At 37.9% G+C, this 144,179-nt stretch overlaps 3 protein-coding genes and 1 long non-coding RNA gene across 4 annotated transcripts in view; 3 read left to right on the top strand and 1 right to left on the bottom strand.

Annotated features, from left to right (window-relative positions):
- The first annotated feature begins 4,006 nt into the window (after nt 1–4,006).
- On the top strand, nt 4,007–16,838 carry LOC117331411 (mitochondrial-processing peptidase subunit beta-like). The gene is made up of 14 exons (XM_033890116.1): nt 4,007–4,132; nt 5,603–5,743; nt 6,175–6,261; nt 8,315–8,444; nt 9,304–9,395; nt 9,853–9,959; nt 10,279–10,358; nt 11,376–11,491; nt 11,890–12,128; nt 13,865–13,930; nt 14,387–14,503; nt 14,958–15,015; nt 15,749–15,824; nt 16,605–16,838. Exons 1-14 carry the CDS (start codon nt 4,070–4,072, stop codon nt 16,667–16,669), a joined length of 1,437 nt encoding a protein of 478 aa, XP_033746007.1. The 5' UTR covers nt 4,007–4,069; the 3' UTR covers nt 16,670–16,838.
- Nucleotides 16,839–17,890: 1,052 nt separating this feature from the next.
- Nucleotides 17,891–87,139, bottom strand: LOC117331410 (cadherin EGF LAG seven-pass G-type receptor 2-like). Its single transcript, XM_033890115.1, is given in 37 exon segments — nt 17,891–20,283; nt 23,724–23,880; nt 25,631–25,804; nt 26,364–26,435; nt 28,255–28,425; nt 28,887–29,151; nt 29,755–29,841; nt 30,203–30,371; nt 30,552–30,631; nt 31,013–31,079; nt 31,462–31,528; nt 31,886–32,039; nt 32,620–32,826; nt 33,054–33,213; nt 33,411–33,587; nt 33,811–33,922; nt 35,059–35,202; nt 35,566–35,749; nt 35,889–36,098; nt 36,304–36,398; nt 36,769–36,870; nt 37,134–37,323; nt 37,482–37,750; nt 38,082–38,244; nt 38,906–39,019; nt 39,168–39,329; nt 39,712–39,887; nt 40,118–40,192; nt 40,307–40,551; nt 41,247–41,359; nt 52,476–52,680; nt 56,042–56,279; nt 60,264–60,389; nt 61,938–62,112; nt 66,577–66,917; nt 83,249–84,533; nt 84,535–87,139. Coding segments are annotated over 37 exon segments (9,066 nt in total). The 5' UTR covers nt 86,845–87,139; the 3' UTR covers nt 17,891–20,258.
- Nucleotides 87,140–92,360: 5,221 nt separating this feature from the next.
- LOC117331412 (mitochondrial substrate carrier family protein ucpB-like) lies at nt 92,361–113,996 on the top strand. Its single transcript, XM_033890117.1, has 6 exons — nt 92,361–92,522; nt 97,753–97,912; nt 103,596–103,735; nt 103,848–104,050; nt 104,454–104,619; nt 109,146–113,996. Exons 1-6 carry the CDS (start codon nt 92,450–92,452, stop codon nt 109,316–109,318), a joined length of 915 nt encoding a protein of 304 aa, XP_033746008.1. The 5' UTR covers nt 92,361–92,449; the 3' UTR covers nt 109,319–113,996.
- Nucleotides 113,997–141,838: 27,842 nt separating this feature from the next.
- LOC117331413 overlaps nt 141,839–144,179 on the top strand; it is a 4,131-nt gene continuing 1,790 nt past the window's right edge. The window contains exons 1-2 of the long non-coding RNA XR_004533546.1: nt 141,839–141,974; nt 142,723–143,095. This is a non-coding gene — a long non-coding RNA (uncharacterized LOC117331413). The remainder of the gene's footprint in view (nt 141,975–142,722; nt 143,096–144,179) is intronic.

A 144,179-nucleotide genomic window follows, 5' to 3' on the forward strand; every position in this document is an offset into this window, starting at 1 on the left:
AAACGATTGCCGGATTTTAGAAGTAACCCAACTAAATGCTATTGTCTGATAAAATTATTGCATTAAAGGCATTCAAACAAAAGCTACAAGTACCTTTTGTTTCTCGTTTGTCCAAACGAAGGGGTCAATTTTTAGTTTATGAAAGAAATAGATATTATTGTCTACTCCTACATTTATTCACATGCTAGGGTCATATTTTGGTTACTATGTAATTTTGCCCCAAGGATAGTCTTCCCTGGTAAAAAAAAATGGGGTTTATGGCTTTGTGACGTGACCAAAAGAGGTAAATGTTTGCAAAATAAAAATATCATTTTCAAATTCTAACATTTCGGGTGATATTACTCTGTTAGATATACCTACACCTTTTCCCTAGAGAGGGATTCTGTCATCTTCTCTCAGATGAAATTGATCTTACTAACTAAGTCTAAGGCCTACATCAAATGAGAAGCTATTACTAAAATAAACCAAAATGAAGTGGGATCAAAATGTTGGGGCAGTTCGGTTGTGGACATGGGGCATTGGTGGTGATACACTAGCGGATCCAGGGGTTGGGGGGGGGTTGGTTGGGGGGTTGGGTTCGGAGGAGGAATAGCCTTAATAGCCTTAAAAATGGCTTGGTGACCCACAGACCGCTCGCATCATCACAGTTACTGGAACCCCCCAGATCCCTCGCCAAAAAAAATACCAACAAAAAAACGCTCGCATTATCACAAAATTCCGATGATGCCGATAGCAGAAGTTCACACTATTCACTTTTCAAAACACTCTGCTGATTCTAAAGTTCATCACATCCTGTGCCATGGTTTGCTTTCTCCGTTCGCTTCCTATGCCTCCTGGAAATTCGTTTCTCTTTTGCCATCGGCATCGGAATAGATATGATAAGCACACATAAATGTACACAGATATATTTAGAGAGATAAAGGGAATTAAAATCTATACAAATCAAGAATGTATTTCTGGGTGTTTTGGCATATTGTAACATTATCCTCTATGGATAAATCACTGCTTCCATACAGTAATAGCTGCAGATCTAGCGGTATGAAATTGTTCAGATTACGGTACAATTCGATTCTCTGTTCAACATAATTATTACAGACGAAGAAGAAATGATATGTATCCTCAATAGGATGACCACATTGACAGTGACTATAATCAATCAGATGAGATCGGAAAAGGTCAAGTACTACAACTATTTCTTAATCTTGCATGCAATATATTAAGACTTTCTATTTCCAACAGAGTAATAATAAGGTACTTTTGATATATTAGATATTAGACTTTTTAAGTACTGAGTATGAGTTACCTTGCCTAGTTTCTAAATCTAGTTGGTTCCAAAGTCGAATAGTAGCAGGGGAAACCAAAAGATTGGTCAAATGAAGTCGGAAATTTGGTAAAGAGTAGTTATTGGCGTCTCGGAGGTTATAGTGAGAGTTTTCAGATACTAAAGGAGGCAGTAGAGTGGATAAATAGCTTGGTGTTAGTTGATTTGTGATTTTATAGAAAAGTTGCAGTTTTCTCCTAGTACGACGAGTAGCAAGTGGTTCTAAACCACTTTCAAAATATAACGAAAGTCTGCTAGCAAAAAATGGTAATCCAGTAATTATTATTGTTATTTCTAAGTTAAGTTTTTTCCAATTTGTCTGCATCACCGAGAGAACACTCGTCCCAAACCTCGCAACAGTATTCAAATAATGGCAGAACATAAGACTTGCAAATTTTGATTAATGTTTGCCTGTTTAAAAGATATTTGAGCTTACGGAGGATACTTACCTGTTTTGATACCTTTTTACAAATGTTGTCAATATGAGTGGACCATCTGGATTTGCATCTAAAATAACTCCTAGGTGATTATGGTTATCAACAAAGTCTACGTCTACATTATTAAATCTTATATCTACAACATGTTCGTGTTCATTGTTTGAAATAAGTAAGGCTTCCGTTTTCAGAGGGTTGAATTTCACCAGCCATGTTTCTGCCCAATTTTGAATTTTAACTAAGTCATTATTTATTATAGTTTCAATTTCCAAAAGCGATCGATCAGAACATAATAAGGAGGTATCATCAGCAAATAATTTGGAAAGACTTTCAAGGTTTTCCAAGGAGCTACGGGTGTTAAAACATTAGCAGCAGCGTTGTAAGACATACTGTATGTTTTGAGAGAACAAGAAAATACGTGTTTTTTGGGGTTTTTCTCAGTCTGCCATTATTGAAAATAAAATTTAAAAAATATCCATCACAGTTTAACATCCCCGCGCCGATAACATTTCGAAATGTCCGTCCCCACGCCGATTACATTTCGAAATGTCCGTCCCCACGCCGATTACATTTCGAAATATCCGTCCCCACGCCGATTACATTTCGAAATGTCCGTCCCCACGCCGATTACATTTCGAATATCCGTCCCCGCGCCGATTACATTTCGAAATGTTCGTCCCCACGCCGATTACATTTCGAAATGTCCGTCCCCGCGCCGATTACATTTCGAAATGTCCGTCCCCACGCCGATTACATTTCGAAATGTCCGTCCCCACGCCGATTACATTTCGAAATGTCCGTCCCCACGCCGATTACATTTCGAATATCCGTCCCCGCGCCGATTACATTTCGAAATGTTCGTCCCCACGCCGATTACATTTCGAAATGTCCGTCCCCACGCCGATTACATTTCAAAATGTCGATGTATGACATTGAATACTTTCTAATACCAATCTTTCTGAATATCCCGAATATCAAATCAATTTTATGTCGGATTGAATTACAAAGGTATACCGACATTGTTCGGGCGAATAGGGTACTGGTTCAGACAGTCGCCATGCGCGGAAAATCAGCACATGGGAGTACAGTGGTCTTCTTCTTCTTCGTTCAACCTCCGTCAAAAATGACGATTACGGTCAGTTTGTAGGTTGGATGCTGTTAAAAAAGTGAGGGAATTTAGTTACAGTGAGAGGTTTTTTTTATTAAGTTTTTTTTTTAGTGGAAACTATAAGATAAAAACATGAGGGTGTGTTTACGGTGTATGCTTGAGATCATCAAGGGCTGCATTGTGTATATGTGCCTCGAAGATCTCTAGTGTAGTGTATTGTACTGCTGCCACCGGGAGGTTAAGTTTTGTGTCTCCGGTCATTTTGATTACGATTTAAACGCGCACTTTTATATAACCAACATGGCAAGATGTTACCATGCCATCAGATTAGTGTGTACTAAATCATGTGTTTAACGATTCTTTATTAGGAACGGAGACTTCTCTGTGTCAGAGACCTATATACTGTCTGTGTGGAAGTATATTTCTTTAATCAGAGACCTATATACTAGTATATAGGTCTCTGCTTTAATGAAAAGACACCCTTGTACATGTAGTTCGCAAATGCACACCATTAATCAACTTGTCAGAGATATTTCTTATACAAAACTTACACAGTTCAGAAATGACCACTTAAAAAACATTCCCCCATAAAGCGACCTTTACTAGCTAAGACAGTACCAACGCTAACACGTAAATGGTACGTAATGGCAGACATACATGGTGATGTAAATGATAACAATACTTATTCTCCGCTTAGTACAAAACGCAATGATATAAAATGGATATGGTACAGTGGTTTTTGTCATGGTACGAACTTCTTGTACGAAGAGGTTATTGAACGAAACGACTTAATTGGTATCAGCGAGAATTAGGGGGAAAGAGACGTTCTTTGTCTCAACGTTTTGGGGCGAAACGACTGTAATGAATTTTCTGATAGGTACAATGTAAAACAATAACATAAATGCAATTTTACTATCTTTTTTCGTGGTTATAATATTTTCATCGTAAAGGTCCACAGATTAGAACTATTTATAGTGTGCAGGATGTCACGTTTCATTTCTAACACGGTACTGCTGTATTTACATATGTTAGCCAGTTTCAGTTGCTAGGTTTTGCCTCATCGACTCAGAAATGTCAGTGCAAGATGTCGGCATTTTGTATTTATATCCGACGGGCATTATATACCAAGGTCGTTAAAATTTGGACACCGAAAATGGTCGGAAGTCTGCTTATTTTGAGCATGCGTGTTGAGGAGCAGAAAGCAACATGGCCGCCAGACTCTTCCGAATTGCCAATCCGGCATCGAAAGTTCTCGCCGTTTCGAAACAGGTTGTTATATAAGGAAAATACTCATTCTACTTGATTAAGAGACAATATGTTAAAGGGTTTCATTGTTTTAAATCATGAACGACGATGACTTGATAGAGGTTTCAGCCTTTTACATTTACCGGTGTGAAGGTCACCCAAGTCATCGCTCTTTCATAGGTCTTACTATACTGTAGAAATTTATGTAATTACAGATCTGAGAAATACATGTAGTTACAGATTGTATTTATTACAATTGAAAGTTAGTTAAATAAACCGTTCATGCAGATAAATAATTAGTCGTTGTCAATAATATAGTTTGATTATTTACCGTCACCTAACCTTGGTAATACACAATACTATTCGATTCAATTCAAATCGGTTGAGCATAAGTCTAGTAAACCATATGCATAGATACCACTTAATCGCATTGATGAATGAGGTAATATGCACTTGTATCTGTTAATTAACACACACACTTATAATTATCCTTGATGTGTACTATACACATATAGTACATATTGAGGATGATTTTAACTCTGGATGTTAATTACCAGATCTATACAAGTGCTTATGATGAGGTTGACATGTTCTCATTTAGTGACGAATATATGTCTGTGTTGGTTACAAAAGATTGTGCATTCAGTTGAAAAATTAATTTTCGAATTATGTAGTCTTTTGCTTACAATATATGATTAATGCATCATCGATGGAATACTAACAAGCAGTTAATTACTTGAAGCATACACAAGTGAGTGAGTCTATTTTAGAATTTTGCTAACCCAAGGATTACACTATCAATGGCAAGTGATATATGCAGGTGTAATAGGAAGGAAACATAAAAAAAATACCAGTAGCCTGTCAGTGGGGTTCAAACTAATGACCTCTAGCTCATTGTGAGCAGACATCTAATTACCACTAGGCAATTTCCTACAAGTCTGAGCTAGTAAGGTGACCTTATGCTCTCTTCTTTTACGCTGCCTTACAAAGTCTTTGCCCTTTGGTAGGTTTTTTAGCACCAAGAAATCCTCTTCGATCAATCCCCGATAGCTTAATTACACTTGAAGTGATCATCAATACAAAATCTTGGACTCTGCCCCCGCTTTGGCTTGAACTAGTGACATCTCGCTCTGAACAGACATACTATATCTACTATTAGGCTAAAAGAAATCTAGTCATTATAAGGTGACCTTATACTCTCTACTTTTGCAATGGTAGTATGTTCTATTGCATAAGAAAATTTTATTCAACATCTAAACCATATTTTTAAAATTGTGTTCACACATGTCGGACACTATTATCTACAGCTTCAACCTGTGTCAGTGAATTTGTGTCATTTGTGAAGGCTTGAAGGACCCATCATCTACACAAACCACTGGTTTTGCATTTTTGTTTTGTTTTATGTCATTATTATATGGTTATAATGAACTGCTAATGTCAAAACAGCTTAATTTGGACGATGGAAGTCATTTATTTCATTTATATTTATTGCAGAACCCTGTGAAATGGCAAGTTGCAAGAGCTAGCTTCACTCCTTACCAGCAAGCTTTATTGAACATACCTGAAACGAAAGTTACTACTCTTGAAAATGGTTTTACAGTAGCCACTGAAGACTCTGGCAGTCCAACATGTACTGTAAGTTTATGTGAAAAGTCCCATATGTAGAATTTCACTTATTTATATTTCTGGTAAAATAATTCAGAATACCATTTCAATGTGGATTGTTGATATTTCATTTTCAGTCCATCAAAGGAATGTGTTTAAACATCAGAATGACTTCATCTTTTTTGCCTTTTTGTCATAGTTTCATGATGTTTTTCTTTAAAAGAGATCAACAACCCAATTACTCATCCCTGCTCTGCATATTTTATAAACATGAGTACATGTATTTGAAACATTTGATAAACAAGAATTTAGAAATACAGATTCATAATTGAAATAGTGGTACTTCAAAGAAATTTTAAATGAGTTTATATTGTTACTATTTGTAAACTAATAAAATATGACAAGACAACATACCCATGTGCATTTTTTGATGTGTTTACAAGTCTTTTGTCTCATCACAGGTTGGAGTTTGGATTGATGCTGGTAGCCGATCTGAAAATGAGAAGAACAATGGAGTAGCTCATTTCCTTGAACATATGTCATTTAAGGTAGATTTTATTTGGAAGTTTTAGCATTGAGATATATTACTGTATAGAAAGGAATTTTAACTCAATGTACTGATTTCTGCTCATTTCAGTATAATTGTTGTCTTTCAGTAAATAGTACCTATGTTGTAATAATGTCTTTTTGACAGCTAATATTAGTCTCTCTGGGAATAAATTAAAAAAGACAGAGCTTCAACATAGTCATTAATTATAAGTGTATGCCAGACAAGCTCTGGACACATTGTGTGCCAATAAGGTTTCCTATACATGTATTTATGATTTATTCAGAATGTGATAAAACATTTCAGAAGTCTGGAATAGGTGTAGAATTTAGAAAAGAAAGAGACCATATTTTTAGCCCACCATCATCAGATGGTGGGCTATTCAAATCGCCCTGCGTCCGTGGTCCGTCGTCCCTCCGTCCGTCCGTCCCTCCGTCCGTAAACAATTCTTGTTATCGCTATTTCTCAGAAAGTACTGAAGGGATCTTTCTCAAATTTCATATGTAGGTTCCCCTTGGTGCCTAGTTATGCATATTGCGTTTTGAGACCAATTGGAAAACAACATGGCCGACAGGCTGCCATCTTGGATTTTGACAATTGAAGTTTGTTATCGTTATTTCTGAGAAAGTACTGAAGGGATCTTTCTCAAATTTTATATGTAAGTTTCCCTTGGTGCCTATTTATGCATATTGCGATTTGAGACCAATTGGAAAGCAACATGGCCGACAGGCAGCCATCTTTGATTTTGACAATTGAAGTTTGTTATCACTATTTCTAAGAAAGTACTGAATGGATCTTTCTCAAATTTCATATGTAGGTTCCCCTTGGTGCCTAGTTATGCATATTGCGATTTGAGACCAATTGGAAAGCAACATGGCCGACAGGCAGCCATCTTTGATTTTGACAATTGAAGTTTGTTATCACTATTTCTAAGAAAGTACTGAATGGATCTTTCTCAAATTTCATATGTAGGTTTCCGTTGGTGCCTAGTTATGCATATTGCGTTTTGAGACCAATCAGAAAACAACATGGCCGACAGGCAGCCATCTTGGATTTTGACAATTGAAGTTTGTTATCACTATTTCTGAGAAAGTACTGAATGGATCTTTCTGAAATTTCATATGTAAGTTTCCCTTGGGGCCTAGTTATGCATATTGCGTTTTGAGACCAATCTAAAAATAACATGGCCGACAGGCAGCCATCTTGGATTTTGACAATTGAAGTTTGTTATTGCTATTTCTGAGAAAGTACTGAAGGGATCTTTCTCAAATTTCATATGGAGGTTCCCCTTGGTGCCTCTTTATGCTTATTGCATTTTGAGATCAATCTGAAAATAACATGGCCGACAGGCAGCCATCTTGGATTTTGACAATTGAAGTTTGTTATCGCTATTTCTGAGAAAGTACTGAATGGATCTTTCTCAAATTTCATATGGAGGTTCCCCATGGTGCCTCTTTATGCTTATTGCATTTTGAGATCAATTGGAAAACAATATGGCCGACAGACCGCCATCTTGGATTTTGACAATTGAAGTTTGTTATCTCTATTTCTCAAAGTACTGAATGGATCTTGCTCAAATTTCATAAGTAGGTTCCCCCTGATCCCTTGTATTGCATTTTTGGACCAGTCTGTCCTGAAAACAACCTGGCAAACAAACAGCCATTATCGTTAAATCTCAAATTTCTTATATAGCTAGGATTCCCTTGTTTGAAAAGTACTGGAGGGATGTCTCAATTTGCACAGATTAGTAAAATGAAGGGAAAAGTTGAGAAAAGATCAATCTGACATGGAACTTATGAAGATCATTCAATGGTGGGCGCCAAGATCCCTCTGGGATCTCTTGTTAAGTTAATCAATTCCTGTGGATAAAGATAGTGAGAGTTACTAAGTTTAAGTATTTTCTGCTTCACCAGATATTAAACATTTATGAATTATTCAGTAGCTAGAAAATGAATTGTGTCAAACATTTTACAACTGTTCATTAGCTTGAAAATTGAAAGTGTTTTAAATCAATAAGACAATGGTATTAATATTTGCTTTGTTTGTATTGACAGGGAACGAAAAAAAGATCCCGACATGATCTAGAACTTGAGGTGGAGAACATGGGAGCTCACTTGAATGCCTATACATCTAGAGAGCAGACTGTCTACTATGCTAAGTCCTTCTCCAAAGACCTTGGCAAATGTACAGCTCATTGATTACATTATTTTACTTGTTATTAGCTATAGTATAGTAGAATTCCTTGATTAAATTATTTACCTGTACTAGTATAGAGGTCCTAGATTTCAGTACTCACCTGTCATCAGTATAGAGGTAATTGATTACATTATTTCCCTTTCATCAGTATAGAGGTAATTGATTACATTATTTCCCTTTCATCAGTATAGAGGTCATTAATTACATTATTTACCTGTCATCAGTATAGATGTCCTTGATTACATTATTCACCTGTCATCAGTATAGATGTCATTGATTACATTATTCACCTGTCATCAGTATAGATGTCCTTGATTACATTATTTACCTGTCATCAGTATAGAGGTCATTGATTACATTATTTACCTGTCATCAGTATAGATATCATTGATTACATTATTTACCTGTCATCAGTATAGATGTCCTTGATTACATTATTTACCTGTCTTCAGTATAGATGCCCTTGATTTCATTACTCACCTGTCTTTTGTATAGATGTCCTTGATTACATTATTTACCTGTCATCAGTATAGAGGTCATTGATTACATTATTTACCTGTCATCAGTATAGATATCCTTGATTACATTATTTACCTGTCATCAGTATAGATATCCTTGATTACATTATTTACCTGTCATTTACATCACTTTACACATCACTGTCTGATTTCTTGATTTTTGAAAATTTGTACCATGATTTTGTACAACAGAATACCTTCCCATTACTATTTGATGGTAGTAACTGTTGTCTGGTATTTGATTGTAATGGTTAAGGTGCTATAATCTAACACTGCTTTACATTTATTTGACAACATTACATTATACAGAACTTGTATTGTTTTTTCAGCTGTGGAGATCCTTTCTGACATCATCCAGAACAGTAAACTAGACAAATCTGACATAGAAAGTGAGAGACACACAATACTGAGAGAAATGCAGGTATGTCATAATAAACAAGTTGATTCTCTGTCAAGTTTGCCTGACTTGCATGTTTTTGACATTTCTGGTATAAAACTTAAGTGCTGTGACTATCACATCGGAAATGTTGATTCAGTATTTTACCAATCTAGTTTCTATCCTTTCATGATAGTCAGAGCCAATTAAAAGCAGTCATTTTAATCTTTCTCTTAAATCATTAATGCCATTATGGTAACATGAATGGCTCCAGGAACTAAAGAAATCAAAATGTCCTTTGGACCTCTTGTTATGGATACTGTGAATTTTAAAGGAGAGGTAAATGTTAGCCAAATATTTTACATAATCCTATACAAACTGACAATAAAAACGAGCTGTGCTTTTTTCTTCGGTACAGTTTAATATTCATGTTGTTTGTTATGTACATTGCATAAATGGTCATCTTGTCAATATATTATGATTTTTAATACTCTGTTGTCAGGAGGTAGAATGCAACCTCCAGGAGGTAGTGTTTGATCACCTTCATGCAGTGGCCTACCAAGGCACACCACTTGGACGCACCATCCTTGGACCAACAGAAAACATATTGTAAGTTCCCACTTTGTTGAAAGCTTGGCTATTTCCAAGTCTATTGTTAAACTTGTTGATTGGTTACTTGTTCTGGCTGGTTATTTTTGAAGTTCAAATAACTGTACTTATTTTCAATTTAGTTTCAATGGAATCCTGTTACTGATGTGGCAATATCCCTCTTGAAACATTGTAGCAAGTATTGTTATGGTTGAAATAGATATTTCAAAATGAGGATGATTGTGAAGATTTATTTTTAATTCTTTGAGAATTCAAGATTTGCGGAATTTCCATATAAAATAATAGAATGATGATCTAGATCTTCCTAAATCTGTTGTAGATCCATCAACAGGGATGACATTACAGAGTTTGTAAGGCACCATTACTCACCTGAGCGTATGGTACTTGCTGGAGCAGGAGGTAAGAAAAATGTTCATCAATATCCACAACAAAAAGTACCTGTACTGAAATCTCACTGATTTAAACAATGAATGTTTCAGATGAATTAAAGTACACTTAAAATCAGTCTCCATTACAAAGTACTGGAACCAGGAAATATTTCATCAGGGTCTGTTCAGTAAAATATGTCGTCTATTTCTATTAAGGTTTCCTATTGGTGATACATCATTTGCACACATACATGGTTATACGTTATTTTGTAGAGTTTCTGGAAATTATACTTATCGTTGAATTTTAAGATAATATATCAATCAATGTAACTCTTAGCATGAATGTGTGCAAATGTAGCTCCCACATTGCTTTGTTGAAAAAATATGCATATAAACGCATATAAATAAATATACTGTATGAAAGAGTTTGTAGAATGAATGATTTTTCTTTTTTATTATAAAACGAGCAAATGGGCTGAAATGAAAAACGAATGTGTGAAAGATGTGAAAGAGGCCCCCTGTGAGAGGCTTCATGTTGTAAGAGGGGTGAACCCGGGGTCCCAACCCTGGCATCCCTCATTTTTGCTGGAATAATAGAATTCAATTTGAAACCTTCAAAAAAAAAAAAAAAAAAAAATCTCGCACGATTGGGTGTGGCGGCCCCATATTTCCTTGTTTTTAGATATAAAAGGAATTTTACAACAGATAAAGCCTTTAAAAGGGCCTCTCCTACAATAATGAACAGTAAACAATCTCTAAATCCTTATTTACCTGATCATCTGCTTCAAATGCAAATAATACAATGGGGCAATTTAACATGAAATCAGATTAAGTTTCCATGCCACTTTTTGGGATTTGAAAATTGTCCTAACATAGTAATAACATATTGTGTATTCTCGGACACATTCCATACTCAAAGTATCATCTAAAAGTGAAACAAGATTAATTTTTTGATGTATGCAAGAAGGATGAGAAAAACCAATAGAAATTGTAAATATGGTACATGTATTAAAAGGACATCCATGATTTATAAATGTATTTTTTACAGGAGTGAACCATGAAGAGTTGGTAAGGTTTGCCAACCAAAACTTTGGCAATTTACAAGTAGTCAATGAACACACCGACACTCCACCTCGTAATCCCTGTAGATTTTCAGGAAGTGAGGTAAGTTCTTTTTTTTTTCACCTTGCATTGTCAGGATATTTGTCAGTTTCTTCACTTTATCCTGTTGACAATGCATCTTAGATAATGTTTGTCATAACTCCTTTATGTTATTCAGAATTATACTGATTATTGTAAACATTGCTGTATTAGAGAATATTTTCTCTAGTTAGCTTTAGCTGGACTGGTAGTTAAAATTATGTAGTTGGTAGTAGTTTATTATACTGATTATTGTAAACATTGCTGTATTAGAGAATATTTTCTCTAGTTAGCTTTAGCTGGACTGGTAGTTAAAATGATGTAGTTGGTAGTAGTTTATTCATTTGGATTTAATTTCTTAGACTTAGATATAACCTAAATCCTTAGGTCTTTAAAACTTTACTGATGCTCACTACCTTTAGGTGCGAGTGAGGGACAACAACATGCCTCTGCTTCACTTTGCCATCGCTGTAGAAGGCTGTGGCTGGTCTAACCCTGACAACATCCCACTCCAGATAGCCAATACACTTATTGGACAGTATGACCGCTCAATGGTTGGAGGAGTCAACCTATCTAACCCTTTTATAGCAAACTGTGCTGCCATGAACCTGTGTCACAGTTTCCAGTCCTTCAACACTTGTTACACAGACACTGGGCTCTGGTAAGTATGCTACACTTTCTCATTGCCTTGTTGGAACTAGGTCAGGATAAGGGGAGGGGGATTGTTGAATTTACTAACTTTTGATATAAACATTTTACAGTAAACTTGTCTTTACATAAAAATAATATATATTTGCAGTATAGATATTTAAATTCCGGTAAATATCTATACTGTAAATATATTACTGCTGTTGAACTCTGTCTGTGGACGACAAAAGTAATTAACTACCTTGACGAGTGTTGATATTGAATGTACTGACCCAACCAGTAATCAGCATCCCACTTGTGTTATGGTGGTGGTGATTGGCTGTACTTGAAGTGGACATAGTTCAAATTAAAATGTTGACATCTGAAAATGAAACTTAATTTTGGCACATGATTTTGTATTCACACATATTGACATTGATCAAAATAATGACAGAAACAGGAATTTGGAATATAATATTGACCGTGTATGCTTTTTGTCATTCAGCCAATTGAGTTCAGATTGAATGTAGAACTGCCATGAGCAGGCCTACATGTAACTGAAATGAAAATTACTTCTCTGCCAGAGCTGTTACATGTTCAACTAATAGTCACATCCATAGGGACTTGGCACTTACTCCCTATAATCTAATCTAGCATACTTATTCCCTATAATCATATCTAGCATACTTATTCCTTATAATCATATCTAGCATACTTATTTCCTATAATCATATCTAGCACACTTATTCCCTATAATCATATCTAGCAAACTTATTCCCTATAATCATATCTAGTATACTTATTCCCTATAATCATATCTAGCATACTTATTCCCTATAATCATATCTAGCATACTTATTCCCTATAATCATATCTAGCATATTTATTCTCTATAATCATATCTATCATACTTATTCCCTATAATCATATCTATCATACTTATTCCCTATAATCATATCTAGCATACTTATTCTCTATAATCATATCTAGTATACTTATTCCCTATAATCATATCTAGCATACTTATTCCCTATAATCATATCTTTCATACTTATTCCCTATAATCATATCTAGCATTGTAGGGGCCCGCTAGGTGTTGTTTCGAATGAAACTGGGGGTATTTATCTTCATTATTGTTTTTTTTCTAACTTGAAAGAAGCTTCCTGGTAGCTTATCAGCCATCAGTATAAGCAATCGTTTTATTTTGCATTCAATCATATGGATATCGTAATTTATGCAAATATACTGTACTATATGTTGGAACTCTCCTTAGCGAGGAACAGCTGTACATAGCCAGACACAGGTGTACAACAAATCAGTGTCCTTGAAAGGTCTAGAAATCCTGTCTACTTGGAGAAATTGTCTAATAAGGAAACCTTTTATTCCCTGAAGCTGTGGTTTATATGTATTGGGCGATGTACTATAATAATAATTGATACTGTTCACATTAGAGTGTGTTATACTTTCATTGTTCACAGATAGGGTTCAACAACAGTAAGACAGTCTTAAATTATTGTTGATAAGGTGAAATTAAATTCCCCATGAATATTACTATGCATCACTTTGATGCCAAGAAGACATAGAGGCATTTTCCAGAAGGAATTTAGAAACATTTGTCAACTTGAAGAAATGTTATTGGGTAATTATTTATCAAATCGTATAGACCACGATCTATCTTTTGCAAATAATTTGTCGATGTAAATGAACTAAAATTACATGAACTTTAAATAAAAGAAACAAGTTGATCACATTTGTGTGTATTGCTTACAGGGGCTGCTATGTTGTGTGTGAAGGTCCTAAGGCTGAGGTCATGATGAAGGAGCTTCAAAATGAATGGTATGTACATTCAGCAACACCAATGGTAGGTCGTTAGTCGTGTCTTCACCTCTTATCATCGATGGACTGTTCTCACATAAAATCTGGTATTAAAACTGCTTTACATTTGTTGTGAGATCAGATTTTGTAACAGTTTGATAATTCACATTTAATTAATTAGTTAGTTTTGTTGTTAGATAAGATAATGTAACAGTGAGGATTCACATTTGTTGAAGGATATGATAATGTAATTAGGATTCACGTTTGTTGTAGGATAAGATTATGTAACAGTTAGGATTCACATTTGTTGTAGGGTATGATAATGTTACAGTTAGGATTCACATTTGTTGTAGGGTATGATAATGTTACAGTTAGGATTCACATTTGTTGTAGGATATGATAATGTAATTAGGATTCACGTTTGTTGTAGGATAAGATTATGTAACAGTTGGATTAAGTCCATTAACTTTGTTGTAGGATAAGATTATGTAACAGTTTGACAGACTTTGAGGTGGACAGAGCCAAGAATCTACTGAGGATCAGCATGCTGCTCCATCTGGATGGCACACAACCAGTCTGTGAAGACATTGGAAGGTAACATATTGAATACATATGTGGGAGAGAAGACATTTACATCCTTCTATTCGATCCTGGAGTCAGGGAGAGATACACAATTTGTGTACCCATGTTTATTAATGGCTTTGGTGTAAATATGAAAATAGCAAGTTTAATGATCTGTTTGTCTGTGACTGGGGGACAGTTGTGCACTCACGTCCCAGTGTGTGACTGGGGGACAGTTGTACACTCACGTCCCAGTGTGTGACTGGGGGACAGTTGTACACTCACGTCCCAGTGTGTGACTGGGGGACAGTTGTACACTCACGTCCCAGTCTGTGACTTAAAAGTTGTCCCCCAGAGAATTGTGTGATACAGTGAGAAAACACAATACCCTGGTGTTCTAGTCCATCATTGATATTTTAATGTTAAAGTCTCCACATGTCCTCCTCAGACAACTACTTTATGTATCATATGTCTTCCTTACTTGTAGACAAATGCTGTGCTATGGACGTAGATTGGACCTGGCTGAATTGGAAGCTAGAATAATGGTGAGTTGAGTGGATTATTATTCCTAGTTGATTCATCTATTTTAATTAAATCTTTCTCCTGCCATCAAATCATGGGCAAATTATACTGTTACCCATGTTAGTCCCATCCCATCCCATCCCGTCCGGATCCCAATGCAATGTAAGTAGCTAATCTCAGGAACTGGTGATGCTATCCTCACCAAAATGGCATTTATGTCTCAGACATTTCTTTTAGATGTCTAATTACAATAATGATGTTTTCCATCGTAAGAAATCTTATACTCTTTGATGCCTAATTACAATAATGATGTTTTCCATTGTTAGAAATTTTACTATTAGATGTCTAATTACAATAATGATGTTTTCTGTTGTTAGAAATTTTACTCTTTGATGCCTTATGTTTCAATAATGTTTTCCATTGTTAGAAATTTTACTATTAGATGCCTAATTACGATAATAATGTTTTCATTGTTAGAAATTTTAATTCTAGATGTCTAATTACAAAAATGTTTTCCATCATCAGAAATTTTATTCTAGATGTCTGATTACAATAATGATGTTTTCCATGCAGTCGAATTCCTGCCATGTGTGCATTGATTGATATATCTGGAATGTTGACATATTGTTTGTTGTAATAATGTTGACATATTGTTTGTTGTAATAATGTTGACTCTGACAAAGGTTGCAATGTTGAACCTGACAACTTGGAATCTTTGTGTTGTGAATCCTTTTCTAAGAATGGATTTTGTTCCAGGGCACTACTGCCGCAGATGTGAAGAGGGCGTGTATGGAGTATATATACAACATGTGTCCTGCTGTGGCAGCAGTAGGTAAGTAATCAAACATCACACTGATCCACAGCTGGCCACAGTTATGTGAATCCAAACATCTCACTGATCCACAGCTGGCCATAGTTATGTGAATCCAAACATCTCACTGATCCACAGCTGGCCATAGTTATGTGAATCCAAACATCTCACTGATCCACAGCTGGCCATAGTTATGTGAATCCAAACATCTCACTGATCACCATTTCTTGTCGAGAAGTACTGGAACGATAGGTGTAGGTTCCCCTTGGCGCCAGGTTGTGTCATTCAAAGAGTTTGATTAGGAAAACAAAATGGCAAATAGACTGCCATTTTAGATTTTGACAGTTGAAGGTCTTTATTGATATTAATTGTTCACAGGAAGTGCTTAAATCTTTATCTAAAGGGAAAGGTGGGAAAAGTAGAGAGTCTCACATAGAACCTAAAAAGATCATTCAATGATGGGTGCCAAGGTCCCACTGCGATTGTTTTATGCTTCAACTAAAGTACATCAGTAATACACAGTTAGGACAATATATGTAAAACTTTATCAAGAAACTTGAAGATGGCCTTTAAATGGAAACACATAGAAGGCAACAAGATTCTAGATTAGGCAGGCTAGTCGGTATGTACGAGAATGACTTGTGTAGAGTGAAAGTAGTTGTTTTTCTGGGAGAAAAAAAAAGAGATAATTGATGGATTGTCAAAAAATATATATATATATATATACATTGTATATCCAGACTTGGTCAATATTGTCTTGGAATGTAGAAATTGTCTTACCCGTCCTCTGTTGTTCTTCAGGTCCTGTAGAAGGATTACCAGACTACGACAGAATTCGCTCCCAGATGTACAAATTGAGGATGTAAGAGCAAAGAAAACTAGTGCTTAAAAGACAAAAAACTGATTCAGAAATGTTGAAAAGCAGTGTGGACTTGACTACCAGGAACTGTGGAGCCCTGTCCTCAGGTTTCTGTGGTAGATATTAAGATCTTGCGTGTGATAGTTGTTATGGTGATTAAATGTATTTAAACTTTACGATTTTGCACTTTTGTATCTGCTACAATCAATAATCAAGGGTAAAAAAACATGTTTTGATGAAAAAATGACCTCAAGACTTCCATTTTATGTTATTTGACTGGACTTAAACTGATGAAACATTGCAGGACGCTACATGGTGACAAAGGGAGGTTGTAGACTTAATATTGGGGCCAACTTGTACCTCATAATAGTAACATGGACATAGTCGAGATCCCCTGCCCATGCAAATAGTGTATCACATGAAATCAAAGAGGACAACATGCATAAAAACATGACATAGCATTCAGAATAATTACATTTTTGTACATGTATTTGTGTTCAATTAAGTTCCTGTGAAAGTAACCAACATAATTAGAAATGAGTCTAATAAGTAAGTGTCATCAAAAGATACCATGCCAAAAGCAATCGGCCAATCAGATCGCAGCAGCCACATTAAATATGCGCCGAATATGCCCATAATTGAACTTAACAAGGGATTTATTATTTAGGTAATAAATCTACCAAGTAAGTTTCATCAAATTCTGATCATTCCTTCAGAAGATACCATGCAGAAAGCAATCAGCCAATCAGGTCACAGAAGCCTCATTAAATATATGCCCTTAATCGAACTTGAGCAAGGGATTTAGGTAACAAGTCTATCAAGCAAGTTTCATCAAAATCCTATTTCTTCAAAAGATGTGCGGAAAGGGAATCTGGATGGACAGACGGACAGAACCCATTTGTATATCCCTGCCGACCTTATAATTACAAAGTCACTTACCTATAAATTGTTTAAGAACCAAACCAACAAAAGTGCTCCTAAGTTTGGAGCTGAAGTTGTGTTATGGGTGCTGAGAAATGGTACAATATTGCCTTGTACAAACATGTACATGTAAGTAGATGATGGAACGTAATATACCAAATTGAGACCAATTGGTATACAATTGTCATATCAGTCCAATTTAACTGGCTGCAAATACATGTACAAGAGATTATTAACAGAAGATAGAAATACAGAGTGGAGTCTACTGTATGGCTAAATGAGGCAAAAATAACAAAACTCTTTGAAGTACAATTCAATAATTTTTAATTTTTCACATTTTTCTATAAAAACACATTCCTGTACAGGTACAGGACCCTCAAATGAGCACATTTATAAATCTGTACATTTGTGTATACAATATTTGATCTATTTATCCTCCGACAGGTATCAATAATAAATTACACCATTCTCACATGGGTTTATATGGTTACATTATAAAATGTGTGACAACTTCTCATACACTTTAATTCATACAAACTGACAAGTTCTCAAATATAGCATAATACACACACATATAATGTATTAAAAATTCTCACATCACTTCATCACAGACAAGCATTTTAAAAGGCAATTATTACATTGTGCAAAAATGTAAAAAAAAAAAAAAAAATGTTATCAACTGATTTGGACGTACAATATGTAATAGTATACAGTACAATGTTAAAGTTATCAACATGTGTGTATTATAATTGTTTAACAGATTTATGAAAGCTGCAAGATTTTCTCCTGAAATATTTGGATCTATAACCAGTTCCACCCTATCGAACGAGTTTAATACACATTTGTGTTCAATTCTGTGCTCCTTATTTAAATTTAAATTTAAAGAAAGTCTTTTTTTCATGCGCAAATAATTGGTTCGCGGACAAAATTTTCCTTGCTTAAAAATGATATACACATGGCACACTTGCTTATGTTTTTAAACATGTACCACAAAGCTTTGCAAATTTATGGTGATTTGAAAAATTACACGAATGTGAATTAGTAAGTGCAGTTAATTTTCCATTAATAAATGTTTTTTTAGCAATAGAAGTTGTTGCATTGCTAACATGATATAGAATGGCCAAAGGTACCAGATACAATTCACTTTCCGATGGCTTGGTGACTTTATAGACCTACAGCTATTGGAAAATCATTTGAAACTTGTGTACAAAATAGGTAGCATGAATACAGTCTAAAAGGTGACGAGTTCCATCATTATTATATCTGGGGTATCTCCTAGTACAGGTATTGCGTCATAATTTTTTGTGTAATTTAAATCATAATACTGATAATGTAATCTTGAATGAGAAACATGTACACAATCTACAATTGAATATAGAGCTAAACGTATATAGAACACAAGTCCAAATATACAAAACTTTCACAAAAAAATACTGGACGCAAAATAACTATTATAGAAGCAAGAAATCTGATGTTTATATTTGCATAATTGTCCTAAATGTGGATTTCAAAAATGTAGAAAGTTATAAAATAACACACCCAGTATTATAGTAGTTCCTGGATATACAAATTGATAACATCACAATATGGCCGCATTAATTACAGTTTTAAATACACTTATCGAACCTACATGTAACGCAAGATCAGATTTGTTTAACATCAAACTCACATAGTTGTACAAGGTCTACATTTTAATTGGATTTCTTACACGTAATTGCAAAACCTGAATTTTAAGCACCGAAAAAATTCTTTGCTGCATTAACATGGCACTGGGCTGTATCAAATATACAGATACATATATAGTCAAAAAGGTTTGGTGGAGCTATAGGACAATAATCCTCATGAATGTAGCAGACCATAACTCTTTGGTATAAATGTGCAGTAATTCAAAGGAATCGTCATTTAATCCAACAATGCTTTGTATTTAGACGTTAAAAATATTTAATGTCTTTTAATTACCTAATTTTTTGGTCACTTTTGCCATCTTTAATTTCTTCAACCGTTGTCGAATTTCTTACTGTTGTAATTATATTTCCTTCTGATACTAATAATAATGTATTATACAACTAATAATAATGTATTATACATTTTCTTTGTTTCCTGTAGCATTCCTCATAATTAAATACACGACTAGCATGACAGTGGTTAAATACTGAGCACACACAAGTTCTCGACTCCACACGGTCTATATTATTACAAATATTTTACTTCCCACATCAAATGAGGAAATTTGAATCACATCTTTTTTACAACACTACGATATATTGTTCCAATACAGCTACTTTAATATAACGGTTATAATTGTCATAAACGTGTCCTAACCTACAAATAATTCTATAAATTGTACATTTGGTAATAAGTATTGAACATGTATATGGATTTCATCTCTTTAATTTGTAGATACATTGTATATATACTTAATTCTGAGTGATTATATAATCATGCGCACCATGGTGAAATGATATTGACGATGAAAATGACAATGAAATGAAGACAAGGTTATGCAAAAATGGATACAAAATCAAATGACAATGAGTAGATGACCGGCCAGGACAGCTGAGATCAATTGTAACTGGAGGTTCACACAGTAATCCAGGTCTGTAAATGCACAATCCTCGTCAGAAACTTTGGCAATAGGTCACGTTACCGTGGCGATATCATGCGGACATGCACTGTCATACTGAGGTTTCATGGCTGCATCTGTCGGGGAGGAAACAAGACACCAGATGTACAACAACATAGCATGCAACATGCAAGGTGAAAAGTAATGAAACAAAACATCAAATTATAAAACATTACACTTGTGTGTCCTGATGTACACTATTGTGTGTAGTCCTGTATGTATTGGATACTTGTGTGTAGCCCTGTATGTACACAGGATACTTGTGTGTAGTCCTGTATGTACACAGGATACTTGTGTGTAGTCCTGTATGTATACTGGATACTTGTGTGTTGCCCTGTATGTACACAGGATACTTGTGTGTAGTCCTGTATGTACATGATACTTGTGTGTAGCCCTGTATGTACACAGTAGTCCTGTATGTACACAGGATACTTGTATGTAGTCCTGTATGTACACAGGATACTTGTATGTAGTCCTGTATGTACATGTTAGTTGTGTGTAGCCCTGTATGTACACAGGGTACTCGTGTGTAGTCCTGTATGTACTGGATACTTGTGTGTAGTCCTGTATGTACATGATAGTTGTGTGTAGCCCTGTATGTACATGATAGTTGTGTGTAGTCCTGTATGTACAGGATACTTGTGTGTTGTCCTGTGTGTAGTCCTGTATGTATTGGATACTTGTGTGTAGTCCTGTATGTACACAGGATACTTGTGTGTAGTCCTGTATGTATTGGATACTTGTGTGTAGTCCTGTATGTATTGGATACTTGTGTGTAGTCCTGTATGTACAGGATACTTGTGTGTAGTCCTGTATGTACAGGATACTTGTGTGTTGTCCTGTGTGTAGTCCTGTATGTATTGGATACTTGTGTGTAGTCCTGTATGTATACTGGATACTTGTGTGTAGTCCTATATGTACTGGATACTTGTGTGTAGTCCTGTATCTTTATAATACTTGTGTGTAGTCCTGTATGTTTATAATACTTGTGTGTAGTCCTGTATGTACACAGGATACTTGTATGTAGTTCTGTATATACACAGGATACTTGTGTGTAGTCCTGTATGTACATGATAGTTGTGTGTAGCCCTGTATGTACACAGGATACTTGTGTGTAGTCCTGTATGTATTGGATACTTGTGTGTAGTCCTTTATGTACACAGGATACTTGTGTGTAGTCCTGTATGTACATGATAGTTGTGTGTAGCCCTGTATGTACACAGGACACTTGTGTGTAGTCCTGTATGTACACAGGATATTTGTGTGTAGCCCTGTATGTACACACCTGTGTAGTCCTGTATGTACACAGGATACTTGTGTGTAGTTCTGTATGTACACAGGATACTTGTGTGTAGTCCTTTATGTATACTGGATACTTGTATGTAGTCCTGTATGTACACACGTGTATAGTCCTGTATGTACACACGTGTGTAGTCCTGTATGTACACAGGATACTTATACATGTGTGTAGTCCTGTATGTATTGGATACTTGTGTGTAGTCCTGTATATACACAGGATACTTGTGTGTAGTCCTGTATGTACACAGGGTACTTGTGTGTAGCCATGTATGTACTGGATACTTGTATGTAGTCCTGTATGTACATAGGATACTCGTGTGTAGTCCTGTATGTATTGGATACTTGTGTGTAGTCCTTTATGTACACAGGATACTTGTATGTAGTCCTGTATGTACACAGGATACTTGTGTGTAGTCCTGTATGTACTGGATACTTGTGTGTAGTCCTGTATGTATTGGATACTTGTATGTAGTCCTGTATGTACACAGGATACTTGTATGTAGTCCTGTATATACACGGGATACTTGTATGTAGTCCTGTATGTACATGATAGTTGTGTGTAGCCCTGTATGTACACAGGATACTCGTGTGTAGTCCTGTATGTATTGGATACTTGTGTGTAGTCCTGTATGTACACATGATACTTATGTGTAGTCCTGTATGTACTGGACACTTGTGTGAAGTCCTGTATGTACACAGGATACTTGTGTGTAGTCCTGTATGTACTGGATACTTGTGTGTAGTCCTGTATGTACACAGGATACTTGTGTGTAGTCCTGTATGTACACAGGATACTTGTGTGTAGTCATGTAAGTACACAGGATACTCGTGTGTAGTCCTGTATGTATTGGATACTTGTGTGTAGTCCTGTATGTACACAGGATACTTGTGTGTAGTCCTGTATGTATTGGATACTTGTGTGTAGCCCTGTATGTATACTGGATACTTGTGTGTAGTCCTGTATGTACTGGATACTTGTGTGTAGTCCTGTATGTATACTGGATACTTGTGTGTAGTCCTGTATGTACTGGATACTTGTGTGTAGTCCTGTATGTACACAGGATACTTGTGTGTAGTCCTGTATGTATTGGATACTTGTGTGTAGTCCTGTAAGTACACAGGATACTCGTGTGTAGTCCTGTATGTATTGGATACTTGTGTGTAGTCCTGTATGTATTGGATACTTGTGTGTAGTCCTGTATGTACTGGATACTTGTGTGTAGTCCTGTATGTACTGGATACTTGTGTGTAGTCCTGTATGTACTGGATACTTGTGTGTAGTCCTGTATGTATTGGATACTTGTGTGTAGTCCTGTATGTATTGGATACTTGTGTGTAGTCCTGTATGTACACAGGATACTTGTGTGTAGTCCTGTATGTACACAGGATACTTGTGTGTAGCCCTGTATGTACAGGATACTTGTGTGTAGTCCTGTTTGTACACAGGATACTTGTGTGTAGTCCTGTATGTACATGATACTTGTGTGTAGTCCTGTATGTACAGGATACTTGTGTGTAGTCCTGTATGTACATAATATACTTGTGTGTAGTCCTGTATGTACACAGGATACTTGTGTGTAGCCCTGTATGTACATGATACTTGTGTGTAGTCCTGTATGTACTCATATGCAATCCTGTTTGTATCACATACTCGTATGTAGTCCTATATGTACCTGATATATGGTGTCCTACACATACTTCCATGATCTGTGTTGCAATTTCAATTTGACCTGATAGATAAGTGTAGAATATAGGGCACACAACACCAATTTACGTGAAGATTTTGCAACAAAGGTATATACATGCTCCCAAATAGTGATGCTTTAAAATAAAACAAATACTAACAAAATACACCAAAAAGGTGGAACAAACAGTGCAATGTGCAGCATCAACAAGACAAAATATACCATTTTAAGCAAAATGAAAATGCATATATATATAAATTGTGAAATGGAATATAGTTCAAGCTTCAGTGAAATATAGCACAAACTTTGAACTTCATCACCTTTCAACCTTAGATGGTTTTTCTATCAATAGAGGTCACTTGTCCTGTGACCTTGACTTCACTTTTTAAGATAACACAATATCTTTGGATATTGATCTAACAGTATCACATTTCCTGATTGATAACAAATAGCATTTGCCGTAAAATTCATCCTGGTATAATTTTCTTGCCCCAGACTTTACTGTCACAGACGATCTAGGTCTGAGAACTTACTCTGAATCTGAGGATATGCTGCCATTATGAGTTAGGACTTGCACCTTGACACGAGGGTCTTGAGGGGGGTGGAATGGTCCATGAGTATTACTACTGCTTGAGTCATTCAACAGACTGTCTGTCCGCACAGGTGGCATAATATAGTCCCTGTGACTAGCTGTTACGAGAGAAAAGTAGGCGATGAAACTCTGCCACTAGCAGTGAGATGTTGACAACACTGTAAATGTTACAGGTAAATGTCTATGGATACCTTTCACTTTCCAGTCGTTAAGAATGTTTTTTTGCCAATAAGCCCTAACTTGGTAATTAATTCACTAATGTCATTTGAAGTTTAAGCATGCTAACAATGTTATTTCATTTTCTTGTAATAAGCCAACCACCAACTTTTGAGTCTAAACTATGAATTGGCTCTCTCTGCTTAAAATACAGTATTTGATACCCAACTAATTTCTTCTGAAAAGAATCCATAGACATTTACTGTGACTGTATGCAACTGAAATATAACAGTAATTTATTTTAAACTATATGCGTACAGAGTTTATTCCAGGTTTGCTTCATAATTGTTTTTTGTTTTTTTTCAAAACAATTTTTTTCTCCATGTGAAATGAAACTTCAATTTCCAATATCCTTCCCTGGAATGAACCTGGCATGATAACATATTTAACTTTGTCAGAAAGTCAAACAGAATGTTATCAAATAAGCTAAAAGCACACACAAACATGAGGAGCAAGGGGATTAAATACCAAAATTAAACCATCTAGCAATGACTTGTCCCAACCAAACAACAAACATGCCAACAACAAGCAGGGAGACAGAAGGAGCAGTTTGTAATTTAAAATTGTTTTGTGAAATGGTTGAAATATTTCAAATGCTAAACTTGTGAAATAGAAAAATTGGTATGAAAATTTAATTAAATTGTAGTTTAATGTAGACAAGGATGGTATACATCTTAACATCCCATGCCTACACAAAACAGGCCCACAATAAAAAAATAATGACTGCTGAAACCCAATCAACAAAGAACAGCAGCTCTCACTTTAATATAAAATTGAAATTTTGAATTTCATTTTGAATTCCAGAATTTAGTCCTTACTTCAGCAAAAATGTTAAAAATGTTTACATCTGACAGTGAAAATCATCAATACCAAAATCATGTGTGTTGAAATACTTGTAAAATATGTTCCCTAGCTGCTTTGCCAAATTTGAAATCTTGATCAGGTTTAGGCAAACCCATATTTTATAAACACTGGCCTACTGAATACATGATGTCATAGGTATTATGGAATGTTCTAGAACAAACTATATTGTATGGCCACCCATGATAAATTATTGATTAGAAATGTGGAAATATTTTAAAATTTTCTACTTACTTACAAACTAATGCAAGATTGACCACATTTATGTTATCACTGCGGTCAAATGCTAATTATCAAGGATACATATTAACATATTATCAAATCATTATGTGAATTCATATTACATGTATATATAAACTATACAAAAACTATTTACAAAGTAATTATGTACAATAATTTTTGTTATAAATTATTTCACAACCAAATGGTATGATTATACATTTTATAACTTTGTACAGTCTTTTTAATTCTTAACACTGGTCAGAAAAGAAAACATTTGTCATGATCTTCTGATGAATTTATGTACAAATATTGAGTTCATAGTTTAATGTAGCCGATGAAGGATTGTAGGTACAAAGTTGATTGTCCCAAGTATTGTGAAGTTGTCTCATTTAACAAAATGATGACTTCAGAAAATGAATAAATAATGAGAAGGTAGCAACTATGATGAATATACAGTTATTGACTGATCACATGGGAGAGGACAATAAGGTTGCCATGGCTACCTGAGCATCATCCCCATCTTTACATAATTGGCAGCCTTTTTACTACCTTGTAGTTCCTGTGCAGGCAGTGTAACATCTGGAGGAACACTAGACATGGTGACTTGGTCCGACTGGCGATAGTCTTCAGACTCTGTAAACTGGAATCCAGACAGGTTTGGGTCCCCAGGCCAATGGCCATACTGTTGTTGTTGTTGTATTTGGTTGTATAGTGGCGGGTTAACTGTGGACAGAACACATTTATATATAGAACAGCTCATTGTAATGAGGTCCAAGGGGCCTGTATCACTAATCTATTACTTCTCATTGTAATGAGGTCAGAGGGGCCTGTTATCACTAACATGTTATTTCTCATTGTAATGAGGTCCAAGGGGCCTGTATCACTAACATGTTATTTCTCATTTTAATGAGGTCAGAGGGGCCTGTTATCACTAACATGTTATTTCTCATTGTAATGAGGTCGGAGGGGCCTGTTATGCACTAACATTTTACTTCTCATTGTAATGAGGTCCGAGGGGCCTGTTATCACTAACCTATTATTTCTCAATGTAATGAGGTCCGAGGGGCCTTTATCACTAACCTATTAATTCTCATTGTAATAAGGTCCACGGAGCCTGTTATCACTAACTTGTTATTTAAATGTGTATGCAACATGTCATTTTTTTTATGGAAGAACAACCATAAATCTAGGCCTTGTAATTTTATTTCTTTCACAAATTTTTTTATCAACCATGTGACCTTTAAATATGTACCTACCAGTTTATAATGGAATAGTTTCTTACCTGTATTGTTTTTCTGTTTTTCTGCCTCATCCATTTCTTTCTTTTTCTTTCTTGCCTGTTCTTTGGCTTCCTCTGTTAAGAGACAGTATTTTTATGACCACTCCTCTCATTGATCAATTTCATTTGATTCAAAAACAATGAAAGCATTTAGTACATGTATTAGTCTGTACATTAATTCAACTTCAGCTAGTCATAGCTTCTAGTGATGGGACATCGGTTGAAAATCTGTTTCGATTATCGGATCGCATCGGATAGGACAACCGATGTAGTCAACCGATTAATAATCGGTTAAATCACAAGTGTTTTGTTTCAGTTATTAATCATCATTTTGTTATGTAATGTGTATCAATAATTATCTTTTGTAAGTGTAATTATTCCTATTTCTTAGTTGATGGTGCACATGAATGTATGATTGAATGATTAAGATAGTTACAAGTTACAACTGTACTTTTGGTCAACAGCTATGACATAAAAAAATAGATATTAATGATCCAAGAAGAATGAAGTCCAGTAAAAGTATCTGGATTTCACAGATTTGTTTATAAAACATGAAATTGTCCATGATTATATACTTTTGTTAATAAAGTGACATTTTCTACATGGTCTTTGTAACTTTTGTTCGTTGAATTCTAGATGCAAAAGTAGTAGAATACAATATGAGCAGGTACACATATAAAATCAAGAATTACAAAAGAGCAATGATGCGATGCCATAGAGCTTATATCCCATTGAATATGCATTGATAGATATTGCCATTATTTGCATTGGATATTTACATTGTAATTGTACCAGACTACCAGTGTTGGTTTTTTTTTTTTTTTTTTTATTAATCATGCATGAAAATGCAATTATTAGCGCTTTTAATTTGTCTACCAATGGCCAAATAGTTGGGACTTCCAAAACTGACGAAGAAAGTTTCAGAAACCTATTTATGAGAAAAAATATTATAACTAGCAAAGTTTTATTCAACAGATTAAGTAACAACTAATTAACAAATCCACTTTCTTTGATTTAACAAAAATATAAATTGGAAACATAACTTAACAGTTCAGCGAATAAATGTTAATTTCAAATATTGTTGTAAACCATAAATTAATCTATTAATATTACAGTATGCAATTACAAAATATAAATAAAAATGTGCTTCTTTGTAGAATGTAGATTGTGTATTGCCTATTGCGAGATTATATAAGTATGCAGGGATTGAGCAATGTGGCTGGACTGTTTCCCTTATACCTAGCAGAAACATACCTCATTACTCAGCTAATATATATAAAATATGCTAAAACTTATCATTAAGAAACCAAATGATTCCTCCAGGGCTACTTATTATCGAAAATAATAAACAGATGGAGTCATTTTATAAGTCTTTCACTATCTAATACTATCAAATACCGAAATGTAGCTACTTGTATTTTTGTAACATTTCTTACAAGGCGGCAAACAGCGACCGTCATGTCAAGGTTTTTTCTAGAAGGACCCCATTCTTTTTTTATTTTGCGGAATGCATATATATTCCATACTTTTGACTTTGCCTTTCCAACCCCGGGTAGTCGAATTGTAAGCTCTGTATCAGTATCCGTTGTAGTGGCAATTGCAACGGAGTCGTCGACGACGAGGCAGCTGTCCGCCATCTTTATTCTAAGGTTATAACATTAGAGTGACTTCCCTTGATTCGGGCGCGTTCGATGATCGATTCTTGAAAAACGGAAATCGATGGTCGAAATCGAAGGTGCATTCGATTCGTCAACCGATTATAATCGATGATCGGCGCACCACTAATAGCTTCTAATACTTTATAAATGTAACACAAAGTATAATAAAAGGATCTGACTCTACCAGATAAGTACTTTGTGTGACTGTGTCTCCTTAACTCTCTAGGTAGACTCACCAACTTTCTGATTCAGTGGTATTTCTTTCTCCCATGTAAAAGCGACATCATCTTCGTCATCGGAGGAGTGACTGGACGCCAGACTGAGGCTAGCACGTCCCACTGATCCATCACTGTCGGAGTCCGAGTCATTCCCAGAACGTTTATTTGGGCCGTCCATGTGATCATTAGCTGCAAGTGATGAGCAAGTCAGTCAAAACAGTCAGGGATTCCCTTACACAAATATAACATTTAGGATTTTTTTCAAACAATATATCTGTGAGGTTTAATCATTGACAAGAACAAGAAATGTAAATTAAACTACGACCATTTGTCCATCAGAATTTCAGTGTAAGAAGAGAACATTTTAGAAAGGGTGGTAATATAATAATATGCACCATAGAGAAACTGTTTTTGAGGTATGAACAGAATTTAGATGTGCCACAAGAATTCGGAGACTCTCATACCAAGTTGGCACCAACACATATCTATATAGTAAAACCATTTACTGTAGTATTAAATGGAGGTCGTCATGATATTGAAATGAATTGGTGGTCTTCACGGTATTGAGGAAGACAAGTCTGCAGGATATAAAACATTTTAATTGAACAGCTGAAATATGTTACTTGGTGTAAATGGAAAACACCACTTACTGCCGTTTGGTCTTTTCTCGTGATAAGCCTTGAGGTCGTATCCATAGGGCGGGATCCCTGCGTTAGGTGGATACAAGCTTTCGGAGGGGACATGGCCGGAGGTAGAGGTACTGGTACTACGAAGGTAGTCCTCACCCTTGTACAGACCTCCCGAACTCTTGCTGGTCGACCGACTAGTCGTTGATGTCGTAGATATCCCAACATTCATTGTCCTGTTAAGACATCCGTCCATAGAATTGTCGGTACGATAAGCCAGAGCTGATCTCTGTAAGAAACATGAAATTGTTGACGTCAATATCTAATATACATGTAACATGTATTGACGTCAATATCTAATATACATGTAACATGTAACATGAATACAATGTAAAAATCATCATCCAGTATCTACCAGTCTACAGCTAGTAGTCTCATGCACAATTCTTTATATATGTACAATACTAAATTCTATTTTCTAACCAATAATTTGTAATCCTTGTCTTTATAGGGTGATATCACGATATCATCACACATGCCAATAACATTACATGCTGTATTCAACATTCACTCTAGTATTTGAATTAAACTTTCCAATATAATTTGCAATCTTGTCAATAGTGATCCAGACAAAAAAAATTACTATTGTTTGGTTTTTTTTTAATGATAATCAGCACTGAAATACTGAGAAGTATTAATTTATAATCCAGCAGTAGATATACAAGTGCCTCATGCTTTAGTTCATCTGTTAATGTCAGAACAACCTACATTTCCATGCTTGATACCAGTATATTAACCACTACAATTTAAATAATTTACAATCTCTCAATAGCACTACACATTCATCATAAAGACAATAACGTGGGACAAGTGTATACATTAATGACAGTACCGAGCTTCGTGTGGCACCCAAGTTCTCCGTCAGTTCCATTTTCTTGCCCTGACATTTGTACCACTGCTTCTTTAGTTGAAGACGCACCTGTTAAAGAACATATTACACATGCTTCATACATGTCCAAGATTCAGGGTGGGAATCATAATGCAGGGTTATACAAGTTATGAACATGAGTCATATTAAATATCGGTCAGTTCCATGCTTTAAGGGGACGGCATGCTAAGCAAAATCTGAAGCAGTTAGTTTCTGATAGGAAAACATCCTAGGGGAGATAACTGCATAGTAAAAACTCCAGGGGAGATAACTGCACAGTACAACAGGTTTGCTACAAACTCCAGGGGACATAACAATCTCAATAGGGCCCAGTTATTTGTCACCTTAATCACAGTCAAGACATTCCCTCATTCTCATTGCAGACGTTTTAGTGCCGTTACACTTGGCTTACCTTCTTGTCACCGACAATATAGGCCACAAAGATGAAGCCGCCCTCAGCCAAGGAGAAGATGGCATATGCATAATGGAGTGGCACCATGTTGTAGTTGACAGAGACAAGCCCCAGTATCCAGGTGATGCCCAGCAACAACAGGATGGCCAGGCCACAGAATATACGAGCCCTGAAAGTCACATGTACACTTTTAGCTTTGGGACGACAATAACACTTGTTTTTAATCTTATCTATTGTAGATTATTTCACTTCACAGTTCTTTTAAATTACAACATTATGTACTACACTTAAAAGATTGACAGTCACTTTATTTAATACATACATATCTTTATGTCAATTCCTAACTCACCTGAATCCAACAATATCGTTGACATGGATCTTTTCTCTAAAACTTGCCTTAAGTGCTAGTATAAATGTTAGGATAATCACCTGAAATAAACCAAGTAGTTAAGGTCAATATTGGATACTCAAATGATTACAGCGATACAAGTTTGACATTCAGGACAAAACTCTCCACATAGATACACGTGGTCTTCGGGATATCTAGATTTCTTTGTCATTTTACTAATGTGTGATCTTTTAATATCATAAAATTTGAACCCTTGTTTTCTTCTGTAAATTCTTTTCTTACACTTAAAATCTGCTGTTAAATTGGACACAGCCTTGTTGAGCAGCTAAGTAAGTGGCACGCATAGGAGACAAACATTTCACTTAAAGTAATAAAGATGTGTTTTAAAGAATTCAAATTTCTCAGGTAAATAGGACTCTCACAAGTAAACAGCAAAGTATGTTTACAGTGTCATTACTTACCAATACTCCAAATACAACTGGTCCGGCGAAACTCCAAATGAACGCCTGGGCCATGTCAAGCCAACAACTGTAAAATTGTATACAAACATGGTAGCAACTGACATTATCACTGTATATTCTTACTCCATATAAAAAATTGCAGCAACTGACATTATCACTGTATATTCTTACTCCATATAAAAAATTGCAACAAACTCGGGAACCTTAAAATATTTCTATAGTATCATTATGAGATATTGTAACCTAGTTAAGTCTACATCTACAACTTTATATCATTCATAGTCAGTATAACTTTACACCAAAATAAATCTCAGATTTACACATCTACCACAGAGTTTCCTCTGAAGAAGGCAGTATTTATAATCAACTTTCATTTCACTGTTTTCTATCATGTTGCTAGTGAGTGTCCTGATGGAGATATTTTGAGAAAGCTACTCTTCAACACTTACAATTGTGAGCCACCATAGCCATCTGTGTACAGCCCGACAGACAGTCCAACAATGATCCCTGGTATCACTGTAAAACATAGAAATTAATCAAGTTCTAATAGAATATCCTACTCTAGTATACTCGTTAGTCTTTATAAATTAACCTTAAGTACCTACGACAGTCCATATAGAACAGTATTGCTTTATGTCACCTTGACAGTTTGAGTCAGTTAGAGATAACAGTCTGTATTAAGTGAAATTTACAGGCTTGTACTTAACACTCAGAATTTGGCATCGTGTGTGTATTGATTTCAGGATTGTAGATCCCAAGATAATATATCAATGACATGCGATGTTCTTTTGTTTAAACTTTCACATGATTTATAAGATGACTGATTTTTGAAACCGACAACATATTTAAGCACACCGAGAAGAATGCACATACCATATCCAATGAGATAGTAAAACTTCATGGAGCCATAGTTGATGTCCCTGATTTCGGTGAGGCGACGATACAGGTGCAACATCTCCACAAAGAGCCAGGAGAACGCGGACAGGTAAAAGTAGTGGAGTGATATAGACACCAACCGACAGAACAGCTGTAAATACAATATCATATAAAGACACCAATCGACAGAACAGCTGTAATATACAATATCATATATAGACACCAATCGACAGAACAGCTGTAATATACAATATCATATATAGACACCAACCGACAGAACAGCTGTAATATACAATATCATATATAGACACCAACCGACAGAACAGCTGTAAATACAATATCATATAAAGACACCAATTGACAGAACAGCTGTAATATACAATATCATATATAGACACCAATCGACAGAACAGCTGTAAATACAATATAATGTATAGACACCAACTGACAGAACAGCTGTAATATACAATATCATATATAGACACCAACCGACAGAACAGCTGTAATATACAATATCATATATAGACACCAATCGACAGAACAGCTGTAATATACAATATCATATATAGACACCAACTGACAGAACAGCTGTAATATACAATATCATATATAGACACCAACCGACAAAACAGCTGTAATATACAATATCATATATAGACATCAAGAAAATTCACATTAGAATTAATTGAAAAATTAAAAGATTACATTGACAATGCTGTATTGAGTCTCACCTCTGGTTCCGTCCTATAAACGCCCGAGATGAATGCAAGGTCCGATATGAAGATGGTAAATACCAGGTTGATGAGGATGCTGTTAGCGTTACTCTGGAGATGTTTGAAGCACATGAAGATGAAGAATGCCACAAACAGGCAGATTAATGCAATCGCTATGGCAATAAAGCTGATCACTTCCAGGGAAATGGCACCCTTGGCAACATACTGGAACGGCAAGACATGAGATGTTAGCACGACAATACTAAGGTACATCATCACGTCTAACTAACGCTATAATAGGAACAGCAGCTCAGCTACTTTTCTCTCGGAAAAAAACCCAACAAAATCATAACATGGAAATTTAAAACCAAATCAAAATGTTAATTTCAATATAAATTGGTCGTACAAATTTTCACGCTACAAGACAACAAATTTGACATATGAACATGTACCTCCGAGTCTGCTACATCCATGAGGACCCCGAAGGAAGTCATGTGGTCACAGGAACACTCTACGAATATCTGCAGTACGGCACGATCACTCCCATCCAGGAGTTCCCGTTCATACCGATCAGTCATCTCACAGCCATCGGTGGACCATTCACCTACATACCTATCAAGATCAAATAAGGATAATATGAAGAGTCAAAGTGGCATATAGATAGATCTAGCAAGTTCCAAACGAGCGGTAAGATTGAGTAATAGGTCAAATAAGTTCATAATGAAAAGTGAAAGTAGGAAAAACCTAACAAGGTCATTCAGAAAGGTCAACAATTCACACTAGTCAGAGATGGGTCTAGGATTACTTACGAATTGGGTTGATGTTTCCAGTAGACACACTGTGGACTGGACCTGTTCACTGTCATGTCTTGCTTGAATACCAATTTGATAGGCTCAGACAGTGCCCCGGTCACAAGCTCCCCCTGGTCTCTCACCAGGAGCGTGATCACCGGGGCATTCACATCTAGTGGGCGGTCCTCAATTTGTCTGAAAACATACAGAAAATTCATTTTTACAAAACCTCAGATAACTTTTCTGTTTTAAATCTTATTACACAGCAACTAATATCATAGAATTTTCTTTATTATATTAGTTGTTTTTCTATGGTTGATGAATTATTTCAATTTTAAATTTCATAAGGAAATCATGAATATCAATATTTCTAACTAGTATAAAGAGTGAGAATGATAAAAGTTCAAGCATTACTCACCTGATAGTTCTATCAAATCTCTTTGGTAGTATGTCGCCAAGGTTCTTGTACATAATGAAGCCAACATATGCTGTGGATGACGAGATAGCTTCAAAGACCGGTGCAAATGGATCTGTGATGGGGTAAAGGTCACATTAGTAGAGGTCAGTAGAGTCATCAGATAATTACAATCCAAAAATAGATCTTCATATAGCCCGAGTGGTTATTAGCATGTAAAATCCTAAGGCATGAATGAAGTTGAAAATGCCTTTCTGCCCACTTCAATACTTAAATACACTGTTACATTTATAGCATATCATAATCGAACATCAGGAACAGAAAAAGTACTAATAACATGTTTCAGGAGGAAATGTGACAATATTTGACAGTTGACACATTCATGAATCACCTCAGTAACTATATTATAATCAAGGTAACAGGATTGAAACACTAGGTATTGACTTATCTGGTGGAAGAGGTGGAAGATATTGACTTACCTGTGGGAAAAGGTGTAAGATATTGACTTACCTGTGGGAAGGGGTGTAAGATATTGACTTACCTGGGGGAAGGGTAGTAAGATATTGACTTACCTGGGGGAAGGGGTGTAAGATATTGACTTACTTGGGGGAAAGGGTGTAAGATATTGACCTACCTGGGGGAAGGGGTGTAAGATATTGACTTATCTGGGGGAAGGGGTGTAAGATATTGACTTACCTGGGGGAAGGGGTGTAAGATATTGACCTACCTGGGGGAAGGGGTGTAAGATATTGACTTACCTGGGGGAAGGGGTGTAAGATATTGACTTATCTGGGGGAAGGGGTGTAAGATATTGACTTACTTGGGGGAAGGGGTGTAAGATATTGACCTACCTGGGGGAAGGGGTGTAAGATATTGACTTACCTGGGGGAAGGGTAGTAAGATATTGACTTACCTGGGGGAAGGGGTGTAAGATATTGACTTACCTGGGGGAAGGGGTGTAAGATATTGACTTACCTGGGGGAAGGGTAGTAAGATATTGACTTACCTGGGGAAGGGGTGTAAGATATTGACCTACCTGGGGGAAGGGGTGTAAGATATTGACTTACCTGGGGGAAGGGGTGTAAGATATTGACTTATCTGGGGGAAGGGTAGTAAGATATTGACCTACCTGGGGAAGGGGTGTAAGATATTGACTTACCTGGGGGAAAAGGTGTAAGATATTGACCTACCTGGGGAAGGGGTGTAAGATATTGACTTACCTGGGGGAAGGGGTGTAAGATATTGACTTACCTGGGGGAAGGGGTGTAGAAACTACAGACTTAGACAATAGGATGTAAGTATCATCATCAAAGGTATCCTGCTTCACAATGTTGTTAAACTTGGGAATTCTCTGGCCTGAGAAATTTTCTGCTGACAAGTTGTCCATTACCAGAACTATTTAAACAGAAAAGGCAAAATGTTATTATATCTACATTTTAATGAAAATGGTATGACCTACACTAACTAGAGAGGTGTAATGTAAGAACTGTAAATGCTGTAATAGTGTGCACATTATGACACTGTGTATACTAGTAGCCATGGAGACAGATCACTTTCAAGATGGCTGTTCAATCTTAATCATTACATTCTCATGCAGTAATGTATAACTTATTTTCTTTTTGATGTGTAGGACAATTATTAATACTTCCTTGATCTATAGCACAACAGTTTAATGCTGAAGTATTCTACAACAGTTAATGCTTTAATGACTGACACATAATATTTTACTGTACACAAATTACTACTGCACGGACTCACCAATATTTTCTGATACCACACTGTATGGTTTACTCTGTAGGGTTGCAAGGTTTTCTGACAAAATGGCCAAGTACTTCTCCAGTTTCCACTGCAGCTCAGCAATGCCGCCAGAGTTTTTGTTGATGACCAGCCAGTCGTTATTGTAGCGGGAGTCCATCACAGTACTTAGGATATCCAGCATGCTCTGTGGGACAAAATGTCATACAATCTTGATTTCTAGGGTTTCAGTGAATAATATAAATTCTTCATGAATATACCAAGTTAAGTATGAGTACAACACTGTAATATGACCTTGAAAGCCTGTTGACAGAGAAGGTCGTTACCTGTAAGTATGTACTGTCTTGCTCCGAGGTTAGACTCAAGCCGGTCTGTTGGACCTCGTAAGTTAAAGTCTGATTAAGGATGCGGTACGTGATGTTTATTTCATTTCCAAAGAGTCGTGCGGCCTTCATCACTGCATCTCGAAGTGTTCTCATTATTCGTTTGGCAACGAAAGTCGTGATCTTCAAGTCTCCCGACTCTATCTTATTAATCTGAATTAAAAATACAGTCAAACACTTAACATTGCTGATGGTTGAAGTTGGTTTGGATCAGACTTACTAAGACTGTTATTAAATTGTTTTAATTCACTGTGATAACACTTTGTTACAAAGAAGACATAGTTATGAAAGTAATTTGTAAGAGTATTGTTATCATGATAACAAGAACAGCCAGATAACAGTAAAATTGAGTAAATACCTGTGTCTGGAGAGAGAGAAAGTCCGTATGGGTACAGTTAAACAGATCTGGTGACAGCCATTTCCCATCCTTGGTACAGTTTCTCTTAGCATCACCTGGAATAAGCAGTCATCTTACTTAAGCAACATTCATCTTACTTAAACAATAGTCATCTCACTTATACAACAGTCGCTGAAGATTTATAACATAGAAGAACTTCCACTCTTGATCTGGACGTATTGTATCCTTATTAATATTTTATCAATTTCTGTTGATTACTATTTGATGCACTTAGCATAAATTTAAATAATCACAAGACAGCGTTTTGGGTTTGTTTCCGATATCACATCACCAGGAATGACAGATTTAGCTGGACTTAAGATCTGTTAAATAGCGTACCAATACATATTCAATTTAATCAAGTCTTAACCTAGAAGTTAACAAAAGAATCCAATGACTGGGAGATCTGACAAATCTAGTACCTACCTACAGCTCCATCAGGACAGTCTTGTACTGTCTGGTTTCCAAACAGCACGCTGTTCCACCATACTCCATCAGCACGGCTACGGGGACACATGTAGTAATTCACTGGAAGGACAAAGTAAAGCCAACACTTCTATACTAATGTATTTTTTCACCTTTAGTAGGTCACATTTATACAAATACACAAAAGTTGCATGCATGTTTCACAAGTTTAGGAGGAACATTCATAGTAAAAATTATTTGCCTTTTTTTTTAATTCAAAATAAAAAATAATATGTATATCATACTTTGGGAAAGTAGATCTTAGCTACAAATATGCTCAATATCTTCATTATTTAAAACAGGATCATTTCAATTTCAGAAATTACCAGAACAGCCAACTTTGCGTAGATTGACCTCTGCAAATTCACTAGCACACTGGTCACAGCGTCGGCCAATCACAGTGTCTATACAGTGGCACTGGCCTGTGATGGGATGACAGGACTGGTTCTTAGACCCGTAGCTGTAACAGTCACAGCTTTTACAGGATTCGGATCCTGCAGGTCGGTAGTAGTTTTCCTTAAATCAGAGAAATTATAATTTATAATTATATTGATCTTTTATAAAACAAGCTACCTTCTAGGATGGTGGCTCCAAGAAAATCTAGAAACTCAAGAAAGAATAACAAAAGTCAGGAATACGTCTACAGACTTTGGTGTCTGTCATTAGTTACCTACCTTGCAGTAGCACTCTCCTGTAGTCTTGTTACAGGCCGGGTTGTAGCCCAGCTGTCTGGAACATTTACAGGGGCCACAAATCGGGTGTCCATACCATGAGGCTGGACATGATTGCTCAGTAACAATCTCACAGTGGTTACCACTGGTCTTCAGTCCACAGTCACATGTATAGTTGATACTCTGACCAAATGATGGGCCACGGCAGTTACCCCAGTTCTCACACGGATTGTATGTCTGACAGATATCTTCACAATGAGGGCCAAGGGTTCCTGTAGTATCAAACAACTCACAATACAGCTTTGGTAAAAAAAATCCTGATTTACCTCTACAAGCTATCAACCTTACCACCTGTATCAATTTAATGATATCTATTTATGGTTGTATGTTTCGTTAATTTTCATGTTGGACAAACTTTGAAAAAACATTATGTGATAAATGTACTACCTACTTTTACAGCCTTTAACCTCACAATTATCATCATGTATACATTTCCCAAGTGTCGAAACTTGGCTGTATAGAGAAAACTCACAATCCAGCCCGATGAACTACTAGTACCATTTGATAAGTTAAAATAACATTGAGTGTTTTAAAACTACCTACCTGGGGGACAGATGCAAGAGTAGTCTCCCCACTCATCTACACAGGTGGCGCCAGCAGTACAGGGGTTGTCATCACACGGATTGGCAACAGAGCAGCCATCCTGGACATTGTGACCCTGGGGTCTGATGAGGATGGAACTTGGGGTGTTCCCTACTCGCATGTCCTTAAATATAAGAGATGGAATGTGTTACAATACAAAGTCACAAACAGTGTACTGTACATACATATTACAGGAGTCTACAATAGCAGATAATCAGTCTCATTCTAGCAAGCCTCTGTTGAGCTAAAACTAATAATTTGTGAAAAGTTTCATTAATCACAAATAAAAACAAAAATTAGAGTAATAATTGTTCTGATCAAATGATCTGAAATCTTTACCAATATTGCAATTACACATTAATACATTCTCAAACTCTAAAATTTTGCATAATATCAGAAAAATGCAAAAATATAGGTCAATACACATGGTAATCATGTGGTAAACATGTGGTAAACACTTATAACATGGTAATCATGTGGTAGGTAATCATGTGGTAAACACTTATAACATGGTAATCATGTGGTAATCACTTATAACATGGTAATCATGTGGTAAACACTTATAACATGGTAATCATGTGGTAGGTAATCATGTGGTAAACACTTATAATATGGTAATCATGTGGTAAACACTTATAACATGGTAATCATGTGGTAAACACTTATTTTTTTACTGTCTTTGATTTAAATATAATATCACTGTTTGCAATTTTAACTCCAAAAGATGAGAACAGGTCTATACGTGTGCCATTGAACTACAAGTGATTGATAGTCTAGAGCCTTACCTGTACACAACCGTCAAATCCTTTAGATATGGGGCCAGTGCCTCTCCTCTCAGCTCCCACATATATCTGCTCAATCTTCTGGTTTTGTAAACTTCCCATGACAGAGTCAACTTTCTAAAAAGGAAAGGAAGATTAAAATTTTCAATATTTGTGATGAATATAGCTTTCAATTTAGCAATAAGCAGTTATCAGCAGCTGTGATCATCAGAATACTAGTCTATCATTATAGTTCACACTCCATCCACCAGATGTCGCCACTGACCTGCCAGTGTCCGTAGTCAAGGAGAAAGAGAAGCTGACCACGATCCTGCCACCTGACCTCAAAGTAATGCCACTGGCCATCATTGACCTTGACAGCACTGAAGGGGAAGTTCTGAGTCACATCATCATTTGTGTAGCTGTAATGAACATAGCCGTCAATCAGCTGAAATAAAAAAAATCATATATATCATACCTGGTAAACAAAAAGTCATATATATCATACCTGGTAAACAAAAAGTCATATATATCATACCTGGTAAACAAAAAGTCATATATATCATACCTGGTTAAATTAATTCTTTAAAGCAAACTAGAGTAGAAGTGTGATAATAATATTGGATACAGGGGGAGTGATAATAATATTGGACACAGGGAGAGTAATAATAATCCTGGATACAATCTATTATGGTGAGACTTAACAGAGACTATTGTCAAGGCCTATAGACCCTTACAGAACCATTTCTAATCATTACAGCCAACTGAACATGTGAAAGTCTTCTTCTGTGGCTGTTGTCTATGATAGCAAGACTTGTAGAGTTACTGACCTGCATAAGGATGGAATGACCGTTGACAAGAGTGATGTACATTAGAGTTCCTGACTTGGCCCGTGTTCTGAAGGACAGACCATTGTACCATGTTGTAAATATCTCCACACTGCTCAAAGAGTTATTGCTGTATCTTAGGAAGCCTGCTCCATTCAATCCCTTTGGTGCATCAATACCTGCAATAGCACAACAACTGTTAAACATCTCATCTATAACACTTCATGTTCAAACTAGGTAACAAAAAGAATAGAACTGTAACTAGAAAAAATATCAAAAATGTTTAATTAAAATCATACTGTATTACATTTTACAGCTTCTGTAGCATTCTCAAGCTAACAGGATAAGAAAACATCAGAGAAATTTGAAATTTACTCTTTGTATAAATCTAACATATATGTTTAGTTACCTTGACTACAGTCTTTGTTCCCAGCTTTGATTGGACACTCACATCTGTAGACACCCCAGCCATTAACACAAGTACCTGAAGAAACAATCAGGGTAAGGTCAAAGGTTATAAAGAAAGGTCAAATGCCAAAAACACTGGTACTATGCATTGCACAATTATAACACTTCTCATAAATGAGTTCTAACATACCTCCCATCCGACATGGAGATTCAGCACAGAAGTTCTTCTTTTCCATGCAACCCATCTGTGTACCAATGTTTGACACAGACTTGTTAAGGTCGAGCAGTTCATTGTCTATGTAAATGTCCTTCATACAGCCTTCAAAGTCCTTGTTCTGGATCTGGAAGGTGGAGGGAAGACGTGGAAGCCCTCCTATCTGGAATGGTCCCGTTAAGTCCAACAAACGGTAACAAATGTTGGTATTGATAGCACACCTGACAACAGAAAAGACAATGCTAACCTCTACAGCCAATATCTTCAAAAAGGTTTCCAAAGAAAATTTACCGGCTCCAACAAGTCTTTTCCCAGAAATGACCACCAAACATGTCAAATGTGAGTTACAAAATACGGCATTGATTCACATTAAAATTTTATACTAATTACTTAGTATACAGTAGTCATCTCAGCGGTAACATCTGTAACATCTTTGCCGGGTTGCCTACTGCTTATCTCGTAATTCAATAAATAAATATACTGAATGTTATAAACTTGTGGCACACATGCTATAACTCTGACCTCTGACCTATAGCTGTACATGCAGTCAGAAATACAGGAGTATTATTCAAGTGTAAATTGTACAGTGATGTCTGAATTTCAAGGTAATATGTGTCTCGCAGACTTTTATGATTTTGTGGTATATGGTATATATAAAATCAATGGAGCTGTCTATAACTGTTATGATAATGATAGAATCAACATCGATGACATCAAGAGTTGCTTTATTTATACAAATAACTGCAATGAATAAATTCATAATATACTCTTCTAGAATATCAGAATATGTGAAAATAAATTCTACAGGAAAGAAGTAATTTGTCTCTCTTCATAAAGCAACACAATTTGTAGATATCCGTGGCACATTAGGTTAGAAAGCAGTGGGTACAATGACACCCTCAGAGTATATACTTACATGTCAGGGAGGAAATGTGTTATCCGTGAGGCACAGGAGTTGTTTGTGATCTGGTCGCCATACATCACAAAGATTTGTGTGTCACAATCTTCTCCTACAGTCAAGGTGACAGTCTGAAATCACAAAGTATGGCACAGGGTTACCATACATAAACATAACACAGGGTCAAGGTCACAATACATAAACATAACACAGGGTCAAGGTCACAATACATAAACATAACACAGGGTCAAGGTCACCACATATATAATAACAGCATGGGATCAGGGTCACCATACATAACTAGAAAATGTCTGTAAGACATAATTAAATGCCCCTGCTGCCAGTTGACACCCTGAAACACAGTTTGGTGAGGATCACACAGCAGTTCCCGAGATTAGCTAGTTACACTGCATCGGGACAGGACGGATATGGGTAACACTATATGCATTTCATTACATGGTGGGGGGCATAAAAAATAACTCGGGGTCATTGTCACCATAGATAAACATAACACAGGGTCAAGGTCACCATACATTAACAAAATACAGGGTCCATAAAAACATCAATGTCAATGTAGCTAAAACACGGAGCTAGTGTCATGAATTTAATACCATATATATATGTCTTTCAACAAGATTTTTGCCCTTTACTTAATGATTCATATTGATATAACCCAAACTTTGTCTATATATACCCATTCACCCTATTTTAGTAATAAAATATTATGTTAGTTTATTATGTACCAAAGAATGATGTCAGATTTCAGTTATGATAAAATATTTCAATTATACTTATGAATGAATGAATGAACCATTATCTATGTTACAATCAGGAGATTGGCTTGTAATGGTATCATTACTGTTGTATCCGGAGGTTTGTACAGGACACAATGCCTACCTCCCCGACACATCACTACACATACTTTTTGTTCACGGTGTTGAGAGAGAATGATATATATACCCTGATGCTATCTGTGTTGTAATGGGGGTTCAGGATTTACATTACCCTCTCAAAACAGTATCACTGTGCTTGGCACTTCCTAAACAAGTCAATGTAAGAGGTGGAGAGATATAGAGCCCAGCTACTACTGTAACTAATGCTTCTCGGTTCACTGATCAAGGTCAACTTCAGATTCAGGGTTAAAAGGTATCTTGAACTCAACAGTACAAATGCAAGGAGAGCAGAATTCGAACACAAGTCTCAGCTAAATGTTACAAAGAGCTTTTGTTGCCTTATCAAGTCTGTTTCCTCTTTGTTTTGTTTTGTAGAAGATCAAGAGAATGATTCCCCTAATGTCCTTGTGACAGCCATTCCAACTTACAGCAGAAATACAGAAATCAATCTGGTATTGGCATAATAACGTAACCAAATACATAAAAAACATGTCCATTTTTTTGTACTTCAGCGATATATTACAATGGTCATGTGACCTGTAATCCCCAAGGTTCTTCCATCCCCGCCGCCGTGCAATGGCACTATCTCAAATTACTGTATCGATCGGTGTCATTTGAGAGGATGCCATCATTCATGAACGTTATTTATGGAAGCAAAAGCAGGAGCGACCAAGACTTATTCTGTGATATTAGTAAATTTCCAAGGATTAGCCATCAGTATTTAGTAACATGCATAGCAACAGGCGATTTTACTGTAATGAATATCATAATTAATGCATCATTCGTAGACATTGACAAATAACTGTCATATCCTTAATATTTCTTCTACACATGAAGCTGTTGATTCATTGATATTTCAAATGTAAACTGAAGGTTTAAATGTTTGAATACCTCAATTAACTATTATTACCTAACAAAGAGTTCTGTGTACAGCTATCACATGTGACAGGTAAGCGGGATACAGACTTAAAAGCCACGACAAACAGGCCAGGAAATCAGGCTTTTGATATATGGCCATCATGCATGCTACCATTCAAAATGTCTGTTTTTCAGAGATATGAGGTGGTGCTACCAGTACTCATACTAGCATGAATACAATGGCCATTTCTCTGTAGAATGTGTAGTTGGTTTAACGACCATAAACTCCTGAGCAGAACTGGGGTCAAATACATTAGGTGGCCTGCACATGACAAAGTATCCACACATCTGTTGTTTCAGTTATTTATTATGTCACCAACAGAAAACATTTTAACAAATCAACCATCAGTTTCAGGTGACCCAGGTGTGTGAAAATTCAGTACATAACTGAGGCGGTGAAATCATTTACACAAAATTCAATGTCACTGATGTATAAGTTAAATTAATACTGTTAAATTGACGGATCAAGGAAAAGTAAAAATGCACATCCCACACTTTTCCCCAAGGGAGATTAGCACCTGGATCATAAAACTCACGACTCAAGTCACATAAATATTTTGAAAGAGATTTATGCTCTGATGAGTCATACAATTGAGAATTTACAGGAAGTTTAAATATAATCCCTTTGATCTTGATAAACAGCAAATATCTCCAATATAAAATTCATAACTTGGGATCGCTGCTATCCTTCCTAATTAATAAAGCCCTATATCAATATGTTGTATAGTAGTCAGCTCTTACAAACATTCAAGTGACCATGGTTATCAATGTCTCAAGTTCAAACATCAATAAATCACAAACTGTAACATTAGAAGTCATTGATTTTTACACAAGACAGGGAGTAACGATATTGTCTCACAACTGGTATTCAGACAACCAGTAAATGAGGCGTGCCCTCAGATCTGCTGACCAGGATAATCATCCTGTAATGACTACCTGCATACCATATGGACATTTATTTAGACCAACCAGCAATAATAACGGGAGGATTCTCCAATAAGTCGCCAGTTAATTAGCAGAAATCAAGGACACATCAAAGAGAGTGAAGCTGGTATCATTACAGGAGCTCCATGTATCTGATATAAAATCTGTACATTACACAACTCTATAAGCTCTAGTAATTCTAAAACCACTGACTACATGTAGCCATAATAACAACGTAAGGCTTTAACTTCTATATAGCAGTGACCATAAGAACTGAAACAATCTCCCTTAATGGGTTACCGTATGATCATCAAGGTATCACCAATGGGTTACAATATAATTACCAAGGTATCACCAATGGGTTACCATATGGTCACCAAGGTATCACCAATGGGTTACCATATGATCACCAAGGTATCACCAATGGGTTACTGTATGATCATCAAGGTATCACCAATGGGTTACCATATGATCACCAAGGTATCACCAATGGGTTACAATATGATCACCAAGGTATCACCAATGGGTTACCATATAATTATCAACTGGTATCACCAATGGGTTACTGTATGATCATCGAGGTATCACAAATGGGTTACTGTATGATCATCGAGGTATCACCAATGGGTTACCATAAGATCACCAAGGTATCACCAATGGGTTACCGTATGATCACCAAGGTATCACCAATGGATTACCGTATGATCACCAAGGTATCACCAATGGGTTACCATATAATTACCAAGGTATCACCAATGGGTTACCATATGATCATCGAGGTATCACCCATGGGTTACCATATGATCATCAAGGTATCCCCAATGGGTTACCATATGATCATCGAGGTATCACCAATGGGTTACTGTATGATCATCAAGGTATCCCCAATGGGTTACCATATGATCATCGAGGTATCACCAATGGGTTACCGTATGATCACCAAGGTATCACCAATGGGTTACCATATGATCATCGTGGTATCACCAATGGGTTACCATATGATCATCAAGGTATCACCAATGGGTTACCGTATAATTACCAAGGTATCACCAATGGGTTACCATATGATCATCGAGGTATCACCAATGGGTTACCATATAATTACCAAGGTATCACCAATGGGTTACCGTATGATCACCAAGGTATCACCAATGGGTTACTGTATGATCATCGAGGTATCACAAATGGGTTACTGTATGATCATCGAGGTATCACAAATGGGTTACTGTATGATCATCGAGGTATCACCAATGGGTTACCGTATGATCATCAAGGTATCACCAATGGGTTACCATATGATCATCGAGGTATCACCAATGGGTTACTGTATGATCATCAAGGTATCACCAATGGATTACCGTATGATCATCGAGGTATCACCAATGGGTTACCATATGATCACCAAGGTATCACCAATGGGTTACCATATAATTACCAAGGTATCACCAATGGGTTACCATATGATCATCGAGGTATCACCAATGGGTTACCATATAATTACCAACTGGTATCACCAATGGGTTACTATATGATCATCAAGGTATCACCAATGGGTTACCATATGATCATCAAGGTATCACCAATGGGTTACCATATGATCACCAAGGTATCACCAATGGGTTACTGTATGATCATCGAGGTATCACCAATGGGTTACCATATGATCACCAAGGTATCACCAATGGGTTACCATATGATCATCAAGGTATCACCAATGGATTACCGTATGATCACCAAGGTATCACCAATGGGTTACCATATAATCACCAAGGTATCACCAATGGGTTACCATATGATCACCAAGGTATCACCAATGGATTACCGTATGATCACCAAGGTATCCCCAATGGGTTACCATATGATCATCGAGGTATCACCAATGGGTTACCATATAATCATCGAGGTATCACCAATGGGTTACCATATGATCACCAAGGTATCACCAATGGGTTACCATATGATCATCGAGGTATCACCAATGGGTTACCATATAATCATCGAGGTATCACCAATGGGTTACCATATGGTCACCAAGGTATCACCAATGGGTTACCATATGATCATCGAGGTATCACCAATGGGTTACCATATGATCATCGAGGTATCACCAATGGGTTACCATATGATCACCAAGGTATCACCAATGGGTTACCATATGATCACCAAGGTATCACCAATGGGTTACCATATAATTACCAAGGTATCACCAATGGGTTACCATATGATCACAAGGTATCACCAATGGGTTACCATATGATCACCAAGGTATCACCAATGGGTTACCGTATGATCACCAAGGTATCACCAATGGGTTACCATATGATCATCGAGGTATCACCAATGGGTTACCATATGATCACCAAGGTATCACCAATGGGTTACCATATAATTACCAAGGTATCACCAATGGGTTACCATATGATCACAAGGTATCACCAATGGGTTACCATATGATCACCAAGGTATCACCAATGGGTTACCATATAATTACCAAGGTATCACCAATGGGTTACCGTATGATCACCAAGGTATCACCAATGGGTTACCGTATGATCACCAAGGTATCACCAATGGGTTACCATATGATCATCGAGGTATCACCCATGGGTTACCATATGATCATCGAGGTATCACCAATGGGTTACCATATGGTCACCAAGGTATCACCAATGGGTTACCATATGATCACCGAGGTATCACCAATGGGTTACTGTATGATCATCAAGGTGTTACCATATGATCATCGAGGTATGACCATCGAGGTATCATCAACACGTTTGTGAATTCTAGAGATCATCAAAAATAGATAAGACAGTGCATGCCGTATCAAGAGGATTTCAAGCTTGTCTGCACCTGCTACAATAGTTTTCCCCAATGAACATGCATGCACATGCAGGTACCATGGAGATGGCTTCTCCCCAGCTAGTGTTAAATGTTACTTCGTGTAGGGGACTAGAAAACTACACAACATTGGCAGCTCCTAATGACGAAATACAGCCATATTTTATGTGAACTCATTGAAACACAATAACAAAATCTCATACAGATTTACAAGAATTTATTTGGTCTCTTTAACCCGTAACTGTCATGGGAGTCATTGTAGTTTAGGGACAATCTCTTCGTTAATTTGATCAGAGACTGAAATTGTCTTTAGGGGTCAAATCCTTCCTGGACCGGAGGAAACAGATGCCCTGTCGAGAGATATCCTTCATCATCATCAGTGTCACCCTGCCAGCGTTACTCGGGGACAGGCAAACATCAACTAGATCATTATACCATGTGAATTACAGCAACAGTAATGATGGGCTATTGTGAATTATTACATGTCTTGTAATTAACTTTGAGAAATCACTAATATTGCCATCAGGCCACTAGATGTAGGATTGTCATAGCTGTCTGACACCTGAAAAAACAGCCCCAGGTACCAGCCTACAGCTCATCTACATACTCAATCCAACATCAAAGGCACCAATTCAATTACAGGTTTTTTTTCAAACACAACAAAATAATTTTGAAGATGGCATGATATGATAGTCAAACTATTTTATTAATTTATTTATTCCTGAGCAATTTATTGCATAATTTAATGTCTAAAATCAATATCTCACCCTGAAGGTTTCATTCTGTGTATAGTTTATTGTTACAACACAATCCTGGGTAGCTAGGCTTTTATCATTAAACTTGTATGTTTATAGATTTTATTACTATGCTGTTTACATCAAATGCACAGTTTATAAGTTTATGGGTGCTTCCACAATTATCAACACTTCACTCTCACAGCCATTAGGTATCCCAGAAATCAATCAAACTTCACCAGTGCCAGATGGCAATTATTTTTTTTTGCTTTTGTTTTTATAACTCTTTTTTTTTTGCATTAATTATTAAACACAAGTTGCAGATGAAACTGTTCTTTTTCAATCAAATTTCACTATCAAGAGATATGCATGAATAAAGCCTATTTATTCATTAGACCGTGAACTTTCCTTTCATGGAGTAACGCTACAACATTCATCTTAATTCCTAATGGGCTCTGCATTTCATTGTTTCCCAAAATCTTTCTCTATCTTTGCAATTGAATCATCAGAAACATGAATTTTCAATTTTCATAGTGAAATCCAGAACTGATGTAATCATATTTGTGTTGTTTTATATAGTAATACATTCACTGCACTAGAAACATCATACTTGGAAATGAAATCAATAAATATGGCCGCTAGAAATAACTATCAGGTACTACTGTAACATTAGATTCAGTGTAGCTCCTCTAGGGGAACAGACATCTAGATCATCACACAATGTCTAGTTACTGACAACTACAAGTCTAATGTCCAGTTACTGACAGCTATAAGTTTATGTCCAGTTACTGACAGAACTTTATAAGTTTAATGTTCAGTTAATGACAACTATAAGTCCAATGTCCAGTTACTGACAGCTATAAGTTTATGTCCAGTAACTGACAACTATAAGTCCAATGTCCAGTTACTGACAGCTACAAGTCTAATGTCCAGTTACTGACAGTTATAAGTCCAATGTCCAGTTACTGACAGTTATAAGTCCAATGTCCAGTTACTGACAGCTGTAAGTCCTATACAGTTACTGACAGCTGTAAGTCCAATGTCCAGTTACTGACAGCTGTAAGTCCAATGTCCAGTTACTGACAGCTGTAAGTCCAATGTCCAGTTACTGACAGCTGTAAGTCTAATGTCCAGTTACTGACAGCTATTAGCTGATAATGATAACATGTTTTCTCTTAAGATTTTTATTTCTATTTTTTCAAAGCATCTCAAAAGGACACTAAATATTTTTTACTTATGGTTCTAGATTCTTGTTGAGTATATTTTACTCTGCAATACATTACAAAATACCATCTCATGCAAAACAAAGATTATTTATGCAATTTGTGTCATACTTGGATATGTTTCTCCAATTCTTTAGGTAATCAAAATACAGATCTCCAGTGACTATGATACAATGTTTGAATGTCAAAACAATTTTAGCAGCTCTGGATCAAACATTTCTCAGTTTGACTTACAAGTTAAAACCACATGTAAGGATAAACAATCCAGCTTGAGGCAACATCTCACCAAACTGTTGTAACATGGGATGGTAAACATGTTTGATCACTGCTGATTCGATATGCAACAATTCATTTCAAAAGAAGAACCAGGAATCTTTGCAAGTGAGAAACAGATAAAAATGTTTCTGGCAAGGTTCATGTTCACAAGACCTCTAACAAAAAAGTATGCGTCACAAAATCTGGAGCCGCTGGGTCCCTAACACGATACGAAGACCGATCTGGGGACTCCTAGTCTCACTGACTTATCTTTACACTGGTGACACAGTTCCTACGAGATTGGACAATGGAGATGAAGGGGTTGTAATTAGAACAGAATCTGCAGACAAATGGTGTTAACACCGTCACCGTGTAGACAGACTGAATCAGAATAGCTCTCTCTGTTCTGTAGAAGGATGATAATACACCAACTATGGACTAATAGGTGGGCTTGTGTCTCGTACAGCAAAACTTTGCATGTCCTTGTCTGCACACTTGTCAGATCCCACCCAAATGTATTGCTATAGAGCCTTTGTACCAAACAGGATAGTTTACTGTACATATTCAGCTCCTAACCATATTTGCATGAAAATCTCATACATTTTAATTTCATTGAAATGAAAATTGCAAGGCAATGCTGACTTTAGAAACACTTAATGGCTTGAAGCATGCCTGTCGGAAGTTGGACGGAGCACAAGATTGCACATAACTTACAAAAATCAATTTCCTTTTGTTCCAGTCTGCAGAAATAACATTTTAGACCCCCTTAATTATGGAGAGCGACATCTTTACATCAACCGAGAGACAATGTATCTAGGGCCTGAACATTTCTTATCTTCTTAAAAATCAGAAGCTTGATAAAGGTTTGGTCGGCATACTATATACGGATATAACAGCTCCATATTGAGTGTTTACAAAGCTTAACTAAAAACAAACATACCGGTTCCATACCTCGGCTAAGGGCAATTAGGGAAAATAATTAGAGGCAAAGGTCTGGCAGATATAAAACACAGAATTAAAGAGGACATGTCAGGAGATGTAGCCATCAATTGATTCCGGTCCAATAATAGCCCCTGCACGGTGTAGAGAATCAAGTATTTATAGGGGAACGGAACACAAATCTAGTGATATCACACAGATCTTCATTAATTTCTTTTCCTAAAGGTTTTCGTTATCAACATTCCAGAAAATCTGTCATTAGGTTTAACCTTTAGGTGACCTCTTATCTATAGAATCCCTCATACAGAAGTACATGGTATTATAGTTCTGTATCACCATGGTGTTGTTATAGTTCTGCATCACCATGGTGTTGTTATAGTTCTGCATCACCATGGTGTTGTTATAGTTCTGTATCACCATGGTGTTGTTATAGTTCTGTTTCACCATGGTGTTGTTATAGTTCTGTAACACCATGGTGTTGTTATAGTTCTGCATCACCATGGTGTTGTTATAGTTCTGTATCACCATGGTGTTGTTATAGTTCTGTATCACCATGGTGTTGTTATAGTTCTGTTTCACCATGGTGTTGTTATAGTTCTGTAACACCATGGTGTTGTTATAGTTCTGCATCACCATGGTGTTGTTATAGTTCTGTATCACCATGGTGTTATTATAGTTCTGTATCACCATGGTGTTGTTATAGTTCTGTATCACCATGCTATTTTTTTGTTTTTTTACTCGATGAATCCTTCATGTGAAGAACTAATCAGAAATGTAGCAAGGGTACAAAGTTTCATAAAAATCAGATTTAAAATTAAGCCAGAAAAAGAAGGACATCAAAATTCTGTTTATGGTAACAGTGACCTAATTTCTGGCCGATTGATCATTATAGAACACCTAAGTTCACCATTCCTGACACCAGCATAGAATTATAGTACAAAGACTTGTTATGAAATAGCACGGAAATCATTGTTTATTACCAGGTAATAAAAACGTATTACATGAATTCAGCAGTAGATAATGTGTGGGGCACACCAATAAGCATGCTAGGGGGTTATTAACGTAAATTAGTTGTAATTGAATAACACTAAATGTCAGTGTTAATTGTACAAGAGTTCTGTAACATACAGCCTGGTATACCTAATAACTGCAGCAGATGTTTGCACAGATCGGAGTCCTCGCAATGTTTGTATTTGTTGTTGTTGCAATGGTTGTGCAATCATAGGGGTATAAAGTTTCACTGCATTCTTGAGTTTAATGGCCATCTGTCTCACACTAGACTACACTGCAGCATTTATCTGCTAGCCAACTCTCTTCAGTCCAGAAAGAGTGTCAAATATCCAGAGTTACATAGTGAGAGGAATTTTGGATAAACCTTGCAGCGTATAAAACAACGAACCAAACCATCAATATTTGATCAGGATGTCGTGTTTTTATTCCTCTGTGGCTTACTACTGTCTAGCATTTGATGCAATCAGAGGAGTAGAAGGGATGACCTCTAACTTAGAAGCAACATTTAATGTCCCTGCTGGGAGTCTATAAATGGACCGGCCTTGAAGGCCATACCATGTATCAAATATTTAAGTACTTGATAAACACAGGTAATCCATCCGACTTACCCAACACTTCAACTAAATCTGCTCACCATAGCAATGTGTACATCTCATTATCCCTGCTGCTGGCCTCTCAAAAATGTTTCAAAAATTTGCTTTCCATCCTATGTATTTTTAACAATGTCTTACACCAGTATAGCATTCTGCCAAGTTATAAAGACATTAATACTTCATTATGTCCAAGATAACTCTTGTGTTACATGTATTAAGATCCTACAGTAGATTCAGAGGTACAGACCTATTACAGACGACTACTTCTGTTATCTGGTATATCTAATCCACTTCAATGTTTATTTTCTACAGACCAAATCTTACACAACAAATTCACTGCTGTATCCTGACCGAGAAGATTGGGCTCTGTCTGGATACCAAGCTCTTGTGTGTTTTTTTACTTACTGAATAAACTTTATCTAATAACTTTCTTTTTGTTTTGTTAACTAGTTTATCCATAATTTAAGCAATTTACAGTCATTATATATATATATATATATATCACATCGCATAGAATGAATACATTTTTGTATACCAGACAGTATCTCCTGTAAATTCTCCTTCATCAGACATTGAATTTATACTGTAATCTCCCCTGAACAGTCTCTTCAGACAGATTCTTCTCTTCATTTGAATTTTGATTGTAAACTGAATCTGTTCCCCGGGCTTTCTACTGTATAATAAACGACCAATTCCCCTAACAGTTATCTCCCTTTTATAATTTCCCCTTGAACTTTGACATCACTTGAACAATATATCATGACACTACTACACTTACAACAGTTATCTATCCCTGAACTATTTCCCCTATCTCCTGGCATTAATAGCCCTGACCACATCATCTTACAGGTTATCTGCCCCTGAACAACCTCTTCAACAGTTCGAGAGTGTTTAGACACTAGAGTGCAGCACTTACTTTGTTGACATAGCGAATCTCAACCTGCTGCCATTCTCCATTGCTGAGGCCGCCCTGTACACTGGAGGAGATGGTGGTGATGTTGGACCCCAGTGAGAATGAAAACTGTACTTGACTGTCAATCAACTCCAGGGCAATGAAGTCGTGCTTTTCATTAAATCGACCATTGTAAAATAATAGTCCATTTTGTTGTTGAGTGGCAAATCTGAAAATCAAAATTCACCAAAATGTTTAAATTCTTTCATACTTCTGTTGTCACATGAGCATATACCACCCAAGACAAACCTATCAAGCCCTTGTTTAATTAATATACCTTAACTAAAGGAAATTCAGAGGAGCATAACAGAACTTAAGGAAAGATGTTTTCATTAAATTCAATAATGCTTTCCAATAAAAAAAAATCCAAGATAGGGAAAATTGATGAAACTGGAGCCTAAAATATTTCACCATCCTTTTTAGCCTTTGTCCCTTTGATAGAAAAAAAAATCTTGTGGAACTTGTTTCTTTAACACTTAAAATTATATCCGATTCACATGTATATCCTCTTTCAGTCACCACAATAAGGAAATAAAGAGTTAAAATTTACTTCTTACACTAATCCCAATAGGGAACCTGGATTTTCATTTAAAGACTTGACATTCACTTAAAAAATATGAGAAGAAAATGGCAAAACATTTAAAAGGTATCGTTTTCTATCTCAAGGTTTGTAAACAAATACCTTGGTAGAGCTTCTCATAGCTTATCAAAATGATTGAAAGACTTGCTCTTTTCATAAAATCTGTATCAAATTAGTCTAAATTGAATTTAATGATTTAGAAGTTACTAATTAATTCAATCCAACAGATAATTTGGGGCTTACTTCAATTCTAAAACTAGTGAGAACTGTGAGATCAAAAGACCTGGAGCAGCCTTTTGTAACCCCCTGTACTGGAGGTATGGCGCCCCAGTCACCAGAGTGACAATGGCGTTTACCTGGTCAGGTAGGTCTTTGTCCGTGGGACCATTGTACAGAAGTACACCACATGTCTTTGTGTCTTTATTTTACAAACACCTCTAATTGATAATTAAATGGATAATCCTGTACTTGTCCCCACACATCAACACAACATCATGCTTCACCAATTATTGTTATATCCTTCCTTTCTATTTCTGATTGAGTTAATTATTTTTTGTCTGCTCACCTGTTAAAAACTGTTTAACAACAGGAAAAGGTACCTTTAATTTCATGCCTTATTAAAGCTTTTGACCTCCAATTATGAATTCCAACACCAGTTACCTGTCAGGTGACACTTCTTACCTTTGACCTTGGACACAAGGCTACACCCATACCTGGTGTCAATTTCTGGTATGTAGCCTTATCACTACTAATCTACTTGATTCTGATTTCTATTATGTATAAATATCATTTTCATTTTAAAGAATGACTTTCTTGACAGAAACATTTATCATACATTAATTTCTTTTATTTTTCAATGAACATGATTCATGAAATCATGAAAAAGTATTTGTGCATAACAGACAACGTTATATACACACAAGTCTCTATGTCAATTCATATCAATTACTGATTATCCAAACGCATGTATCAGATTTAATACCAGTATGGTTTCTGAAATGTGAGCAGACTGGTGTCATCACTTGTTGATACTTGTTCAGAGTTTCCCCCCAAAATTGAATTGCTAATATTTCTCTACATTTCAGAAAGCTATTTTCAATGACGAGGAAGAAATTCTGGTGTTCCAATATCATAGTAATATACAAGTAATACAAATAGAGCAAGTGGAATTTCAGTTCAATAAATGACCTTGACCCACCCCACTCCAAGATGCCTTTATCACATGACCTTGACCTGCCCTACTCCAACATGCCTTTATCACATGACCTTGACCTGCTCCACTCCAACATGCCCTATTACATGACCTTGACCTGCCCAACTCCTACATTCCTCTATCACATGACCTTGACCTGCCCTACTCTAAACAAGCCTCTATCATATGACCTTGACCTCCCCACTCCAACATGCTCTATTACATAACCTTAAATGATCTAGACCCGCTCCTCTTAAACATGTTCTAGTACATGACCTTAACCTATTCGGCTCCAACATGCTCCATTACATAATCTTGACCTGCCTCACTCCCAAAATGTCATTTTGAATTCTCTTATCTTTACGCTCCAATTATTTCAGCAATAGCAGAAAAACAGTGTGTAACACACAATATTAAGTTAGTATACATCTTATCATCACAGTTCTCCCTTAGCCTCAGAACCCTCCCCCTCCCCCAGAACTTGGCATACAACTTCAATTTTAAGCTTAGCATAGCATGTTTGTACAAGAAAACAGTCCTGTTCATAGATCAAAAGCTTTGTTTATGATAAACAACTATACAATGGTAAGTGGCTGGAAACATCTGACGGTAAGAAAACAAACCTGTATAAGGAGATTTACTACGGTAAATGTTAGCAATTTGTGACAGATATCTTTAATATTAGCGATTAATTCAAACTTCTTGGCAGTGAAGTTAAAGATTGCTTGATTGATTTCTACATACTTTATCTGTAATACATGTGATTTTGATATAACTGATGACCTTGTTTAACATGTATATATATATTCACAATTGAATGATTTCATTACAGGGTATATACAGTAGACTCCTACAGGTATAAGACACAATTTACTGGACAAAGGAGACAACTGACCATAGCCGTCTATTTAAACCCTTTGTAAACTGACCCACTGTGTGTTTACATAATTTAGTCAGAGTCCCCGTCCATTCTCTCTGTTGTGTCTGACCACTTACTGACCATTCTATACCAACTAGTGTGGAACTCCACAGCATTTGTAAAATATTTATCAGGAGTAAGTACAACAAACACAGTGGCATACATACTGACTGATACGGTAAATGTCCTGATGTCATGATACAAATAATTCCTTGACAGCAGCATCAATGTTTTAAGGATAGTTACTGTGATTATCAATGTAAACAAGCATCTCAAGAACTTAGACGTGTATAAGAATAAGTTATGGAGAAATAGCAGAAAATGTACAAATTTAACTTATAAAGAAATCATCATCTAGTGTGAGCAGAGAATGAAATTCCACACCTGGTCGTTAGTTAGCTACACAAAGAACAATGGGTCATGTTACCTTTAATTGTATGGACACTTTTGATATTTTTTCCTCTCAAGATGAAAGCAGAATAGTATATCTACACTACAATACATCTATTTGCACTGCTTTTGTAAAATTTCAATTTATGTGAAACTTCCTTCTTTTTATCAAGTCTATAAATCGAAATCCAGGAGAAAGACTGACATTTTTACAGTCTATTAAAATGAATATGATCCTGATAGCTACAGTATAGCAGACAGCATAATAAGCCCTTGGTACCAATTGTTTGGAAAACTGAGAAAAATATTGCAATAACTGAGGAAGTTAACAGAAAAGACCAGACCTCAACAAGATAGACAAGGAAGTGACCATGAATACAAATAAATCTATCTAATTGAAATCTGAAGACAAACCAATTTTTAAACAGTGGAAAGTTTACAGTACTTACTTGAGTTGAATAGTGAACCTGTTTCGTCGTTTAAGGGCAGGGAAGGTGAGAAAGGAGCCCTTAGGGAACCGCCGTGTAGTCAGCTGACAGAATCTGTTGAAGTGTGGTTCAGAGGGGCAGCCCTCACAGCGGAAACCTCCCTTGATGAGGGGGACACAGGTGGACGGGGGCTGACAGAGGTCATGGGGACAGGAGGCACCATCATACTTTGTGGTCATGTTGATGTCACAGTTTCTCCCTAGATAAACAATAACATGAAATGTATGGTCAAATGGAGCAAAATCTAACCAGGAATCACTTACAGATCAAATATCTAAAGTATAAACTTTCTGTAACAATAACACCTTCACATTTATGATTGTATAGTTTTAATTTCACAGCTGATAACTTTGTCCTCAATTTTTTCACCTGAATCATACAGCAGAACTTTACTGAAGCATTCTAAGATCTAATCAAATCAAACATCATGTTGTAAGATTCTTTTGATATTCCTAGGTATATACTTTACTGAGGATGGAAATTTTTCACACAGAAAGAAAATATGATGTTGAACGATATCAAATAAAATATAATGAGTAATATCACACATAAATTAATTTTATCAGATGACGAGAGGAGACAGAGAAAACAATTTCATTTCCATAATAACGTACATGAATGTTCATTGATAAAACTTGAAGTGAAGCAATGCCCGAAAAATAGTTATTTAACAGGGTAAAATAATAACAAAATCTTCCGATCTCAATTAATAAAATTGACAGATGGCAATATCAGACAGAAACTGATTATAACTAGACAAGATGGCAATATCAGACAGAAACTGATTATAACTAGACAAGATGGCAATATCAGACAGAAACTGATTATAACTAGACAAGATGGCAATATCAGACAGAAACTGATTATAACTAGACAAGATGGCAATATCAGACAGAAACTGATTATAACTAGACAAGATGGCAATATCAGACAGAAACTGATTATAACTAGACAAGATGGCAAGTTTTACATGAAGAGTTTTTGAGATTCACCTGTACAAATTATACCTATACCATTCCTACTCCAGGTAAATCAACAGGTAAATCGAATAAATGGGTTTAACTCATCCGTATATTAGCTTTGATGTCATCTGAATAAAAAGTTAATCTTACATAGATAGCTATGGTTTATTGTTAAATGTTGAGGAGAACTGATCAAACTATAAACAAGGTGATTCATCTGAATTGAAACATTAAAAAGACTGATACCCAACACAAGAGTATTTAGTTAGATCTTCTAAACAATTTACACAGGGAAATGATCCCCGCACTGAACTTGAAACATAAGTATTTAACTAATGTGCCTTCTCCCCATTTTTGTCAATGACTTTGAACCTTGACAAATGAAAGGCAACCACACTTCCTGAAGTTTCTTAGTGCTTGCATAGGTAATGTCTATGAAATTTTAACAACATGTGAAAAGTACACAAGTTCATGTATTCATACAAGTATACATGATACTGTTTGCAGTATACAAACAATTTTTTTCTTCCCCATAATGATTCTTGTTCATAAGTGAAAATCAAATAGCACTGAAAAAGTTATAGTTAAGCATTGCTTTTGATTTTTCTTTCTCAAGTTTATAGCCTGCCAATAGCCAGGGCCATTTCGAGGTAGGGTCACTTTGTGGTAGCTAGCTGATAGATACCTCGAAGGCCAACATACAAGATGCAGCAGCATGCTATCCAGAGTAATTCGGATAAAGTCTTTGCACAAAGACAACAATTACAACCTAAACTATAGTACTTGATCTTAGCTTTCTGAGAAACACAAACCAGCCCAGATAGGGATTGAACCACACATGGAGGATCTTTACTCAAGGTTGTGTTAGTCTGACACTTTTCCAGATCATGACATCATACACTGGTTATCAAACGTAAACTTGAAGTGGCTACAAAGTGCTTTCTGTTGTTTATACTGGTATTTGATCACTCCACACCAGCACTATTCATTGTCAAATTGGATAGTAATGGAACTCCTGGTGTGATGTTTAAGCTTGGAGTGTTTTAAAAGTTGAAATCAATAAAGGATGTTCAAGTCAACATGCAGGATTGCAAGTGTTGTTTTAAAACCCCTATTGATTACTTAATGATGCCCTGAGGGTCTCCACAGCCTTGATGGAGATGTCGTGACCAGATAGTTATTGGTCTTAATTTGGAGCCTGTTGTTTTCCTCAATACAATCTGATTTTCAGTCGTCTCAGATTTCTACGCCCTTCCTTCATGACAATAAACACCTAACAAAGATAAACATCCTCCATAATTACCCCACTACAGAAAGAAAGCATGTGCAGCCAGCCGATTAATACACCTAAACACAATATAACAGGACTTGCCCCCAAACGTCATAGCTTGACCTTCAAAATTGTCACTAGAAACGGGACTGTATAGTTATGTCGTTTTACCTGTATTTACCTGTGTATCTGTTCTCCGAGTAGGAAAGAAAATATCTACCACAATGCTGTTTATTTTACACTTTTTAGCATTTTCATTTACACATTTTTCTTTTCATCCCTGATCATATAAAATCCCTGACTGTCAACAGTAAAAATGTCAGATTACGTGACTGTATAGAAATTCTTGATTCCTAACTCATGACTAGAATGCAGTGTAGACTATAATTAGACGTCCTGTTTAATTCACAGCTAAACCTACCCATCAAAGCGGGAGGTTTGGTAAAGGATCATCACTGGTCGTCATTAAAAGATAGTTTTACGTTTTTAATCTACATTCTAACAAAGCAGTGTAACTAAATTCCAATGAAATCTCTGATCATCTTGAGGTGACGAGATATATAATTATTCATGTCAGAAATTGGGGTAGCCTGCAGTATTAACTTTTCAGAGGAACTTGTACTACAATAACTGAAGACCAAATCTCAATATGCAGGTGTCGTTAGTTACCAGATTAATGATAGTTTACACCTAAAATTAAACAAGAACAAATTTTCGGCAGACTGTACTCCTCCCATTCCTATACAATGTGAGATTCTAATGATAGAATCATGAATACAGGTTTAAAGAGTTAGACCATACAGGGCCGCCAATATACCTGGAGATACCTGGAGATATCATCAGGTTTTACTTGGTTACAGACCAATTAACATAGCCGATAATTTGAAATGTTGACCAACACAATTCTCTACAATGCTGGGTTAAATACCATCAGTATAACTCAATTCGTAAGTGCATCAACATCTGCCAAAAATATCCTTGTCTAACGGCACTCACAGCAGTGTCTGTCTATCACCATTCAGATCAAAGTCAAAATTCTTAATAACAGGCTTCAAATCTCACCACAAAACAAAAGGTTCTGAAAATTTCATTTTATTTAAAAATCAAACAATGAATGGAGATGACCTGTTATCAGTGGCTCGGAATCAATCCAATCATTCCATATTGAGGAAGGTGTAACAAGACCCCGTGATCCAGCCAGCTAAATGCCCACATACAAAAGCTACTAAACACCAAAACCAACTGTAACAATTGCTGTGTTGACTGGATGTGTGCTGGGAATTCAACTGATTACACCCGATCACAATAACCCTGGTTTGTAATCCTTGTGCTGGGCTCCACAAAGGACGGCCATCATTCCACATGGCCTGCAGACCTCAACGACACAATGTTGCAATTTCTCTCAAGAATAACTTTAAGCTAATGTGTTATGCACAGAAACGGTGTCCTTGATCCTCGGTTCCACAAGGCATCACATGAATGCTTTAATCTCTCACCTGTTCAAGTGTTACACATTTAATTCTGAGATCCTTTATACAGTCTGAGAAAACGTCAACTGTCCTACCTTAATTACACAGGAACGCTTCCTTAAACCACACTGATCATTATAGAAGGATAAAATGATGCAAAAATCTAGCATAGTTTATGAAATTTTGCCATATCTATTAAGTTTGAAATATTCTTAATGTTAATTATTCCAGAATTATAAGGAGACACAGTCAATTTCACACATCTACAAATAAAAACTTGACTTTTTCAACTACACATGGTATTTTTCTCTATATATGGTTTTATAAAGCACACCACGTTTTTTGTTTTTGTAAGTGCACAGTATACCTATTTAGATACTTAGTAAGATTTGTCTGGTGTATTTCATGTCATGTAAATTTAACTTCTGATATAACCTAGTGAGAGACAGGAATGCCTCGGTTACCTGTAAAGTTCTCGTTACCTGTAAAGTTCTCGCCACACTGACAGGTGTATCCTCCCTCTCTTCGCACACATGTTCCTCCGTTCACACAAGGACTGCTGTAGCACAAGTTAACCTCGGAGTCACACAGAAAATCCTTCGTCATTCCTAGAATAACATTACCAATTTTATATTCAACTGCTTTGGAAGTGGTATACGATTTTTATGGTGTTTTACTATGATAAAAATTCTCACAATGTACCTTAAAGTTAATTTTTCAAAAACATGAATCCTAGCATTGTTCTGATGAGGTAAATAAATGCAATTGTTAATAAGTACCAAATTGATCGATTACATTGTATGTCTCTTTTTCTACAATGTCTAGTAAAGTTAACACCCTCAAAGGCTGATGTCACTTTAGCATTACTGATATTTAACTAATACCACTGAGAACCAGTATAGGACCACGTGTTATCTAGGACCATGTGTTATCTAGGACCATGTGTTATCTAGGACCACGTGTTATCTAGGACCATGTGTTATCTAGGACCACGTGTTATCTAGGAACAAGTGTTATCTAGGACCACGTGTTATCTAGGAACAAGTGTTATCTAGGAACCAGTGTTATCTAGGAACCAGTGTTATCTAGGACCACGTGTTATCTAGGAACCAGTGTTATCTAGGAACCAGTGTTATCTAGGAACAAGTGTTATCTAGGAACCATTGTTATCTAGGACCATGTGTTATCTAGGACCATGTGTTATCTAGGAACCAGTGTTATCTAGGAACCATTGTTATCTAGGACCACGTGTTATCTAGGAACCAGTGTTATCTAGGAACCAGTGTTATCTAGGAACCAGTGTTTTCTAGGAACAAGTGTTATCTAGGAACCAGTGTTATCTAGGAACCAGTGTTATCTAGGACCACGTGTTATCTAGGAACAAGTGTTATCTAGGACCACGTGTTATCTAGGAACCAGTGTTATCTAGGACCACGTGTTATCTAGGACCACGTGTTATCTAGGACCACGTGTTATCTAGGAACAAGTGTTATCTAGGACCACGTGTTATCTAGGAACAAGTGTTATCTAGGACCACGTGTTATCTAGGAACCAGTGTTATCTAGGACCATGTGTTATCTAGGACCACGTGTTATCTAGGAACAAGTGTTATCTAGGACCACGTGTTATCTAGGACCACGTGTTATCTAGGAACAAGTGTTATCTAGGACCACGTGTTATCTAGGACCATGTGTTATCTAGGACCACGTGTTATCTAGGACCACGTGTTATCTAGGACCACGTGTTATCTAGGAACCAGTGTTATCTAGGACCACGTGTTATCTAGGAACCAGTGTTATCTAGGAACCAGTGTTATCTAGGACCATGTGTTATCTAGGACCACGTGTTATCTAGGAACCAGTGTTATCTAGGAACCAGTGTTATCTAGGAACAAGTGTTATCTAGGAACCAGTGTTATCTAGGAACCAGTGTTATCTAGGACCATGTGTTATCTAGGACCATGTGTTATCTAGGAACCAGTGTTATCTAGGAACCAGTGTTATCTAGGTGTATTTATTGCACATGAGAAGATTTATGTCATAGTAAGATCAGGGGTAACTAAAAGTGCAAAAATGACATCATATTAAAATGACATCGTATTAAAATGATGCTGTGTTAGTATCTGTAGACTACTACAGCAGGTAACAAAGGATTACCTGTGAAACCTGTCGGGCATTTACAGGTGTTGCCGTTGTATGGACGTATTGGGCGGAACAACATCATGTCCGATGTTATAAAGGGTGCAGCTTGGTCAAAGGACACGTGTGACAAACAGATCTCAAAGTTAGGGCATGGTTCTATCACACACAAGTTGTCATCAAATGGCAGCACCTGTAATTACACAACATTTCTAAGAGTTACGACATTCAGATATACAAATGGCAGCACCTGTAATCACACAACATTTCTAAGAGTTACGACATATATATACAATTCATAATCATTACCCTTTGGTTATCAAATATCGGCAAAATATTGATAAGTGGTCAAGTGGTCCTGCCAATTAAAACAAAAGTTTTTAATGAAATCTAAAGCATTTGATTGGCCAATCACCCAGCTGTGATTTTTCTATTCTTCACAGGTAATATAAAGTTATGTCCAGATAATTATATAATGTTGTGTGCAAAGAGCCAATAATTAAAATCCCACAGCCATTGCAGAATCTGTGCTACATGAAGATAACATATTCAAAATGGGGTTTTCGATCAATATGAAAAAATTGTCTGGTACATAATATTCATTCAAGATATTCTTATATCAAAATTTTATGATTTGTAATCCTATATACGGTGTACACCCAGTGTTCCAGAACTTGACCATTTCCTATTCTGTATACAAGACTCATTTCAATAACAGGATAAATTGGCTTCACTGATGTGAAATTCTATTAATTACAAGCATTGGTAACAAATTCCAATAACCTATGTCCTACAATTCCATGTACATACAGAAATGGTAATGTATCACATTGCTGTATTGTATTTTGTGTGGGAACTGTTGCATGCAAGACCAGTAATGAAATCATGTGGGGTCTTTTAAACTGGTACCCATTATCAATACATCAGGATGAAAAATGGCGAGGGAAAATGATCACAGCCAGCTGTCATTATAAACATATTTTTGTTAGATTTTTCTGAAAAGATTTATTGAGTAACTCTCCTAAAACATTGATACTATCTTACTGACCCAGAATATTTGTATACATTAAAAATCCCAGTGACATTCAGATGTATAGGATTGCCGCGTAGAATCATTAATATATTTTCCGTATGATTGACACATCATTACGACAAAGAACCTCATTAACGTACACCATTGGACCAGGGTGTCGGATGAAAATCATTTGGACATCTGTAAGCATTAACGAGATTAAAACAAGTATTTATAAATAACTGACAACAGCCATATGACAAATTTTGATAAATATCATTTGGGAAAGATTATTTGAAATATTTCGTTGGAATTTCAATTAATAACAAGGATATATATAGCCATCAAGATCCGCCGCCCATGCAAATATTGTATTACATGAAATTAAAGTAGGCAAAATGCATAAAAACATGAAACACATGACATAGCATTTAGAATCATTACATGTATTTAATTTGTGTTCAGTCATCAAATTCCTGTAAAAGTAATCAATAGAATTAGTAACAAGTCTACCAATTAAGTTTCATAAAAATCCAATAATTCCTTCAAAAGATTTTGTGCAGAAAGCAATCAGCAAATCAGGTCACAACAGCCTCATTTCATAAAGAGTGGAATGTGACGATAATCAAACTTGAGCGAGGGGTTTAGGTAATTATCGGGGGATGAAAATTCAACTGTAAATTTGAGAGATGTCTATATATATTGATGGAGAAAGTTAAACAACACAAAAAATTGAGAGATGCAGGTTGAGCGCAGACAATAGGAAAGTTTTTTACATTTCATTTGAAAATATTTTAATCCCTTATTAATTATGCGATATGCCGTTATTTTCTATGCTTATTGATATGACTAGTGGTTCAGTTGTGATCACCACCCTAGTTCTTAGAGACTGTGACTTAACCTGGATTTGACCTCAATTAACATGGTGGTGGTGTTGATGAAGCTGAAGATACTTGAGCACCTGGTCTTACTTATTCTCCTTGTTGTTTTTCTGGAGTTTCCATGTAAATTTCGGTTTTTGTTATATTATGCCTATAATATTACACAAAATCATTTATTTGCTGAACTGAACAGAAATGGCTGTAGTAACACAGCTATCACCACTTGTTTATAATCATTTATATGTGTGAAACTCATTTCCTGGTGAGTATGTTTTGTAAGTGCTTTGTCACTACCATCAGCCCACATAGTCACACCTTGTCCCTGTTGCCGGGAGAAACATACAAAGACGACTAACCAGGGGTGGCAACATTATATTGATCTGAATATAGAGCTGGGACATAGTCTCTCACAAAATCTAACTACGTTCTCATAAATACACCTTTGTTCTCTCACAACTATGTTCTCATAAATACAACTATATTCTCTCACAAAATCTAACTACGTTCTCATAAATACAACTTTGTTCTCTCACAAAATCTAACTACTTCCTCAAATGTCCAGCAATGTTCTCATGAAATCCAACTTCTTTCTCTCAAAAATCCAACTACATTTTCACAAATCCATGCATTTTCACAAATCCAATTGCAACTACCTTCTCATAATATCCAACTTCGTTCTCCCAAATTCAGCTATGTTCTCACAAATCCATGCTTTCACCAATCCAACTAACGTTACAATCTCACTAGCCACCCAACAATATCCTCACAAACCCAACATGTTCTCAAATCCAAGTATGTTCTTACAAATCCAACTACATTCTCACCAATCCAAGTATGTTCTCACCAATTCAAGTATGTTCTCATAAATCCAACTACATTCTCACCAATCCATTCTCACCAATCCAACTTACTTATTACACCAATACAGCGGCATATTATATCAATTACATGAATAGAATAATTCCTTTTTTTAAATTGTTCAGAACAAAAACAGATTAATCAGATTCCTTACTATTTTTCTGTCAATATAGAAGTATTTTTCTCAACATGCTATGGGAGATATAAAACTTTAAATCATGTTTTGAAATGCAAAGAAAGGAATTCCTATAATGGATCAGTTAGCTGTGTAATTATTGGTATGATTACTTCTGAACAGGAAAACAGAAATAAGATTACATCGGGAACCAGCGAAGTCATTGTGACAGGCAACTTAAATCCCTACACATTAAAGTTTTGAATGTCCTTAAATGCGTTTATCGACTACCCATACTTATAGCTAGCAAACTGGAAGATCACACAGGTATTTTTACACTGAAGATTAGAGAAATTATTCTGAAGGGTTTGCCTTCAATTTATACAATGCCACTTCCTATATAAAGAGTCTTGTTTCTGATCGATATGATATATAACAGATCTACACCCAATCAATTTGTAGCTTCCACTACAACTCATTTACTATGTACATAACAGTCCCTAAATGAAAACCAAGATTATTTTTAATTGCATACACAGTTTGTTCAAACAAAGCTTGCCCCCTGTGACCCGACTGTCTGATCGTGTACATGTCAATGGTATCAGAGTTTTAAATGGAGCAATGTCGACAATACTGATCTAAAGTGATGGCTACATTTATTCACAATACCAACTGGGTGTCTAGTTACACTTCTGTGAAAAACATCCGCCAGATATCATTTTGAAGAAATACCAATAACTGGTAGGCTATTGTTGCTTTGCAGGTAAAATGTCCCATCACTGTGTCCCAAGATCACCTGTACACCACCATTTCCTCCAATCATACCCAATATACCTTTATCGTCATTGTAAGGTTGTACCATACAGAAATAAATCATTGATTCAAATGGTAATTTGGAACAGACACATTTTCGTCATATTCAAATGAAAATTGTAAATTACTGAAGAAAATTGGTCGGGTAGATTTATATCTATTCAACAAAGCTGCAATCATATCAACATCAAATTTAAAGCAACAACAAATATACATGTACAGAATGGTAGGTTTCCTGAACAAGCTATCATGATGAGACATTTAATGTAAAATGATGACATTTATAGTACCTTCTGTAAAATTCTATGTAAATTCTTATTTTACATATTCTTTAAAATATCACGAACATTTTATCCAAACCATCAACTGGCTGCAAAAATTGTAATTTAAAGAAAATCATTTAATGGATCGTGCAGGCACTGATACACAAATAATCAACATAAACTATGCGTAGATAAAACGCTGATATTTAAATTTCTTAAAAAAATATCAAGTATCTTATCTTGAATTATAAGTAAAAAGTTTGAATTTTTAAAATGTTAATTTTTGAACCATAAACTAAGATAAGAATGAAATTTCCTACACACCAAATGATATCAGATATCCACAGCAGTCCCTTCTGTTCATGTTTTATTGTACAGTATATATATTACATCTTAGGGTCAAAGGTCATAAAAATGAAATTACTTTATTCAAACTAATAAGCAAACAGGCAAGCTTGAGGCAAGGATTGAGAGAATGATTACAGAATTTGTAAGAAAAAATTTCTTTTAACAGATATGTTTTTCAAGTAAGTCCTCTAAAGTCAAGAAATGGGATGCAGAAAAAAAACCCAGTTATAAGCAACTTAAACAAGGGATATGGGCACTTATTAGGGTTGGGTCAAATGTGGTAATGAAACATACTGCACTTGTATAAGACATTTATATTGAAGTTGAGATTTATTACTTTACCAGGCAGATCAAGACATCACCATACCTGAAGAGTGGAGAGATTGGCCAGTAAGATTCGCTGTAGATAGATCTGTTCCTTAAGGTACTCAGCCGAGTGAAATGTCCCATCAGGTTTGCGGACCGACACGCTAACATTCAGAATCTGAGTGCTCACATCAGTGTCATTCTGGATGTTGAGAACAAACACATGTTTTTCTTCCGTCAACATAATGGTTGCCAAGGCATCCACAAAAAACTTGTAGAGAGGGGATAGAAAGGCTGTCTGTGTCATGTTGTTCAGTCGGATTGTAACACTGTTCTGCAACATCTCTGCCCGCACCAACCGCACGTACAGTTGACAGGTTGCTTTGACATCATTCTTACCATCTGAAATATTCAAAATTTGTTTTTATTAAATTACAAGCAAAATTTAGTTATAAATCAAATTAAAATGAGCTAAAGTTAATATCCATACACTTGCCAAATGAAAATCCAGTTGTGGAAGTACAATTTTACTTCATGATCTTGTGACATTTTGTGAAAAAAAATGCTTGAGTAGCAGTTGATGTAGATATAGTGATTGATTTTAAACTTTATTTTTCAACAATTGCAAACAAATTTGTATCATTTTATATTAATCACTATAGATCGCCTGGCTGAAACACGGTGCCTGAGAGGTCTTACAGTGAAACCCACATGGTTGGGCAGGTAACACCAATATACCTTTCATGCCCAATTGGGGCAATTAACCCAGGTTTCCCTCAGGTGAAAGTCCAGTTCATGACTGTTACCATGGCCACTGCACCATCATATTTGGTGCACATGTACTGTGAAGGCTGTAGTCAGACACTGCACTATAACACCCACCTACAGCTTTGTTATTGTTGAGTAGCAAATTGCTAAATTGAGAAAGCTAATAAAATCACAATAGAATGATTTATTTTATTTGTCTTTGGAATGATTTATTTTATTTGTCAACACTTAAATATCAATGAATGATAAAATTATTAAGGTGTTAACCAGGTAAACACTGCACCCAACACCTTAGATCTCTATACCTAACACCACCAGTAGATCAGTATCACATAATATTATACCCAATGACATACACTGCGTGATACACTGGCTGGCCTAGCTACAGGTGATTAGTTTTGTCTTTATTGCATCATTCCCACCAGACCATTGCCCCAGGTAGCCTAGTTCCAAGTCCTAAGGGACCAGATAAAATCATCATTACTGTGGTATATGTATATACGGGTTTATAATTAACATGTGACCTAATTGATGTAAGTTACTGGTATGTAATTAATATGGCAGAAAGATTTCTCAATATTTCAATTAAATCTCAATTTTTTTTCGATGTTTATTTATACCATTTTCATTATTAAAAACAAAATATATTTCTATCAAAACACCTGCACTTTCTAACATTGAGATAGTAATTTGATATTCTGTTCCAGAATACAGAGTGGGATTAGTTGTAATTTAAGACACATCTTTCTGTGGGCGAGATACAGTACATCTGTACATGCGGTGCTGGGAGACCCAACTCGAGCAATATCGTTCTGGAGTTCTTTAGTAAAATGCACAAAACACAAATATGTCTTAACACTTAAAACATAAAGAAGCTATTGACAAGACATCCTGGTAGGCTGGTACAATTAGCAAATGTGTGTTGGCTCCACCTACATTTTCCAATGTTCAACTCCAAACACAAAACAAAATTATTCAGACAGAAAATGACCTCTACTGAACTCTACATTGAAACTCTAATTTGTTATGTCTGGAAAGGGGTTTTTGTATTTTTTAGTTCATTATATTAGAGTGGTACAGGTCCACTTGAAGTGTCAGTAATTATTCCATTCAACACATATAAATATCCAAGCTTACATGCCATCATTATATTACATAATGGATATGGAACTTGTCGGTACACCTATCAAATATTCACGGACCACCAATACCTACATTAATTTCATCAATTAACATCACTCCAAAAAAATTCAATTAGTATTAAGTACTCATTTCGAGACTTTCACTTTTGATTAATGTACGTGACATATTGTAAAATTTGACATTTTTCCCCCTGATCCATCTCTTTTAAAAAGTTTGTGACCTACTTTACAAGCTCAAGAGGAAATGAAAAGGTTTAGAAATGTGTCCTGACGCTAAGGCAAATAGTGATTATAAACTGGGTATTTTTGTCCTCATAAAATCAGGACTATTCCCTTTAAAAACCACACAATACTTTATCACAAGGTTTTGACAGGCCATATAGGAGACCGTGGAACTTTGCATTACAAATTTTACATATCAGCTCTGATGTTGGACGCCATGCATTGATCTACCTTCGTAAACCTGTATAAAATAATACAGGTAAAAAGCAAAAGCTCGGGAAGTATTCGGTGTAAAGCCTGTAGCAGCCATCTGAGCAAGCTGTATCGCAAAGATCTTTTCTAAAATAGAAATTACAATAGCTTATCTATTTCACAAGTATCCTCTGATTTACCTCAGATACGGCCATGAGAAAAAATCCTGTTGAATTTAATTAAAAATATAAACAGGTACAACGCCAGATAACAAACAGTAAAGCTAAAATCTCTTATTCAAACAATCTTGTTCAAATGAATCCCGAATATCTTACCCGACTACCTGCAGCTGACTGGTGACTAAAGAAAAAGTCATTTCCAAAGTGTTTAAAGATGCCTAAAGATACTAGTCAGGCACAAATTCATGCCATTTTGAAACATACATCAGAAGTCATTAGAAAACCACTTCATGTTTTTATGGAAACAATATATACGGTAATGAATGTACTGCTTTCCTTAGAAAACAGTATACATATAATACATAGAAATATACATACACATTTGTTTTATTGAAGTATAATGTAATAAATGTATTTAACTGCTTCCTCCATACGTAGCACCTGTATTGACAGGATTCTCCCTACACGGAGGTGACGCGACCCACTGTAATACCAACACAATGGGTGTTCCCGTGCCACCTGTATAGCGTTATTTACCTAAAACAACTTGACTAATAGTGCTGTGACTTATCCCCAGTCAATATTTGCGCCTAATGGTCACCTTAGCGTGTGATTTGTATACCCTATTTACCAGTACCTGTTGTCCATGTCCAACCTAATCTTAGACAATGTTTGTCTAGTGTATCATTAACTAGCACCTCCTCCGATACCTTATTTAGCTTGAATGTGATTATTATACATCTAGGTATATATCAGGACTCCGCCATTACAGATATATCCACAGTTTAAGATTCTAGAAAATCATACAAGTATTCCATAATCCTCACACAATGTTTGAAAGCTAGGATTAACTATATATAGCTATCACCTTAGTTGATCAATATTTACGCAGTTTTATCCATATTTACCAAGAACTTGCTATAGTATTTCCCACTGGTTTTTAACCCCTTTTCTATAATTTATACCGGACATGTTGAGCCTGTTTCTTCAAAAGAATGCAATATATTTACAATACATGTCAACTTTTAAGTGTTTGTTAATCCATCAAAATGACCAACATGGAAACAATGGCGAGAAACTGGCAACTACAAACAATCCCATCCACCCCACAATTCATGAAATCATTCCTTGAGAATTGTTGTCCTCGTTAATCCTGCACTATCGCTATCTTTAACTATTTTCGATGCATTTTGTGGCCATAAAGAGGGTCTTATCTTTATATAAGGTTGCTACCAATTAAGTAGCTGATCAGGCTATGATATTCATAACCAACTAAAAATTTGGTTATGTTTTTAGCATTCTATACCAATTTACATTACAAATTATATGTCTATAAACCATAATTAAATACAATATGTGTATGGCGCAGCAAGGTAATGAAAAAGCAATTCAATAGTTCAAGGTTCAATTCCTAGAGGAGACAAAAGGAACTAGTTTTCAAAAATGAATTTCATACATTCCTGATAGACATCAACAACAAATCCAGCTTCTACACCACAGTGACAGATTTCCAGTCCAAATGTAGCGTGTTTCGGCCATTACTCAATGTTCTTATCACAGTGATGAGATAAGTAGGTAAACATATCACTATCCAAACATGTGGAGTTTACAGAGGGAAGATAAACCACAGGGTTTCCATTTACTGTCCATAAAAGTCAAGTGAGGGTGTCCAACCCTGTCAGCACACACATACTGCAGTTAGGACATATCAGCATGTATTCTACTCCAAATTTAAATTTCTTTTCTACATGGATCTTTTATCTTTTGAGTTGATGAATCAAGAAAGCTTCATAAATTACATGGATTTCGAAATATTTTTCAGATGATGAATCCAAAGGACTTTTGATGTCCTTTAAGTCACTACACTCTAATTAGTTTTACATTAATTGTTGATTTGATGATAATTCATTGGACATCAATAGGAGCATTATTTGAAAGTTCAAGCTAAAAACTGAACCTTGATCATGATCAATCTAAAAACTAGACAACCTTATTCACCTCAGAAGTTTTTTCCTAATCTACAATTTTTGAAAAATTTCCAGCTACGTTTGTTTAAAGTCCTATGTTACAGTATCTAATATGTCAGGCCTTAAAAGCAAAATATTTCATCAATATATATATATATCATGTTGTGACAGACATTGTGTCTATGTCAAAACTGATCTCATGTCAAATCAATATTTAATGACTACCAGAATACTTTCTGGTAGCAGAGATCATCATAGCCGTCTGATGCTGGTTTTTATTAGATATACATGCCAGGATGGTGATCTGAAAACCTTCTGTTTTATGTTCAGAATGATAACCATCAAGTCAGGCATCAAAATTACCAAATACAACACAAGACATTTCTTGTTTAAGACTTAACAGTTGCATACATGTTGGAGTTGGACGGTTAGGACATTTTAGAATCCCCCCCCCCCCCCCCCCCCATTTATTTAAAGGCATATAATGCATGTGTATAGAATTAACTAAAACTTTAAAACAGGCTAATAGTATGTTCTCAAATGTGAAAAATAAAAAAAAGGTTAAAATGGGCAAAACAAATAAAATGGAAAATCAGTACACACAACTCTTGTGGTAGCAACCATATTGTGATGTAGAAGTGTGTTGGACAATTCTACTTTGTCCATTTACTAAAGATGACCAGATTCCAGTATCCCCCTCCACCCCCTTATAGACCAACCCTCCCTCCTCCAGTTGTCCACCCCCTTATAGCCCCCACCCCTCCCTCCTCCAGCTTTCCACCCCCTTATAGCCCCACCCCTCCCACCTCCAGCTTTCCACCCCCTTATAGCCCCACCCCTCCCTCCTCCAGCTTTCCACCCCCTTATAGCCCCTCCCCCTCCAGCTTTCCATCCCCTTATAGCCCCACCCCTCCCTCCTCCAGCTTTCCATCCCCTTATAGCACCACCCTTAATTCCCTCCTCCAGCTTTCCACCCCCTTATAGCCCCTCCCTCCTCCAGCTTTCCATCCCCTTATAGCCCCACCCCTCCCTCCTCCAGCTTTCCACCCCCTTATAGCCGCACCCTTCCCTCCTCCAGCTTTACACCCCCTGATAGTCCCACCCTTCCCTCCTCCATCTTTCCACCCCCGTATAGTCCCTCTCCTCCCTCCTCCAGCTTTCCATCCCCTTATAGCCCCTCTCCTCCCTCCTCCAGCTTTCCACCCTCTTATAGGACCACCCCTCCCTCCTCCAGCTTTCCATCCCCTTTATAGCACCACCCCTCCCTCCTCCAGCTTTCCACCCCCTTATAGCCCCACCCCTCCCTCCTCCAGCTTTCCACCCCCTTTATAGCCCCTCCCCTCCCTCCCTCCAGCTTTCCATCCCCCTTATAGCACCCCTCTCCTCCCATCCTCCAGCTTTCACCCCTTTATAGGCCCCTCCCCCTCCCTCCTCCCAGCTTTCCATTACCCTTTATAGCCCACTCCACTCCCTCCTCCAGCTTTCCACTCCCCTTATAAGGCCCCACCCCTCCCTCCTCCAGGCTTTCCACCCCCTTATATGCCCCTCCCCTCCCTTCCTCCCAGGCTTTCCATCCCCTGTATAGCCCCACCCCTCCCTCATCCCAGCTTTCCACCCCCCTTATAGCCTCCACCCTTATTCCCTTCCTCCAGCTTTCCACCCCCTTATAGCCCCTCCCCTCCCTCCTCCAGCTTTCCATCCCCTTATAGGACCACCCCTCCCTCCTCCAGCTTTCCACCCCCTTATATGACCACCCCTCCCTCCTCCAGCTTTCCATCCCCTTATAGCCCCACCCCTCCCTCCTCCAGCTTTCCACCCCCTTATAGCCCCACCCTTAATTCCCTCCTCCAGCTTTCCACCCCCTTATAGCCCCTCCCCCTCCAGCTTTCCACCCCCTTATAGCCCCTCTCCTCCCTCCTCCAGCTTTCCATCCCCTTATAGCCCCACCCCTCCCTCCTCCAGCTTTCCATCCCCCTTATAGCCCCACCCTTAATTCCCTCCTCCAGCTTTCCACCCCCTTATAGCCCCACCCCTCCCTCCTCCAGCTTTCCACCCCCTTATAGCCCCACCCCTCCCTCCTCCAGCTTTCCACCCCCTTATAGCCGCACCCTTCCCTCCTCCAGCTTTCCACCCCCTTATAGCCCCACCCCTCCCTCCTCCAGCTTTCCACCCCCTTATAGCCCCACCCCTCCCTCCTCCAGCTTTCCATCCCCTTATAGCCGCACCCTTCCCTCCTCCAGCTTTACTGTGTGATGCATATGATAGGCCCATTCAGAGGACATGACTGTCAGTAATATTTCGTATCAATATCTAAATCCTTAGGTCTAGCATTCAAAAGCCATGATCATTCCTCACACGCCTCCATGAATCAGATGATGACAATAAAATTTCTTTGATAGAATCTTATAAATGGTTGAAGACATTAAGTCAGTGTCAATCTTGATGGCTTATTAAGAGCAGATGGTGAAGCACGTCCACAGCAATGAAATCGTAATTACCACCATAGCCTCAGGTTTGACATTCTCAGCAACTAGTTTCTTTATTCAATGCCGAGGACACTGATTGTCAGTTTAACCAGAACAAAATTTTCAATTCACACTTTTGAATTCATGTGCCTGTAGATGTACCAATTCACAACTCTCCCATTTATGTCTGTTTTCCTTCAACCATTCATGTGTCTCTAGATGTACCTATAGACTCTCCCATTTAGGTGCGTTTTCCTTCACCTTTCATGTGTCTCTAGATGTACCTATAGACTCTCCCATTTAGGTGTGTTTTCCTGTACCAACCCTCCCCTTAAGGTGTTTTCCTACCAACTCTCCCATTTAGCTGTGTTTTCCTTCACCGTTCTGATCAGGTCAGGAAGCAATCCCCAATTTCTCAATTTAGTTAACACAAAAGACGTAGATATAAGTTATCTGGATGAGTTCATTACAATACGTTATCTGGATGAGTCCACTACAATAAGTTATCTGGATGAGTCCACTACGATATAAGATATCTGGATGAGTCCACTACATTATAAGTTATCTGGATGAGTTCATTACAATAAGTTATCTGGATGAGTCCACTACATTATAAGTTATCTGGATGAGTCCACTATGATATAAGTTATCTGGACGAGTTCATTACGATGTAAATTATCTTGATGAGTCCACTACGATATAAGTTATCTGGATGAGGCCATCATGATATATCTGATCTAGATGAGTCAACTACCATGCATACATATGTAAATAAATATATAAATAAATCAATAAATGAAATACTATTTAACCAAGAGACATGTGAAATTACATGTATAGTATCCTTTTTATGCTTTAATGGTCTTATAGACACTCTGGGGAAAATATTTCATTGATCAGTTTATCAAGATTTGTTGAATGAAATCGTACGAAAAAAAAGTAATATTTCTGTAACTGTTCCTTCTGAATACTAAAATTAGTTTTTATTGAATTAAGTTCCACTATATACATATGTATATTGACTATGTGCACAAAGGCAATAATGCCTATTGCATTATAAAGATCTATTTATATATATACGGTAAACCTCCGATTAATTCGAACACGCGGATAGTTCGAACACACATTTTTTTCTAGAAAAACAGTAATTTTTTAGCTAGTAATAGTTCGACCTCTGGCTGTTTATAACTGACACCATTTCGGATAGTTCGAACTTGTCAAATGAAGAACGTAAAGTAAGGTTTTTTTTATCGGCAAACTCAATTGAAAGCTCGCGACGACCCGGCCCCGATGACCGGCCCAGAAAAAATGCCAAGATTTAAATTTGATCAACAAGCACGTTTAGGTTAAAAGATTGTATGCGTGATCATTAGAATGCGTCTGTGATTTAATATATATGCCACATATTTTAGCTTTAATTCGGTTTTTGTTACATTGCAAAATACACCACGCACGAGACAGCTGATTGCAAAATTTAGGCCCCGACAATGTATAAATAACATGCGATATTTGTATTCGCGCTGTGTATGGCAAACTAAGAAATCATCCGTGTATTTTCACATATAGCTAGTGTTAACTTAGCATTATGATTATTTAATTGTGACTGGACAATCTCTTAAGTATTGCCAATCAAGGTATTACCTGAAAACCTGCGACCTCACGCTAGGTAAGCAGGCCACGCGAGGTGTCGCTTGCCCGATCGTGCTGAGTGACGTGAAGAGCATTCATATCCAGTCAAAACAATCCACAGGTGTCCCAATTAGTGATGGATAATTTTGCAGGTATCAACTATGTTTTGTAGATAATACGACTGGGCATATTTACATGTAAAAGCAGACATGTTGATGTTCTGACCTAATTTTACCAACACATATCGCCTATTTTTACAGTAGTGGTTTCGTAAACGGAACAGGTTATGAAGACTGCTTTTGATGTATTTTAAGAGACCATTTATTACAATAATAAAGTGATAGTTTCTCATTCAGATAAAAAATATAATCATGCAAAGATTATACTGTACAAATGTTTAACTTTTGTGTCACAAATGAAACGTGTACTGTAGTGTTATGGGGCCTACTGTAGCTACGCATTGCCCGATCCGCGAGCGACTTCGTGCAAAAACCATCATAATTATCGCGAAATGAAGAACGTTTAACGATCAATTAATATTGAATTAAATGAAAAACTATCATTTTACTTACTTATAAATGTGCCATTGTTCAGGCCGCCGTTGTTACGTATCGGATTTACGATGGATGTGTTTGTGTCTAATGATTTTACTCTGCCGAGATTTCCGCCGATATTGTCTCGAATAGTTCGAACTCACGCATATTTTCTGGAGCATAATTTCGAATAATTTGAACAGGTTCGTCAATATTTATTTAATTTTGTTCGAACTAACCGGAGGTTTACCGTATGTCATCTTTCTGAGTCCAGTGTGATACATGTTATCTGGACAAAAAAAAGTCAATTACTTATTCGTCTGCGTTTGACCAATTTTTCTATCACTAGACCTTGTGTTTATTAAGTCACATTTCAATAGACACTGAAGAAGACTTGCGAGTCTACAACAGGACCAGAGAGTGCATACAGCCTGGCATATCCGAGTCACCATATTGATCAGGGATCAGTACTCTGATATTGATTATCTCAGCATGTCCTCCTAACACAACATGCAACAAGCCAAGCAGTACATAGCTATCTATCCTTTACTACAGTATATTACAGAGAAAACTCAGATTATCTCTTTAGGATTGGAAGTCATGTTCACCAAAAAAACTTGTTTAATATTTACAGTAACAAGTGATCATCAGATTCTGACATCTTACTTGATTTATACCCAAAGAACATGCCCATGTATAATGACCTCTATTTTTGAAAGTGGTAGCTTTAGGATTGCATTTCAAATTGGAGCTACAAAGAGGACAATTTCTCAAATAGAAAAAAATCTTTGTTTTGAATTTTTTGTCTCTCAATAAACCTGTAAGATCAAAGAAAAATTTTAACTCCAAACTCCACTCTAGTTCTTGTACCTTTCCAATCACACATAATTCTAAAATTCACCTTAAAAGATATAGGTCTTATAAATAAAATTAATTGGTACCAACCATTAGCCTTTCAACAGCCTAATATTACTGCATATATTACTGATTATAGAAATATTTCTGATACCCTGACAGACTGTATATGGTCTAATAAAATACATTTTATATAGTGGTAAAGAGTCATAAGGGTACAACTTTCTGGCATGTATTCAAACTTCTATTCTGTCATATGTAAGTCAGTATAGGTTTCCAATTAGTCCCCACAAATACCTCAATACATTCATTCAAGTTAAAACCTTTTATCAGAACAACATTGAAGACTATATTGTTAGACAATGTACATTGATACAATTCACTATTTAACGAGTTATTTTGTAAGCTTTAAATACCAAAACATACTAAAAGCATTGCCAGATATTATTCTTCGTTCTAAAATCACAATGTACTACTGACTATAATGACCTAATACAAATATGTACATTTCGTTTGCCAGACCTGTACCTGGTCAGTTAAAGCTTTTTAATGATTCAGACACAGTGAGTACCCTTTGATCGGTCAGATCAGAGGAAAGTTCGGTCATGTGTGACCATCAAGATACCTACGCTATCAGGTGTGTGATATTGGGGACCTAGAAAAGCTTTGTAACATTAATACAACAAGCTACATAGGGTATAGACTATCTCAGGATATATGGTTGGTTAATTGTCAGTAAACTACCTTCCATCTCCTTTGATCAAACCTAGTCTACCTACTTATAACAATTAAATATCAAATGCCTGATTAAAAAGATAGCTACAGGTACAGAGTGGTCAGATGTTAAAGCTTCTTGGTCAGGTCTTGTCAGTCAGATCAAAGATTGGCAGAAAATATGCAGACAGACATGGAAAACTGGTGCAGACTCCAGCAGTGGAATAAATTATGGAAATCACAACTGAGAACCACATGGTTTTTAGAGTCCAGAAATTATATGCAGGACCACAGAGAAGAAAATGGCTAACTCTAATCCTAAATAAATATTTATGTATCATTCTTGACATTCTTTGTAGAAAAAATAGATGCATCAAATCAAATATGCATGTATGCAGTAGAATACAATGGTATGCACTGCACCAATGCAGCTATCAACACAAGCAGATATCCTCAGCACCAGTGCTTGCCCTATAGGCAGAGGTCAACAGACAATAAATCTCCTACAATCTATAGCCACCATCAGCTCTTTTCCTGCGATCATTAATTCATGTTTTTCCTTGTCAAATCAATATGCAAAATCAATGCCAGACCACTAAACACCGTTTATTCTGAATCAATACCTATTATTTCACAACTCTGTCAAATTGCACATTCATTATATATGTCTGCTTTTTTCCATTATGTTCCCAAATTGAGGTTTCAACATCATTTTTTCAAAGTCAATATCTGTTTCTTTATATATAATTACATCTCTGTCAAACTGTACGTTTATTTTACAGCCGCTAAATGATACTGACATTTTTCCAGAATTTTTTTCGATTCACCTATTGCAGCTAATGGTACATAATGCAAATTCTACAATCTACTCATCTTCTCTCGCCTGTCTGTGGTCGCGGTTAATAAATAGGCTGATATGACTGCAGAGATATGGAACTAGGGACAAATGGACCAGACATTTCAATATAATCGCGAGTAAAATCCCTCTAGCTTTACCTGAAGCAAGAACATTTACATGAGACAAATGTTAATCATTTATGCCACATTGAATGGAGCTTAATCATGATCACCAGCTAATGTATACTTGTTGTTCAAAATTATCTTTACGGGGACAACACAGCTAAATACAAAATGGCCATGACGTAATTTTTGACATGTCATGTATGATAACACTTTGACTCTACACTATATATGAGATAAATCATTACAAAAATATCTCTAGAGTTGTAGAGAGAATATATTTAAGTCTGTTGGCACACTTAAGTTGAAGATCCTAGACTTTCGTATTGAAAACTTTGTGATATCCAATAATGTACAGAAATTATAAGAATATTTTATCAAAATTTCCTGAGAAGCTTTAAAAATGAACAGAAGCTCAACACATGCAATCTGAACCCATACAAGGTATTCGCTTATATCCTTCATCTCACTCCAGATACATATACCACGACAAATATAGCTCAATTGAAGCTCCTAACCTATAGCACTGGAGCTCGAGATCATAACATGATCCTTAGTACAAGAAGCGATATAAATACCAGTAAGCTAAATGGAAACGAATATTTTCAATGTCACAAATAAAATCTCCAGGAAAAGAGAACCTGTTTTTTACCTTACATTTGTAAGGCGTGAAACTACAGCCCTGGGATTAACAAAAGGTTTCAGTAAATCCAGCATTGTTTTCTCCATAAATCAATAGAACCATGAATCTGACAATGGCATTTTGTCTGTCGGTGTAATGGTTGGCACAGTATAGTTCATGCCTAGACTACAAACCAGCAGTACTGTATGTATATTTTATGGCTGTTCCACTAGTACTGCAGTCAGACTTCAATTTTTTTTTTTTTCATGGTAGAATTCTTAGCCTGGTCATGACAGTGGTCAATAATTTTGTTATATGGAGCTGGATATAGTGTTCGCCAAATGGGTTATTTCTGTTGATCAATAATAAAAAAGATGATTTGAATATTTATGAATACCAGAAAATTGTGAACTCTAGTTTAATGCCTCATAATTCACCCACTTTCTTCTGAATTTAATTAATTGTAAATTAATTATGGCAAATTTTAATGAAACCATTGCATATTTTCTTTGAAAATTGACATTGATTTGAACAGAAATAATATGAATGGTTCAACATGGTGGGGGTAAAAGATTCACTTTAGAAAAATTTCAACTTCATAAAAAGGTTCTCATAGATCGATGATCTTGAAAAGCTCTGCAACGTACTTAAAAGTCAATTGATAGCTAAAAGATACAAGCAAAAATAAACAGTGCATTTAATTGCAACGTAGTACTAATGTACTTTTTGATTGACAACTCTAATAAAACACCCATTCTGATCAGTAATCTGAAATCTCCAGTAATTAAAGCACTTTTAGCTAAACACATTTAAACCAATGTGAAATATACAATTTTCAGGCTAATACTGACAATAAAACATGAAACCCAAAGTGTCAGAAACATAATTATTCCAAGATTAAATGAAGAGGAAACTTATTATTGGCCTCGCTACTGGTACAAACTACATATTACAGGAAGGTTTTCCCTATTGTGGGACAGACTGCTCCGGTAGATCAACTTATACTATTCGAAAGAAACTCATTTGAAAAGCGGAATATACTAGGGACCAACAGCCCACAGGTCCCTCGGGAAATAAATTCCATCAGACTATAAAATTATCATATATATCCAATCTAAAGGTCACAAACAGGACCAATAGCAAGCAGGGCAAAAGAAAAACCTTCCTTGTATTTTTGGCCAACTGAACGTTGTAATGCACATACAAGAAATGATAAAATTTCATGTTCAAACCCCTGGGGGTGGCCTTTAGATCTAGAGCAGGTGCCCTCTTCACATCATTAACATTATATATATTAAGAATTGTATTGTGAACCAATTTATTTAAAATTCACTTTTGTACTTCAGGGGCATGTGCACTTACTGATACTGGTCCTAGATCACAATTTTTTTGTGGAAAGTTAAATTATACTGATTAATTTTTTAACCTTCTTCTGAGATATGTGGGCTAGTGAGTACAGATGATTAATTACATAAAGTAAACAGAGACCATATAGCTGCCACAGACTGAAGAATGCCAGTAGTGGCATTATACATGCGACTATTTATCAAACTCTTTGAAAACTTATTATATATTTGTATATAACTACCATACACTAAAAGATGTCTTTATCATATTTTACTTCTCTGCAAATGCAGAAGCCAGTCACCTGTACACCAATTATAGGAAAATGTTGATTTAATTTTTTTGTGAAATTATATAAGGTCTTATTGTGCTAGTCAAGTACATAAAAATGTATACATGACATCAAGTCAAAAATTGTGGTGTCACTGTCATTGTTCCACCTGTAACTTTAACGGGGTGTATGATCATATTTCTTTCTAGAAGTGAATTAGAATACCAGTCATAAGGAAATTCATATACGATATACCTGGGGTAGAATTAAATGATAGGATTTCATTCTAAGCCAAGTCTAAAATGGGTTTCAAACTCACAGGTTTATAACAAACTATACAGGTGATTTACATATACCACACTGTACCACATACCTGATCACGAGATTGGACTTTTTTTTTGTCCAAAATATTAACCCAAATAAAAATGTAGCAGTTTAATTTAACATCAATGAATATTCATACCCAGGTATTGCCTTCTCTACCTGTAACCAACACATGCATAAATGCCTTTCTTTACTCTGCTGATATCCCACACAATTTATGTACCATCAAGCGTTTGGGGTTTGTTTGAAATTATTGTATTATGTAGACAATATTTTCAATAATAAAATATCAAATATGATTTACATCAGCAGAGTTAATGATATGGATAATAAATACACCTGTACATGTAGTGATATTGATAAAGCAGTATTATCTGTAGAATTTAAATTAATAACATCAATATTGACTTGGAACTAAACTTTCAATGTTAATTATATTATACATAAAATTTACGTCATTACATTGTCCAGATGGTGTACTTTCGGGATGGATGAATGCCCACAATTAAAATGCATATATGATTCACTAACAGCTAGCTATTAATTACTCAGTGACTTGAGTTTTCTTAATGTTTTCATTAAGCTATTCAAGTTAATATTTGTCTCTGAACAGAATTCAAGAATAATAGGTATTTAGTCTTAAATATTAAAATCTACAAGTTCTACAACTGAACACATTTACCATGATTTAGTTTCTATGGCACTATAGCTGTAATTCAATAAATATAAAATTCCATAGTGTCAGTGCTCATTTTCTCTAATTAAAATCAATATTGAATCATTATGTCATGTCTGGCAGGTATGTGATAAAAGACTCAAAATCCCCATGCCATATGGTAAGAATGCATAAAATTATGCACACTCAAAAGCAATCAAGCAAATACATGTCTCATGACCACATTTTTAAATGCATTTCCATCATAAATCCTATCATGTAACAGCATATAGTTAGAAATAACAGAAATTTATTATTTAATGAGTCTATAGAGCACTTATACTACACAGGGTGTTTTGTGCATGATCAAATTTTTTAATTATGGCAGTATATCTATATATTGGTCGTGACTATTCAATATAAAACTGATTGGGCCGGCAAAGCAAATTACACATTGTCTTTGTGATCGTAGAAATATTTCCTCAGTCCAACATGAAACTCATCAAATGACCTTGCAATATTCTGTTCCTACTAGTATTGTTACAACAGATTACAAATACACTCCACGAATCAGTTGGACTAGGTACTCCAATTAAACACCTGTACACAATCATTAGCAGGTTGCTGCAGGTGCTTGTGAGAGCTGATTAGGGGCATGGTTATCATTACTACAGGAAGTGATCAGGTGTATTAGACTGGCCCCTGTTACTGCCCCAGGTCATCAATAAACTAAGTCTTCATCCTGTCAGTAATCTATGCCAGCTTAATTGATATTCATCAGAATTTAGTTACTGTTGTTCAAAAATCATGATCACTCTGAATAACTATCAATACCATATTATTCAACTTGAATTTCACCGTTTAATATGTATAACTATAATTTTAAGTATTACTTTATTCTGAAGTTTTCCACGAAGATCTATATAGTCACAATGGAAAAGTTTGTATAAGAATATTTGCTTATTTTCAGATCTAGATTTAATAGTCAAGATTGAAAATGTTACTTAAGTTGATATATTTTGTTTTATAAAAGGGATAATTGGCAGCTGAAAAATCAAAGTAACCAAAAAACGGTGTTTGTGACAATCATAGATTTTTGACACATGTAGTTTATTTAGTGGTATATATATATAATAAATACAATTTGAGAAAAAACTACAATATTTACCAACATCCCTCAACTTGTAGTTTTATAAAAAATCTATTTTCTGTTGATATTTGATAATTAACCAAGTTGGATATTTGGCTATAAGCTAGCTGCCCACAGGTGTTTGTTAATATGATGTCAGATGTGCTGTCCAATTCAATTTGACACATTAGTGTTGCCATATCATATCAATTTAATTTAGAAATCTGTTGACAGCATGTCAAAATCTGCTGTCAGTAGTAAGGTTCTGGTTCCATTGTCCTCTACATATTGACAATAGTGTGAAGTCTCAACAATAGCCAGAGGGATTTATAAATATTAGTCAACATATGTACATTGTTTGTACTCAATCCCACCTGTCAATCAAAATACAGGTCTATCACACAGATGCCTTATAGGTGAAAGTTACATATCGTTATGCATATTTTTTTTTTTTTTTCAAATGTATTTGAAATGAACTTTTACAAATATTATTAATTATTGAAAATTCATGATGGTCAGTTGTCCTTATTAATCAGACTGAGTACAGCATAATCTATTTCAAAATTGTCACAATTTGCTTAATTTTGTTTTTAAGAAGTGCAATAGCACACGATATCTTGAACTAATAACTTTAAACATCTTAAACATATATTAAAATTCCTGCGACTTGATCAAAGCATCCTCCAAGTTTTCCAATACTTCTTACATTATCAAAGTAAATACAACACGTTTTTGTAATATTTAAAGTACTTAACAACTTACCAGACACTTTTACTTGGAAGGTGCCATTCCTGGGAACATCAGAGTTAAGTCTGTAATCTAGAGTTATCTGCCCTGTAGACTGGTTCAGATGGAGGAATTCGGCTTCGTTTCCAGCAACAAACTCATAAATAAGTTTATCTCTGTCAATCTCATCCGGATCTGTGGCAGGGACGCGTCCTATGACTCCCGTAATGAAATTGTCTACAAAGTTGTTGAAAATGATAGTAAAATCCTTTAGAATGGGTTCATTGTCATTAACATCCTGAACCATGATGAGTACAAGAGCTTCACTGAAGAATGGATGAGACCATGCCTTGATCAATACTTGATACACCTTTTTAGTTTCTTCATAATCAAGATATATCAAATTTTTTAGAACAGCTGGACCACCTGGACGATGTTCCAACTTAAAGCTGTCGGCATCACCACCTCCAGCTTTTTCATATTCAACCTCAGCATTGACCCCCTCATCTGGATCAACGGCAGACACTTGAGCAACAACCGAATTCAAAGGGATGTTCTCCATCACTTTTATTTCAATAGTGCTACTAGGAAAAACTGGTTTATTGTCGTTGATATCCAGCACACGAATCGTGATCGTGGTAGAAGTAGAGCGGGCGGGGATACCCTTGTCTACAGCAAAAGCTTTCAACACATAACGGCTTTTGGTTTCTCTATCCAATGGTGCAGCCACTCGAATGGTACCAGATGCAGAATCAATTTCAAAATCGCCACCACCATCATTTCCTCCATCAAATGTGTACTGAATAAAAGCATTTTCCAGTTCATCTCTATCTGTTGCAGATATCTGTAGGACTCTAAATCCATCTTGAGCATTTTCCATAACGTCCTCTTCATAGGATTTTTGAGCAAACTCTGGATTATTGTCATTTACATCATTAATAATGACAGTGACATCAGTGGTTGCAGTTTTGGATGGGACACCATGGTCTTGAGCAGTTACATAAAATGCTTCACCAGTTTTCTTTTCTCTATCTAACTCTACCCGTGTGAAAATTTCGCCTGTAGCAGCATCAATGTGAAATGAAGTGGATCCATGCAGTTCGTATGTCAGTCGAGCATTTTCTCCAACATCATCATCCAAGGCCAATACTTGGTACACAAATGTGTCAATGGCAGTGTTTTCTTCAACATTGATAGTGTAGGGAGTTCCCTGGAATACGGGTGTGTGACGATTGGTGTCCAGAACAAGAATATGAACCTCAGCAGTGTCGGACTTCCCTCCTTTATCCGTGGCACGGACAACAAGGACATACCTCTGATACTAGTTTGTAGTTAAGGGGTTTGTTAACTTTTATCAGACCTTCTCCGTTGAGAGTATTTATTCTAAAAGCATCATCTTGATTCCCAGAAACTATTGAGTAATCTACCAATGCATTATCACCACTATCTGCATCCATAGCGGTCAAACTCAGAATTACTTTGGAGCCAGGTTCCTCATCCTCACGGACTGTCTGATTGTAAACATCGTAACGAAATTCAGGATGATTGTCATTGACGTCGCTGATTATGATTTGTACATCTGTTGTGGCAGACCTTACTTTTGTACCTTTGTCTTGGACTTTTACAACAAAGTTGTACATTTCCCCAGTCTCTCTATCCAATGGTAACTTGACCTTTATATCACCTGTATTTTCATCAATTTTAAATGGAAAATCAACTGGTGTTGACAATAAAGAATAAAACAGTTCACCATTGAGTCCAGTATCTTTGTCTGTGGCTTGGACAGACAGCACAGTGGTGTTGACATCAACATTTTCTTTTACCGAGTGTTGGTATGGGGGTGCATAAAAATATGGGTCGTTGTCATTAACATCCAAAACGTTCACATCGACTACCGTTGTATTTGACCTCATTGGTGACCCACCATCCTGGGCACGAATTAAGAGAGAATATGCCTCCACTCTTTCTCTATCCAATGCCGACTGAATCGACAACTCACCTGTGCTGCTGTCTATCTTGAAGGTATTGTCGGTGTTTCCACCGAAGATGCGGTATGTTATGATTTTGTTATTGCCCTGGTCAGCATCAGTAGCCGACACATAGGCAATGACTGGGGACGAAGTATAATCGTGACTTTCTGGTATATTGACTGTGTATTGTTTCTGTGAGAACTGTGGACTGTTATCATTCACATCCTGTATGTTGATGTTGAGGGTAGCCGTAGAAGACTTCCTCATGGATGTCTCTCCTTGATCCATGGCTTGTACCAATAGCTGATAGGTGGCCGTTGCTTCTCTATCCAGCAGTGTCTTTGTTGTTATACTTCCAGATATAGGGTCAATCATGAATGTCTGACCAGCTGGTCCCGACGGGTTTATAATTCTATACCGTATCTCCTGATTGTCACCAGAATCTTTATCTGTAGCCCTAACAGACATAATAGTAGTTGAAATACCAATATTTTCCTTGACATCTTGGTAAAAAACACTCTTCTCAAATACTGGAGCATGGTCATTTACATCTGCCACTTCAATGTTTAGAAAAGTTTGGGCCTGTCTAGAAGGAGAACCGTTGTCTGTTGCTATAACTTGAAGGTAATGGACACGAATTTCTTCACGATCTAATCGCTTGGTCGTGTTGACACGCCCCATGATGGGATGAATGGCGAACATTTCCTTACTCCTCTGGTCACTAGTAGCCTCCAAACTGTAGGTCAGTGTGCCATCGTTTCCAGTATCTGGATCTGTGGCCGTAATCGTTATCACATGAAAGCCAGGATTTTGTTCCTCCAGGACACTTTTGGTATACATATTTTGTTCAAATTCTGGGGGATTGTTTATTGCAATAGCTCGTTTTAAACGCATATGATTGGAAGCCTGTCTAACTTCATACATAGTGGGGGTGTTTTGGACATTCCTTAAATTATGGACCACGACATTCACCTTCATATCTGTCTCCATGCCTTTACAATACATTATAAGATTAAAATTGATAGTCCAGTCATGGCTGTGTAAGCATACCTGTCTGTCGGTGAGAATGGAATCCGTTTTCCTGTCATGAATCACACCTGGAGTATCGATACTGGTTACGAAATTATTGCATGATTGGAATGATACTGGAATGTTATGATTGATATATAAAATGTTTTGATCTGGCTGAAGACAACCGTTTTCATTTAAAATGGTACCATAGACGACAATGAAATACACCTGGTCGTGATTCGTCCGTTTTTGTTTTCTATGATCCACAAGAGTTAGGCAATGTTCCCCCTGTAATAACAGGGTAGTAACGGTATGATTAGCGGGCACCTGTCCTCGTGTTTGATGGGTATTTTTCCTGGCTAACACCCTGTATAATGAGGGACGGTCCTCTTTCCAACATGGCATTTTTTTATTGAGATACACTACCCCCGTGGTAGAGTCAAGCGTCACAAACCCGAGGGCCCGGGCGCTCGTGCTGTAAATGTCTACACTGTAAGACCAACCGGGCCCATGACTCACATTGAACACTTCACTTCCAATTTCAGCAACACGCGGAATAACAACCATGAAACATAAATTAGGAATTATCTGTAGCATAAGCCACAGCACGACACACATACACTTCCACATTCCGTTGGTTAGAACAACCATTTTCACTATCTAAACACAGTAGAAATCCACCCGTGTGTATAATACACAACTCCCTTTATTCGACGCCACTGTTTACCGCACGTTCTCAGGTACCTAATACCTCCCTCGACAAAACAGCGAGGTCTATTGTCACCAAGCAGTTTTAAATCCTTACATTATTCCATTTTGACATCACTCTCCATTTACGAATCCATTCCGTCGACTTTGCCAGAAATCCAGCGTATGTGTCTCTCCAACGCTGGCACAGCCATCGATTCGATACCGATCACTTCAAAAATGGCTGCGCTGAACTTCAATAGGTTGACAGGCTGTTCCTCGAACCTCCCTAACAGTGTGTAGTCAGTGAAGACATGATATGGTTGGCTGATGATACGTACAATCGGTTACCAAGTCATTGCAACTGTTCGAATGGGCACTTTTATTGTCGATATATTACGCAACGAAATTGACATTTGAAAGAAATAGCAGACAGCTAGGGAGGTACTCGGAACAGCGAAGTATCAATAATTTTATTAAAACCACGTGACACAATCAAGGTACTCGATCGATATCATAAGGAGCGGGTCTAAGATATCAACAATTGATAAGACTAGTCCAATCACAACAGGTAATCCAATTCGAAAAGATTACTTTTGTAAACAGCTTAGGAATCTAAACGTTTCTTTAGAATTTCTTACGGAATCTGGTTATCGATCTAATTGAATTACAATTAAATGTTTGCAGACATTCCCAATATTATTGGCTAAGTATTTTTTGTGGATTATTAACACAAGACTAACTTTTGAACTAATGATATTTACTGTTACTATCAGTTCGTCTGGCAAATTAATATACAGGGATGCTTGTTAATACGTTATAAACACTTGATTTTATCCAAACAAATTAAAATCTACATTACACGATCAATAGTCATCAATACCTGTGTGTCTAGTATCATTTATTTGTCGATTGTTTACTTGAACCAGATAACCTCATGATACATCGTAAGTGTATTTGCATTTATTGATGTATTTTTCTCTCTGTGTAAAACTACGAAACAGTAGTTAAAAAAAACAAAAACAACCTCGGATAAAGCAGAGTAATTAAAAACGCAGAGTAATATTAAGCAATCAATCTTTATTTCCCCAGTCTGGAGATAACTGGATTAATCATTGAAATAATGTCCTGACTATATTACACTTAACAATGTTGGGGGAAATCTTATTGTTTCCCACTACATTTTCGTATGATATGGCTTATATAGCCTGGATCTAAATTCCCTTATCTCAGGATTTTGATTGAAATCCTATTGTTCCTCTTTACCACTCTCTCTCCTTCAGATTTGTCTTCATGCTGTAAAAACTGTCGGGATGTCAGTGAAACCCTTTGGACTATAGCAACACATAACTGAGTGGAATACTATGCATAAAACAGATCTATAGTATAGATCGAGTATTCACAAACTCACAAATACTCTGTTCTGAAACGGAATAAGTCTGACGTAGTTGTGTCCCTTGGAGCAGTAACATGTGAGTGCAGCATTTTGTTGGCACCAACGAATTTGAACCGAACATATTTAGAATGTAACAAACTGCTGAAATATGGCGTGCGAATAACACAGCGGCGTATGGGACATCCCCGAATCCCCTCGGGATATGGAGGAGCATCCTCAGCATCGGATACATATGGGTAGCTCTCCCAATAGACGTTTTGTGTTTAATCATAATATAAACTTGTTAATACTAAAGACACTGTTAGATATCTTCTATTTATTGCATTGTTGAAGCTGTTAAGAATATATTGTAACTTTCATTTCTTTGGTTACAACCGATTTGTTTTTATCAAACAACTATTACTGTAGCCGATTCGAAGGTGACAGCGTAAACATCGAAACGTCACACTCTTAAATATCATATTGGTTATGTCATATAACTTCTATCATATTTACTTCACCAACCCGAAGAAAATGTTCCAGAACTATTACCACGATAATTAATATACTCGTAGGTTCACGAACTTATATTCATTGATTCCCGCGCTTACTCATTGATTCCCGCGCTTATATACTCATTTATTCCCGCACTTATAATCATTGATCCCCGCGCCTATACTCATGTATTCCCACGTTTATGTATTCCTTGTTCTCATAGAATTATCCATTGATTCAATCATGTTAACACAGGCACATTTCCCCCTTTTTGTCTTTATGTAACCCTGGTAAATACTAGCCGCAATATACCGCTCGGCTAGAGAGATCTTCTCTTTAGCTCGATCGGTTGAGCGTAAGACTAGTAAGCCAGATGTCCCGAGTTCGATCCCTAGCGGAGGCAGTGATTTAGATTTAATCAATCATGCGCTCTGTTATAATGGCGCCCATGTAGGGATCCGTTCTGGGGCACATCAATGCGCATTAAACCCTTTAACTATTGCTAAAATTGTAAAAATTAAAGTATACCCATCTGCACTCTACGGATGTGAACTGTGGGTACTTTCAAATACTGAATTATTGATGCTAGAAAGAGCTCAACACTTTATTGTAAAGTCAATTCAAGGTTTTGGAAAAAGAACAAGAACTGATATGTGTACTTCCTTGATTGGATGGCTCTATATAGAAGCGTACATTGATTATAAAAAACTTTTGTATTTAGGTAGGATCTACAGAATGAATAGAAATAACTTAATCTGCATAGTATTCATTTCGAGATTTTTTATGTACATAGTGAACAACTGTAGTCAAAAAAGTTTTATACCCGATATCGTTAGAATACTTAAGAAGTATAACTTATATGAATATATTGTACTTTTTCTTGATGATGGTAGCTTTCCAAACAAAATACACTGGAAGTCATTGATTTATAAATCTGTATCAAATTATGAAACTAATGCTTGGTTGCATAGAATGTCTAATGACGCAGACTTCACACGATCTTTATTGCTGCATGATGGTCTTAAACCTCATTCTTTATGGCAATTAGCTTTGCGTCATCCAAATTGTCTTTATAATATTGGATACATAATGAAATTGATTGTAACTGTTCGGGTAAGTAATGTTCAGCTTTTATGTCACCACTGTGGCCTTTTCTACACAGATTTTGTAACTCATGTTATTTTGCAGTGTTCTGTAACGGATAATATCCGTGATAATCTATGGTGTATTATAACACCCATTTCAAATATAGAACTAAGTACATTTCTGCATTCACTACCTGATTATTCATTAATACATATTTTTCTAGGTGGTCCAATGAACCATCAGGTGAATGAATCTGATCATGAAGAATTTAGATTAGAGTCCATATATGCCATAAAACGAATGTTTGATCTGTACACATAATTAATACATGTAGTATAATTTTTTTTTTTATGTACATGGAATATAAGACATATATACTACTCAACTTATATCTATGATAATTAACTACATGTATATGTATATAACATTATATTGTGAACTCGCATGCACTTTTTTGCTTGATATCACTATGTAAATAGTCACGTATTATCTACGTTACATTGATTGTATTTGTATTATCATGCTCTTCTTTGTGGAGGAAATAAAGATGATGATGATAATAATAATAATTAATAATGACAATATCTGTTGACGATGAAGTTATAACGTTGACCTGTGCATTCGCCATTCCGCGTAAGATAAACAAAAACTATTTCTATTTACTAAACCTGAAACAGATACACACAAGATTATTGTTCTGCAAGAACTGATCTATAAAGTAATCATATGATAATCTAAACACATCTGGAAAAAAGCAATATATGTATACCTATTTGAAGAAAACCAGTACTAATTAAACCTGAAACAGATATCACAAGAATATTACAATAGTTCTGCAGTTACTGATTTATATAATAACAAATATAAAAAAATCCAATACAATACAAATGTACATGTATAGCTATTCTAAGTAAGATAAAATATAAACAAAAATGTTACTGCTAACTAAATATAAACATGGAACAGATATAACTTTTAAAAGAATATTACAATAATTCTTCAACAACTTAATTATTCATACCAATCTGAAAAACATAAAGTTAATCAATAGGGAAAAAAATACAAAGTCTATCTAATATTGCTTTACAGTGAAAAGTATGAATTTAAGATTCCGTAATAATGCCAATTTAAATGCCAATTTACACTAACTCTGAAAACAAACGCAAATTAAATCAATACGACACAAAATTTAACAAAATGTTAAAGTTTGATAAAGTATCCAACGATACAATTGTTTTTGATAATTCAAATATAAAAGCAAAATATGATGATTTTCCAAAGCGTGCTTCAGTTTTATACACTATTTCTGAAACAGTTTGACGATCATCAATACAATACAATGAAATACAATAATATTTTATCAGTAGCTATTGCTTTTCTGATCACCCAACAGGTGAGTTGATTTAACTGTGTTCTGATTTACCTTTTACTGAGGATATTTCTGTAACAGACTATAACTACCTATCAACACACCTATGTAAACACCCCACCCTGACGAGAGTTGGTGTTCGGGGAAGACCCGAAGAAGGCTCGGGGAAGACCCCAAGAAGAGTACACGAGCTCATATGGTAAAATATTTGTCGAGAGTAAGAGTTGTTTCCCTTGAGTGTAAGAGGATCTTCACTGTATATTTGTATTTTGTCTAGTGTAGTTGTTTTCTTACCTAGTAAATTGTTAACCACCGACTGGGTTATCGTCGTGTCTGACAACACCTATTACAATAAGAGTTAAGTTCATCATTAATGACAATACCTGAGATCTCGACAAAGCTACTGTCAGAATCAGGACGTTTTCAGTTTTGGCGTTGTGATCACCTATCAACAGATTATTGCTAACATTAGGTTAAAACTCAAATAGTTTATTTTCTATTTCACTAAACACTTCAGAGGACGAAAATCGGGAGTTTTCAGGCAGTCTATAGGTACAACCTATAAATGTTGTATATTAGTTATTACAAGTAAATAAATAAATGATGTAAATTATATATCGTATTCCGCTATGGCGTGTCAAACGTTGCAATATTCAATAATTGTATATATATATCTATATATATAATACAAAACATTTATGTGCAATAATTTTAGATATATGTGCAATACAAAATATAAATGCAATAAAAATATTTATAAAAAATAAACTATATTTATCCGCAATATTTATATTTGTGTTTTTAAAATAGTTACAAATATATATGCAATAAAAACATATGTATATGCAATAAAAAATATATGTTAGAAAAAATATATTTGCGCAATAAATATATTTTATTGCACAAAATATTTTTATTGTACATGTATACAGAGACATATATACAGATATATATGTCTCTGATGTATATATATATATTATTGCACAAAATATTTTTATTGTATATATATATATATATCTATATTATTTCACATATATTTACAATTATTGCACATACGTTTTATTAAAGTGTCACGTATCACAATTCAATGTTGTTTCGGTCTGACGACAGACGATTGTTCAGACACGCCGTACATTTCAGTGTACGCATGGGTAGACATGACCTACAAGGTATGAATGACATAACAGAATTGAGTAAGCCCACAACGACTACCATTGTAGGAGCCTTAGCAGCATGATTTGACGATGGCCAAGATAGAAAACGAACAGTTATGGCGGTTTGTCTTGGCCGGTATCTCCAACATGAGCGCTGCTACAAGTAAGTATACATTTTATAGCCCAACATTATAAGATCTACTGAATCCACGGCGTCCACATCTTCACACACACGTTACACACACACACCATCACACATACACACACTGACGCCTGTTCTTATTACGGTCCGCCTGTCATTTGTGTTGTTATTTTGACGGAATGTCGAAAGTGGAACCTATGGTGGAACTTATGACGTTCTTTTTAAATACATGTATCCCTAAAATGGAGTAGAACCAGGCCCTGATGGGGCTGGCTACTGGTAAATACGTATTCTATTTATAGTATATAGTATACATATAAGAGAGTGTCGAGTAAGATTGGAGAAAAATAACAAAATGGTTTGTAATCAATGATGAACCCCTTGACTTTACGTGGTTTACTTGTTAAGGGATAATTACAGAAACACTAAAAACAGATATTTCAATATGAAATTATTGGAATTTGATACGATGACCAGAGACATATATAGAGAATATGGTCTTGTTTATCGTGCACATTGTTGTCATTTATCCGTATTCTCGAAAACCCCATAGGGACTTTTCGAAAATTGGAGATTCCCGCCGATCTTTCCTGCGGTGTGCTGGACTTTCAGGGCGATCTCGATAAGGGATATGCTTGAGTGGTCACGAATAAAGGGAGTCACCACTTGACGGGAAAATAGCGATGTTACTTATCTTTCTATATATGTCTCTGATTATACCGGGTATATCTCACATAACATAGATGAGTCTGACAGAGGGACGGTCGGACTAACCCAAACTTCGTTGTGAGGGATATTCTACTACAAAAAATGACGTGTATAACGAAAGGCCGTATGTGTTTCTCCGACAAATTTTTACTGAATTATGTTTTGGAGGAAATAGGCGACTTCTATGGATTGAATAGAATGTGGATGTTACAAGATACAGGGGATTCTATTTCATGTATAAATATTTGCTGGGTAGGGCTGTTTAAGACCTAGTTTGATATTTCACACGTCTGGCTTATGACCACAGACGTGTCCACCAGCGCACTTAACATTCAAACACTGTACCTTAGAGATTATCAAGTGCTATAAAATGATGCGATATCTCGCATAACATTTAAATAATATAAAGAAAAACAACAGTGGGTTTGAAGTGTATATCTCACACAAAATTTAGATAAAGAAAATAAAAGTGGTTTTGAATTGTATATACAGAAATCTACAGTAAAATATCAACATGGTTCTGTTCAAATCAAACTGGTCTCCATCGCTTGGGCGTTAATAATTATATCAAACGTACTAGCAAAATGATCTAAAACCAACTTCGACAAGCTGTACCAACTGACACTTTGAATCTTTCTTTGGGTGGTCCAAATGTAATAATAATATTACAAATGTAAAGAGTCTGTACCAATGTATAGAGTCTGTACCAATGTATGGAGTCAATGTATGGAGTCTGTACCAATGTATGGAGTCAATGTATTGAGTGTGTACCAATGTATGGAGTCTGTACCAATGTATGGAGTCTGTACCAATGTATGGAGTCTGTACCAATGTATGGAGTGTACCAATGTATGGAGTGTGTACCAATGTATGGAGTCTGTACCAATGTATGGAGTCTGTACCAATGTATAGAGTCTGTACCAATGTATGGAGTCTGTACCAATGTATGGAGTCTGTACCAATGTATGGAGTGTGTACCAATGTATGGAGTCAATGTATGGAGTCTGTATCAATGTATAGAGTCTGTATCAATGTATAGAGTCTGTACCAATGTATGGAGTCTGTACCAATGTATGGAGTCTGTACCAATGTATGGAGTCTGTACCAATGTATAGAGTCTGTACCAATGTATAGAGTCTGTACCAATGTATGGAGTCTGTACCAATGTATGGAGTCTGTACCAATGTATAGAGTCTGTACCAATGTATGGAGTCTGTACCAATGTATGGAGTGTACCAATGTATGGAGTTTGTACCAATGTATGGAGTCTGTATCAATGTATAGAGTCTGTACCAATGTATAGAGTCTGTACCAATGTATAGAGTCTGTACCAATGTATAGAGTCTGTACCAATGTATGGAGTCTGTACCAACGTATGGAGTGTACCAATGTATGGAGTGTGTACCAATGTATGGAGTCTGTATCAATGTATATAGTATGTACCAATGTATAGAGTCTGTACCAATGTATGGAGTCTGTACCAATGTATAGAGTCTGTACCAATGTATAGAGTCTGTACCAATGTATGGAGTCTGTACCAATGTATGGAGTGTACCAATGTATGGAGTCTGTACCAATGTATAGAGTCTGTACCAATGTATAGTGTGTACCAATGTATAGAGTCTGTACCAATGTATGGAGTGTGTACCAATGTATGGAGTGTGTACCAATGTATGGAGTCTGTATCAATGTATAGAGTCTGTATCAATGTATAGAGTCTGTACCAATGTATGGAGTCTGTACCAATGTATAGAGTCTGTACCAATGTATGGAGTCTGTACCAATGTATAGAGTCTGTACCAATGTATAGAGTCTGTACCAATGTATGGAGTCTGTACCAATGTATGGAGTCTGTACCAATGTATGGAGTCTGTACCAATGTATGGAGTCTGTACCAATGTATAGAGTCTGTACCACTGTATGGAGTCTGTACCAATGTATAGAGTCTGTACCAATGTATAGAGTCTGTACCAACGTATGGAGTCTGTACCAACGTATGGAGTGTACCAATGTATGGAGTCTGTACCAATGTATAGAGTCTGTACCAATGTATAGTGTGTACCAATGTATAGAGTCTGTACCAATGTATGGAGTCTGTACCAATGTATGGAGTGTGTACCAATGTATGGAGTCTGTATCAATGTATAGAGTCTGTATCAATGTATAGAGTCTGTACCAATGTATGGAGTCTGTACCAATGTATAGAGTCTGTACCAATGTATGGAGTCTGTACCAATGTATAGAGTCTGTACCAATGTATAGAGTCTGTTCCAATGTATGGAGTCTGTACCAATGTATGGAGTCTGTACCAATGTATAGAGTCTGTACCAATGTATGGAGTCTGTACCAATGTATGGAGTGTACCAATGTATGGAGTGTGTACCAATGTATGGAGTCTGTATCAATGTATAGAGTCTGTACCAATGTATAGAGTCTGTACCAATGTATAGAGTCTGTACCAATGTATGGAGTCTGTACCAACGTATGGAGTGTACCAATGTATGGAGTGTGTACCAATGTATGGAGTCTGTATCAATGTATATAGTATGTACCAATGTATAGAGTCTGTACCAATGTATGGAGTCTGTACCAATGTATAGAGTCTGTACCAATGTATAGAGTCTGTACCAATGTATGGAGTCTGTACCAATGTATGGAGTCTGTACCAATGTATAGAGTCTGTACCAATGTATAGTCTGTACCAATGTATAGAGTCTGTACCAATGTATGGAGTGTGTACCAATGTATGGAGTGTGTACCAATGTATGGAGTCTGTATCAATGTATAGAGTCTGTATCAATGTATGGAGTCTGTACCAATGTATGGAGTCTGTACCAATGTATAGAGTCTGTACCAATGTATGGAGTCTGTACCAATGTATGGAGTCTGTACCAATGTATGGAGTCTGTACCAATGTATGGAGTCTGTACCAATGTATGGAGTCTGTACCAATGTATGGAGTCTGTACCAATGTATAGAGTGTGTACCAATGTATAGAGTCTGTACCAATGTATAGAGTGTGTACCAATGTATAGTGTCTGTACCAATGTATAGAGTCTGTACCAATGTATAGAGTCTGTACCAATGTATAGAGTCTGTACCAATGTATAGAGTCTGTACCAATGTATAGAGTCAATGTATAGAGTCTGTACCAATGTATAGAGTGTGTACCAATGTATAGAGTCTGTACCAATGTATAGTCTGTACCAATGTATGGAGTCTGTACCAATGTATAATCTGTACCAATGTATGGAGTCTGTACCAATGTATAGAGTCAGTACCAATGTATAGTCTGTACCAATGTATGGAGTCTGTACCAATGTATAGAGTGTGTATCAATGTATAGAGTGTGTACCAATGTATAGAGTGTGTATCAATGTATAGAGTGTGTACCAATGTATAGTCTGTACCAATGTATAGAGTCTGTACCAATGTATAGAGTGTGTACCAATGTATGGAGTCTGTACCAATGTATAGAGTGTGTATCAATGTATGGAGTCTGTACCAATGTATAGAGTGTGTACCAATGTATGGAGTCTGTACCAATGTATAGAGTGTGTACCAATGTATGGAGTCTGTACCAATGTATAGAGTGTGTACCAATGTATAGAGTCTGTACCAATGTATAGTCTGTATCAATGTATAGAGTGTGTACCAATGTATGGAGTCTGTACCAATGTATGGAGTCTGTACCAATGTATAGAGTCTGTACCAATGTATAGAGTCTGTACCAATGTATAGTCTGTACCAATGTATAGAGTCTGTACCAATGTATAGTCTGTATCAATGTATAGAGTCTGTACCAATGTATAGAGTCTGTACCAATGTATAGTCTGTATCAATGTATAGAGTCTGTACCAATGTATAGAGTCTGTACCAATGTATGGAGTCAATTCATAGAGTGTGCATCAATCGATAAAGTATATTCTAAATCATGTTTTGATTTAGTGACGCCGTGACCTTTGACCTTGACAATTTTTTACAACTTGGTTCAATGCTTTTTGATTGGCTTACACTTAAAGGCCACTTGGTAAAAAAAGGAAATGGTAACACACAAACAGGACGAAAACAGGACGACGCAATTATTTTGTGTTCATGATGTGTTTTTTTTTATAGATTTCTATCATATTATTGCTTTGAGAATAATAACATTGATATTTTTATTTGAGAATAATAACATTGATATTTTTATTTGTTACGATTTATAATATTTCGACACATTTCCGAAACTGTCAGTTTTGCATGTTATTAAGCGGCATTTCACTTATTAACGTATCCTTATAATGCTCATAATTGTTTTATATTGTGGTAGAAGTAGGTCACACACACTCGGTTGTGTGGCCTCTATTTCTATAACGGTGTGGTCACATTTGATAATTAGCAACCATTCTTTCCGTTGTTTCGATTTACTAGGATTGCTCGCCATGATTGTTTGGGTTATATTGTTAATGAAATTGCTTTATACACGTTTTAACCGTCATACTTCAGGTTAGACTAGAGTTTGGTGAACACTAACAAAATATACCCATGATTACAATTACAGTCACAAATCCCGTGGACGTCATCAAGATACGTATGCAACTAGAAAATGAGCTGGCATCACAGAAAGGAATCGAGATACTCCGAAACCGGTACTACGACGGCTTCATCAAGGGCGGAGTGAGGATCGTTAGTGACGAAGGAGTCCGTGGGCTGTATAAGGGGTGGGTAACATCGTCATAGACGAGGGAATCAGGGGGCTGTATAAGGGGTGGGTAACATCGTCATAGACGAGGGAATCAGGGGGCTGTATAAGGGGTGGGTAACATCGTCATAGACGAGGGAATCAGGGGGCTGTATAAGGAGTGGGTAACATCGTCAGTGACGAGGGAAACCATGGACTGTATAAGGGGTGGGTAACATCGTCAGTGACGAGGGAGTCCGTGGACTGTATAAGGGGTGGGTAACATCGTCATGGACGAGGGAGTCCGTGGACTGTATAAGGGGTGGGTAACATCGTCATAGACGAGGGAATCAGGGGGCTGTATAAGGGGTGGGTAACATCGTCATGGACGAGGGAATCTAGGGACAGTATAAGGGGTGGGTAACATCGTCATAGACGAGGGAATCCAGGGACTGTATAAGGGGTGGGTAACATCGTCATAGACGAGGGAATCAGGGGGCTGTATAAGTGGTGGGTAACATCGGCATAGACGAGGGAATCCAGGGACTGTATAAGGGGTGGGTAACATCGTCATAGACGAGGGAATCAGGGGGCTGTATAAGTGGTGGGTAACATCGGCATAGACGAGGGAATCTAGGGACAGTATAAGGGGTGGGTAACATCGTCATAGACGAGGGAATCAGGGGCTGTATAAGGGGTGGGTAACATCGTCATAGACAAGGGAACTCAGGGGGCTGTATAAGGGGTGGGTAACATCGTCATAGACAAGGGAACTCAGGGACTGTATAAGGGGTGGGTAACATCGTCATAGACAAGGGAACTCAGGGACTGTATAAGGAGTGGGTAACATCGTCATAGACGAGGGAATCAGGGGGCTGTTTAAGGGGTGGGTAACATCGTCATAGACGAGGGAATCAGGGGGCTGTATAAGGGGTGGGTAACATCGTCATGGACGAGGGAAACCATGGACTGTATAAGGGGTGGGTAACATCGTCATGGACGAGGGAATCTAGGGACTGTATATGGGTGGGTAACATCGTCATGGACGAGGGAATGTAGGGACTGTATATGGGTGGGTAACATCGTCATGGACGAGGGAATGTAGGGACTGTATAAGGGGTGGGTAACATCGTCATGGACGAGGGAACTCAGGGACTGTATAAGGGGTGGGTAACATCGTCATGGACGAGGGAATGTAGGGACTGTATAAGGGGTGGGTAACATCGTCATGGACGAGGGAATCAGGGGGCTGTATAAGGGGTGGGTAACATCGTCAGTGACGAGGGAACTGAGGGACTGTATAAGGGCTGGGTAACATCGTCAGTGACGAGGGAACTCAGGGCCTGTATAAGGGTTTGGTAACATCGTCATGGACGAGGGAATCCAGGGCCTGTGTAAGGGGTGGGTAACATCGTCATGGACGAGGGAACTCAGGGCCTGTATAAGGGGTGGGTAACATCGTCATGGACGAGGGAACTCAGGGCCTGTGTAAGGGGTGGGTAACATCGTCATGGACGAGGGAATCAGGGGGCTGTATAAGGGGTGGGTAACATCGTCATGGACGAGGGAACTCAGGGCCTGTATAAGGGGTGGGTAACATCGTCATGGACGTGGGAACTCAGGGACTGTATAAGGAATAGGTAACATTGTCAGTGACGAGGGAATCCAGGGACTATATAAGGGGGAGGGTAACATCGTCAGTGACGAGGGAACTGAGGGACTGTATAAGGGGTGGGTAACATCGTCATGGACGAGGGAAACCATGGACTGTATAAGGGGTGGGTAACATCGTCATGGACGAGGGAATCAGGGGGCTGTATAAGGGGTGGGTAACATCGTCAGTGACGAGGGAACTGAGGGACTGTATAAGGGCTGGGTAACATCGTCAGTGACGAGGGAACTCAGGGCCTGTATAAGGGTTTGGTAACATCGTCATGGACGAGGGAATCCAGGGCCTGTGTAAGGGGTGGGTAACATCGTCATGGACGAGGGAACTCAGGGCCTGTATAAGGGATGGGTAACATCGTCATGGACGAGGGAACTCAGGGCCTGTGTAAGGGGTGGGTAACATCGTCATGGACGAGGGAATCAGGGGGCTGTATAAGGGGTGGGTAACATCGTCATGGACGAGGGAACTCAGGGCCTGTATAAGGGGTGGGTAACATCGTCATGGACGTGGGAACTCAGGGACTGTATAAGGAATAGGTAACATTGTCAGTGACGAGGGAATCCAGGGACTATATAAGGGGGAGGGTAACATCGTCAGTGACGAGGGAACTGAGGGACTGTATAAGGGGTGGGTAACATCGTCATGGACGAGGGAAACCATGGACTGTATAAGGGGTGGGTAACATCGTCATGGACGAGGGAATCAGGGGGCTGTATAAGGGGTGGGTAACATCGTCAGTGACGAGGGAACTGAGGGACTGTATAAGGGGTGGGTAACATCGTCAGTGACGAGGGAACTCAGGGCCTGTGTAAGGGGTGGGTAACATCGTCATGGACGAGGGAACTCAGGGCCTGTATAAGGGGTGGGTAACATCGTCATGGACGAGGGAATCAGGGGGTCGTATAAGTGGTGAGTAACATCGTCATGGACGAGGGAATCCAGGGCCTGTATAAGTGGTGGGTAACATCGTCAGGAAGAAGGGGATCAGGGGGTCGTATAAGTGGTGGGTAACATTGTCAGTGACGAGGGAACTCAGGGCCTGTATATTAGGGGTGGGTAACATCGTCAGTGACGAGGGAATCAGGGGGCTGTATAAGGGGTGGGTAACATCGTCATGGACGAGGGAACTCAGGGCCTGTGTAAGGGGTGGGTAACATCGTCATGGACGAGGGAACTCAGGGCCTGTATAAGGGGTGGGTAACATCGTCATGGACGAGGGAATCCAGGGCCTGTATAAGTGGTGGGTAACATCGTCAGGAAGAAGGGGATCAGGGGGTCGTATAAGTGGTGGGTAACATCGTCAGTGACGAGGGAACTCAGGGACTGTATAAGGGGTGGGTAACATCGTCAGTGACGAGGGAAACCATGGACTGTATAAGTGGTGGGTAACATCGTCATGGACGAGGAAATTCAGAGACTGTATAAGGGGTGGGTAACATCGTCAGTGACGAGGGAACTCAGGGCCTGTATAAGGGGTGGGTAACATCGTCATGGACGAGGGAACTCAGGGCCTGTATAAGTGGTGGGTAACATCGTCAGGAAGAAGGGGATCAGGGGGCTGTATAAGGGGTGGGTATCATCGTCATGGACGAGGGAATCCAGGGACTGTATAAGTGGTGGGTAACATCGTCAGGAACGAGGGAATCTCGGGACTGTATAAGGATGGGTAACATCGTCAGTGACGAGGGAATCCAGGGACTTTATAAGGAATAGGTAACATTGTCAGTGACGAGGGAATCCAGGGACTATATAAGGGGGAGGGTAGACGATGCTACCTGGGGACTGTATAAATGGTGGGTAACATCGTCATAGACGAGGGAATCAGGGGGCTGTATAAGTGGTGGGTACCATCGTCATAGACGACGGAATCCAGGGACTGTGTAAGGGGTGGGTAGAAAATTTGTTTTCGTGCGATACCTATTTAATCACCCAACTTTCTTTGCAAGCGACACATCAACTTCTGCGGGGAATGAAAAAGATGATTATTATAATGGTTTCCCACTGTATATATTTCCTATTACAGTCGAATCTGTCCAAACGACCATCTCTATTTAGCGACCCTCTGTTCTAAGCGACCATTTCAATTCCTCCCGAGCGTTTTCGCTATATATTTTAACTTGTATATAAAACATTTCTCCCGTTGTAGAAGATATATTTTCTATTATATAATATATGTTTCCCACTGTATAAGATATATTTTCTATTATATAAAACATGTCTCCCGTTCTATAAGATGTATTTTCTACTACATGTATATAAAACATGTTTCCCGTTCTATAAGATATATTTCCCTTTATATATACAAAAAAAATGTAATACGTTCTCCATAATATAAGGTATATCTCGATACAAATTGTATTAAATAAGAGATATTTCTCATCATATAAGATATATGTCCCATTATATAAGATATTTGAACTTGAAACATCTAGCATTCTAATTGAACATTAAATCATACAAAATCACCAGGAACAGACAATTTCCATCCTAGAATATTGAAAGAAACAGCGGATATTATAAAAGTCCCTTTGTGCGAAAATATTTAACTGCTCATTGTAGACAGGAGAACTTCCTAATAGTTGGGAGGAAAGTTGGGTTACTTCGATCCACAAGAAAGAGGACAAGAAAATGCCAGGGAATTGTAGACCAGTTAGTTTAACTAGCATTATATGTAAGATAATAGAACAGATTGTTAGGACAAGAATAATGGCTCATCTGGAAAACAATAATCTCCTTAGTAGACATCAATATGGATTCGTAAAAGAAAGGTCGACAGTTTTGCTGTTATTGAAAGTTATTGATGAATGGACAGATGTTTTAGACCAAGGAGGATTAATCGAAACCGTATACCTAGATTTCATGAAAGCGTTTGATACGCTTCCACATCTATGGCTAATCAGCAAATTAAAAGCATACATACACTGTATTATCATAGGAAACAATCCATTGGGTGCAAACCTTAATAACTGGTCGGAAACAGCGAGTATCGGTAAATGGAGAAATGTCTAAATAGTTGGTGATTCGGGATTCCCCAAGAAGTATTTTTGGATCGACACTCTTTGCGATATAATATATCAATGCCTCCCCGGAAAACAGTAATGCATCCACGTATTTATTCACAGATGATACTAAAAATTTAATAACAACAATCTTCAGAATGATCTAGATCAGCTCCAAAAATTGTCAGACCAATGGCTTTCAAAATTCAATCCAGACAAGTGTAGTTTTTAAGCTAGGAAAGAAATTCATCAACATGTCTCAACATTTATACCAAGACACACCAAAAGGAAGAGTTGCGACCATACTTTAGAAAGTAACAAGGGAAAAGAATCTCGGAATTACAACTGATAGCAACCTTCAGCGAACATATTCACGATATTGTCATCAAGGAAAATAAAATAATAGGGGACCATTCAAAGAACCTACACATATTTGGATACTACGACTTTCTGTCTTCTATGTAAAGCACTTGTAAGGCCTTTTTTATAATATGGGGCTTGGATTTGGGCCTTATATTTGTAGAATACTATAAATGAATGAGAAAATATCCAAAAGAAGAGCACCTAAACAAATACCAAGAATTGTTGGATCCAAGCTGCATAAATAAGTTCTTAAATTACCTACACTGAAACATAGAAGGCTAAGGAGAGATATGATTCAAGTAATTAATGAAACGGAGAAGAAGACTGAACGTGAGGAAATATTCGTTTAGGGAGCGAATTGTCAATCACTGGAACTCTCTTGTCTGATGCTGTGGTTACCGCACCAACAGTCAAAACATTTGAATCCCTTATTAGATAACCACTGGGGACAAACATAATGCTACTTCAACCACGAGATCAAAATGATAATGAAGTTTATATCCATATTCGAGACGTCAGCATGTAAACATTTTATTATACTTTTAAGATCTGGATATGTAGGCGTAAATGTCTACGTCCATTATTATCATTATTATATTTTTCGATTATATCAGATATACAATTAGAAATAACAAATATCCCTAGGATAATTAAAGTCACTTACAGATACGTAAACCTTTGGTATGTTGTAGAGTGGTGCCCTCACTGATGAGAGAGGGAAGTTATAGTACAATTCGTATAGGAGCGTACGAACCTGTCAAGGTCCTGTTTGGCGCAACCGATCCAGCTCACACACCATTGTGGAAAAAGATATGTGCTGGCGCCCTTACTGGTATGTTGATATTTCAAAAGTAAACTTTTTTGTCTTTTATCAATCTTATTTACTGTTCAAATTGCTGTCTTTAATCTGGGCACCACTTTTATTACATTTATTGTCGTTTTAGGGGCTATAGGGAGTTCCATTGCAGTTCCCACGGATCTGGTCAAAGTGAGAATGCAAGGCTGTACAAAGTTGGTAGGAGAAACATCAAGGTACCGCAGCACGTTTTCAGCCTTCGCGGAAATTATACGTGAGAATGGCATGCGTGGCCTGTATGTGGGAGTAGGTCCAACGGTAAAAAGGGCTGCTATACTCACCGCTACACAGGTAAGTTAATCCGCGTGTTCTGAAACGTAACAATTTAATACTTAATATTTACGTAAAAAGTTTCACACGTAAAAGATGTTTTATACCTACAGTATAATAACCCTTTTACATTCATAATACGAAGTGAAATGATAAACACTTCAACCTCACAAGGACGAGCGGAACGTTCTAAACAAAGTCAATCGTTGAGGACCTTCTGAGTCGTTCTCTTACAAATGTCTCGTTTTGGGCTTTTGGTGACGTCTTTGAAGAGTGTGTCATACTATTTAACTAAGAATTTTCCTTAGTTCAGTATTGTTTTTTTTATCAAAATTTTACGGGAATTCCTCAACATAAGAAAGGTTGAATAAACCTTGTCATGTATACCACAGGTAAATAAGAGCAGCCTGATTTCCCTCAATAGGTTCCGACATATGATCACACCAAACACACGATTCTGAATGCTGGTTGGATGACAGAGGGCGCCCCTCTCCACGTGGTGTCGTCAATGGTGGCGGGCTTTATGACGGCGTTAACTACGTCACCAGTAGACGTGGTGAAAACGAGGGTAATGAACCAACAACAAAACAGTGAGTACAGACATTGGACGTGGTAACGATACAGACATTGGACGTGGTAACGGTACAGACATTGTTCGTGGTAACGGTACAGACATTGGACGTGGTAACGGTACAGACATTGTTCGTGGTAACGGTACAGACATTGTTCGTGGTAACGGTACAGACATTGGACGTGGTAACGGTACAAACATTGGACGTGGTAACGGTACAGACATTGTTCGTGGTAACGGTACAGACATTGGTCGTGGTAACGGTACAGACATTGGACGTGGTAACGGTACATATATTGGTCGTGGTAACGGTACAGACATTGGACGTGGTAACGGTACAGACATTGGACGTGGTAACGGTACAGACATTGGACGTGGTAACGGTACAGACATTGTTCGTGGTAACGGTACAGACATTGTTCGTGGTAACGGTACAGACATTGTTCGTGGTAACGGTACAGACATTGTTCGTGGTAACGGTACAGACATTGTTCGTGGTAACGGTACAGACATCGTTCGTGGTAACGGTACAGACATTGTTCGTGGTAACGGTACAGACATTGTTCGTGGTAACGGTACAGACATTGTTCGTGGTAACGGTACAGACATTGTTCGTGGTAACGGTACAGACATTGTTCGTGGTAACGGTACAGACATCGGACGTGGTAACGGTACACACATTGTTCCTGGTAACGGTACAGACATTGTTCGTGGTAACGGTACAGACATTGTTCGTGGTAAGGGTACAGACATTGTTCGTGGTAACGGTACAGACATCGGACGTGGTAACGGTACAGACATTGTTCGTGGTAACGGTACAGACATTGTTCGTGGTAACGGTACAGACATCGGACGTGGTAACGGTACAGACATTGGACGTGGTAACGGTACAGACATTGGACGTGGTAACGGTACATACTTTGGACGTGGTAACGGTACAGACATTGTTCGTGGTAACGGTACAGACATTGGACGTGGTAACGGTACAGACATTGTTCGTGGTAACGGTACAGACATTGTTCGTGGTAACGGTACAGACATTGTTCGTGGTAACGATACAGACATTGGTCGTGGTAATAGTACAGACATTGGACGTGGTAACGGTACAGACATTGGACATGGTAACGGTACATATATTGGACGTGGTAACGGTACATATATTGGTCGCAGTAACGGTACAGACATTGTTCGTGGTAACGATACAGACATTGGACGTGGTAACGGTACATATATTGGACGTGGTAACGGTACATGTATTGGTCGTGGTAACGGTACAGACATTGTTCGTGGTAACGATACAGACATTGGACGTGGTAACGGTACATATATTGGTCGTGGTAACGGTACAGACATTGTTCGTGGTAACGATACAGACATTGGACGTGGTAACGGTACATATATTGGTCGTGGTAACGGCACAGACATTGGACGTGGTAACGGTACATATATTGGTCGTGGTAACGGCACAGACATTGGACGTGGTAACGGTACAGACATTGGACGTGGTAACGGAACATACATTGGACGTGGTAACGGTACAGACATTGGACGTGGTAACGGTACAGACATTGGACGTGGTAACGGTACATATATTGGTCGTGGTAACGGCAGACATTGGACGTGGTAACGGTACATATATTGGTCGTGGTAACGGCACAGACATTGGACGTGGTAACGGTACAGACATTGGACGTGGTAACGGAACATACATTGGACGTGGTAACGGTACAGACATTGGACGTGGTAACGGTACAGACATTAGACGTGGTAACGATACTGACATTGGTTGTGGTAACGGTACAGACATTGGACGTGGTAAGGGTACAGACATTGGACGTGGTAACGGTACAGACATTAGACGTGGTAACGGAACATACATTGGACGTGGTAACGATACTGACATTGGACGTGGTAACGGTACATATATTGGTCGTGGTAACGGTACATATATTGGTCGTGGTAACGGTACAGACATTGGGCGTGGTAACGGAACATACATTGGACGTGGTAACGGTACAGACATTGGACGTGGTAACGGTACAGACATTGGACGTGGTAACGGAACATACATTGGACGTGGTAACGATACTGACATTGGTTGTGGTAACGGTACAGACATTGGACGTGGTAAGGGTACAGACATTGGACGTGGTAACGGTACAGACATTAGACGTGGTAAGGGTACAGACATTGGACGTGGTAACGGTACAGACATTGGTCGTGGTAACGGTACAGACATTGGACGTGGTAACGGAACATACATTGGACGTGGTAACGATACTGACATTGGACGTGGTAACGGTACAGACGTTAGACCTGGTAACGGTACAGACATTGGACGTGGTAACGGTACAGACATCGGACGTGGTAACGGTACAGACATTGGACGTGGTAACGGTACAGACATCGGACGTGGTAACGGTACAGACATTAGACGTGGAAACGGTACAGACATTGGACGTGGTAACGGTACAGACATTGGACGTGGTAACGGTACAGACACTGGACGTGGTAACGGTACAGACATTGGACGTGGTAACGATACTGACATTGGACGTGGTAACGGTACTGACATTAGACGTTGTCACTAATTGGTGGATTGTAATATGTACACAGACAGGAGGACTAATTGGTAGATTGTAATATGTACAGACAGAAGCACTAATTGGTGGATTGTAATAGGTACACAGACAGAAGCACTAATTGGTGGATTGTAATAGGTACACAGACAGAAGCACTAATTGGTGGATTGTAATAAGTACACAGACAGAAGGACTAATTGGTATATTGTAATATGTAGACAGGAGGACTAATTGGTATATTGTAATATGTACACAGACAGGAGGACTAATTGGTGGATTGTAATAGGTACACAGACAGAAGCACTAATTGGTGGATTGTAATAAGTACACAGACAGAAGCACTAATTGGTGGATTGTAATTTGTACACAGACAGGAGGGCTAATTGGTATATTGTAATATGTAGACAGGAGGGCTAATTGGTATATTGTAATATGTACACAGACAGGAGGACTAATTGGTAGATTGTAATATGTACACAGACAGGGGGACTAATTGGTAGATTGTAATATGTACACAGACAGGAGGACTAATTGGTAGATTGTAATATGTACACAGACAGAAGGACTAATTGGTAGATTGTAATATGTACACAGACAGGGGGACAAATTGGTGGATTGTTATATGAACAGACAGGAGGACTAATTGGTAGATTGTAATATGTACAGACAGGTGGACTAATTGATGGATTGTTATATTTACACACCGAGGATGCATTGGTGGATTGTAATATGTACACAGACAGAAGGACAAATTGGTGGATTGTAATATGTACACAGACAGAAGGACAAATTGGTGGATTGTAATATGTACACAGACAGAAGGACTAATTGGTGGATTGTAATATGTACAGACAGGGGGACTAATTGGTGGATTGTAATATGTACACAGACAGAAGGACTAATTGGTGGATTGTAATATGTACACAGACAGGGGGACTAATTGGTAGATTGTAATATGTACACAGACAGGAGGACTAATTGGTAGATTGTAATATGTACACAGACAGGAGGACTAATTGGTAGATTGTAATATGTATACAGACAGGGGGACTAATTGGTAGATTGTAATATGTACACAGACAGGTTGACTAATTGGTAGATTGTAATATGTACACAGACAGGGGGACTAATTGGTAGATTGTAATATGTACACATACAGGAGGACTAATTGGTAGATTGTAATATGTACACAGACAGGTTGACTAATTGGTAGATTGTAATATGTACACAGACAGGGGGACTAATTGGTAGATTGTAATATGTATACAGACAGGAGGACTAATTGGTGGATTGTAATATGTACACAGACAGAAGGACTAATTTGTAGATTGTAATATGTACACAGACAGGGGGACTAATTGGTAGATTGTAATATGTACACAGACAGGGGGACTAATTGGTAGATTGTAATATGTACACAGACAGGGGGACTAATTGGTAGATTGTAATATGTATACAGACAGAAGGACTAATTGGTAGATTGTAATATGTACACAGACAGGGGGACTAATTGGTAGATTGTAATATGTATACAGACAGGAGGGCTAATTGGTAGATTGTAATATGTACAGACAGGTGGACTAATTAATGGATTGTTATATTTACACACCGAGGATGCATTGGTGGATTGTAATATGTACACAGACAGGAGGACTAATTGGTAGATTGTAATATGTACACAGACAGGGGGACAAATTGGTGGATTGTTATATGAACAGACAGGAGGACTAATTGGTAGATTGTAATATGTACAGACAGGTGGACTAATTGATGGATTGTTATATTTACACACCGAGGATGCATTGGTGGATTGTAATATGTACACAGACAGAAGGACAAATTGGTGGATTGTAATATGTACACACCGAGGATGCATTGGTGGATTGTAATAAGTACATAAACAGGTCTTTACCACTATACATTTCATTGCTGGTTATTAATCGTATAACATTTTGTTTTGCAGATAAAATGTACAAGTCAGCGTTTGACTGTTTCTTTAAGACACTTCGTTCCGAAGGTCTACATGGGCTGTACAAAGGCTTCATCCCTAACTGGATGAGGATCGGACCACATACCACCATCGCCTTCTTCATCTTTGAGCAACTCCGGAGTATTGTTGGTATAGATCCTATATAATATACAGCCTAGTGATATGATTTTAATGTTAATTTGGTTTCTGCACATGACTGTTAATACCGGCAATGTATACCTGGTATTTAGAAGCTGGATTCAGTGTATAGGGATGTAATGTTAGGACCTGGATTCAATGTAAGGGGACGTAATGTTAAACACACAGATATTTGTGCATTATTCCGATAAATACCTCAGATATGAATATAACTGCATGTTTGATATATCAGATATATATATTGTCATCGCAATGGCAGACATTTTGTTAGAGTGTAATCATCCCAGAGTGAGGAAGATTAAGCCCAATATAGATCAAATATGATAATTGATAATTGTCGCATTGTAAGAGAAATTTAGTCGCGTAATGTAAGATATTTCAGCCCTGTATGATTGTGGCAATGTACGATAATTCAGCCCTGTATGATTGTGGCAATGTAAGATGATTTAGATCTGTATGATTGTGGCAATGTAAGATATTTCATCCCTATTTGATTGTGACAATGTAAGATATTTTTGCCCTGTATGATGTGGCAATGTAAGATGATTTAGATCTGTATGATTGTGGCTATGTAAGATATTTCATCCCTGTATGATTGTGACAAAGTAAGATATTTCATCCCTATTTGATTGTGACAATGTAAGATATTTTCGCCCTGTATGATTGTGGCAATGTAAGATGATTTAGATCTGTATGATTGTGACAATGTAAGATATTTCAGCCCTGTATGATTGTGGCAATGTAAGATGATTTAGATCTGTATGATTGTGGCAATGTAAGATAGTTCAGCCCTGTATGATTGTGGCAATGTAAGATGATTTAGATCTGTATGATTGTGGCAATGTAAGATAGTTCAGCCCTGTATGATTGTGGCAATGTAAGATGATTTAGTTCTGTATGATTGTGGCAATGTAAGATGATTTAGTTCTGTATGATTGTGGCAATGTCAGATATTTCATCCCTGTATGATTGTGACAATGTAAGATATTTCATCCCTGTATGGTTGTGGCAATGTAAGATATTTCATCCCTGTATGGTTGTGAAAATGTAAGATATTTCAGCCCTCTATGATTGTGGCAATGTAAGATATTTCATCCCTGTATGAATGTGGCAATGTAAGATGATTTAGTTCTGTATGATTGTGGCAATGTAAGATATTTTCGCCCTGTATGATTGTGGCAATGTAAGATATTTTCGCCCTGTATGATTGTGGCAATGTAAGATATTTTCGCCCTGTATGATTGTGACAATGTAAGATAATTTAGCCCTGTATGAATGTGGCAATGTAAGATAATTTAGCCCTGTATGAATGTGGCAATGTAAGATGATTTAGTTCTGTATGATTGTGGCAAAGTAAGATATTTCAGCCCTGTATGATTGTGGCAATGTAAGATATTATCGCCCTGTATGATTGTGACAATGTAAGATATTATCGCCCTGTATGATTGTGACAATGTAAGATATTATCGCCCTGTATGATTGTGACAATGTAAGATATTTCAGCCCTGTATGATTGTGGCAATGTAAGATATTTCATCCCTGTATGATTGTGGCAATGTAAGATAATTTAGCCCTGTATGATTGTGACAATGTAAGATATTTCATCCCTGTATGATTGTGGCAATGTAAGATGATTTAGTTCTGTATGATTGTGACAATGTAAGATATTTTCGCCCTGTATGATTGTGACAATGTAAGATATTTTCGCCCTGTATGATTGTGACAATGTAAGATATTTCATCCCTGTATGATTGTGGCAATGTAAGATAATTTAGCCCTGTATGATTGTGGCAATGTAAGATATTTCAGCCCTGTATGATTGTGGCAATGTAAGATGATTTAGTTCTGTATGATTGTGGCAATGTAAGATATTTCAGCCCTGTATGATTGTGGCAATGTAAGATATTTTCGCCCTGTATGATTGTGGCAATGTAAGATGATTTAGTTCTGTATGATTGTGACAATGTAAGATATTTCATCCCTGTATGATTGTCGCTATGTAAGATATTTCATCCCTGTATGATTGTGGCAATGTAAGATATTTTCGCCCTGTATGATTGTGACAATGTAAGATATTTCATCCCTGTATGGTTGTGAAAATGTAAGATATTTCAGCCCTGTATGATTGTAGCAATGTAAGATATTTCATCCCTGTATGATTGTGGCAATGTAAGATGATTTAGTTCTGTATGATTGTGGCAATGTAAGATGATTTAGTTCTGTATGATTGTCGCTATGTAAGATATTTCAGCCCTGTATGATTGTGGCAATGTAAGATATTTCAGCCCTGTATGATTGTGACAATGTAAGATATTATCGCCCTGTATGATTGTCGCTATGTAAGATATTTTCGCCCTGTATGATTATCACAGGTACTTTTAGTCCTGTATGATTATCACAGGTACTTTTAGTCCTGTATGATTACCACAGGTACTTTTAGTCCTGTATGATTATCACAGGTACTTTTAGTCCTGTATGATTACCACAGGTACTTTTAGTCCTGTATGATTACCACAGGTACTTTTAGTCCTGTATGATTACCACAGGTACTTTTAGTCCTGTATGATTACCACAGGTACTTTTAGTCCTGTATGATTACCACAGGTACTTTTAGTCCTGTATGATTACCACAGGTACTTTTAGTCCTGTATGATTACCACAGGTACTTTTAGTCCTGTATGATTACCACAGGTACTTTTAGTCCTGTATGATTACCACAGGTACTTTTAGTCCTGTATGATTACCACAGGTACTTTTAGTCCTGTATGATTACCACAGGTACTTTTAGTCCTGTATGATTACCACAGGTACTTTTAGTCCTGTATGATTACCACAGGTACTTTTAGTCCTGTATGATTACCACAGGTACTTTTAGTCCTGTATGATTACCACAGGTACTTTTAGTCCTGTATGATTACCACAGGTACTTTTAGTCCTGTATGATGACCACTTCTTGTCTTTGTTACATTTTATAGGAAATTTGAACTTTGCACGTTCTATCAATCTTACAGAGATTTTAATACTTCAAGTCTCGGCCACGTTCTATCAATCTTACAGAGATTTTAATACTTCAAGTCTCGGCCATGAGATTATCCAAGAACATTGAGTTATTATTTACTTTGTTAAAAAAAAAAGGAAGGTGGACCTACAATACATAACATTGAGCAATGAACTATTATCTATCGATTATCATAAGATTAACTCATTCAATGCTAAGTGTTCAATATGGTTTAAATCTTGAGTGGATAAGATGAAGTTGGGCAGGTATATGGGGTATTGTACGGTTTACCAGGATAACTTGAGTAGGTGAGATGAAGTAGGGCTGGCCTATGGGGTATTGTACGGTTACCAGGACAACTTAAATAGATGAGATGAAGTAGGGCAGGTCTATGGGGTATTGTACGGTTACCAGGATAACTTAGATAGGTGAGATGAAGTAGGGCTGGTATATGGGGCATTGTACGGTTTACCAGGATAACTTGAGTAGGTGAGATGAAGTAGGGCTGGTATATGGGGAGACTGAATACCCATTAATACATACATTTGTACTACACGATCTCCTGTTTGTTATAACCATTCAAATATATCGTATGTTTGTTTTTCTTTCGCTTTTTAAACAATATTTTTAAAATGAAGATAAATGTGATTATACGCGGCTGGGAATATTTTAATGTAGAAAATTACGTTTGCATACCATTTCATTCTAGACTTTTACCTCGATATTGGCGGTTACTGCTTTATTTATTTTTTTACAATGTATTATTTCAACATTATCCACAATTATATGATGTAATTATATGATATTGATGTAATTATATGATATTGATGTAATTATATGATCTAATTATATGACATTGATCTAATTATATGACATTGATATAATTATATGATGCATTCATATGAAGTAATCATATGATGTGATTCTATGATGTATTTTTATGATGTAATTATATGATGTAATTATATGATGTAATTATATGATGTATTTATATGATGTAATCGTTTGATATAATATGATGTCAAACAGACTGCAGTAACATACATGTCATTTATCAATGTAATGATTCTCATTGATTCGCATTTCAATGTAAGAAAAGTTCGAGTCTCTTTTATTTTGAACAATTTTTAGACTTCAAGTTGATTTAAAACTCGAGAACACGATTTTGATGCATATACATGTACCCTCTTTGATTTGCCTTTTATTTATACTGTATTTAGTTTTACATACTGAATAATTTGATATTATTTGGTGTAATTTATTACGGATTTCTTTTATAATGTTTTTGTTGATTTATTAATGACAGAGGCGTCTGTATTTACGTTGACGTCTTATTTTGATAGGATATTGATTGACAGATGTGTGTATTGACGTCTTATTTTGATAGGAATATATATATAGTGTCTATATTAAATGGTGCTCTTTATCTGTGTCTGTATACAACCCTCTAACATCGAGTTTACTTATCTTTTAACAAGTAAGCATACGACCTATGATATATGCACATATAGATTATAATTTGGTGTAGTACATGGCCAAGTGACACCTATGTGAATTAACTGGATTTGTTTCAGTTCAAACACCGTGGTTTTCTGTTTGAAATGTATTCGAATGACTTCAGGGACATTACATACATTAGTATATGTATACAGAAATGTTGAATAAATCCTTGTTTTGAGATGTTGAAATATATCTGCTATTATATTTACGCTAGCCAAGAGCTGTTTCACTTCATGATGGATGGCTGATTAAACACTGTCCATGGTACCAATCATTTTATGAGTACTGCTTACGCAATACATGTCCCCTCTTCCTGCTCCTACACCCAATGGTGATAGTGTTATCAAGAGAACTATCCAGACACCATCCCTCTACAGACCCTTACACGCTATCAAGAGAACTATCAGACACCATCCCTCTACAGACCCTTACACGCTATCAAGAGAACTATCAGACACCATCCCTCTACAGACCCTTACACGCTATCAAGAGAACTATCAGACACCGTCCCTCTACAGACCCTTACACGCTATCAAGAGAACTATCAGACACCATCCCTCTACAGACCCTTACACGCTATCAAGAGAACTATCAGACACCATCCCTCTACAGACCCTTACACGCTATCAAGAGAACTATCAGACACCGTCCCTCTACAGACCCTTACACGCTATCAAGAGAACTATCAGACACCGTCCCTCTACAGACCCTTACACGCTATCAAGAGAAATATCCAGACACCATCCCTCTACAGACCCTTACACGCTATCAAGAGAACTATCAGACACCATCCCTCTACAGACCCTTACACGCTATCAAGAGAACTATCAGACACCGTCCCTCTACAGACCCTTACACGCTATCAAGAGAACTATCAGACACCGTCCCTCTACAGACCCTTACACGCTATCAAGAGAACTATCAGACACCGTCCCTCTACAGACCCTTACACGCTATCAAGAGAACTATCCAGACACCATCCCTCTACAGACCCTTACACGCTATCAAGAGAACTATCAGACACCATCCCTCTACAGACCCTTACACGCTATCAAGAGAACTATCAGACACCGTCCCTGTACAGACCCTTACACGCTATCAAGAGAACTATCAGACACCGTCCCTCTACAGACCCTTACACGCTATCAAGAGAACTATCAGACACCGTCCCTCTACAGACCCTTACACGCTATCAAGAGAACTATCAGACACCGTCCCTCTACAGACCCTTACACGCTATCAAGAGAACTATCAGACACCGTCCCTCTACAGACCCTTACGCGCTATCAAGAGAACTATCAGACACCGTCCCTCTACAGACCCTTACACGCTATCAAGAGAACTATCAGACACCGTCCCTCTACAGACCCTTACACGCTATCAAGAGAACTATCAGACACCGTCCCTCTACAGACCCTTACACGGTATCAAGAGAACTATCAGACACCATCCCTCTACAGACCCTTACACGGTATCAAGAGAACTATCAGACACCATCCCTCTACAGACCCTTACACGCTATCAAGAGAACTATCAGACACCGTCCCTCTACAGACCCTTACACGCTATCAAGAGAACTATCAGACACCGTCCCTCTACAGACCCTTACACGCTATCAAGAGAACTATCAGACACCGTCCCTCTACAGACCCTTACACGCTATCAAGAGAACTATCAGACACCGTCCCTCTACAGACCCTTACACGCTATCAAGAGAAACTATCAGACACCGTCCCTCTACAGACCCTTACACGCTATCAAGAGAACTATCAGACACCGTCCCTCTACAGACCCTTACACGCTATCAAGAGAACTATCAGACACCATCCCTCTACAGACCCTTACACGCTATCAAGAGAACTATCAGACACCATCCCTCTACAGACCCTTACACGCTATCAAGAGAACTATCAGACACCGTCCCTCTACAGACCCTTACACGCTATCAAGAGAACTATCAGACACCGTCCCTCTACAGACCCTTACACGCTATCAAGAGAACTATCAGACACCATCCCTCTACAGACCCTTACACGCTATCAAGAGAACTATCAGACACCAGTCCCTCTACAGACCCTTACACGCTATCAAGAGAACTATCAGACACCGTCCCTTACAGACCCTTACACGCTATCAAGAGAACTATCAGACACCGTCCCTCTACAGACCCTTACACGCTATCAAGAGAACTATCAGACACCATCCCTCTACAGACCCTTACACGCTATCAAGAGAACTATCAGACACCGTCCCTCTACAGACCCTTACACGCTATCAAGAGAACTATCAGACACCGTCCCTCTACAGACCCTTACACGCTATCAAGAGAACTATCAGACACCAGTCCCTCTACAGACCCTTACACGCTATCAAGAGAACTATCAGACACCGTCCCTCTACAGACCCTTACACGCTATCAAGAGAACTATCAGACACCGTCCCTCTACAGACCCTTACACCGTATCAAGAGAACTATCAGACACCATCCCTCTACAGACCCTTACACGCTATCAAGAGAACTATCAGACACCATCCCTCTACAGACCCTTACACGCTATCAAGAGAACTATCAGGACACTATCAGACACCTCCCTCTACAGACCCTTACACGCTATCAAGAGAACTATCAGACACCGTCCCTCTACAGACCCTTACACGCTATCAAGAGAACTATCAGACACCGTCCCTCTACAGACCCTTACACGCTATCAAGAGAACTATCAGACACCGTCCCTCTACAGACCCTTACACGCTATCAAGAGAACTATCAGACACCATCCCTCTACAGACCCTTACACGCTATCAAGAGAACTATCAGACACCGTCCCTCTACAGACCCTTACACGCTATCAAGAGAACTATCAGACACCATCCCTCTACAGACCCTTACACGCTATCAAGAGAACTATCAGACACCGTCCCTCTACAGACCCTTACACGCTATCAAGAGAACTATCAGACACCGTCCCTCTACAGACCCTTACACGCTATCAAGAGAACTATCAGACACCATCCCTCTACAGACCCTTACACGCTATCAAGAGAACTATCAGACACCGTCCCTCTACAGACCCTTACACGCTATCAAGAGAACTATCAGACACCGTCCCTCTACAGACCCTTACACGCTATCAAGAGAACTATCAGACACCGTCCCTCTACAGACCCTTACACGCTATCAAGAGAACTATCAGACACCATCCCTCTACAGACCCTTACACGCTATCAAGAGAACTATCAGACACCGTCCCTCTACAGACCCTTACACGCTATCAAGAGAACTATCAGACACCGTCCCTCTACAGACCCTTACACGCTATCAAGAGAACTATCAGACACCGTCCCTCTACAGACCCTTACACGCTATCAAGAGAACTATCAGACACCGTCCCTCTACAGACCCTTACACGCTATCAAGAGAACTATCAGACACCATCCCTCTACAGACCCTTACACGCTATCAAGAGAACTATCAGACACCATCCCTCTACAGACCCTTACACGCTATCAAGAGAACTATCAGACACCATCCCTCTACAGACCCTTACACGCTATCAAGAGAACTATCAGACACCGTCCCTCTACAGACCCTTACACGCTATCAAGAGAACTATCAGACACCGTCCCTCTACAGACCCTTACACGCTATCAAGAGAACTATCAGACACCGTCCCTCTACAGACCCTTACACGCTATCAAGAGAACTATCAGACACCGTCCCTCTACAGACCCTTACACGCTATCAAGAGAACTATCAGACACCAGTCCCTCTACAGACCCTTACACGCTATCAAGAGAACTATCAGACACCGTCCCTCTACAGACCCTTACACGCTATCAAGAGAACTATCAGACACCGTCCCTGTACAGACCCTTACACGCTATCAAGAGAACTATCAGACACCGTCCCTCTACAGACCCTTACACGCTATCAAGAGAACTATCAGACACCGTCCCTCTACAGACCCTTACACGCTATCAAGAGAACTATCAGACACCGTCCCTCTACAGACCCTTACACGCTATCAAGAGAACTATCAGACACCGTCCCTCTACAGACCCTTACACGCTATCAAGAGAACTATCAGACACCGTCCCTCTACAGACCCTTACACGCTATCAAGAGAACTATCAGACACCGTCCCTCTACAGACCCTTACACGCTATCAAGAGAACTATCAGACACCGTCCCTCTACAGACCCTTACACGCTATCAAGAGAACTATCAGACACCGTCCCTCTACAGACCCTTACACGCTATCAAGAGAACTATCAGACACCGTCCCTCTACAGACCCTTACACGCTATCAAGAGAACTATCAGACACCGTCCCTCTACAGACCCTTACACGCTATCAAGAGAACTATCAGACACCGTCCCTCTACAGACCCTTACACGCTATCAAGAGAACTATCAGACACCATCCCTCTACAGACCCTTACACGCTATCAAGAGAACTATCAGACACCATCCCTCTACAGACCCTTACACGCTATCAAGAGAACTATCAGACACCGTCCCTCTACAGACCCTTACACGCTATCAAGAGAACTATCAGACACCGTCCCTCTACAGACCCTTACACGCTATCAAGAGAACTATCAGACACCGTCCCTCTACAGACCCTTACACGCTATCAAGAGAACTATCAGACACCGTCCCTCTACAGACCCTTACACGCTATCAAGAGAACTATCAGACACCGTCCCTGTACAGACCCTTACACGCTATCAAGAGAACTATCAGACACCGTCCCTCTACAGACCCTTACACGCTATCAAGAGAACTATCAGACACCATCCCTCTACAGACCCTTACACGCTATCAAGAGAACTATCAGACACCATCCCTCTACAGACCCTTACACGCTATCAAGAGAACTATCCGACACCCGTCCCTCTACAGACCCTTACACGCTATCAAGAGAACTATCAGACACCAGTCCCTCTACAGACCCTTACACGCTATCAAGAGAACTATCAGACACCATCCCTCTACAGACCCTTACACGCTATCAAGAGAACTATCAGACACCATCCCTCTACAGACCCTTACACGCTATCAAGAGAACTATCAGACACCATCCCTCTACAGACCCTTACACGCTATCAAGAGAACTATCAGACACCATCCCTCTACAGACCCTTACACGCTATCAAGAGAACTATCAGACACCGTCCCTCTACAGACCCTTACACGCTATCAAGAGAACTATCAGACACCGTCCCTCTACAGACCCTTACACGCTATCAAGAGAACTATCAGACACCGTCCCTCTACAGACCCTTACACGCTATCAAGAGAACTATCAGACACCGTCCCTCTACAGACCCTTACACGCTATCAAGAGAACTATCAGACACCAGTCCCTCTACAGACCCTTACACGCTATCAAGAGAACTATCAGACACCGTCCCTCTACAGACCCTTACACGCTATCAAGAGAACTATCAGACACCGTCCCTCTACAGACCCTTACACGCTATCAAGAGAACTATCAGACACCGTCCCTCTACAGACCCTTACACGCTATCAAGAGAACTATCAGACACCGTCCCTCTACAGACCCTTACACGCTATCAAGAGAACTATCAGACACCGTCCCTCTACAGACCCTTACACGCTATCAAGAGAACTATCAGACACCAGTCCCTCTACAGACCCTTACACGCTATCAAGAGAACTATCAGACACCGTCCCTCTACAGACCCTTACACGCTATCAAGAGAACTATCAGACACCGTCCCTCTACAGACCCTTACACGCTATCAAGAGAACTATCAGACACCGTCCCTCTACAGACCCTTACACGCTATCAAGAGAACTATCAGACACCGTCCCTCTACAGACCCTTACACGCTATCAAGAGAACTATCAGACACCAGTCCCTCTACAGACCCTTACACGCTATCAAGAGAACTATCAGACACCATCCCTCTACAGACCCTTACACGCTATCAAGAGAACTATCAGACACCGTCCCTGTACAGACCCTTACACGCTATCAAGAGAACTATCAGACACCGTCCCTCTACAGACCCTTACACGCTATCAAGAGAACTATCAGACACCGTCCCTCTACAGACCCTTACACGCTATCAAGAGAACTATCAGACACCGTCCCTCTACAGACCCTTACACGCTATCAAGAGAACTATCAGACACCGTCCCTCTACAGACCCTTACACGCTATCAAGAGAACTATCAGACACCATCCCTCTACAGACCCTTACACGCTATCAAGAGAACTATCAGACACCGTCCCTCTACAGACCCTTACACGCTATCAAGAGAACTATCAGACACCGTCCCTCTACAGACCCTTACACGCTATCAAGAGAACTATCAGACACCGTCCCTCTACAGACCCTTACACGCTATCAAGAGAACTATCAGACACCGTCCCTCTACAGACCCTTACACGCTATCAAGAGAACTATCAGACACCGTCCCTCTACAGACCCTTACACGCTATCAAGAGAACTATCAGACACCGTCCCTCTACAGACCCTTACACGCTATCAAGAGAACTATCAGACACCGTCCCTCTACAGACCCTTACACGCTATCAAGAGAACTATCAGACACCGTCCCTCTACAGACCCTTACACGCTATCAAGAGAACTATCAGACACCGTCCCTCTACAGACCCTTACACGCTATCAAGAGAACTATCAGACACCGTCCCTCTACAGACCCTTACACGCTATCAAGAGAACTATCAGACACCGTCCCTCTACAGACCCTTACACGCTATCAAGAGAACTATCAGACACCGTCCCTCTACAGACCCTTACACGCTATCAAGAGAACTATCAGACACCGTCCCTGTACAGACCCTTACACGCTATCAAGAGAACTATCAGACACCGTCCCTCTACAGACCCTTACACGCTATCAAGAGAACTATCAGACACCGTCCCTCTACAGACCCTTACACGCTATCAAGAGAACTATCAGACACCAGTCCCTCTACAGACCCTTACACGCTATCAAGAGAACTATCAGACACCGTCCCTCTACAGACCCTTACACGCTATCAAGAGAACTATCAGACACCGTCCCTCTACAGACCCTTACACGCTATCAAGAGAACTATCAGACACCATCCCTCTACAGACCCTTACACGCTATCAAGAGAACTATCAGACACCATCCCTCTACAGACCCTTACACGCTATCAAGAGAACTATCAGACACCGTCCCTCTACAGACCCTTACACGCTATCAAGAGAACTATCAGACACCGTCCCTCTACAGACCCTTACACGCTATCAAGAGAACTATCAGACACCGTCCCTCTACAGACCCTTACACGCTATCAAGAGAACTATCAGACACCGTCCCTCTACAGACCCTTACACGCTATCAAGAGAACTATCAGACACCATCCCTCTACAGACCCTTACACGCTATCAAGAGAACTATCAGACACCGTCCCTCTACAGACCCTTACACGCTATCAAGAGAACTATCAGACACCAGTCCCTCTACAGACCCTTACACGCTATCAAGAGAACTATCAGACACCATCCCTCTACAGACCCTTACACGCTATCAAGAGAACTATCAGACACCGTCCCTGTACAGACCCTTACACGCTATCAAGAGAACTATCAGACACCGTCCCTCTACAGACCCTTACACGCTATCAAGAGAACTATCAGACACCGTCCCTCTACAGACCCTTACACGCTATCAAGAGAACTATCAGACACCGTCCCTGTACAGACCCTTACACGCTATCAAGAGAACTATCAGACACCGTCCCTCTACAGACCCTTACACGCTATCAAGAGAACTATCAGACACCATCCCTCTACAGACCCTTACACGCTATCAAGAGAACTATCAGACACCGTCCCTCTACAGACCCTTACACGCTATCAAGAGAACTATCAGACACCGTCCCTCTACAGACCCTTACACGCTATCAAGAGAACTATCAGACACCGTCCCTCTACAGACCCTTACACGCTATCAAGAGAACTATCAGACACCGTCCCTCTACAGACCCTTACACGCTATCAAGAGAACTATCAGACACCGTCCCTCTACAGACCCTTACACGCTATCAAGAGAACTATCAGACACCGTCCCTCTACAGACCCTTACACGCTATCAAGAGAACTATCAGACACCGTCCCTCTACAGACCCTTACACGCTATCAAGAGAACTATCAGACACCGTCCCTCTACAGACCCTTACACGCTATCAAGAGAACTATCAGACACCGTCCCTCTACAGACCCTTACACGCTATCAAGAGAACTATCAGACACCGTCCCTCTACAGACCCTTACACGCTATCAAGAGAACTATCAGACACCGTCCCTCTACAGACCCTTACACGCTATCAAGAGAACTATCAGACACCAGTCCCTCTACAGACCCTTACACGCTATCAAGAGAACTATCAGACACCGTCCCTCTACAGACCCTTACACGCTATCAAGAGAACTATCAGACACCGTCCCTCTACAGACCCTTACACGCTATCAAGAGAACTATCAGACACCGTCCCTCTACAGACCCTTACACGCTATCAAGAGAACTATCAGACACCGTCCCTCTACAGACCCTTACACGCTATCAAGAGAACTATCAGACACCGTCCCTCTACAGACCCTTACACGCTATCAAGAGAACTATCAGACACCGTCCCTCTACAGACCCTTACACGCTATCAAGAGAACTATCAGACACCGTCCCTCTACAGACCCTTACACGCTATCAAGAGAACTATCAGACACCGTCCCTCTACAGACCCTTACACGCTATCAAGAGAACTATCAGACACCAGTCCCTCTACAGACCCTTACACGCTATCAAGAGAACTATCAGACACCGTCCCTCTACAGACCCTTACACGCTATCAAGAGAACTATCAGACACCAGTCCCTCTACAGACCCTTACACGCTATCAAGAGAACTATCAGACACCGTCCCTCTACAGACCCTTACACGCTATCAAGAGAACTATCAGACACCGTCCCTCTACAGACCCTTACACGCTATCAAGAGAACTATCAGACACCAGTCCCTCTACAGACCCTTACACGCTATCAAGAGAACTATCAGACACCATCCCTCTACAGACCCTTACACGCTATCAAGAGAACTATCAGACACCGTCCCTCTACAGACCCTTACACGCTATCAAGAGAACTATCAGACACCGTCCCTCTACAGACCCTTACACGCTATCAAGAGAACTATCAGACACCGTCCCTCTACAGACCCTTACACGCTATCAAGAGAACTATCAGACACCGTCCCTCTACAGACCCTTACACGCTATCAAGAGAACTATCAGACACCGTCCCTCTACAGACCCTTACACGCTATCAAGAGAACTATCAGACACCAGTCCCTCTACAGACCCTTACACGCTATCAAGAGAACTATCAGACACCATCCCTCTACAGACCCTTACACGCTATCAAGAGAACTATCAGACACCGTCCCTCTACAGACCCTTACACGCTATCAAGAGAACTATCAGACACCGGTCCCTCTACAGACCCTTACACGCTATCAAGAGAACTATCAGACACCGTCCCTCTACAGACCCTTACACGCTATCAAGAGAACTATCAGACACCGTCCCTCTACAGACCCTTACACGCTATCAAGAGAACTATCAGACACCGTCCCTCTACAGACCCTTACACGCTATCAAGAGAACTATCAGACACCGTCCCTCTACAGACCCTTACACGCTATCAAGAGAACTATCAGACACCGTCCCTCTACAGACCCTTACACGCTATCAAGAGAACTATCAGACACCATCCCTCTACAGACCCTTACACGCTATCAAGAGAACTATCAGACACCGTCCCTCTACAGACCCTTACACGCTATCAAGAGAACTATCAGACACCGTCCCTCTACAGACCCTTACACGCTATCAAGAGAACTATCAGACACCGTCCCTCTACAGACCCTTACACGCTATCAAGAGAACTATCAGACACCATCCCTCTACAGACCCTTACACGCTATCAAGAGAACTATCAGACACCGTCCCTCTACAGACCCTTACACGCTATCAAGAGAACTATCAGACACCATCCCTCTACAGACCCTTACACGCTATCAAGAGAACTATCAGACACCATTCCTCTACTAGCTCCTTGACTCCATGGTGACCATGCTATCGAAAGAGAACTATCAGACACCATCCCTCTATTGGCTCCTACACTCTATTGTTATGTGAGATATGGGGAACTCGCTTTACGCTACATATCGTCAGACAAAATCACAAACGTCTTTCCAGTTCCAAGTCTTTTATATGAATAATCAAAATGTATCTCACAAACGAAAATAATTACAACAAAGGGGAATAACTCATATGCATATGGAGTTATATTATCTTCCCTAGACTGTACAATTATGTGATCTCGTAACACCCAAACAACCTACATACACAACATCCCCGCCCACAAAATAAAATTTGGCATACACAATTTTACCATGGGTGTACGAGATCATCATAAATGATGAAAAGGTAAAAATAATATCGAACCAAAAAGATATCTTGTATTTGACCTGTTACAAAAATGTTAGAAAATTGTTGAAAATGAAGTACTGTAACCAGAAGACAATGTGTACCTGGTAGTATAAAAATCACTCTCATACAATGCAATTCCTGATAACTAACTCTCACACTTGCACTTTCCATTGAGCTCACTATGGATCACACATACAACTTCCAGACAATAATATCAAAGATGAAAGAGATTTTACATACAGATGACTTTAGATATTCAGCTAAGCATATCAAGTTAAACTTCTGTAACATTCTATCAAGCTCAAGATGCAATAAGATAATATCGATACATGTTTAAGAGACATCTAAATAGCTTGTTCTGGCATTACTCAACTAACTGCTTATATCATTGCAGCATCATCACGTTGCGTCATAAAACCATGTGATTAAAAGTTATAGAGTAATGAACCGTAATAAAACTTTCAACTAATCAAACAATATATAACATTAACCTGCCAGCTTTATACTTATCCCTATCAGCCTTGCCGTAGCTTCATATACGCGCTGAAAAATATCTCGGCATGGCCTTATGGTTCTTCAATCAAAATACAAATATAATATCTCAATATTACTAAATATATCAAAGCAATGAATTCCTTGGCAAAATACATGACATACAACATAATACCTACCTAAATCTATCCAATGACATTTGCTCATCCTATAAATTGTTAACCAATATGATATGATATCACAGTAATATCAGCAGAGATTTCGCTCTTAATTAATAGTGTATTTCTGACATAATTAATCTGAGAAAACATTCATAGCATTTGGTAACAATAATGTTTTGCAATATAAAACTGTCTGGATATGGCTAGATCTAGGCAATATTGATTTTTAAACAAAGGTGAATCAAGGGCTAGATAAAAGGAACACAACTTTTTGTTTGATAATCTAAACCATAGGTCACGTTAGCCATTCTCAAAATATTTGTAAATTTAGGAGTAAACAAGTTTATTATGATCTTGCAATATTGAAAGTTCAAAGTTCTGTATGGTGATGTCTTCAGAGACTGGAACAGTTCTTCTCAAAACGGTGATAAACAAGGATCTCATTAATTGTCCTCGTGAAATAGGCAACAGGGAACAAAAACTTCAAAAACACATCTGGTCCATGGGCCACTGCATACTGGATAAGTTGGCATCCGCTTCACAAATTATGACATGCGTGTTACATTACATATCTTCACCAGATGTCCGTGTGTTCAATGATGATACATATATTGCATTGTCATAATAATTCAAAAAGGAATTATTTTCCTTGGAAAACAAAACTAGTAATGTACGGCACGGGCAAGCACAAGTGTTGTCCTTCTCATCTCGTAGCAGAGGAATATATTGGCCCAAAACTCCAGTGACGAACTTGGAATGTTGGTGACGTGAATTTAACACATCCAATGTTTTCTTGATTCACATGTATTCGTCAATTTGATATATCAGTATCAACATATAAAAGTTATCAGTAATAAATGATGAATATAGTGAAGTTTCAAATATTTCCCGCCAAAAAGCACATGGCAGCAATATGTAATGTCTGACCGGCGAGTCAGGACCGTCGACGAGTAAGACTCGCCGGCCACACGGGCGAAAATACAATAAAAAGTTACATAATGGCACAGTGTCACATAACTAACCGCTTTGGATTCTCCACCATGTAATGTTGTGAGATATGGGAAACTCGCTTTACGCTACATATCGTCAGACAAAATCACAAACGTCTTTCCAGTTCCAAGTCTTATATGAATAATCAAAATGTTAGGAAAGGGTGCTAGTAAGGGTTCCAAGAATTTTTTCCCCCTGTGACTCACGGTAATAGTAGTGATGACGGTAATGAGTATAGGCGAGTGTTCCCTTCTGTTTTAAATCAATTAAGTCTTCTAGTTCTAGTGATAGTAATCCAGCTTCGATGTTTAAGAGAAATCAAACTGAGAATCAGGTAAAGGGTAGCTTACAGGGTAGGGCTAATCTTAGGGCACCAAACCCAATCACACCAATCAACACACCAGCAGACCACGAAAAACTACAACCCGACCTCAACACACTGTGTCAGTGGGCAGACACATGACAAATGGAATTCAACATTAAGAAATGCGCCAAAATGCAAGCCACGAACAAGAACCCAACCCAACATTACAACTACCAGATGTCAGGACAAACCTGGTTAGGGACCTTAGATGGGAAACACTAGAGCAGAGACGCAAGACAACAGACATCATATTCATGCACAAGATCATACATCACCACGTAGCAGTGTCAGTCGCCTACCACCCCACCTTCTCTACAGTGACAGCAACCAGAACCAGCCACCCTTACAAGCTCTACATTCCGCACACACACACCAACCAACGCGTACAGACATTCATTCATCCCCCGCACCATCACATTATGGAACCTCCTGCCGTCCAGCGTCGCATGTACCAAGAATCTGAACACCTTTAAGGCGGCAGTCAAGAGATCAGAGGTGTAAACATCAGACATTGAAAATAGTTTTAACCTGCACAAAAAGCTCCACACTGGTGGCACCCATGTATATAGTCCGCACCCTCAGCGTGATGACCGACTGCGGTGTTTGCTGAGTACTACATTGAAGTTGAACCGGCAAAGTATCAGATAAGACAGGCAAGGAATGAGAAACGACTTAGTCATGACGAATTGTATAGTACTCTAGAGCTTATGTACCATTTAAAAGGTTATTTTCATGAGTTAAATATAGGTCCCGATCTTAGGTGTGTTTTAGGTGTGCAGGAGTTATTAAACGAGTTAGATTTATTGCTTCAAATTGAATCTGACGAGAAGTTATACATGTCTTACGATACAACTTTTCAAGTAGTGGATTTTTATGTTTCTGCTCTAGTATTTAGGCATGTTTTATTTCAAGATAACAAAACCATTCCTGTAGATTTTTTTCATTCACGATAAGAAATCAACAAAGATTCATGAATTCTTTTGGCGGTCTATTAAGTCACTTATTCTAAATTTATCGAAGGGTAATCATGGTATTGTTGTAGACAGAGAATTAGCCACCAAAAACTCGTTAGAGGTTTTTCCAAATATCAAGTTAGTTTTCTGCTAGAATCATATTCGTAGAGACATCAGGTTTTGGTTGAATCAACATAGGGGGAGTAGCGATATATCTAAAAGATAGACAACTTTGTGGAAATACGATGTGTTATGTACAGGACATAAGCTGGTAAGTTCAACTACAGAAATATAGACTGTTACGACATACATAACTAATTATAATATTAATCAACTAAGATTAAGATTAAATGTAATTAATGAAATTGAATAGGTAGGTAGGTAGGTAGTTAACAGTAAATAAATATGAAACTAAATTAATAGATAGTTAACTGTAAATAAGTTGGAAATAAATTTGTGTATATAAATGCTCAGATGGTAAAAAAAAATGTAAAAATGTTTGTAATATTTAAATAACTAATAAATTATATGGACTCATTGTAGAACCACGTCCCCGTCGTTGAGTCTGGAAACATTTTATATGGCCAAGAGATCTACATAATAATGTACACAAATTAAAGCGCGGGCTCGGTTGAGTTGTCTGCCGTTAGCCCGGGCTCGGTGTAAACATGGCGAGCCAGCTGGCTAGTCCGGTGATCTGAGGCTCGGATACTAAAAAGTCAAAATTTCCAATGAAATAAACCAAGATTGATGTTGAAGTTGATATTTTTTAAAACAAGTTATGTTTACTTGTTACATGCATGTATGAATATCACAAAAATAAAGTATGTATTTTAAATAATTTGCAAAAAACGTGAATAGTCACGCTTGAGTGCGGGATACAAGAAATGACCCCCCTGAAAAATGAAAATCGGCGATTTCAAGAGTAATATTTAGTTTCATGAAATTTTGCTGGCATGGTTATGCGACAAACATCAACACAAACAAATGTAGAGAAAATGGGTTTAATCAGTCCCTCCGTTAAGGAGAAAAACGAAAATATCCAAAGCTCGGGCTCGAGTCAAAAGCTCGGGCTCGGCTCGGGATACAAGAAATGACCCCCACCTATCTCACAAACGAAAAGAATTACAACCAAGGGGAATAACTCATATGCATATGGAGTTAGATTATCTCCCCTAGACTGTACAATTATGTGATCTCGTAACACCCATACAATCTACATACACAACACTATGGTGACCATGCAATCGAAAGAGAACTATCAGACACCATCAATCTACAGACCCTTACACTCCATGGTGACAGTTCTACTAAAAAAGAACCATCTTAATAAACCTATAAAGTGAACAAAAACAAAACTTAACCAAAAACGTTGATAATATCATGACGTATTTTGCACACTTGTCACAAACATCCGTAAATGACACCACACTCTACTGAGTAATGTTCCGGTTACACCACACTCTGTAATGTTCCGGTTACACCACACTCTACTGAGTAATGTCCCGGTTACACCACACTTTACTGAGTAATGTTCCGGTTACACCACACTCTGTAATGTTCCGGTTACACCACACTCTGTAATGTTCCGGTTACACCACACTCTACTGAGTAATGTTCCGGTTACACCACACTCTACTGAGTAATGTCCCGGTTACACCACACTCTACTGAGTAATGTTCCGGTTACATCACACTCTACTGAGTAATGTTCCGGTTACACCACACTCTACTGAGTAATGTTCCGGTTACACCACACTCTACTGAGTAATGTTCCGGTTACATCACACTCTACTGAGTAATGTTCCGGTTACACCACACTCTACTGAGTAAGGTTCCGGTTACACCACACTCTACTGAGTAATGTCCCGGTTACACCACACTCTACTGAGTAATGTTCCGGTTACATCACACTCTACTGAGTAATGTCCCGGTTACACCACACTCTACTGAGTAATGTTCCGGTTACACCACACTCTACTGAGTAATGTCCCGGTTACACCACACTCTACTGAGTAATGTTCCGGTTACACCACACTCTACTGAGTAATGTTCCGGTTACATCACACTCTACTGAGTAATGTTCCGGTTACACCACACTCTACTGAGTAATGTTCCGGTTACACCACACTCTACTGAGTAATGTTCCGGTTACATCACACTCTACTGAGTAATGTTCCGGTTACACCACACTCTACTGAGTAATGTTCCGGTTACACCACACTCTACTGAGTAATGTTCCGGTTACACCACACTCTACTGAGTAATGTTCCGGTTACACCACACTCTACTGAGTAATGTTCCCGGTTACACCACACTCTACTGAGTAATGTTCCCGGTTACATCACACTCTACTGAGTAATGTTCCGGTTACATCACACTCTACTGAGTAATGTTCCGGTTACATCACACTCTACTGAGTAATGTTCCGGTTACATCCACACTCTACTGAGTAATGTTCCGGTTACATCACACTCTACTGAGTAATGTTCCGGTTACATCACACTCTACTGAGTAATGTTCCGGTTACACCACACTCTACTGAGTAATGTTCCGGTTACATCACACTCTACTGAGTAATGTTCCGGTTACATCCACACTCTACTGAGTAATGTTCCGGTTACACCACACTCTACTGAGTAATGTTCCGGTTACACCACACTCTACTGAGTAATGTTCCGGTTACACCACACTCTACTGAGTAATGTTCCGGTTACACCACACTCTACTGAGTAATGTTCCGGTTACACCACACTCTACTGAGTAATGTTCCGGTTACATCCACACTCTACTGAGTAATGTTCCGGTTACATCACACTCTACTGAGTAATGTTCCGGTTACACCACACTCTACTGAGTAATGTTCCGGTTACATCACACTCTACTGAGTAATGTTCCGGTTACACCACACTCTACTGAGTAATGTTCCGGTTACATCACACTCTACTGAGTAATGTTCCGGTTACACCACACTCTACTGAGTAATGTTCCGGTTACATCCACACTCTACTGAGTAATGTTCCGGTTACACCACACTCTACTGAGTAATGTTCCGGTTACACCACACTCTACTGAGTAATGTTCCGGTTACACCACACTCTACTGAGTAATGTTCCGGTTACACCACACTCTACTGAGTAATGTTCCGGTTACACCACACTCTACTGAGTAATGTTCCGGTTACACCACACTCTGCTGAGTAATGTCCCGGTTACACCACACTCTGTAATGTTCCGGTTACACCACACTCTACTGAGTAATGTTCCGGTTACACCACACTCTACTGAGTAATGTTCCGGTTACACCACACTCTACTGAGTAATGTTCCGGTTACATCCACACTCTACTGAGTAATGTTCCGGGTACACCACACTCTACTGAGTAATGTTCCGGTTACACCACACTCTACTGAGTAATGTTCCGGTTACATCACACTCTACTGAGTAATGTTCCGGTTACACCACACTCTACTGAGTAATGTTCCGGTTACACCACACTCTACTGAGTAATGTTCCGGTTACATCACACTCTACTGAGTAATGTTCCGGTTACACCACACTCTACTGAGTAATGTTCCGGTTACACCACACTCTACTGAGTAATGTTCCGGTTACATCACACTCTACTGAGTAATGTTCCGGTTACACCACACTCTACTGAGTAATGTTCCGGTTACATCACACTCTACTGAGTAATGTTCCGGTTACATCACACTCTACTGAGTAATGTTCCGGTTACACCACACTCTACTGAGTAATGTTCCGGTTACACCACACTCTACTGAGTAATGTTCCGGTTACATCACACTCTACTGAGTAATGTTCCGGTTACATCACACTCTACTGAGTAATGTTCCGGTTACACCACACTCTACTGAGTAATGTTCCGGTTACACCACACTCTACTGAGTAATGTTCCGGTTACATCACACTCTACTGAGTAATGTTCCGGTTACATCACACTCTACTGAGTAATGTTCCGGTTACACCACACTCTACTGAGTAATGTTCCGGTTACACCACACTCTACTGAGTAATGTTCCGGTTACACCACACTCTACTGAGTAATGTTCCGGTTACACCACACTCTACTGAGTAATGTTCCGGTTACATCACACTCTACTGAGTAATGTTCCGGTTACACCACACTCTACTGAGTAATGTTCCGGTTACATCACACTCTACTGAGTAATGTTCCGGTTACACCACACTCTACTGAGTAATGTTCCGGTTACATCACACTCTACTGAGTAATGTTCCGGTTACACCACACTCTACTGAGTAATGTTCCGGTTACATCACACTCTACTGAGTAATGTTCCGGTTACACCACACTCTACTGAGTAATGTTCCTGTTACACCACACTCTACTGAGTAATGTTCCGGTTACATCACACTCTACTGAGTAATGTTCCGGTTACACCACACTCTACTGAGTAATGTCCCGGTTACACCACACTCTACTGAGTAATGTTCCGGTTACACCACACTCTACTGAGTAATGTTCCGGTTACACCACACTCTACTGAGTAATGTTCCGGTTACACCACACTCTACTGAGTAATGTTCCGGTTACACCACACTCTACTGAGTAATGTTCCGGTTACACCACACTCTACTGAGTAATGTTCCGGTTACACCACACTCTACTGAGTAATGTTCCTGTTACACCACACTCTACTGAGTAATGTTCCGGTTACATCACACTCTACTGAGTAATGTTCCGGTTACACCACACTCTACTGAGTAATGTCCCGGTTACACCACACTCTACTGAGTAATGTTCCGGTTACACCACACTCTACTGAGTAATGTTCCGGTTACACCACACTCTACTGAGTAATGTTCCGGTTACATCACACTCTACTGAGTAATGTTCGGTTACACCACACTCTACTGAGTAATGTTCCTGTTACACCACACTCTACTGAGTAATGTTCCGGTTACATCACACTCTACTGAGTAATGTTCCGGTTACACCACACTCTACTGAGTAATGTCCCGGTTACACCACACTCTACTGAGTAATGTTCCGGTTACACCACACTCTACTGAGTAATGTTCCGGTTACACCACACTCTACTGAGTAATGTTCCGGTTACACCACACTCTACTGAGTAATGTTCCGGTTACACCACACTCTACTGAGTAATGTTCCGGTTACACCACACTCTACTGAGTAATGTTCCGGTTACACCACACTCTACTGAGTAATGTTCCGGTTACACCACACTCTGTAATGTTCCGGTTACACCACACTCTACTGAGTAATGTTCCGGTTACATCACACTCTACTGAGTAATGTTCCGGTTACACCACACTCTACTGAGTAATGTTCCGGTTACATCACACTCTACTGAGTAATGTTCCGGTTACATCACACTCTACTGAGTAATGTTCCGGTTACACCACACTCTACTGAGTAATGTTCCGGTTACACCACACTCTGTAATGTTCCGGTTACACCACACTCTACTGAGTAATGTTCCGGTTACATCACACTCTACTGAGTAATGTTCCGGTTACACCACACTCTACTGAGTAATGTTCCGGTTACACCACACTCTGTAATGTTCCGGTTACATCACACTCTACTGAGTAATGTTCCGGTTACACCACACTCTACTGAGTAATGTTCCGGTTACACCGCACTCTGTAATGTTCCGGTTACATCACACTCTACTGAGTAATGTTCCGGTTACACCACACTCTGTAATGTTCCGGTTACACCACACTCTACTGAGTAATGTTCCGGTTACATCACACTCTACTGAGTAATGTTCCGGTTACACCACACTCTACTGAGTAATGTTCCGGTTACACCACACTCTACTGAGTAATGTTCCGGTTACATCACACTCTACTGAGTAATGTTCCGGTTACATCACACTCTACTGAGTAATGTTCCGGTTACACCACACTCTACTGAGTAATGTTCCGGTTACACCACACTCTGTAATGTTCCGGTTACACCACACTCTACTGAGTAATGTTCCGGTTACATCACACTCTACTGAGTAATGTTCCGGTTACACCACACTCTACTGAGTAATGTTCCGGTTACACCACACTCTGTAATGTTCCGGTTACATCACACTCTACTGAGTAATGTTCCGGTTACACCACACTCTACTGAGTAATGTTCCGGTTACACCACACTCTACTGAGTAATGTTCCTGTTACACCACACTCTACTGAGTAATGTTCCGGTTACATCACACTCTACTGAGTAATGTTCCGGTTACACCACACTCTACTGAGTAATGTCCCGGTTACACCACACTCTACTGAGTAATGTTCCGGTTACACCACACTCTACTGAGTAATGTTCCGGTTACACCACACTCTACTGAGTAATGTTCCGGTTACATCACACTCTACTGAGTAATGTTCCGGTTACACCACACTCTACTGAGTAATGTTCCTGTTACACCACACTCTACTGAGTAATGTTCCGGTTACATCACACTCTACTGAGTAATGTTCCGGTTACACCACACTCTACTGAGTAATGTCCGGTTACACCACACTCTACTGAGTAATGTTCCGGTTACACCACACTCTACTGAGTAATGTTCCGGTTACACCACACTCTACTGAGTAATGTTCCGGTTACACCACACTCTACTGAGTAATGTTCCGGTTACACCACACTCTACTGAGTAATGTTCCGGTTACACCACACTCTGTAATGTTCCGGTTACACCACACTCTACTGAGTAATGTTCCGGTTACATCACACTCTACTGAGTAATGTTCCGGTTACACCACACTCTACTGAGTAATGTTCCGGTTACATCACACTCTACTGAGTAATGTTCCGGTTACATCACACTCTACTGAGTAATGTTCCGGTTACACCACACTCTACTGAGTAATGTTCCGGTTACATCACACTCTGTAATGTTCCGGTTACACCACACTCTACTGAGTAATGTTCCGGTTACATCACACTCTACTGAGTAATGTTCCGGTTACACCACACTCTGTAATTTTCCGGTTACACCACACTCTACTGAGTAATGTTCCGGTTACACCACACTCTACTGAGTAATGTTCCGGTTACATCACACTCTACTGAGTAATGTTCCGGTTACACCACACTCTACTGAGTAATGTTCCGGTTACACCACACTCTGTAATGTTCCGGTTACATCACACTCTACTGAGTAATGTTCCGGTTACACCACACTCTACTGAGTAATGTTCCGGTTACACCGCACTCTGTAATGTTCCGGTTACACCACACTCTACTGAGTAATGTTCCGGTTACACCACACTCTGTAATGTTCCGGTTACACCACACTCTACTGAGTAATGTTCCGGTTACATCACACTCTACTGAGTAATGTTCCGGTTACATCACACTCTACTGAGTAATGTTCCGGTTACATCACACTCTACTGAGTAATGTTCCGGTTACACCACACTCTACTGAGTAATGTTCCGGTTACACCACACTCTACTGAGTAATGTTCCGGTTACATCACACTCTACTGAGTAATGTTCCGGTTACATCACACTCTACTGAGTAATGTTCCGGTTACACCACACTCTACTGAGTAATGTTCCGGTTACATCACACTCTACTGAGTAATGTTCCGGTTACATCACACTCTACTGAGTAATGTTCCGGTTACATCACACTCTACTGAGTAATGTTCCGGTTACATCACACTCTACTGAGTAATGTTCCGGTTACACCACACTCTACTGAGTAATGTTCCGGTTACATCACACTCTACTGAGTAATGTTCCGGTTACACCACACTCTACTGAGTAATGTTCCGGTTACATCACACTCTACTGAGTAATGTCCCGGTTACACCACACTCCGCTCATTAAATCATCTCTATAGTGAATTATGAACTTTTACCTTAACCCGATGTTGACCACGAAAAGTTAAGTCTGAAATCTTGCACACAATAAAGAACAAATGAAAATAGTGTCCAGTATCACGCTGCCACATTGGTGTTCGAATCTTAAACAGCTTGGAAAGTTGAAAGGACGTTCAATACCGACAGGTGCCAAAGTAATTTAGATTTGATATATACATTAGATGGCGGGATGATGGACATTAAGACAATGGAGTGGCCATCATGATTAGATCCAAGGAAGCTCTGATGGATGAAACGTGCACCCATTAGATTGTAACTGTAACTTAAAAGTAGGCATTGATAATAGAAGTTTACAGGAAGTACTAGAAAAGTAGGCATAGCAGAGGTTTACAGAAGGTATTGGAAAAGTAGGCATAGTAGAGGTTTACAGGAAGTACTGGAAAAGTAGGCATAGTAGAGGTTTACAGGAAGTACTGGAGAAGTAGGCATAGTAGAGGTTTACAGGAAGTACTGGAAAAGTAGGCATATCAGAGGTTTACAGGAAGTACTGGAAAAGTAGGCATAGTAGAGGTTTACAGGAAGTACTGGAAAAGTAGGCATAGTAGAGGTTTACAGGAAGTACTGGAAAAGTAGGCATAGTAGAGGTTTACAGGAAGTACTGGAAAAGTAGGCATATCAGAGGTTTACAGGAAGTACTGGAAAAGTAGGCATAGTAGAGGTTTACAGGAAGTACTGGAAAAACAGGCATAGCAGAGGTTTACAGGAAGTACTGGAAAAGTAGGCATAGTAGAGGTTTACAGGAAGTACTGGAAAAACAGGCATAGCAGAGGTTTACAGGAAGTACTGGAAAAGTAGGCATATCAGAGGTTTACAGGAAGTACTGGAAAAGTAGGCATATCAGAGGTTTACAGGAAGTACTGGAAAAGTAGGCATAGTAGAGGTTTACATGAAATACAGGAGAAGTAGGCATAGTAGAGGTTTACAGGAAGTACTGGAAAAGTAGGCATAGTAGAGGTTTACATGAAATACAGGAAAAGTAGGCATAGCAGAGGTTTACAGGAAGTACTGGAAAAGTAGGCATATCAGAGGTTTACAGGAAGTACTGGAAAAGTAGGCATAGCAGAGGTTTACAGGAAGTACTGGAAAAGTAGGCATAGCAGAGGTTTACAGAAGGTATTGGAAAAGTAGGCATAGTAGAGGTTTACATGAAATACAGGAGAAGTAGGCATAGTAGAGGTTTACATAAAATACAGGAGAAGTAGGCATAGTAGAGGTTTACATGAAATACAGGAGAAGTAGGCATAGTAGAGGTTTACATGAAATACAGGAGAAGTAGGCATAGCAGAGGTTTACAGGAAGTACTGGAAAAGTAGGCATAGTAGAGGTTTACAGGAAGTACTGGAAAAGTAGGCATAGCAGAGGTTTACAGGAATTACTATAAAAGTAGTGAAATAAACAAGAATGGTAAATTACTTTTCTGTCAAATCACTGGAAATAGGATCAGATCTAGACACAGGGGTTAGAAACTGAAGATTCTCTATATTAGATATTAAAGAGGCTTTGATACTTGCATTGTAAAAACATTAAAAAGCAATGGATCACCATCGAAAAATGGTAAAAATTAGAACAAAGATATCAGATAATAGTAGAGGAAGCAAGATAGGTATACTATAAGATGTTAAATATAACGGGAAAGATGTTAAAGGAAGGCGAACATATCACAGGGGCCTGTTGTGTTAGTTTAAACAATCTCGTTTTTATTAAAGATTCTACTACTTTTCTCTCTCTTATACGCATACTCAAACCAATTTAACATATATAATTATGTAATTACCCTACTCAACCAATTTATTTTTTGTTTATCTACAATTATTTGTGTGTATTTATAATTATTTTGTAATAAAATTCATGGTAAAATACTTCGAGGACCTATGCTTTCAAGCGTCCACTGCACCTTGATGAGTTATGATCACTTCCGTTTCCCAAAGTTTGTACATGTGTTTCGAAGTTTATGATGTTAAGAATGATTTGTGTGTGTGTGTGAAAGTTGTATTTGTAATTTCCTGTATGTCCTGTATTTGTCCTATATGTATACTCAACTGCTGCTCATGTCACCTACCTGAAGACTCATTTATCAACGTAAACCCGCCTTGGATGATCGACCGACCCTACTTGCCAGCAAATTTTTTCTCATTTGACAATGGGTAATATTTTAGATATTTTTATGTTACCAGCTTTAATTACGGTCGATTATTGGCGCTTTGCTAGATCTAATTATTTTTCTAGGGATTCTTGTCATGGCTATCCAATTACATTTCTATTATCATATTTTAACAATTTATCATATTTCCTTGTATCACTTTTTGACACAAACGTAAGTTTGAGTCTATGTCAGCGCTTTTGAGGTGTAGCTGACAAAATCTACGATGCCCTCTGGCGGATACTGCCTTGGCCAATCTAACCGTTGCTTTACAGTAACTCCGTAATGCTATGCAGTAAATATTTGTAAATATCGTAAATATTCACGATAAAAATGACATATAGTAAAGTTCAGCTATAAAAAAATCACCTTTTGTTTTGTTGACACAAACGTAGACACAAACGTAAGTTTGAGTCTATGTCAGCGCTTTTGAGGGTAGCTGACAAAATCTACGATGCCCTCTGGCGGATATTGCTGTTGGCCAATCTAAACGTTGCTTTACAGTAACTCCGTAATGTTATGCAGTAAATATTTGTTTAACTTCACGATAAAAAATGACATACAGTGAAGTTCAGCTATTAAAAAAATCTCCTTTTGTTTTGTTGTATTTTAGAAGCTGACAGGACAATGTGGGTTTTTTTTTGGCATTTTCGTTCGCTCTGACACAACTTCAACTGCCACTTCACAATCATATTCTATCGCAAAAAAATAATAGTCCCGTGACTTAGGGAGTCAAATGCAACACTGCAGTTTCGTTAGATATATGACAAAACAACAGAACCTCACAAATAGATAGTTTTCAAAGTATTTAATTTAAGTATGTTCTGTCGATGATACGTAAGAATATTTTTCCGCGTTGAACGCATTAGATTTCACGCGGAATGATACAATCGACTTTTCGCTGGCGCCATATTGCTGCTTACCTGTGACCCGGAAGAAAAATCTACTAACATCACGCTGAATTTTCATCATCGACATCTATGTGTTTTTTTTCTTTGGTGGCATGTTACTGAATGGGTTATAATATTGATAAAGTTTCGTCGGAATATCGTTGTTATTTTGTACATTGAAAATCACTCATCCAGCATCCGATTTTGTCCGCCATCTTTCAGTAATGTAAACAATAATAAAAGCAAGAGTAGGTGATCAAACCCAACTTTGACTGTCATTTTCTCACTGAAATATTAACTTGCATGTGATTGATGTAGTCTGCAGATGGTTAGATTATATAGATGTTTTTTTACGAAAGAAAAAAGTTGTCTATTCATCATGACAATATCACAACAACGGCAGTCGAGTACCATACGCATGTTTGCAAATAAAAAGTTAAATAAATTCTCACTGAATAGGGTTTCGAAAAGGCAAATGGACTTGTGAATATTAATATTGACTTCGGATCTATTGATTATATCCTACGTAATGCACATGAAGTTTTTCGTTTACAGAACGCGTACCGCATTAACGTGGCTGTCTGCATGCAGATGTAGACGTCACTGAAAATTTCATCTCTAATTATAGCGACTGATTCTTTTTTTCTAATATTCGTGATGGTTTAAACAAAAATAGAAAATGATCTATCATTATCATTTGAAATATTACATAACAGTCGAAGCATATTATAAAAAAGAAAGGGGTCTACGATGTACATCTACATAGACCTTTATTATGTTTGGTGGAGTTTTGAACGCTTCAGGGACGGTTAAAGGGCAGTAACTCTTTAGAAAACACCATTTTTCATGGAAATGTACTGATTGCTAAATTTAACCAGAGATATTTAAAGGCAGTGGAAATGTTATATTCCTACATCTGCGGTTTTTTCTGTCTCAAATCATTTCAGCTTCTGAATTAAATTAACATTTAAACTAATGCACAGTAAAGTATTGATAAATCAATGCAAATAATTTATTATTATTATTTAATCTTTTTTTCTTTACAACACTAGTACATATTATTTGAGAAGAACAGCAAAAATTACTAAGTTCATTATTCTTCTAAACAACAAAAATGTGTAAAACTTGTTTGTGTTGTGCATATATCCTATTGTGAAATAACTTTGCATGACTAAAGATAATGGTATTGTCTTGATGGATTTTACATACTATATCATAGGTTGAGTTAAATAATTATTTTCTTCTTATCAATTATGGTCAATGGTGAAAACACATTTTTTTCATTTAAATTGTTAAGTCGGTTTAATGTTCAAATTCAGATTAATTTAATTAAAGCAACTATTAATGTATATATGTGTTAACTTTTCTGACAAAGTCTTCAAGTAACCTGTTTATATTTGACAGAGAATCAAAATGAGTAATTTTGTTGTTAAGAATAGTGGGCTTAGCCATTTACAACTGTTTAGATTCTACTTAATAAGGTTTGATTTTTAACATTTTGGCAAATTTATCTTATCAATATCCAATTTAGTTTTAAAAATAAGCAGTACTTCCATTTTTATGAAAATAAAAATTACTTCAGTGTTCTAATAATTTAAACACATGAACAATTGAAAGAAATACATTTGTATGAAAAGCATTCATAATGGACTTTGAAGAATGCTACTACATGTACAGTTCATCCAGTTTGGGCATTCGAACTACATTTTCATCTGACAGATGCTGCAGATTAAAAAAAAAACTCTGATTTTGAAATCGATGATATCAATACATATAGCTACATTCACATCTCACTAACATTAATTAACATGATATATATACCATACATATATATATGTATCGTGCAGTTACAGTTATGTATATGGTACATATACTATTGCGGAGAATATTTGATGCAATGTACATAGGTGAAAAACAAAATTCCACTTCAAATTGATTTGAACTGTACATGTGAATGAATGTGTTTTTGTTGTATAGATTATTTGTAGCTACACAGTATGGAATGTAAACATATAACGTAGAGTGCTATATGAAAATCATGTTCACTCTAATGAGCGATTAAGAAACTGTCTCAAGTCTGAGCTGATATGAGCATGTAATTCTAAGTTTTGAATATAGTGCTTAGTTTAATGTGGCCGTTGTGATGGTATACCCTGCCCTGTCTACATCCGCATTCTACGCCTCCAGAGTCTGTTTATCAGACCCAGGTGTTTTTAACCCACCATCATCAGATGGTGCATGGGCTATTCAAATCGCCCTGCGTCCGTGGTCCGTCCGTCCCTCCATCCGTAAACAATTCTTGTTATCGCTATTTCTCAAAGTACTGAAGGTATCTTCTAAAATTTCATATATAGGTTTCTCTTGGTTTCTAGTTATGCATATTGCATTTTGAGACTTATCGGAAAACAATATGGCCGACAGGCAGCCATCTTAGGTTTTGACAATTGAAGTTTGTTATTGCTATTTCTCAGAAAGCACTGAATTGATCTTTCTCAAATTTCATATGTAGGTTCCTCTTGGTGCTAACATTAGTTATGCATATTGCATTTTGAGACCAATCGGAAAACAATAAGGCCGACAGGCAGCCATCTTGGATTTTGTCAATTGAAGTTTGTTATCACTATTTCTCAGAAAGTGTTGACGGGATCTTTTTCAAATTTCATAAGTAGGTTCCCCTCGGTGCCTAGTTATGCATATTGCATTTTGAGACTAATCGGAAAACAACATGGCCGACAGGCAGCCATCTTGGATTTGAACAATTGAAGTTTGTTATCGCTATTTCTCAGAAAGTGCTGAAGGGATCTTTCTCAAATTTGATATGTAGGTTCCCCTTGGTGGGTGGTTATGCATATTGCATTTTGAGACAAATCGGAAAACAATATGGCCGACAGGCAGCCATCTTAGGTTTTGACAATTGAAGTTTGTTATTGCTATTTCTCAGAAAGCACTGAATTGATCTTTCTCAAATTTAATATGTAGGTTCCTCTTGGTGCTTACATTAGTTATGTATATTGCATTTTGAGACCAATCGGAAAACAATATGGCCGACAGGCAGCCATCTTGGATTTAGACAATTGAAGTTTGTTATCGCTATTTCTCAGAAAGTGCTGAAGGGATCTTTCTCAAATTTTATATGTAGGTTCCCCTCGGTGCCTAGTTATGGATATTGCATTTTGAGACTAATCGGAAAACAACATGGTCGACAGGCAGCCATATTGTATTTTGACAATTGAAGTTTGTTATCGCTATTTTACAGAAGGTACTGAAGGGATAGAACAATTTGCCACAAAATATCATTCAAAACCTTGACATAACATCATTCAAACCAGGGCTCACACACACGATAAAATCCTAAAACAATCACACAAGTGTTTTTAACCTGAGCTCTGATCTAAAAGCTGGTAGCTAGATGGGGCGCTACATCAAATGTATAAATATCTTTTCAATGGCTAATGATAATGATAATTTGTGAAGCGCTTATAGGCATGGGATCCTCAAAAGTTTGAAAAGAAAGGCCTCATTAATTTTACAGGTAATCTAGGACCTTCATATTACAACTACAACTACGTATACATTAACCCATTGAAGATGTCAAATAAGATTACCTGAGTAGCTATTCTGACAATAGACCCTTTTCACACAGTATGTTTTGTTACCTCCCCTTGGTAGAACTCTTTTGCGTTTCGATCGAAAACGAGGCGACCGGTGTTGACTTGTTTGTTGACAAAGATCGAGTCGAAGATTCGCTGTACCGTCTTTGGCAGGTAAGAGTATTTCCGTGAAGAATATCGCACAATTTGGACAAATAGAATAAATTCCTTATTAATTAATGCATTAAAACCATATAAAAGTTTTCTATTTAACATCAGAAGGTAAATAACAAAACAAAAACGATACAATTTGCGTGTTGTCAGAGGGGGCGGGGTTGTTTTTGTAGATGTTATTCAGTAATGTTTTCTCACTGGTTTGGGAAAGGGCCTTTTTGTCTCATTTTGGGAAAGAATATTGGTGAATTGGGAAAGATTTTTTCAGGAGTGAACTGCAAATTTTGGAAATTTGGCTTAAATAAGAAATAATTTCAATTGGGAATGGGGCCCATTAACGGCCCCCAAAAAGCCATAAGAAAAAGCCCTGATCAGACCTTTGATGAAATTATCCAATTTACCTAATTGCTGGTATAGTTGTAGCGATATATAGTGGTAATCACACCTTCACGGCTCAGTGCACAAATACAAAACTCGTCCTATGTCAGTCTCCAAACTAGTAGAGTTGCTAATTCCGCTATGTATATCCCTGACAATACTTAAGTAATCTTTTTTCTGCTATACAGAACGATGGTTTTCCGGACTGGGTGTATCCCGGGCCACTTTAACTATTTATTGTAACATTTTTGTAAAATGCCAATTGATGTACATGTAGGTCGTTTCCATTTTTCTCAGTCAAACCTGTGTAAATATTAAGATCTATGCATTAACATATACATAAATATTTTTCAATAATCCATATCCACAGATATGCTGAAATCCAATGGGAAGCAGTGTTCTGTTTATGGATGCGATAACTTTGCCTTCAAGAAAGATGGAACTAGCACAGGATACATTTTTTTTCAAAGACTGAAAAAGGTTTTGGAACACAGGAAATTAAAGCTGTGCTCGTATTCTTTGATAAATATATGAATGGAGCACATTTCCATTGGACTTATAAGTAAATATTGGACATTAAAACCTGACCAGACACCAAAAGTCTTCTCATGGATAACTGTACATACTCCTAGAAAAAGTCCATTGAAGAGGTCAACAACCATGAATGAGACTACCACTGGAATCGGTTGTGGATGATTCTGAGAATTTGGATGCTTCTGAAGTACATGGATTTGGAGTACGTGGTAAGTTTTTAATACCATGATGATTTTTTTTACAGTTTTAGGTAGCACTTTTTTATAAGTGTCGGGTGGGGGTGGGGGCCTGGTTAAAGGGACATCACGGTAAACCAATTTTTATTTTGTATTTTTTCATATTATTGGGTATATCTTTAAAAAAAATATCCTTATGAACAATAACCATTCGAATTTGATGATATATGTATATAAAAAACATCAATTATTAATTATAAAAAGGCTATCACAATTCGTTGATCAATAGTCTGAATATGCAAATTTTGTGACATATACGTTATTATACGATAACACGCATGCGCACAACACACTAAAACACCTGAAAACAAAAATGGCTTCTAATGTGAATCGACTGCGGTTGAAAACGATAACAGCTTCCGCAATGAAGAGAATAATTGGAAAATGGGTCAAACACAATCCTAGAATTAAACTGGGGAAGCAGTACAATACAGTTCAAACATGAAAACAGCAGTAATACGGACGCTGCTCGTATTCTGCTTGATTGCTGGATAGTAGGTCATGACAATCTCGGTAATATTTACACAAACTCGGTAATATTTATACAGTCTGTACCAGTACATCGCTACTGTCACTATATTATATGTACGGTGTATACACTTATTTACACATAGATATATGTGCCGGAATATATACAGAACGTGTTATTTAACATTTAAACCACTGTATAATATCGTTGTCCAACTAATCCAATTCGCCTTGTAAACTATCGTGTGTTTGGGTTGCCTCGATTTCAAAACAGTTACGTGATGATTTAAAAATAATTTCCGCGCTAAATTTAGAGGGGGATTCCCAACTAAATCAAGTGGTCAAGCTGGACATGCGGATCGACTGTGAACATTGGGACAGCACAGAAACATAACTGGAAAGGAACAAAACACGTTCATTCATTGAAAATTACAACGTTTTTACCGTGATGTCCCTTTAAAGAATGCAGCATTTATTAGGGATCCATAGAGATCTAAACTAGCTTGAATGATAGTAATAATAATAATGTAAAACTTTTATATACCATTTATCACAACCATTAGACCAGTTTTAACCTGTAATCATTGGT

Source organism: Pecten maximus, chromosome 7 (genome assembly GCF_902652985.1).
Source record: "Pecten maximus chromosome 7, xPecMax1.1, whole genome shotgun sequence".
NCBI classification, from domain to species: Eukaryota; Metazoa; Mollusca; class Bivalvia; order Pectinida; family Pectinidae; genus Pecten; species Pecten maximus.

Coding starts and splice junctions, on each gene's coding strand:
- LOC117331411 (XM_033890116.1), top strand. CDS start 4,070: ATGGCCGCCAGACTCTTCCGAATTGCCAATCCGGCATCGAAAGTTCTC. Junction 5,744..6,174: donor CTGGCAGTCCAACATGTACT/GTAAGTTTATGT, acceptor GTCTCATCACAG/GTTGGAGTTTGGATTGATGC. Junction 10,359..11,375: donor GGTACTTGCTGGAGCAGGAG/GTAAGAAAAATG, acceptor TATTTTTTACAG/GAGTGAACCATGAAGAGTTG.
- LOC117331412 (XM_033890117.1), top strand. CDS start 92,450: ATGGCCAAGATAGAAAACGAACAGTTATGGCGGTTTGTCTTGGCCGGT. Junction 92,523..97,752: donor CAACATGAGCGCTGCTACAA/GTAAGTATACAT, acceptor TTACAATTACAG/TCACAAATCCCGTGGACGTC. Junction 104,620..109,145: donor AATGAACCAACAACAAAACA/GTGAGTACAGAC, acceptor TTTGTTTTGCAG/ATAAAATGTACAAGTCAGCG.